Raw genomic sequence first — 144,179 nt, 5'->3', positions numbered from 1 at the left:
TATATAGGTAACCTGCTTGTTCAATTTTTGTGAAAGACACTACTGCATAAGCAGCACTCAAGCCTCCTAATTCATGTCTTAGGCAGGAACCATCCACAAATAGTTCTTTATCATGCTCAGGCAATGGTACTTCTTTTATGTCTGGGCGTGGCTTGGTACTGAACTCTGTCAGATCAATACAATCATGTTCATCATCATCCCCACCTTCCATTTCCAAGGGGTCGGGGAGTAAGGTGGCAGGGTTCAGAATACCGCACCTAACAATGCTAACATTTGCTGCACCCACAAGAATCCTCTCGTATTTAGTCAGCCGACTAGGGGTGAGATACTGTGTTTTAGTTCTGGTCAATAGGATTACCACTCCATGTGAAACATACACGGTCACAGGATGTCCCATGACAATGGACTCACTCTGCTCCAAACTTGCACAGGTAGCAGCTACTGCTTTCAGACAGCCTGGTAACCCAGCGGCTACTGGGTCCAGTGTGGCAGAGAAATAGGCCACAGGCCTCCTGGTCGTGCCATGCTCTTGAGTCAGGACTGACAATGCGCAATTATCGCGAGTGTCACAGAATAGTGCAAACTCTTTGGAATAATCTGGCATTCCCAACGCAGGGGCTGTACACAGACAGTTTTTCAATCTTGTGAAAGCCATTAGACTTTCATCGTCCCACTGTACAACATCTGGCATTCCTCTCGTGGTCATTTTTATCAAGGGCCTGGCTAAGGCTGCAAATCCTAGAATCCACTGCCTGCAGTACCCTAATACACCCAGGAACATTCTGACATCTTTTTGAGTACGGGGCAACTGCATTTTTTGAATTATTCTCACTCTTTCTGAAGTGACTTTTCTGACACCCTTTTCTATCTGGTGTCCTAGATATTTCACTGATTTTGCACAGAACTGTAGTTTGTCAGGGGCCACTTTATGCCCTTTCTCACACAGGTGATTTAGGAGGGCAATGGTGTCAACTACACAGTCCCTGTGACTTTTAGACGCCACTAGAAGGTCGTCTATGTACTGCACTAATACAGAGTTCCCAGGTAAGATCAAAGTCTCTAGACATTTTTTCAAGATCTGATTAAAGATAGAGGGACTCTCTGTATACCCTTGAGGGACCCTGTTCCAACAATACACGTGACCCTCGAAAGCAAATGAGAAAAGAAATTTGCTGTCGGGGTGCAGGGGTATCGAAAAGAATGCATGACACAAATCAATCACAGTGAACCACTCAGCATCCCAAGGAATCTGGTACAGAATTACTGCAGGGTTCGGGACAATAGGGCAGCAAGGAACTACAATTTTGTTAACCTTTCTCAGGTCCTGCACTACCCTATACTTGCCACTAGGCTTTTTGATGCCCATAATCGGTGAGTTGCACGGGCTGCTCATCACTTCCTGTATGATGTTTCCTTCCAATAATTTTTGTATTTCCAGAGTGACACCTGCTTTCACTTCAGCATTCATTCGGTAGGGCCTAGTGTTAGGATATACTGCATTGTCCTTGATGGCTATTTGTATGGGGTCCACATCTTTCATCAACCCCACATCCTTTCCAGTGAAATCCCACACCTCTGGCTTTACGGCTTCCTGTAGTTCTTGGGGCAAGTCCTGCAGGGTCAATCTTTTAATTTCTGAGTCAGGTCTAAGCAACAATAATTTATAAATGCCGTCTTCATCTGGGGTCTGTATTTCAACACCTTTTGGTGTGCAAAAGATGGTACAGTTCATTTTGCACAGCAAATCACGTCCCAGTAAATTTACTGGACTGGTGTCACAGACGACAAATCTATGCATCTGTTTAAAATTTCCAATTGAAATCTCCATTGGTTCGGTAACAGGAGTACTAATCAATTGATTAGATACACCTACTACTTGGATATTTTCTCCCGAGAGGGGTAGGTTTGGAACGTCCACTGTTCTTACAGTAGAACGGGTAGCGCCAGTGTCCAACAGAAAGGTGACATCATTTCCGTCAACCTTTCCTTCAATATATGGTCCAGACTGGTCTACCGGCAAGGAAGCGCCAAGTACGCACTCCTCGTCCTCCCCTCTCAGGCCCCGTCAGTCCTGTTCATTACAAAGGAAGGTATCATTCAGCAGATACTGCGAAGTTGCTGTATTTCTGTTCTCCCCGCTTTCCCAAACCTCTATCTCTTCATTTTCTGCCTGTCTTCCCCTGTATACCTGTTTGGGTGCTCGAGGCACCTGAACTGTTTTTACCTGGGGTTGAGTCTTTCTTGGTCTTTCTTTCTGCGTCTGTGGAATTAAATCAGGAGTTTTCTCATTAACATCGACTAATTGGGGACACTCGTTTCGCCAGTGTCCAATTTCGCCGCACTGATGGCAGGGAAATTTTTTCATAGCCTCTTCCCTGCTAAATTTGGGCCGGGGCTTTCCTCCACCCCCTCCCCCAGGACTTTTGTTCTCAGCAATTTTAACCATGTTACTCAATTGTTTTTCCTGTTGTTCTGCGAGCTTCACCTGAGCCCACATAACCTTCTCCTTAAGGGCCTTTTTCTTTTCTGCCATCTCGTCCTCGCAGTACTTAGCGTACCGCAGGACCTCATCCATTTTCTTAGTATGCCAACAGATTTTATTGTCTTTTATCCACTGACAAATTTCAGGTCTTAAACCATTTACAAACCTGTAAATAAAGTGCGTCATATCCTTCAGGTCGATGTTGTCAATACCACTGTATGTTTTAAATACCTGCAATAACCTCTCATAGAAGGAGTGCACTGTCTCGTCCCTTTCCTGTGTTGTTCTATCTATTTTTGTCCAATCAGTTTCCTTTGCGGGCACCTTTTCTTTCAAGTGCTGAATTACCTGCTCATATTTTCGCATGACATCCTTTGATGGCTCCCCTGTTTCCTTGTTTCTGGGATACTCTTCACTGGGCCAATCTATGGCTATTTTACACTGGGTCCATAAATCTACTGGAACCACAATGTCGAAAAACCCATCCAGGTCTTTCCACAGACATTTCTGTACCTTCACGAACCTCTCCACTTGCCGGTACCAGTCAACTGGTTTCTCTCGTAATTTTGGAAAATCATTCGTGAAGGACACAATATCCTGCCTAGACCAGGGGACATGCACATATTTCCCTCCTGGAACTTCGCGCATGGGGCATAACTGTTCAGGTTTTTCTACCTCTCTTAAAGCAAACTCGGGAGTCATTTGTCGGGAGCGAACCTCTTCCCTCTTTTTCGCCCACCTGCTTCTCCATTTTTCCACATCTCCCCATTTCTGCAGTACCCCCATTAATTCTTTAATCTGCAACTTCTTCCCTGCCACATTCAGGTGTTCTATATCTTTGTCTGAGAAGTCTGCTCTGTACGGTTTCTGTAAGGGCTTGGATTTTGAGATATCTACCCCCATACTAACTGCTGTTTCGGTCAGTTTTTCATGGAGCACTCTGGTATTCCTTGTAAAGCTTTTACATATGAACGACAATTCTTCCTCAGAGTAGGTATTTAATCGATCCAACCCCACATTTCCTGCCATTAATTCTTCTATTTCGACCCTCAGCTTGTAGAGGTCTAAAGGTTTTGTTTGCGGAGTCTGTTTCTCTAATTCACGACTCCAACTCTCAATTTCATCCGGAGTTACCAGAGAGACATTTCTAGTACCTGTTGCTGTCTCTAATTTAATTTCTTTTGTATTAAAAGGGTTATACCTCTGCTGTGTTCCCTTTCCAGTCTGTTTGTTTGGCAATTCCAAGAACGCAACTTCAGACTCGCACTCACTGGACTGATCATCTATGATGATTGGTTCCTGTCTCGGGGTTGCTATGACTGGGGTCATGACTGGAGTAATCGGATTTCCCTGACCATTTCCGTATAACGGGACCACCGGTCCAATAGTTACTGGAATAGTCAATGCCTCAGGACTAGTATTTATCTGAGAAATTTTCTGAATTATTTCTGTTCTTTGTCTAGCTAGAGCCTCTTGCTCCTTTTCCACTAGTACCCTTCTTAGAGTTGTGTCATGTAATATCTGGGGGGTCAATGGAGGAGTAAAACTCGGGGCAGTAGGATGCGTTTCACTTGGTCCTCCCCCATAATTTGGTTTCGGGAATAGAGTTCCAGTATTAAAGGACCTGCGCTCTTCCCCATATGGAGGTTGAACAAACGGCAGTCCCGAAGTCGAGGGTTTCTCTTCGCTTTCATACAAGGGTCTGGGGAAAAAAGTTTTCGTACGTGGATATTTTTCTTCCTGACTTGCGGGCACTTTGGGATATATATCCCTTGTTTCCACCTGTTCGGGTTTCTCAGGATAGGGTAATACTTGACCACCCCCTCCCAGTCCCAGGGACCTGTCTTCCTCCTTTAGGAAGTGGCGTCGCGGAACATCTCCTACACTGGAAGGTCGGGTTCCCTCATTGTAAGGTGGCGGACTTCTGGTACAGATGTCATCTATTAGTTCATCATCTGAATCCCCCAGGGCCCCCCAATGCTTACATTTTTCAGTGCTTTTCTCACCCGCTCCAATGTTATGACATGCCGGCATCATGGGAAACAGACCCTCAACAATCATGCTCTGCCTCCACTGTTTCATCCTTTTATCCCTGGATTCCTGTTTCTGCCTGGGGTACCACTTGGTCAAACCCTTGTCCATTCGGGGTCTTTCTCTTTCAAAAGCCTCAATCTCCCATTCCTCTAATGCCTCATACTGCGTTAGTCTCGGTCTGGGATGCAGTTCATTCATTCGGGTTCTTAAATTAAATAAGATCCTACCATTGAAAGTACCATCTAACGGAAAAGCCAATACTCCGTCATCTTTTGTGTACTTCACCCAATTCTCCAGCCACACACAGGTATTATACCCTCGGTCAAACATCATGAATGAGGCAGGAGTATTGGGTGCTGGGACAAGAACACCTTCCCTAGATTTAATCGGTTTGTCCGTTTTAAAATAATTTTTCACCTTATTTACAAGGGACATTTTTCTCTTGGTTCCGTACATAATATCGTATCTGTTAGTCTTCCACTGATCCCTTTCAAACCCTAGGTGCCTTGGATCAGGTCGAGTTCCTGTAGTCTGCGAGTGCCACATACGACTTCTGCGCTAACTTTGTTTACAAACTACCTCCAATCAGAACGCGCTTCAGAAATTCGTGCAACCAATGGGTGCGCGACACAAAATAAGCTCCGCCAATGGGTGCGCGGCCCCTTCGTGAGACAGTTCCCACGCTCCGGCGCTCACCCCTCCTTTACAATTTCAGCTCCGCTACCCGCCCGCTGCGTCTACCAATCCCAGCGCGGCACAGAGTGACGTCAGAGGCGCTTCGCGACTGACTCCCTCCTTTCACAAGGTAACGGAAACTTTCTTTCTTTTAAAGTGCTCAGTGCTTGGTTATTTTACAACAAATACACATTCGCCACAGTGCTCAAGTGTCTAGACAGAGAAAGAATTCTTTTACAGCAAGTAAACTACTTCCATTTACTTTTCACTCGCTGCGGGCAGATCTCTTCCGCCTACCCTTCACTCTAGCATCGGTGAACCTGTTATTCCCCTAAACTCATCCACTTCTTTCCGGGATATATTCCGAGTTTAAGGTTTCTCAGCGGACCCCTCTGCTTTCACGCTAGCTCCGAGGAACCTGCTACTTTTCCGATGTGACCCTTACTAGGTTACGCCACTATGGGAATTTTGCCAATGAACCCCGTTACTGTCATTTATTCACACATGTATTCAGAAAACCCTAGTTAGTGCTTCCCGGTTATCCTAACCTGCACCTAACTTTCCTCGAACCTGTGACCTCAGGACAATGGATTCTATTCACCACTTGCCCTTTCAATTCCCCGGGGAGTTCGGACAACACTTAACTAAACGATTGACAATTGCATGGATTAGTACATATAACAATATAAGAACAAGAAAAATAACAGTACAGCAATTCATGAATTTCAGCAGCGTATTCACAAGAGAGTGATCAGTTCCCTCAGAACAGCCGCTCTTTTAGCAGCATTAATATAATAGCAGCTTCCGACTTAACTAGTCCAACTAATACCTGCCTTACTCTCAACTAGTCCCTAACCATCCTCTAGCTACCAGAAAACTGATAGAGCGCGCGAGGCCACCCGACCAACAGTTTTCGCCGTTTCCGGCTTCAGGGCCCATATACTTTTCAAACCACCATATACATCGATCAGGTGACTTCACGAGCTCTATCAGGTTGGTGTGTGTGTGTTCCCTGCTACCAAATTTCGGTGCACCCGACTTACCATCCACCGATGCGGGTGCCTAATGACCACAATGAATCAGGGAGCTAGCTGTAAAGGAAAGGCAGCAAAATACAAACCCAACCAATAACATTCAAATACTGTTTAAATGACCACGGACAACTGGAAGTTTTAAAATGTTTATCTAAAGTTCAATATTTTCTTGCATGAGGTACAGTAAAATAAGGCAATCAATAACCAAGATAACGTAAATCACATAGGCAGAAAGAAATAATGACAGAGTAATCATCAAGGTACTAAATAAAATGTAACGAGAAAATACTATGTAAGTCAGTATTATCTAGACAGGGATAGACTAAGTGTGTGTGACTATAGAAGAGCTTATAATGAATAACACGCTTCACTTAAGGTGAAGGGGCCTTTGAACCACCTAGGCAACGAAGTTCTAGACCATATCAGAAAATGACACACTGCTATGCAAAATATGATTTCTAACAAATGAGAAGACATAGGAATAACTTTGCAAAATTATAAATGACTGTTCAATAGTTGCGGAAAGGCATGGAAATATAACATATGCAATGTTGAACTTTATTTAAGCAAAAGTTAGAAAATTCAGAAGGTGCAAGAATTTCAAGAGGTTCAGAGTAATATTTACCTAGAAAAGGTGTGGAAACCAAACCCTGGCCACGGGTCAGTTAAGGACAGGAAACCCTCAAGGAAGGATACCCCTCAAAGGACAGCAGGTGCAGAATGGACACCCAGGACAGGACAGGATACCCTCGAAAAAAGAATCAGGACAGGACCCTCAGGACAGGACAGCAAACCCTCAGGACAGGACCCTCTTCAGGACAGGACCGGAACCCACAGTTCGGAAGCAACGCCTGCGCTCCACCCGCTCTGCAGCTATCGATCAAGACCCCGATTGGGTCAGCGAACTCCCAGCTAAGTGCCTTGCCAGCACTTTAAGATTCAGTAGAACCTTAGTCTATGGTCAAATTCGGACAGAGTGCTCCGCAGCGCTCTGTATCTTCAGTCACCTATTGAGTGCGTTGGGTCAGTGACAGGTCAGCTAAACCAGACAAGTCGGACGGTTCACTAGGTGAACCCAGGGTAGATATACAGTTTGGGGACAGTGTACCACCCCCCAATGTTGCAAAGTGTCAGAATCCCTCAATTTCAATTGGTCCTAAGGTAGGGTTTGGGTAACACACCAATCACAATACGCGAATTGAAGCCTTCATTAACATATTTGGGTACCGCCTAGCAGATTTGGGGTTCCCATGAGCTAACAGTAGCGCAATATAACAATGTATCATATAAGAAGCCACATTCGCTGTTCTCGCAGGGCAGAGGTGACTTTCTCAGGAGCATCTCGCCCATCACTGCCAGCTGGCTATGTTCCATCAGCCAAGGTCCCTCGTGCTGCCGAATGTCGCACAGGCGCAGAAGGGACCTCCAATATGGCTCTCCTCTCACTCAGACCCCCATTTCCCGCGGTACATGAAAAGTAAGCGAAAACAAATTAATACATAATAATGTCATTATGAAAACACATCACAGGGTTTGTACTTTTAACTCATCATCAAGAAATAAACTTAATTGCATTAAATGTTAGCTACATTGACACGGACACAAGAGCAGTGGCACGTGCAGTACCACATGATAAGCACAGCTATGAATTACGCATGCGCATAACTTTCCCTCCACTTCTGCAGACGCGTCAGGACACGTGAGTGTGGCTGACGCATGCGCAGTAACTAAAATACAAGCGGCGGCCATTTTAGAGGACACAGATTAAATTCATTAGAAATACACATAGGCAAGCGTCTTAAACCTTTACTCAAACTTAATATAAATGTTAGTAAGACGTACATTTATTACCTTGTTATACATAAACGAGGTTCTTGATTTCGGCAAGCCGCAAAATATGCGAAGCTTTGCTTCATCATTTGCACATTCTGAATTAAACCATATGCAAACAGAGCCTACAGACTGTGGGTTTTGGATTAATAGTGAATCAGAAATTGAATTACAAATCCTTGTGAAATGTTCACATACAGTAGCTGGCTCACAGTTTTCTCATAAGCAATTTAAAATTTCCAAATGATTTTGCTTACCACTTTTATGAGGCTTTTGCTAAGATCGACGTGTTGCTATTTACTATGCAACCCCTTGTTTTTGGTGTAGGACATAGACCTAGCTTTGCCAGGCGTAGGAGAAACTAACAGCGTGCAGCTGAGCAGTACAGTGATGGGATAATGATTGCTAAAAGGGGAGGGACAGACCTTGCAGGTATTTATCTGGGGCCAAGGTATCTGACACTAGAATGTGGTCAATGGTAGTTCCTTTATTTCTCCCCGTAAAAATTGGAATATCTATCTGGTTTTCCGCCATTAAATCCAATGCAAAGATCAGGTTGTTAACTAGTAGTCTTGTTAATGCTTCCACACACGCTGAATGTGTGGAATGACCAGCAGGCTCACTCAGCCCATTATAAAATCCACACACGTAGTTCCCATCGTAGAGACAATTTGTTATCTTAAAATCACCCACCCATAGTAAAGACACCTCCTTTAATTCTTTATCTATTTTATACTGGAGAATATGCTCCAGGCTCCTCTATAATCTCCAGCAGTTGAGCCCCAAAATAATTAGAATAAAAATTGACCAGGATTATTTCAAACTCTTTGAGGTACGAAATCTTCGCCAATTGAAAATGAGGATTAAAAAACAATTCCTTTACTTAAACATTTCCCACTGCTGTTGTAACGAAAATCAGGAAACCACCCTTCCCCTGCCAGCAGATGAAAGGACAGCAGGTGAACAGAATCATCTGAACCCATTGATTGTCATATGTTCATAGACCCATGTTTCCTGACAACTTATTGTGTCAAAGGTTTAAACAAAGCTTAACCAATCATTCTTGGAAATCTTTTGACGGATCACTGCCACATTCCAGGAGAGGATCCGCAGACCCCTTATGCACTGTGTCAGAGAGTTATCTTCAGTTGGGATGGCAACCATCAGGGCCGGAATGGCTGTAGCGGGCACCGGGCATTTCCCCGGTGGACCGCCAGGGTGGGGGCTGGTTTTGGGCCCCTGGGGGCCGTTTTTGTTCCGGGCGGCCTACAATATCGGCCCCTGGTAACAAAATCAACCAAAACTAGCCGTTGCAAACAGCTCAGCCGCATCCCCTCAGACCCCCCCCTGGGGGCGGGGGTCGAGCAGTTTGCCAGGGCGTGTTTTGGTTCCCAGTCTGGCCCTGATGACCATCTGATTTGGTGTGGGTTAATTTGAATAAATCATTAATGCCAGGGTCTCCTTAATGTTCCTAATAGCCATCAAGCCTTCATGTAATGACCGTGTCCATCCCTCAGTGACATGGCAACTAGCTCTCTTGGGTGAGAGCACTATAGTTGGCTCGAGTCTTGCATAGTCTTTTATCCGGGGGCCTTGTTCCTTTGAATGGGCAGCACAAGGATCAAGTCAGTCATTTGTATCGAACTCTGAGAGTATCTGGAAGCTGTTATACTTGTTCTCCCAGAGTCTACACATGGGCAAAGAAAGAAGACCACCCTTTTCCCCTGAACTCCAGGTCCAAATACTCAAAAGAAGTAACCCTTATCTCGTACACCTCCTCCTCCATCTCACTGGAAGGCGGTGTGTCCCAATACACAATTAAAGCACCTCTCCGGTTACGCATGCATGACATGCACACTCCCGTATGGTGTAACATGCTAAATGTCCAACAACGTACTTTGGCGCCCCACCATGCCCTTGCAATATGATCACTAACTAAACATTGCAGTACCAGTTACTGCCTGTGCTTAAAATGGAAAAATAGAAGTATCTGCTTGTTTCTGAGAATTGCTGGTACTCCTCAATTAAAAGTATTACATTTCCGTTAACCCCTTGGCCACGGCGGTAATTCCGCCGCGGCGCTAGGGGGTAGGGGGGCCGCGAGGCGCCGCCATGCTCGTGACGGAACCACTCCGTCACGAGCCACGGTGGCGCTGTGCTTGTGACAGAATGGTTCCATCACGGCCCCGCCCGCTCAATAGAACGTGCCGCGCAGGCGTGAAATTGATGCCGCGCAGGCGCGGCGGCCGGGCCGTGACGGAACCATTCCGTACCAGCACAGCACCACCGTGCCTCATGACGGAATGCTTCCGTCACGAGCATGCAAGCGGTTAAGAAGTGACGGTACTCTCCCTCTCAAAATAAAAAAGTGCTGGTACTCAGTGCCAGACAGTACCAGCCCATTTAAAGCACTGGTTAGTGCAATCTTTTTTGTTCCCACAGCAAAATAGACCTGTGCCTAACACATAGAATTTCACGTTTCTCAAGATCCCCTCTACCCGCCCCCCTTCCCCCCCACTCCCCCCGCCCACTTTAATATTTTGCCTGCCCACTAGATGTCAATGTTACCACATTGGTTTCACCTACCCTTCCTCAGGTTCATCTTGGGCAGATCTGGTATGATTCTCTACTTCTTTGCTACACACTCGCCTAGACACTAGCAGACAAGTTGTTTGATTACACAACCCCTGGTCTAATGCGAACAGTAACTTTTTTAGGTGGCTCTGAAATTTTTCCACGCAAATCATATTATTTACTTGTTCATCCGTTTCGCTTGAAAGAACAAACATGTTTCACTTGAAAGAACAATTTGTTTTTCTTCATTTACTGCTCCAAACAGTTGCAGTTATTTTTAGAAGGATATTTTGCACATTGCAGTCCTGGCGTTTCAGCAGCAGTAGTGCTGCGATAACCCGCCGAACATGTTCGCAGGCTTTTCTTGGAAAAAACTAAAGGTTAACCGGAACTACCGACAGTGTTATGCAGAAAAAGCAATTTAGTGCAATTAAAAACATATTTCGTTTCAAGCCAATGATTCCAGGTTTTTTGTGGGCTTTCAACCTTCTGGGCGTCCTCGCTTTTTCCAGGAAGTACGGATGCTTCCTGTCTAGCTACGACCAGAGGAAACAAATGCCAGTCTTCTGTTTTTCTTTCTAGAATTGTCATTGTCAATGACGTGTTACAAAAAGTCGAAACAGGACTCAACTATGAAAGACTGAAAAAGAATCGTTTATCATTACAATAGTGTAATATAGAGTATGAAAATGGCTCAAAGCGACTACATTTTACAGAAACGGTTGGCACAGTATATGCACGTAAAAACTGCTGTTTGCACTGAAATAATGAGAGGTTAATATTTATAAGCCTTATGTGTTTTTTTTATCAGACAAAGCGCAAATGTGCATCTCCAGAGCCACTGGAGACATGTCCATCTTGTTAAGCACTGACTAGCTAGAAGGTAAGTAGTTCCCCTGTCATTTAGGAGGTATTCAGACCTCTCCTTCTCAAATATGAAGAGACTGGACCTTGCTAAGGGGATTAGGAACATCCACACTGCAAATGTTTGCAACAGCATGCGGTTATATAACTGCAAGCAGGAAGGTTATGAAATTACTTGGCCTCTGCTCTCTTTACCTTGGACTGCTGGATTCGGGGTGTCCCCTGCCCTCGCGGTCGACACGCACGTGTGCCCCAGACGCATGTGTTATCCGTGTCAGAGCTCTGTCTCATGGAGAGTGAATAGTGTATGTGACAAAAGCTATCCCCAGATTTGCAGGTTTCACATCATCATATATGTGCGAGCTTCGTGGACCTGTTTTATATGTGACAGCCAGGTGCATATATTTCACATGGGTACCACAATGAACTTACAATCATAACCAATGGGCATAGTGGAGCATTATAATTGGCGTATGGCTTTTTGGTCATACACTAATTCAGCCAACGCAGTTACATGCTGAGTACAACAAGAATTGTCAATGCAATGAGTCTCGCTTTTGTGAGCGTTTAAGTGATTGGCATTGTAAATGACAATGCCTTCTATTTAAGTGATTACAACCAAACACATATATAAAAGGCATTGGTATTTTTAATGCCAATAGCTCAAACTCTCGCAAATGCGAGAGCACTTTAATGTTGGCCACGCTCATTCATTTAGATGCTGCTCACGGTATTCAGGTTACTGTGAGCAGCATCTAAACAAAGGGGCACGAACAATATTAAAGTGAAAGCGCATATGGTGCGCTTTCACACAAAGTAAAAATACATTAATTAATAAACGTTGCGCATGGCCGCTGAGGTGAAAGTGGCCCACGCTATTAATTCATACATTTATTTATGTATTTATATTTATTTATAACACTTATAAAGCACGCTAATACTAGCCGGTGTCCTGGCGCTGAAATGGTAACTCCCTGAGATTGAGACTTCCGGGCTAGAGGGTAAAGAGCCATGTTTTCAGGTTTTTTCTGAATGCTAACAGATTGGTGTTTAGTTTAAGGGTCAGGGGGAGGGAATTCCATGCCTCTGCTGCTCCCCTAACAAAGCTCCTACCCCCCCAGCGTGCCTTCTTGATCCGAGCTGTTTTAATCAGTCCCATACTGGCAGACCTTAGTTGTCTCCCTGGTCTGTACCATTGGAAATGATCCTGAAGAAACACCGGGCCCACACCATGCAGTGCCTTGAAGACAATGCAGAGGGCTTTAAAACAAATCCTTCCGCATCGGGAGCCAATGCAACTTCTCCATTTCCTTAGTAACTGACGAAAACTTGGGCAAGCCCCCAATAAGGCGGGCTGCTGCGTTTTGTAGAACCTGAAGTTTGTTCAGCAACCCCTGTTGGGCCTCAAGAAAAAGGCTGTTACAATAGTCGAGGCGTGAAAGAACGAGTGCCGTCACCACCGTCTTTCTGCTTCTATCCAGTAGGAAGGGGAGAACCTTCCTAATAGTTTTCAAAATCCAATGTATGGAGGAGGTCAACGCCTTGACTTGGGGTTTGAAGGAGAGTTGGTTGTCAATGACTCCAAGATTCTTCACCTTTGGAGCCGGCGATGGTGGAGATCCCATATCTATAGGCCACCACGGAGCTCCAAAGGTTTGTGTTTGACCCAAAGATAAGCACCTCGGTCTAGGAGGAATTCAGTTTTAAACAGCTTTTTGCCATCCAGGAACTCACTGCAGACATGCAGTCCTGAAACCTGGCTGCCACCCTCAGCTCTTTCCCCGGAAGCACCGAGACCACAATCTGGATGTCGTCTGCGTAAGATGTTAACTCGAACCCAAAGGATCGGATCACCGGGTCAAGAGAGGATACGTAGATGTTATATAAAGTGGGGCTAAGGGAGGATCCCTGAGGGACCCCCCCGGGGAGTTCGAAGGGTCTTGATTCGAAGTCACCCATAGCCACCACTTTTACCCGGTCTTTCAGGAAGGCCTTCAGAATGTTGAGTGCTTGCCCCTGGATCCCGCAGCCCTCCAATCGGTCCACCAACATAGCGTGGTGAACAAATAAATAGGCGCGGCCGCTAATATAAAGCGGACCACATAGTAAATTGAATAAGTGCGGCCGCCAGCTATAGTTAAAGTGGACCACGTAGTAATTTAACACCTTCACTGCGGCGGCTATTCAGCCGCAGTGCTAAGGGGGCGGGGCGGCCGCACGGCGGCCGCATGCTGGTGACGGAACCGCTCCATCACCAGCCGCGGTTGGGCTGTGCTTATGACGGAGCGGTTCCGTCACGGCCCGCCCGCTCAATGGAACGCTCAGCGCAGGCACGGAATCCGCGCTGCGCAGGCGCTCCGAGCGGGCCGTGACGGAACCGCTCCGTCATCAGCACAGCGCGACCGCAGCTGATGATGGAGTGGTTCCATCACCAGCAGGGGAGGAGTTAAATAAATACAGTAGTAGGTGTGCTGCTATATAGTGTGTGGGAAAGGGGAAGAGCATTAAAGAAAATAGTGCTCACCAACTTATAAAGCTGAGCATGTAACAACACTGCCCAACCAAAACAGCACTAACAAGCCTCATAATGTATTGGAAACCCGAGTTCACGAAGGACAATGGCACAAGCCAATTAAAAATATGGGTGGAGAGTGGGAGAGGCTTCTATTGTATACCCTAATACAGAATGCCTCGTAGAGGAGAAGCGCATGCGCGCTGCCGCTACGCTCGACCCAAAAAATAATATAGATGACATTCAGACAAGACTAATATTCAAGGGGGTAATGCAAATTTTCAATTTCTCTCTGAATCTGTCATGGACTGACCACGCAGTCTTGCACTGCTAAAGCGAGTGTGCCTTTTCCATCTTGTTGTTTGTATAGGGACGTGCGTGACCCTCAAAGCCCGAGTAGGCCTCACCCAGCACACTCATTGACAGCAGAACATACAGACACTAGGGGTCATATTTACAAGCTCCTATCACCACCACAACATCCCTTTTCAGGGGTTTCGCCTTATTTACTTAACGTGGCTTAAAGCTGCCTTGTAAATAAGGCACCCTTTCACACTACACTTAGAGTGAAAGGGGAGGGCAATGGGTGTTGCGGTGGGCGTTCCACCGCAACACCTATTGATTTTGACACTGCCCCTATTTACAGGGATGATGAAAATAGGAGGAAATGCCAACATTAAGATCAGGAATCCTGATCTTGTATAGGCTAAATGAGACATGCTTTATTTCTCCTTGTTGTTGCTGTTTCCATGTGTGCTGCGTTGTGTAGCAGAATTGCTCCCTAGAAGGCATATTTATGAGACAAGTGAAGCAGCATGACGTTAGACTCCTTTGCTTAATGCCCCTCTCTGCCACTTCTGAAAAGAAGGGCTGCACCCTATTTACAAGAATACAGTGCAGCCCTGCGTTTTTCCCCTGCTCTGGCACTAATTGTTGTGCCTAGTGCCATAGCAGGCAGCCCTGCACCACAGTGAAAGGGTGTCTGCGTTGCATGCGAATGATTATTTATGTGCAGAAAGGGACTCCTACCTACACATAAACAATCAATGGCGTTTTGCTGTTTCTATGTGTGCTGCACAACGCAGCACACATGGAAACCGTAAATACGATGAGAAATAAAGCATATCTCCTTGTTTATCCTGTTTAAGACCAGATTTTCCCTAATCTTAATTTTGGTGCTGCCTCCTTATTAAATAGGGGGCAGCATCAAAAAAAAGATGTATGCTGTATTTATTGATTATTGGTGCATTGCCAAGATATGATACTGTGTAAAAAAAAGAAAAGGGTATTGCAGTGGAATGCCCACCGCATCACCCATTGCCCTCCTCCTTTCAAGCCAAGGGGCCCATTAGGATGTAGGGCGGATACCCACCGCCCGCATGGCGGTGGCGAATCGCCCTAAACGCTGAAGAACCACGAGCGATTCTCGGCCATTTATTTATTCCAGGGGACCGAGCCTGACCCTCTGGGCGAGTGAGGGATTCAACGTAGTATGGTAGAGGCTGGGTGGCACTCTACAGTGTTGAGGAAACACATCAAGCAAGGTTGTCTTCTCTGCAAGATGACTGATGGGACTTTCAGGCTTTTAGGTCACTCAGAGAGTCTGCCGTTTGTTGGCAGCTTATCCCTTGACATGCCCATGGAAATGTAATTTTAGGTGCAAACTGAAGAAATCAGGGTTCAGCCCTCATCAGGTGGTGCATCTTGGGCATGACGCTAGTTCAATGGCAGCATGCCTATGATCTGTGTACAGTGGAATGGATGGAAAATGCCACATTCTGACCAAGATTCAGGCGTCCAAAGATTTCTGAATGTGACAGCAGTCTATATTGAGAGCAATATGTTATGGGGAGTTGACTACACACCAGGATACAACTTTTACAGTCATCAGCTTTCTATTTACAAATCATCGTTTTCGTGTTTGTTAATCCCCCTGTCCCAATTGAACTTCGTAAAGACGACGACTCCCAGACAGCTCTTCTCTGTTATATAAAAGCCCAGGACAGGAAAAGTGGGCTCAGGTAACCACTAACCACCTATCAACATCTGAATCATCGTTTCCTCTAAGATAGCAGCATCTTATATACCTAATTACTGCTTTTAGATGTGTGGATTGCTGACCCTTTTTTAATGGCAGTAAGGCAGTTGTTTCTCTAGAAAGTATAAAACTTGCCACAGGAGCCAAATGTTTCAAATGCCAGTTTCTAATCTCGATAGAGAATCAAAAGTTAGTATCAAGAATTAGAAAGTCTTGCGTTAGACTGAAATAAACATGATGGTGGCTTCATTTGTAAGTCATTTTGATTTCTTTGGAAAACGTTTACAACTTTTCCGGCCCCCAAACCAGTACATTGCTTTTAACAAAGCAGTTTCACTAACCAATTCCAGTTAACCTCCCTGTCTGACCAAATGAATATTCGTAAACTGTCAACAGTATGGAGTAAGACCCATACTTAGCTTTGTAATGGCTTTGAGAATGTGTAAAGCTGTGTTAACCTTAACTCCCACACTCTGCCCCACTCCCCCCATTTGCAACATTCCCCATACTGTATTCCTCATCATGCAAAAACCAACGTACACGTTTGTCTTGTGGTGGTCATTTGTTGGCCGCAGTTTATTAGGAATACAATGAAAACATGTATATAATTTGCATCTTCTGTCATTATTCTTCCCTTGGTGAAATATCGTACTGGTTAATAGTCTCTCTTAGTCTCTCTTGGCCTTTCCGGGTTGTTTTCTTTAGTAGGTTGGGTTTGTGCTCTCTTTGTGCGGGAAGGGAGTAGCCGTCCGGCGGGGGCTGGACTGCGAGTGCCGTCTCCATTTGCTACCCCTCTTCTTTGGTAGGCCACCTCAACCAGCTGTGAGGCATCCTAGAGAGAGTGGTCCTACACGCTGCCCTTAGGCCAACTCACCCAGCCATGAGGCATCCCAAGGTTAGTGGTCCTATTCTGGCACACCGCTCTCCGGTGTGTCTCTGTCCAACCATTATTCGCATAGTTCTGTGCCTCGCCGTCCGGGAGGCTTCCATCTCCCAATGGCTCCCCCCAACTACGTCCTACGCTCTGTCACTTGCAACCTGCTAAAACCATGCGCCCCAAAGGTTGCTCCTAAACACACCCATGCCTTCGTCTGACAGGTGCACTCCATCTTTGGCATAGAATTCCAGGCAACCTGTGTGGATGAGCCCATGCCTGACAGTTGCCAGATCATTCGTTCAGCAGAATTTGCTCACTGTGAGGTTCAGCTTCTTACGGGAATTCTCGACTGCTTTTTGGGAGTCTGCCCCGCGACATTAATTTCTACTGATCAGCTCTGACCAGACAATTGCGGTATTCCCGAAGGCCCTCGGTGTCTCTGTGTGGTCTCTCTGTATATCATGGAGGAGTGCTTTTCTCCTGAGTATGGCTAAATCGTTACCCCCTAGGTGGTTGATCAGCACATCCGGGTGCCATGCTGTGTCTGCCCGCAAGTCTCTGAGGATTGCCGGCAGCTGTTCCCATCTCATTCCAAGTTGCCCAAACCACCGTATGCAGGTGTCCACTGGTTGTCCTTTCACCGTGTGGCTCCCCTGCCATCACCAGGCTTGCATCCGAGTTACAAACGAGTGCCCCACCACCCACACCAGGCGTGGTCTCCTTCCTGCCAAAGCAATGAAACAATACTAGGAAAAAGGGGAGGGGTTGTGCCCAAATTACCCTCATGTACATGAGCACATGACATCAAAACGATGTATACAAATACAAAGAAGCACAGAGGGATCGATTCAATATTTATTTGTAATCAAGGTTAAATTAAAAGCCTTGATATATCCAAAAAAGAATTTTATAAAGTAAAGAATACACAAATTATAGTCACATATATAGCTATATCAAACGACTAGGTGGAGCACATAAAACGAGCAACAAATAATTATATACAGCGAGAGTACCTTCACTTGAACTCAATCTTTCAATATAATACAATATACAACATATACATCACATATATATATATTTGCACACGAATTTCACAACAACACAGCCCTACAAAAAATAATAAACAAAAAACCAAAAAGTTTTTCACAGAAAACACTTATATATGTATGTGCGCATTCCTGAATTGAAATGCTACACTACCAGGTAGTCCTATGTAACAGCGCCTGGGGAAATTAATTACCCCAAAATGATTATTTAGACCAATGAAACAAGTCACTCCCATGCTCAACCCGGGGCGGAGCGCTGCCATTTCCCCATCTGGTGTGTCTTGAGGGTCAAAGCAGCTGGGGCTTCATGTAGGTCTTGCATGCCCGTGACTTCTACCTCCCCACTGCCTGTATTCCTGGTTCACTCATCTCATGCTGTGCGGCGGTCGTAGCTGCCCCTATCCGGATTGAATGGGACCCGAAACCTGTTGGGGGCAACCCCGCCTTGCTAAGTGCGAGGCGCATGACTGCTGCAAACTGGAATTTGCTCAGGTGTGTCCCGTCCCTGTGTTTGAACACAGAGCCCCCCCGGCCGGTCGCACCACCATAAAGGCGAGCAGGCAGCAAACCGCGCAGCAGCTCTGGTCCTCAATGCATTGTAGCCTTATCCTTGCTCCTCTCCCTGCTTGGTCAGTCTTCGACCGCCTTAGTAGAATCTCTACTGCTGTGGATGTGGGGGTCACATCACCTGCCTGTAAACATTGCTCTGTTGGTCCCACCTTTGAGGGTGCTACTAGTTCGCTTAGGCGGAATGCCCCAAAGAAAGCGGGGGCAAACGTGGCCCTAAACAGCAGGCACTCAAAATCGTCCGTTATTACACCCTCTAGTGTCCCGAGCAATAAACAAAACCTCATGAATTCTATTGGGAGTCTGGTGTCCTCCTTTGGGCCCTCTTTTCGCCTCCACCCCTTCATAGCTGCCTTGATGTAGTGAGAAGCCACTGGATCCTGCCCTGTCTCCAGTTGGTTTCACGAAATGTGCCACGGCAAATAGGTGGACCGGCGCACATGATCTGGATTTTTTAGACTTACTGTATGAATTGCTCTGAGGCCCTGCGCATAGCCCCCATATCTCCCAGTGACTGTATACCCCTACCCTCATAAATGTCTCCATGTATTTCTTATATCTCTTGGCTGCTTCGAGGGCGAGTCTGTGGCATACCAGCTCCAATAAGTCTACCCCGCCAGGTCCCACAGCTGGCCCGGGAAAGGAGTCATGGTCTGTTCTGGGTGATAACTCCCTTAACCAGTCTGTCTGGCCTCTGGACAGGGCGTCTACCGCACTCGGCTGACTCTGCCGGGCTTGTGAAAAGGAAGTCGTCCAGATAATGGAGCTTCCTGCACGCCGGATGCCTATTGTGCAGTGCCCATTCAACAAAGGTGCTCAACATTTAAAAGTATGCACACGATACTGAGCACCCCATCGGAATTGCCTTGTCTATGTAGAGTGTCCCCTCCCACTGAAAATCTAACAGGTGAAAGCTAGAGGGGTGTACTTGTAGTACGCGAAAAGCCGACTCAATGTCCGCTTTCGCCATGAAGGTCCCTCGGCCAGTTGCCCTAACAAGATCTATGGCATCGTCTATCGTGGAGTAACTCACTGAACAGACTTCTGAGCTAATCCCATCATTTACTGACCCCCCTCTGGGAATGATAAGTGGTGGATTAGACAGTATTGCCCTTGCTCCTTCTTGGGGACCACCCCTAAAGGCGAGATCACCAACCCCTTGCTCAACTGGGTGGGCCCTCAATTCTGCCTAGTCTCCTCTCCTTCTCTATTTTCTTTGTCACTACCCCGGGTACTGCAGTGGGGAGTTTAAGTTTGTCTTGCTGCTTGGGGGGAGGGGGCCCATGAATGGAATGGGAAACCTTCCTCGAATCCGAGTACCAAGGTCTCTGCTTCTGCCTTGTTATGGTATCTGTTGGCTAGCCTGCGCAATGTAGGTGTATTAATGGGGGACCACGCTTGCCTGAATCTTTAATGTCTTGTTGTACCCTTGGTGGCCCCCTTGTCTGCTTCCCTACTTCTTCCTCTCTTTTTGTCTCCTTTGTGTACCCTCTTGTGCTGGCATCTTGCTGCTGGGTGCCCTTCCCACATGAGGAGCATATGTGCTGGAATTTACATGCTGCCCCGAATGTGCTTTCGTTCACCTCTAATTTCCGGCATATTGCCGGTGGCCCGCTATTGTGCGTTGTCTTCCCTGCGCCAAATTGTTTGGGTCTTTGAAACGGCCTTCCCTTTCCTCTGTGGGAGTGCCCGCAAAAGGACTGCTCGCTCCTGCCTACCAATGTCTCTGCCTCCTTCGCTGGTGTGAGAAAAAATCCCAGGACGTCTAAATATATAGTGTGAACAATCGGGATGGATCAGTGGTCAAGAAGGAATAATCGAACAGTTAACAATGTTTATATAAAATAAATATTTTTAATGATTATTTGTTTAAAAAACCATACAGTGTATGACCAAAAGGTCAAACCATATGATAAAGATAAAAGATGCTTCAATTACATACAGTTCTAATAATCATATAACATAAAATTCATAATCAATACAGTGAAATTTATGCACAAAAATACACATAATGAATCAAATAAAGAAAGGAAACATAAAAACTCGACGCGCGTTTCGGCAGTGAACCGCCTTCTTCAGGAGACATAGAATAATTCAACATTGAACGCTCTATCCATGCAGTAACTATGCTTGAAGGTAAAATCCTCTGCAATTTTGATAGTGATAGTGAGGATCCAAAGTGGAGATAGTCCTGATCTCCACAGTAGTAAGTAGAAATCAATATTCGGGATAAACGTTGCCTTGTCCAAATACGACTTAATATGGTTTCCAAATACACTCAAATGACTGGATATTTCCAAGGGGGCTGGTAGTATATACAGCGCCGATATAAACAGTTCTAAAAACGTTGATCACAATGTAGCTTTGACTATCATGTGATATAGAGGATTGCAGTTCCAATGAGTATTGCCCGGTTTTGGTTGACTCAAAGGGAAGGTAAAAGAAGTGTCTAAAATAAGTAAATAATAGACGGACAGCAGAATGGTGCTGCTCCGGCGCTCGTGTTGTGGGGATCCGACCTCCACACAGAGATGAGGATAAGACGTCTCTTACGATAGTAGACGGTAAACGGACAGCAAGATGGTGCTGCTCCGACGTTCTTAGGGGACCCGGCCTCCACTCAGAAAGAGTGCCTCCTTCGCTACCATAATTTTGTGGATGAAACCGGAGACATCCTCCTCATTCCACTCTATCTCTGGGTGGGTCTGCATCTTTAGCCTGAACCCTTTGCCGTACTCTAGCCACGCGTCACCTGGAAATTGCCTTTGTGCATTGTGGATGTTGGCTTCATAAAGCCATAGGTCAGCTGCCCAGCGCAGGAATTTCTCGACTATTATACAAGCAATAATTCGAAATGCATCCAATTGTCAAAGTTCTGCTCCTTACGCTCCTTCGGCCTCTCCCTTTTCTCCTCATCCTTTTTATCACAAGTAGTCAGGTCTAGCCCCTCTAACTGTATTTCTAGCAGCGAGAAGATGTCAATGAACTCTTTTCTCCAGATTCTTTCTTTGAGTGCTAGAGGTACAAGGCGTGCTAGCCCTGTAGACCTGGTGGTCATTGATGCTGGCCCGGGCGAGGACCGTGCATATGGTTCTGGTGTATATGCTGCAGTGAGAGGGTTGCTTGCAGTGTTCGCGTCCCATGCTGCTATCGCTGACCCTTATTCTCCTCTGACCTCTGTCGCGCCCGGCCCCATAAGGAGGTCTGGCATGCCAGCTTTGGGTCTATCAGATGCCACGCCAACCCGGACGACCCTTGTTCCGCTAAGACCCCTGTCGCCCCTGTTCCTCATATGTCATCCTGCCTCTCACCCGCTGGGTACCCTGTTCCCTTTAAGCCTAACCCTTTCAACAACATTGGCGCCATTGTTTTAATACCTTCTGCTATGATTGCGCTTATATGCTCACCAGTTGCAGGTGTTTCCGAGGTCCCAGTGCTTGGTCTTGCCGCCGCCGTGTTGGCTGCAGGTGGCCGGGCCGCCTTCTGGGTTGCTTTCCTGTGGGTCGCTGCCTCTGCGAGCTTAGCTGGAGCCCTCCATTTCCTTTTGGCTGGCGGTGCGCTGCCGTCCTCCTGTTGCCGGTTGCTTGGCCCCTCTCCGGGCTTGTCCAACATGTGGGGCTGTAGCCAGTCATTTCCATTGATCTAGGATGCCACTCTTACCCTTTGCAGCAGGTAGTTCAAATCCTCCTGCCAGTTTTGGCCTCTTCTCTTCACCTTCTCTGTGTTACCTAAGGGCTAACCGCTCCTATGTTGACTCCCTTGTCGTGACACTCACCGCCCCCTACCCGACCGCTCCTGCTGTCGGTTGAGGTGCAGACCACTTGGGGGGAGGGGGGACATGGGGCCCATGTGGGGTGCTGCCTCTGAGTAATGCACCAAATCTACTGACTTTTTGAACGGTCTGGGCGGGGTGCTGCCGCCGAGTAATGCACCAACAAAGTCCGTGCCCCTTATTGGCCTGAGTGGGGTGCTGCCGCAGTACTCTACACCCACTCCCCCCACAGCGCTCACCGACGGGCGACCGGGACAGCTTCTCTGCGCGAAGAAGCAGCTATTTTTTGCCCTTTGAATGCACTTAGTGCGTGCTCTGTGACTACAGTGATCAGCCCTCACTCCTAACACCGCTGATTTCCGCTTGCCTGGTCCGGTAACAGTGCCACTTGAGCTTGCTGGGTCCCCGACGTGCGGCGTACGCCCCGTTGCCTCTTCCTCCCGCTTCCACCTCAAGCCCCGGTGAGTTTGGGTGGTGCACGCTCATCAGCGATGCTGCAGGTCTGCGGACGGGGAGATGGCGAGTGTGGTATCTTACCGGTGCGCAGCCCCAGGGGAAGGGAGCGAGCTCTTGAGCCTCCAGCTTCCATTGTGCACCGGGTGGGCTCCTGTCCTCCCTCTACGGCAGCCACAGACCTCCACCGCCCGCCCACGCTCTGGGAGTTCCCCTCGCTGGATTCCAGAGCCAGACTCAGCCTCCTACGGATAGCACTGGGGTGGCCACCTGGTCGTTCTCTTCTCCCTGATGCAGCACGGAGAGAGCTTCGCCTTCTGCTGTCGTCAAGGCAGATCGTCTCCAGGTACACAAAAAAGGTTCTTCCATCGGTGCTGCTCCCTGCTCCATGAAGATAGGAGCTTACCGGGGGGGGGCAGCCCTTATATCCCCCCTTTACTTTCCCGCCTTGTTGGGTGCCTTCCCCTATTGGGGGGTTTGTATGCTGCCTGGGCACCCATTGGTAGGGGGGGCCGGCGCCTCTTCGGCGGCCACTGCGGAGTGGGGGGGGCAAGGTTGTTTTCGTACCTAGCTGCTTTGCGTGCCAAAAATTGGCCGAAAACTGGTTTGATCGGGGGGCATGGCGATCGTTGTGGCGCCGGCTCTCTGACCCCCTTCGGGGGCAGCCTCTGCAAAAAATACAGCTGATGGCCTGTGATGCATGGGGTGAAAGCAGAACAAAGGATTGTGTAGCATATCTTAAACCATACATTTCCCACACAACAGTCTCCACCCACACGCTCTTCTTAATTCAAGGGGAGTCACAGCAGATTGCACTATTAATAACAATAATATAATCAGATCCATTCTTAAACCATACATTTCCCACACAACAGTCTCCACCCCCACGCTCTTCTTATTTCAAGGGGAGTCACAGCAGATTGTACTATTAATAACAATAATATAATCAGAGCCATTGGAATTATGTGCCAGTGGAGGACCATGCCAGACATTTTGTGAATGTCCTATTTCCTTATTTTGTCATGTTTACACAGCTAATCGCTGTCTAAGAAAAGGTTTCACGCCATCCGTAGAAATTTAGGACCCAAATACACAATACGAAGCGGAAAAGAGTCTAGTCAGCTAATGCAAAGGTCCTTCCTCTGCTCTGCAACACGTATTCTTGCATTTCTATTGAGTTTTGATTTGTGTTAGCTGGAAACATAATTTGTTTTGTGTTAAAATATGCAGATTATGCAGCTGATGATGGATTATGTGGAAAATGTGGCAAATCCATATTTGTGTGGAAAATGCAGCTGCCACAAAATCACATATTTCCATTAGGCCTGGGAATAATTTGCCATATTTTATATAATACATCAAAAATCAATCATTTTTCCTGTGGTTTTGTTATAACCCAAGACAATGATTGTCATGGTATTGATTGACCTTGTAAGGACGATGTGCTATATCAAGCCTGTCATTTTTCCAACAAGAGTAAAGTGTTAGAACTAAAAACTCAACCGGTTAGGCAATTTTACTGTATCAGTACTCTGGCTCCCATTTGAGACATCAATTTGTGAATTTGTACTGCTTTGTGACGCTGCTTTGTTGGAAATATGCAGTTCGTGGACATTCTAGCAGAATGTGAACACCGGGCCAATATTCCCGAGTTGGCAGTTACTGCCTGGACTCTGATGCATGTGGAATTGGGAAAATAAAGTACTATGTGGCACATACCATGTGTGTAGCCTTAGCCCCATTGATTCCAGTCTCCAGAGTTTCACTGTGGGCGGCTCTCCTGACACCCGTCCAGGGTGGATGTCCTGCACCGTTGGCCTTCTATAAGGTATCCACACACATCAACAGTTTTCCCAGCATCAGAGTGTGCCATCCATGGGACTTTTTTTTAGGATCCTTGTGCTTTATTGTACTTTTGTGGATCATTTGCACTTCAGGTAAGCACTTCTATGGATTCACATACATGACCCTCCCTACTCCTGCAGCAGCCATCTTGCATAGTCAGCACTGACAAGTACCACGCATCAGATGTTAGACTAATGCATTTTAGTGTGGTGCTCCGCATCACCGCACTGAAATGCAAAGTCACACAACATAGACATAGCCACTGTCTCTGATGTCAAGCAGCCATAGCGCTTCTAGTTTACCAATGCTGACTAAACTGAAACTAGTGGCAGCGCGCCGCGATGTACATGCTGCTCTGGGGCTGGCTGAGCTGAGCTGCTACAATGTAACACCGCGTGGCATTACTTGATTACCTTCATGGCTGTAGTCAGGAGAGGCAGTCCCTAATGGCTACTACTGAGACATCAGCCGACGACTCAGGTTGTGACACACAGAATATAATAGGAGATGGGACATCCTGCTGCCTCCTGCAGCGGCGTGAGCGGGTGGTTGCAGTTTATGATGAAAGTACTTGTGGGAGGCACAGTAAAACTTTAAAGAATTATGATGATCCCTGTGAGTGGACCCAACCCCATGGACAGTGGCAGCATCTGGAGTTCAGAGCACACCACTGTGTAGCTGCAGTTGAGCACAAATCATGATGCCCGTGCTGCACATTTGCCGCAGGATTCATTGCAGCCAAGAGGCGGCCCGTAAACGAATAAGTGTGTCAGACTGTGCTTGGAGTAGATCTCTCACTGACTCCACTAATAAAAAAAAATGCTTTATAAATTATGATAAATTAATAGCTCTTAGCACGTGGTTATCAGCTGCCTGCCCTGTGCCACCGCTGAAGTTTGGCGGTCACTCAGTGTGATTCTAGTCTGTCACTGTAGTTTTAGTTGACCGACAAGCCACATAACATACATTTTGAAATAGTACTGTTACAGGGCCCTGGCTGGTGGCTGTGACCACACCTATGTGTGCCTCAGCCTGAAGCTTGCCTAATCAATGCTGGTGCTGTCTGCTGTGGCAGCTGTCGAGTCTGGGCAGGTAGCGGCATTCCGACCAGGGCGGACCGCTATGGGGTAATCATAATATCATGGTTACACATTTATTTAACAGTACACTCAGGTTACAAGGGCGCTAGCTAAGTGCCCTTCCATTGTTTTTTTGTTTGTTTGGAAAGTTTTATATAGCGCTGCTAGACCCGGAGGTATTAGAGCGCTTTACATGAGGAAGGACAATAGTTTCAAAGCATAGTTACAAACTTACACTAAGTTACATCAGTTTCTGGAGCATAGTTACATGAGTTACAGAAGCAATTCCTAATCCTCCGCTATGTGTGATCCCTTATCGCTGTAGACTCTCTCAGAAGGGTCCCTGAGACTCCAGATTATAAATGCTGGATCCCTCCCCAACAAGGGGAGAAGGAGTGCTTTGGCAAGGGGCACATTCATAGAGGCCATTTTAGGGACAGTCAGGCTGGTAGAGAAAAGACTTTCCTTTGCAGATTGGTGGAATTGAGATTTGGGACATTGGTTCAGTAGCCTGGGGGGCTGCTGCCCCAATGCAGCCAATTGTTGGTGGCCATAGAGTGGAGAGAGCTTTAGCAGACTATGGAGTCCACAGTAACATTGGAAATAAATGTTTGGGTGAGAAAAGGGAAGATGCGGACCGGGGGAAATTTTGGCCGTCATTTTGAGGTCAGGCAGGTATAGGCAGGATCACCAGGGACATTAGTTAGACCCGGAGTGTTTTACGAGAGCATTGATAAGAAACAAGTTAGACATGATTACATAGGTTAAATACAATGTTGCACAGTAAGAACCATGGCATTAAAACATGAGAGTACTCAAGGGAGGTAGGTATGACGCAACGTGATGGGTTCAGGGGCATCCGCAATATTCACAAACGAGGAGCAGATCAATGCAGAAAATGTTGGAGGCCATAGAGTGGAGAGAGCATTAGCAGACTACGGAGTTCGCAGTAACATTAGAAATAAATGTTGAGGTGAGAAAGGAGGAGATGCGGACCGGGGGAAATTTCAGCCTCCATTTTGAGGTCAGGCAGGTATAGACAGGACCACCAGGGATATTGGCTAGACCCGGAGCTAACAGAGTGTTTTACAAGAGTATTGGTAAGAAACAAGTTACACAGAGTTACATAGGTCAAATACAATGTTGCACAGTAGGATCCATGGCATTAAAACATGAGGGTACTCGAGGGAGGTAGGTATGATGCAACGTGAAGGGTTCAGGGGCATCCGCAATATTTACAAACGAGGAGCAAATCCAAAAAGGTCGCCCAGCTGGAGATCGGCAGGACCAGAGGTACGGACCAAGGAGGCTAAGTTGGCGGATATGACCAGAGTGTCTTTAGGAGATGGACCCAAAGTGGCGGGGTGCATATGAGTCAAAAAGAGTAGTTCTTACCTTTGCTCAAATCAAAATAAAATGAATAAACCTCCAAATAGTCCCAGACGTCATATGGGAGGCAAGGCAGGTGGGCTAACAGTAGGGAAAAACAGCTGCAGTCAGGCCCGGAGGAGGGAGGGGGGTCAGGGGGGAGAGATCCTCAGTTCGGCTCCTCTGCGGCCATCTGGAGACAATACAGAGGCATTGTCAGCGTTGCAACAGAATCCGTTGAACACTGGATGCAAGGGAAAATCGGTGAAAGGCAGGGAGGAGGAAGTCCTGGATGCAGAACTATGACAGCCAGCAGCAGTGCCCGAGGCATCAAATTGGCGCCGGATGGCAAATGGTTTCGGTAGACGTTGCCCCCTTGGAGAAATTGGGTGAGATGGCAGTCCTCCGGGGGAGCAGGAGGAGTGCCTATCCTTCGGGTGCGGTCGCAGGGGCTCTGGTAGAGTCCTCCCGGATGTTGATCGGTGGAAGCAGGCAGGGTCTCGCTGCTGATCTCCTCTGGCCAGCGGGAGAGACCCCACAAGTGGCGCCTGTACACGGTGTCCCCGCTGGCACCCGGAGACCTCGATCCTCAAAAATCCAGAAGACCCAACCTTCAGGTGCAGGTTGGATAAAAGTACAGTACAGTTGGAAAAAAGAGGGGAAGGGTGTGCGGGGCTGCGTTTCTCTGCACTACATTAGTGCAACTCCAGTTCTCCAAAGCGGGTAAAACAGTCACCTCGGGGCTCCGGCAGTCCAAATGCGGACCGGGGGAAATTTCGGCCGTCATTTTGAGGTCAGGCAGGTATAGGCAGGATCACCAGGGACATTAGTTAGACCCGGAGTGTTTTACGAGAGCATTGGTAAGAAACAAGTTAGACATAATTACATAGGTTAAATACAATGTTGCACAGTAAGAACCATGGCATTAAAACATGAGGGTACTCAAGGGAGGTAGGTATGACGCAACGTGATGGGTTCAGGGGCATCCGCAATATTCACAAACGAGGAGCAGATCAATGCAGCCAATGTTGGAGGCCATAGAGTGGAGAGAGCATTAGCAGACTATGGAGTTCGCAGTAACATTGGAAATAAATGTTGAGGTGAGAAAGGAGACGATGCGGACCGGGGGAAATTTCCACCTCCATTTTTAGGTCAGGCAGGTATAGACAGGACCACCAGGGATATTGGCTAGACCCGGAGCTAACAGAGTGTTTTACAAGAGTATTGGTAAGAAACAAGTTACACAGAGTTACATAGGTTAAATACAATGTTTCACAGTAGGATCCATGGCATTAAAACATGAGGGTACTCGAGGGATCTAGGTATAATGCAACGTGAAGGATTCAGGGGCATCCGCAATATTTACAAACGAGGAGCAAATCCAAAAAGGTCGCCCAGCTGGAGATCGGCAGGACCAGAGGTACGGACCAAGGAGGCTAAGATGGCGGATATGACCAGAGTGTCTTTAGGAGATGGACCCAAAGTGGCGGGGTGCATATGCGTCAAAAAGAGTAGTTCTTACCTTTGCTCAAATCAAAATAAAATGAATAAACCTCCAAATAGTCCCAGACGTCATATGGGAGGCAAGGCTGGTGGGCTAACAGTAGGGAAAAACAGCTGCAGTCAGGCCCGGAGGAGGGAGGGGGCTCAGGGGGGAGAGAACCTCAGTTCGGCTCCTCTGCGGCCATCTGGAGACAATACAGAGGCATTGTCAGCGTTGCAACAGGATCCGTTGAACACTGGATGCAAGGGAAAATTGGTGAAAGGCAGGGAGGAGGAAGTCCTGGATGCAGAACTATGGCAGCCAGCAGCAGTGCCAGAGGCATCAAAATGGCGCCGGATGGCAAATGGTTTCGGTAGACGTTGCCCCCTTGGAGAAATTGGGTGAGATGGCAGTCCTCCGGGGGAGCAGGAGGAGTGCCTATCCTTCGGGTGCGGTCGCAGGGGCTCTGGTAGAGTCCTCCCGGATGTTGATCGGTGGAAGCAGGCAGGGTCTCGCTGCTGATCTCCTCTGGCCAGCGGGAGAGACCCCACAAGTGGCGCCTGTACACGGTGTCCCCGCTGGCACCCGGAGACCTCGATCCTCAAAAATCCAGAAGACCCAACCTTCAGGTGCAGGTTGGATAAAAGTACAGTACAGTTGGAAAAAAGAGGGGAAGGGTGTGCGGGACTGCGTTTCTCTGCACTACATTAGTGCAACTCCAGTTCGCCAAAGTGGGTAAAACAGTCACCTCGGGGCTCCGGCAGCCCAAATGCGGACCGGGGGAAATTTCGGCCGTCATTTTGAGGTCAGGCAGGTATAGGCAGGATCACCAGGGACATTAGTTAGACCCGGAGTGTTTTACGAGAGCATTTGTAAGAAACAAGTTAGACATAATTACATAGGTTAAATACAATGTTGCACAGTAAGAACCATGGCATTAAAACATGAGGGTACTCAAGGGAGGTAGGTATGACGCAACGTGATGGGTTCAGGGGCATCCGCAATATTCACAAACGAGGAGCAGATCAATGCAGCCAATGTTGGAGGCCATAGAGTGGAGAGAGCATTAGCAGACTATGGAGTTCGCAGTAACATTGGAAATAAATGTTGAGGTGAGAAAGGAGACGATGCGGACCGGGGGAAATTTCAGCCTCCATTTTTAGGTCAGGCAGGTATAGACAGGACCACCAGGGATATTGGCTAGACCCGGAGCTAACAGAGTGTTTTACAAGAGTATTGGTAAGAAACAAGTTACACAGAGTTACATAGGTTAAATACAATGTTGCACAGTAGGATCCATGGCATTAAAACATGAGGGTACTCGAGGGAGGTAGGTATGATGCAACGTGAAGGGTTCAGGGGCATCCGCAATATTTACAAACGAGGAGCAAATCCAAAAAGGTCGCCCAGCTGGAGATCGGCAGGACCAGAGGTACGGACCAAGGAGGCTAAGATGGCGGATATGACCAGAGTGTCTTTAGGAGATGGACCCAAAGTGGCGGGGTGCATATGCGCCAAAAAGAGTAGTTCTTACCTTTGCTCAAATCAAAATAAAATGAATAAACCTCCAAATAGTCCCAGACGTCATATGGGAGGCAAGGCAGGTGGGCTAACAGTAGGGAAAAACAGCTGCAGTCAGGCCCGGAGGAGGGAGGGGGCTCAGGGGGGAGAGAACCTCAGTTCGGCTCCTCTGCGGCCATCTGGAGACAATACAGAGGCATTGTCAACGTTGCAACAGGATCCGTTGAACACTGGATGCAAGGGAAAATCGGTGAAAGGCAGGGAGGAGGAAGTCCTGGATGCAGAACTATGGCAGCCAGCAGCAGTGCCCGAGGCATCAAAATGGCGCCGGATGGCAAATGGTTTCGGTAGACGTTGCCCCCTTGGAGAAATTGGGTGAGATGGCAGTCCTCCGGGGGAGCAGGAGGAGTGCCTATCCTTCGGGTGCGGTCGCAGGGGCTCTGGTAGAGTCCTCCCGGATGTTGATCGGTGGAAGCAGGCAGGGTCTCGCTGCTGATCTCCTCTGGCCAGCGGGAGAGACCCCACAAGTGGCGCCTGTACACGGTGTCCCCGCTGGCACCCGGAGACCTCGATCCTCAAAAATCCAGAAGACCCAACCTTCAGGTGCAGGTTGGATAAAAGTACAGTACAGTTGGAAAAAAGAGGGGAAGGGTGTGCGGGGCTGCGTTTCTCTGCACTACATTAGTGCAACTCCAGTTCTCCAAAGCGAAACAGTCACCTCGGGGCTCCGGCAGTCCAAATGCGGACCGGGGGAAATTTCGGCCGTCATTTTGAGGTCAGGCAGGTATAGGCAGGATCACCAGGGACATTAGTTAGACCCGGAGTGTTTTACGAGAGCATTGGTAAGAAACAAGTTAGACATAATTACATAGGTTAAATACAATGTTGCACAGTAAGAACCATGGCATTAAAACAGGAGGGTACTCAAGGGAGGTAGGTATGACGCAACGTGATGGGTTCAGGGGCATCCGCAATATTCACAAACGAGGAGCAGATCAATGCAGCCAATGTTGGAGGCCATAGAGTGGAGAGAGCATTAGCAGACTATGGAGTTCGCAGTAACATTGGAAATAAATGTTGAGGTGAGAAAGGAGACGATGCGGACCGGAGGAAATTTCAGCCTCCATTTTTAGGTCAGGCAGGTATATACAGGACCACCAGGGATATTGGCTAGACCCGGAGCTAACAGAGTGTTTTACAAGAGTATTGGTAAGAAACAAGTTACACAGAGTTACATAGGTTAAATACAATGTTGCACAGTAGGATCCATGGCATTAAAACATGAGGGTACTCGAGGGAGGTAGGTATGATGCAACGTGAAGGGTTCAGGGGCATCCGCAATATTTACAAACGAGGAGCAAATCCAAAAAGGTCGCCCAGCTGGAGATCGGCAGGACCAGAGGTACGGACCAAGGAGGCTAAGTTGGCGGATATGACCAGAGTGTCTTTAGGAGATGGACCCAAAGTGGCGGGGTGCATATGAGTCAAAAAGAGTAGTTCTTACCTTTGCTCAAATCAAAATAAAATGAATAAACCTCCAAATAGTCCCAGACGTCATATGGGAGGCAAGGCAGGTGGGCTAACAGTAGGGAAAAACAGCTGCAGTCAGGCCCGGAGGAGGGAGGGGGGTCAGGGGGGAGAGAACCTCAGTTCGGCTCCTCTGCGGCCATCTGGAGACAATACAGAGGCATTGTCAGTGTTGCAACAGGATCCATTGAACACTGGATGCAAGGGAAAATCGGTGAAAGGCAGGGAGGAGGAAGTCCTGGATGCAGAACTATGGCAGCCAGCAGCAGTGCCCGAGGCATCAAAATGGCGCCGGATGGCAAATGGTTTCGGTAGACGTTGCCCCCTTGGAGAAATTGGGTGAGATGGCAGTCCTCCGGGGGAGCAGGAGGAGTGCCTATCCTTCGGGTGCGGTCGCAGGGGCTCTGGTAGAGTCCTCCCGGATGTTGATCGGTGGAAGCAGGCAGGGTCTCGCTGCTGATCTCCTCTGGCCAGCGGGAGAGACCCCACAAGTGGCGCCTGTACACGGTGTCCCCGCTGGCACCCGGAGACCTCGATCCTCAAAAATCCAGAAGACCCAACCTTCAGGTGCAGGTTGGATAAAAGTACAGTACAGTTGGAAAAAAGAGGGGAAGGGTGTGTGGGGCTGCGTTTCTCTGCACTACATTAGTGCAACTCCAGTTCTCCAAAGCGGGTAAAACAGTCACCTCGGTGCTCCGGCAGTCCAAATCAGCACTCACCCGGTCGGCTGAGGATAATTACAGGACTGGCCAGCCAAGTGCAAGGCCTTGCAATGTCAGTTGGCAGCAGCAACGCGTCCCCCAGTGCCTCCGCACACCCAAGAGGCACCAGCTGAGGAGACGGGACACGGAATCCGCTCCAGCCTAGCCTCGGGAGACTATGATCCCCTCATGAGTCAAAGGCGTTCCCCCGGGAGCTTTGTCATCGCCGTAGGTCTTCAGGCAAGATGCTTGAGAGATTTTCTTCTTTGCATGGGGGTCTCATAGATCCCTGCATTGCCAACAGTTTCCTTTTTGTAGTGATGTCAAGTGTAGGAGTGGATGGGGGGTATAGCCAGGGAAATTTACAAAAAAGTGATCACTAGCCCAGGAGCTTCTTCGGCGAACTCCAACGAGGCGGCCATCTTGTGTGTTCCATTGCTGGTGCTTTGCAGCACTTAGAGTTTCTCGTTGCTCAAATGGGTGCAATTTCTGATATTTATGTTTCCCACATCTTCATTTGCTTCATTGTTCTCCAGAGAAAGTGTCACTCATAGTCGTTGAAATGTAATTCATAATTACACTGAAATTATTAAAATGTCACACATAGCAATCTAAAACCTTGGCAGCTATGCATAGTTGGGAAACATTTTCACTGACCGTCGGAAAGGACATTCTACTACATTTTTTCGGCCAGTTTGCTTTGTTGTGCCCATTCTCCTTATTGTCTATGGCGGTACTGGCAGTCTTTGCACTGGAGCCTGCTTTGGTAACAGATACACCAGGAAAAGTGCATTGTAAACATTTGCATTCTGCCTGGCATCTGCTCTATCGGCAACAGGCACTATTGGTTCATAATCTGGGCCCTGAAGGCAGAAGCATTTTGAAAAATCTCTCTGTACAAACTGTAAATGTTCACACCATTGTGCGCGTGAGAATGGTGATGCTGCCGAACTGCTGGGTTAATATGCGTCTTTCTTGAAAAACACATTAGACAAGAGGTTTAACCCTAGGAAGAATACCATTTTGGAAAGTTACAAATTTCTGCAAATGCATGATGAACTCATTGCCTATTTTATTGCTGCTGTAAGGACACCGACCGCCACGTTCAAGTACAAGTTTATAGATGAAATAATTTGTGACCAGCTAATCGAAAAAACAAGCAATAGGAAAATTCAGGAAAGATTACTTTCTACAGAAGATCTTGATTTGGAAACTGTACTGACGTTTTCCAGAAGTATTTAGCATTCAGAACTACACATGACAGAAATCCACTCAGTAGCTAAAACCAGTATGGTGAAACTGAATTATAAGCGGCCTGTGAATTGTGGGGAGAAAATTGACATGGTTAAACCACGGCAGAGGGACGACAGCGCCAACACAAAGGTTTTCAGCGAGAAAGGGGATCTATCTTGCTTCACCGTAGCAGTAAAGCACACTTAGGCAATGACAAGTTCTACCAGGCTGTCAACTATGTCTGCTTCAAGTGCAATAAGAAATTGCACTTTGTCTGCATGTGCAAGTCTTGCACTGGGCAGAGATTATGTGGCAATCAAACGGATAAGACATTAGGTAACATATCCTCTGACGATAAGGGCAATGTGGTGCTAACGTTATTTTCCAAGGCCTCTGAGGATGGAGTGGTTAAATAGCATCTACTGACAATATTTAGAGTAGGAAACCTCCCTACTGCAACATCACCATTGACAGGAAAAAAAGTCAGAATTGTATTGGACTCTGGGTCTCCATTTACTTTGATCAATGAGAATGACCTGCCCAACTGGTAAGAGATGCAACTACAGGAATCTCATATCAAAACTTTTGCATATGGTTGCAAACGAATATCAGTTGTATGCAAATTTGAGGCTGCCCCAGAAATTGATGGTACTGTCACTACTGGACAGATTCGTATTGTATAAAATGGCTCATATTTATTAAGCTGCTATTAACAGGGTGATCTGAATATGGTATTGGATCCCAATCATCATGACATGGTTTTGACAAGACATAGGTTATTCATTTCCACTGCTACGGAAGTTAACCAGGTTAGTGAATGTGACTGGGTAGGACAGTTTCCTGAAGTATTCACTGATGGTTTGGGGAAACTGAAAGGTTTATGACACAGGATTGTTCTTAAAGAAGGTACCCGACCTGTAGTGCTTATATAAACCACATAAAGTACTAATGAGGTTATAGGAGGAATTAAAATCTAACTGTACATTTATGTATCTTAAGAATTGCCATAACCATTGAGAGGTCAGTATTGCTTGCTCCTGTGGTGTTAGCACACAAATCATAAAAGTCGCTGAGGCTGTCTGAGGATCTGTGGGATCTAAATGTTAATTTATGGGTTGACCAACAACCTTTACCAAATACTGACAAGGTTTTGTTCATGTTGAAAGGGGCTGTACTATTTAATTCGCTAGATTTGTCTGCAACTTATCACCAGACAGAGTTGAGTGAAGACTCTAGGCCTTTAACTTCAATTGTGACACCAGGATGGGCCTATCACTACATCCACGTGCTGTCTGGCCTGGCATCTGGTTCTTCTGTCTATTAAAGATTAACCAACAATTTGTTTAGCACAACACCAAGTGTCACTTGTTTCCAAGATGACCTTAAGATTGAGAATGATGTCGGAGTATGAAATGTGTTGGAGATTATCAGAGCAAGTGGGTAACTCTTAGGAAACATAAGTGCAAATTCCAACAAGACGGTGTTGATTACTTAGGTCATCTGGTGTTAAGAAGAGGCCTAGAACTTAGATTAGAGTTTTGGAAGCCATAGATCTAGCAAAGATCAGCTTAGGGCTTTCCCAGTATTGATCAAATATTATCCAAAATTTATAAAGAATTGTTGGTGCTAGACTGTTTGCTTACCAAAGTGTTTAAAGAACAATACAATGTATGAGTGGGACAGTGAACTTAACAATGCTTTTGAGTCTATCTATTACACATATTTTATTTATTTATTTTATTTAAAGAGTTTTGTATAGTGTGAACTTGGCCCTTGGGTATCAGAGCGCTTCACATGTACATGAGGTAGTAAAGAGTTACATCTTGTATAGCATAATCATAATGATATGAGGTAGGTACATTATATAGCCATAGAATATTAACATAAGAATATAAATTGATATGGGGTAACTTTAGGATACATTTGATATCAACTGGTTAAACCTTTTAATTCCAATGACCTGTGTATCATTTCCACTAATTAATAAGGGCTTACAATCTATTTAATTCAAAGAAGTGGCAATGGGTGCGAAGAAATTGTCTCATTTACTTCTAGAGCTTTATGAGGTCCTGAATCTACATATTTCACCACAGAGAAGGACGTTTTGGGTTTGTAGAGGAGCACACAGTATTTCAAGAACTTCGTGCTGGTGAAGAAATGTATTCTCAGAACAGACCATAAGCCACTAGTGGACATATTTAGCAGCAGGTGTGGGGTTAGAATCACTCTCCAGATTGCTAAGGGGCAATACAGATTGCAGGACTTTTGTTACACTTTAAAATATGACTGGGGTATGAGGAATTTTGCAGCAGATTGTCTGTCTAGATTACATTTAAGTAATGAGAAAGATTTATTTGATAGCATATATGATCTAAAGATGGTGTGTGCCTCTTGTTCCGTCAAAGTGATCACGAAAAGAGTTTTGTCCCAGGATGAATGGAAAGTCGCACTAGAGGGTGATTCTGTATTACATGTGGCCAGTATCCAAGCTCTTGCAGTAGGATTTTATTTCATACAAATGAGTTTTCGATGAATTGTCTGTGAGTTGTAGGTTATAGGTAGTTCCATTGGGTCTTCGTGTCAGAGATTTACAACTGGTTTATGAAGGGCATGTGAGAATACGGGCCATTAAACGTAGCGTCAGGGAGGATTTATGATGGACTGGTGTGAATAGAGCTGCAGAACATTTAGCAAGGGGTTATCACTTGTATCCTCAGTGACAAGACCCAAGTGATTATGTCCTGTCCTGTAACTCCCATCTGTGAGACGAGTGTACCTTTGTGCAAGCAAGTGCTTGGTATTTCTGGTTCCTTTGGTGTTTTAGGGAGTAAGTAAAAGTATGCCATAGTTTTAATTCATCACATTTCTAGGCTTCCAGAGATTACATTTGAGAGAGTGTGAGCTCTGGCATTGATGAAGGTTTCCTTTAGGAATTGGTTTCAATAGGGTTTGGATGGGCAGAAAGACGGAGAAGTCCCTAGATTCCAAGCCCTCCCCCAAACTGGAACCCTTCCTGGACCCCATTGAATCCCCTAGAGACAGGGCTTTGTATTTGAAGTTCAGGTTAGGCATACTACCTGCGAATGTTTTCACTGCGGGGTGGAAACCCTTGGGAGAGAGGGAAGGAGGTTGCCCTGGTTGTGCTTCCCCCACAGAATCCATCCCCCACTTCCTCTTCGCCTGTCCAGCATATGGCCAGGCGAGACGGAGATGGTTGAAACCCGTGTGCTCTAATTTAGGGACAAAACATCATAGGGAGGCATTGCGCATTCTTACATCCGACACTCTGTGCCCAGCGTAGTATGTGGGACAGTTAAATATCTGGGAAGCGCTTGGCTACTTAGATTCAAGCTCCCCTAGGCGCATCAGTTGCAGACTATGGAGCCCCTGCAATGCCCTCTGTTTTGTTATGGTTAACCTTTTCCTGACAATTGTCTAAAATCAATGTTTTTTATGGGTTTTTAACTGTTTTTAAAAACACATTGTCTTTTAAATTCTGTTTTTGTATTGTATGTATGACAACACACCATTATTTGTTCTATTTATGGAAAAAGGGGATGTATTTCTGTTTTTAAAAATGATGTATGAACTTGTACACTTTTATGATACATTCTATCGAATCAAGTCATACAACAACAACAGTAAGTAAAAGTATGCCATAGTTTTAATTCATCACATTTCTAGGCTTCCAGAGATTACATTTGAGAGAGTCTGAGCTCTGGCATTGATAAAGGTTTCCTTTAGGAATTGGTTTTAATAGGGTTTGGATGGGCAGAAAGATTGTGGATTGAGGATGTGATGGATGGAAGAGGTGCTGTCTAGAGGAGATACAGTACAGTGGGTGTGAAGTCCAGAATGGAGTCTGTCAAAGTTCGTAACTAGGTAGGAATCAAGAAACCTGGTCATGTTCAAAAAGAGTTTTCATGTTTTTCTGCTGCTCTTTGGCTCAAGGAAGTAAAGGATCATGTAGTTGTCCTGGAGAGTGGAAAGGTTTGGAGCAAAAGTGTGGTATCAATTGTTCCTAGTTCCAAATCTAAGTATGTGTGTCTCAAATTTAGGGTTTTTGATTGGAGTGGAATATGGTGTGACGAGGTCCTATGGGCCGGGTAAACAAAATCTAAGCCATTACCAAGTCAATGGTGTGTGTCATCAAGATCTAGGTCACTGCCAGTATACCTTAAGGTTTACAAGATGCAACCTGGGATTGTGCTATATTTTTTATTGAAATCTGCATTCCCATGAGCATATATCAATTTGTGTCCACCACTCAACAGTGTCTTGCAACTGGCTACTTTGTTTCCAGTTTTGTCCTCTCTTGTCTTCTTTTCAGTGTGTTTCAGCAATAGTTTTTGCATACTTTGTAAGCCAGATGTACAAATAATATTTACGGTCGCAAATAATTACAACCGCAAAAAAGCTTTTTTAAAATGTACAAAAGGCAAATTGAGATTCAATAATTTGTTACCGAATCACAATTTGTGTTTGCTACTAAATACCAATTCTGTGGGCGTCCCTTTCAAATGCTGAATCAGAATGGTGTGTATTAAAGTTTTTTGACAAAATTCCAATCATAAAACAGAAATACTTTACCACCAGTTTAAAAATGATAACCCATTTGCAAAGGGAATGTTAAAAAAAAATATGTTTTAATAGCAGGCAGTAGTCCATTGGAAAATGGGCTGCATTTAAACAAAACTTTCTTTGTTAAAAAGCAATCACAGACATGGTGGTCTGCTGACCTCAGCAGATCACCATTCCTGTGATGGCGCGATTCCTAAACGGTCGCAAATTGTAACCTACCACATTCATTTGAATGAGGTTGGTCTATTTGCGACCCACTAGAATTCACTAATGAATATCAAAAGAGTTTCATACATTAGGAATAGCGAATTCCTAAGTGCGATTCAGAGAGAATCGCAATTAGGAATAGGTATTCCTAATGTTTGTACATCTGGCCCTCTGTTTTGTAAATATTTATTTTATGTTTTGATATTTGCTCTTGTTTTTAAGGTGGTGAGAAGGATAGCAGTAGCTTAGAAAGGGAGGGCTGTCCTTCCCAGGCAGCACGAGTTTTGAGGGAGGCGCCTCCTCGCTCTTCCATGTGGCTGCCGGGGCGACAAAGGCAGAGACCGCCACTGGCGGCAAAGTGTTTAGCTATGCCACTGAAGCTTAGGGAAGTCATTGTACAGGCTTTTGCATGTCTTGGTGTTCTTTAATATTTGGCTGCATGCATTTGCTATGTAAATATTTTATGCTGGTTTTTGTAACCACCTTATTCTGAAATGTTTTGAATTGTTTACTTTTGTTTATAACGAAAGGGAGGGTGTTGGGTATGTGTCACTAATGGTCATTCCAAAAGGATGTGAATGCCAGGCCAGTTTTCTGGAGTTGGCAGCTGCTGCCTGTACTCTGGTGCCCGTGAATGTGAGGAAATGAAGTACTACACAACACCTACTGTGACTGTAGCCTCATCCCTTCACTCTTTGACACTGAATTGTGTATCATTGGCTTCACACCTAGATTGAATTTTGTTTTTTCGAACTGCCTCTTGGAACTGATCTATACAGTAATTTGCCTGCATATGCAGATGTGATCCGTCATCTAGTTCTAATCCTCTTCCGGTAATGTCGCCATGGATGCCCCGACATTAATCAAAATTTCCTAGGATGATTTCATGCTCCCCTACTTCTTTTGATGTGCTACGTTCTCAAATCCACCTAGAATCTGTCTGTTACTCGTTGATGGACCTGCCACCAACAACACACATTACCTGGAGTTTTTATCAAACTACTATTACCTTCTAGATCTCTCAAAAGCCTGAGACCCAAACAGGTTGAAGAAAAGGAAGCTGGGATGGCAATGGAGAACTAAGTGGAGGTGAACCAGAAAGTTGGATAGGACGGTAGAAGACATGCTGGAAAAAGAGATGTACTTGAAGGGAGAGAATGAGTAAGGCCTGTTAGCAAAGATGAAAGATGAAGATAGGAATGTAAACCCATGATTAAAGGAAAAGATAAGATTTGATGAACTTGATACTTCCTATGAGTGTACGACAACTTTATCAGCCCACGTGTACAGATTGAAAAAAATGTAATCTACAGTCTGTGAGGTCTCAATACAGGAACAGAAAACTCATGCTCCCTTGACATCAGTTGCCTTGCCCGTCATCTCAGAAGCTGGCACAAGGCCTAACAAGCACAATAACCCAGTATGAACATGGAGATCTATAAACTGCACTGTCACTTCATGCACCTTCTTTCATTTCAAAAGCAGGAGCTTGCATTCTCACAGTCAAGCTGCAAATATGGCTAACAAAGGACTTCCCTCTAAAAAGATGATGTGTATGTTCTTATTAATACTAAAGGGCACCCTTCAGCTGAGGCTTTGCTCTTAATCAACGCATCATAAAAATTTTCCATGGAGGAACCCTTTAATTTACAGAGACCATAATGCTGTGGGGTTCACTTAACTCTTCAACAAAAATAGAGTCTGTCAGACATGATTTTGTTGAACGCGTGCCTGAAACTTATTTCTAATCAAAGTCAAAGTCAGCATCTTGCAAATCTATTTGAAAGTGATGTCTAGGCACAATACCCATAGTCGTAAGCAGGGACTTGAATGCAAGGATCACAGAGTCTCATTCTTAGGAATTATATTTTACTAAGAGAAATGTATTAAAACCCCCTATTGACCAAAGTGCAGGACAACGTATTTCCCCTATGTAGTCATTTTGTAGTGCTGTCATGGAAAGGCCGTAATGATCTTCGTGTAGCCTTGTCTTTGAATATAAACCTACGAAAGAAAAGAGAATCATGTCACCAGTATGATTAAATTATACATAAATAAGGAAAAACAAATATAACAATGGGGTTTTTGAAATCCATTGCAGAGTTAGAAAATATCTCGAGGAAGGTTTCAATGAGCACAGGTGTATATGAGATTATTGTGGATTAATTTGTGACCACAGTTTCAAATATCTCATTATGTTGGTTCAAGTATCTCCAAAAGCAAACGTCAATGCTTAATATGATGGGAATTGCATGAAGAAGTGTGATGAAATTACTCTGTGGGTATCTAAAAAGGCATCCTGTAAAATTCTGATTAGGGTTAAAATGATGCTCGGAGAAAGTCAAGAGTGGATCCATGTGGAGGATGACATCTTAGATAATGAGGCAAGAAGATTCTGTTCCCTTGTAGGTAAGGGTAATACTGTTTTCCAGACGCTACTGATTTACACATTGCTGAGAAATCTTGGGTTCGGTATCTCAGCTCTTTTTGAGCCTTAACATCTGAATTTATTGCTGCTAATTCTAACATATTTGCCTTGGAAAGGGACTTTGACCTGAGGAAGCCTGAAATGAGAATACTCTTAGAGTGATCAAATCCCAAAAATAGCAAAGCCATTGGCCCAGATGGCATTCCAGGTGTTGCTGTAAACAAAGCTCCAACTTGGTGGGCTATGTTTTTCAACCATCATTTCTACTTATAGTTCAAAGTGGCTCTTTCCCTCCATCTCGGGAGGGATCATCTAGCAAACCGTTTTTTATGAAAGGGGGACAAATAGGATCCTGAAGCCTATCATTCAATTTCTGTTCTAGACACACATGGCCTAAGATTTCTCCAGAATAATTGCTTGGCGAATTGGAAAAGTGGGTAACTGCAGGACCCTTGCTGGTCACAAGTTATATATCTTTACTTTTTTGGAAGATAATAAACCAGATGTTTTTTATCTTACGGAAACATGGCTTCATGAGGAATCAGGACCAGGCAATTTCCAGGCTTACCACATCATCCAGAAAGGGACAAAGTTGGTAGAAAAGGTGGAGGCCTCGTCATCATTTGAAAACTTCATTTAATTATAGAACTAACTCCCTCACCCTTCCCCATTGTGAAAGTCTTGTGTTTTTCATCTCATTTTCTCACAATTCAACATTTTCTGGAGTTTTAGTTCATCATCCCCCAGTCCCTTCTAGTTGATTCATTCAGGCAGCTCCTGAAGCCCTTGCGAGTAAGGCAACAAAATATACTCACTTTACGATAATGAGAGATTTAAATCTTCACCTTGATGATCCTAAGGACTCACAAGCCTCCTGTCTTAAGGACAATTTAGCTGCTATACAAATGGAACAAAGGGTCCAGGACCCCACTCACTCTGAGGGACGCTTGTTGGATCCAATCTTTACTAATACCCACCTTTTTGAAGTCCAGGATCTGGTACTTCTCCTTTGAGCAGATTTATTTTTGATCTCCATGATCTCTAGGATACCTAACTCACCTGCACCCTCTAAAATTAGGCAATGGTATACCGTCACTGGTCTCAGTTAAATCAGGAGACCTGGAGAAGCTGTCTTAGGTGTTCCTTATCCTTCCTGGCCCTAATCCACAAGTTGCCCAAAATAAGATCAGAGACTGTTTGACTCAGTCCATAGGTCCAAATATCCCTAAGCGGACAATGACTGAAAATCCAACAATAATTCCCCCACCTAAGAACTCTTGAGAAAAACTGCAAGGTTGCAGAAAGGGGGTGAAGGAAGGATTATGGGGAACTTAAGAAAACGATATATTGGAAGAAAGTCAGGATTTATCACTCCAAACCCCGACTAGCCCAGGCATCCTACTTTGAAACTAGAATTAATGAGGCCTGTAATATCTCTCGAGAGATATTCAAAATTACCAAAATGTTGTTGGACTCTTCTTACAGTACACCTTCATATGAACCCTCAATTGATAGATGAATCGTGTTGGCAATCCTTCTTTGATGAAACAATTCTGGATATCTATCAATCTTTTGAAAAGGTGCATGGAAATGAAAATTCATCCCCCTTCAATAATAGCAGGGATAGCATTCCCGCCATCCTTTCTCAATTCCCTCTCCTTTTATTGGAAGAGCATAAGAGCATAATAACCATTTTAGTAATATCAAATCAGAATCCCCCCTCGGCCCTGCACCCCCTGGGATTATTGTGCTTGAACAAATTACTGCCCCATCTCGCTTTTACCAATGTTTAAGTAAAGCGGCAGAAAAACATGTAGACTTTTTGGAGGCCAGTTCTTTTTTCACCAGACATAAACTGGCTTTCAGCCCAGGCACAGCACTGAGACTGCCCTTTTGGTGGTGGAGAAGGAAGCCAAAAAGAAATTATACTTAGGGGTAACAGTGACTACTGTACCCTAGGCCTCAGTGATTCATTCAACATGGTTGACCACCCCACACTCCTGGATTCAATTGGTTTATTTCTGAAAGAGCAAACCTTTCAGTTTTTGGCAAGGGCTGCACATCAGATATCTTGCCTGTCACGTGTAGGACCCTGCAGGGCTCCTCACTCAACCCCACACTAGTTAACATCCACCTTAAACCATTGGCGGACATTGTAGCTCCTTTTGGGATGTCTCCTACGCCGATAACACCCAGCTGATGTTCTCACTCACACCTGAGTCAGATCTGTCCTCTACCAATCTTGGACTTTGTTGGGGGCAGAATTCCAGTTGGATAAGTCAATCACACCTTAAGCTCAATGGAGCAAAAACTGAATTCATGATACTCGGGAACATGTCCCCAGCCAAACACAATTTGAATTGACCTGCATGCCTTGGTCCTCCTCTGGCAAATAACTCTGTTATAAAAAGTCTAGGGAATTGAACTGATGCCAATCTGACTATGGTAGCCTAGGCTACCAAAATATCAGCCAGTTGTTTTTGTCTGTTGCAGATGCAGCACAAGATTTTGCCTCTGCTTACTCAGAGTTCGAGGGGGTTGGCAGTCCAGGCACTGATTCTTTCTCACCTGGACTTCTGTAACTCACTATATCTGGGATCCCCCAAAGTTGCCACTAAGAAATTACAAGTTGTTCAAAATGCAGCTGCACACATACTGTTGGGCATTCCTAGATCCCATTCAGGCTGGCAGGGGTTGGATGATCGCTACTGGCTCCCATTTAATAATTTAATTTAAGTCCTTGTGCATTGCACAAAGAGCCCTTCATGGAAAGGTCCTCCCATCCTTCAACAGTTTCTTACCCCTCATTTTCCTAATAGCCCTCTCCGTTCCTCTAACCTGCATTTGGTCACTATCCCTGTAGATAAAAGAGCCAGAAAAGGTGGATGCTCCTTTAGCTTTAATGTAGCTATGCTCTGGATTTTTCTCCCTTTGGCCATCAGGACTTTAGACAGTGAGCTGTGTTTTCTAGCACTGGGATGCCTTCAGGTCACCATGCACTCCACAAATCCCATAGTATAGCAGGCAAAAAAACATTTACACTATTTACTCCTTCTTCATTGAATTCTTTGCAGCATTTGACACAGTTGGACAGGAATTGTTGTGGTAACATTTGCCCACTCTAGGCATGCCACCTGGAATGTTTCACTTTGATTAAACAATTGCACACTTTGATATGATAACCTGCTCAAGTTATCATCTAATGTTCCAATTGGTAGTGTGTTAAAGCAGGGGTGAGTATTGGTACCCCTGTTTTAGCAACATTGCTTTAGAACTTCTTTGAGGCTATTAGGAGCCAAGAAGTTGACCGCTCAAGGTTGGATCAAAGTTTATTATAGCAATGCTGTACACTGATAATCTTGTGTTCCATAGAATCATGATTAAGTTGCAATAGCACCTCTTGGTGGAATATTGTAAAACATTTTTACTGAACATCAGTGTTTAAAAAAACTCCAGGCGCTTACATTTGCAAGCAAAAAAAGGGCATAATGTTGGCACCTTGGAAGTGAAAAATTACTAACAGTATCAAAATATAAATACATAAACTTTATTCTTACCAGCTCTCAGTGTATTATGGCGTAGAGAAATAATTTAGAAAGCAAAGTCCTTATCACATATGGAGGTCTTGCCAAGTTTCATGCATCTTATGGGAAATATCCGTTATACCATTCCTGAGAACATTTATCGCTAACATTAGCCCACTGGTGCTTTAACCTATCCCTCCCTATAACCCTTAACATAACATTAATCCAATGCTGAACACTAACACACAGAACAAACCTTAATCTTAAGTCAACCTGATCTTCTCCATTTTCCACTTTCAAGTTTTTCTAATGTTTTAAAGATGTTGAGACTTCCTATTTTTCCTAACTTTTAGTTTTCTAACATATGTTTTTTCTTTCATTTTTTGAAATTTTAGTTTTCTCACTTTTTGTTTTGAAATTCAGACTAGCATCCTACCATGAGTAAATGTCAGTGCCTGTTCTAATTAGTATGAGCAAGTCATAGGATGAAAAGTAAACTAAATGTGATCCCTTTCTCCATGTTGCCCAAGAAATGTGGCAGTCAATTTTCTTTGCGACACCACCTCAGCCCAAGGGCTTTTTGTCACAGCATTTTTTAACACACCCCAACTCCAAAATGCTCCCAATATAATAATTACACTTAATAATACGTTATAAATTGTGCTTAGAGCATTTTCAGATAAATATCGCAAAGAGTACGGTAATTTGCATACAAAAAACTGTTGCCCCTGGCCAGTGGCGGCCGGCATAGCCTGTAAGTGGTGAGCACGGGGTCGCATGGGGGTTGGAGGGGGGTCACACGGCGGGGGGAGTCGTGCATGTTGCACAATTTAAAAATATAAACGTAACTGCCGGGTCCCGCGTTTCTGCTACTGCTCTCCTCGTGGAACTGAGGAACAGGAAGCAGGCCCCACTGACCAATCACAAAGCTGAAATGCAGTGTTGTCATTGGCAAGCACCCAGGCTCCCTGACCAATCACAATGCTGTAGAGCAGCGTTGTGATTGGTCTGGGCATCCTGGTTGGACGCTCAGCCAGGGAATGGCGTCCTGGACATGTTCTCCACGCAGGCTGTAATGCAGCCAGCATGTAGAACTGGGAAAGTGCGCATGACTGGTTTGAGCAGCCCGAGATGGCAGACCAAACAGTCACTGCGCACTTAGGAGGAGGCAAACCACTCCTCGCCTGCTCTGCTCCGAGAGCAGAGCAGCCCCGCCCGCATGAGCAGAGCAGCCCCGTCCGCATGCGAAGGAATGCAAAGTTATTAGAATGTTATAATTCCTTTACTTCGCACAGCTCAAACGCAGTGGGGAGACGCTACTACACCTGGCCCTTTCTGGAGGGTCATCCCAGATTTTTGCCTTCCTTTGCTGAACCTGTTTGTGTTGGCTAGTTAGCCTTTGTGCATTTTTTCCCTGCCACCTATTGGCAAATTGTTTATGCTATCGCCCTAAAACAGGGTAAAGTGGTACATTTAGCTTACTTGTAAGTCCCTTGTAGATGGTACTACCTGTACAGTTGCCTGTAAAATAAATGCTTTTAGTGGACAGCAGAACGTACCCTTGTGAAACATGTGTCAGGCATGCCCCTGCAGCCTGTAGTGCTGTTTTATACTCTCATTTCGATCTGGCAAAATAAACTTTTTGTGAGGCCCAAACCTTACTTTTTAATACATATAGGTCACCTTTAGATAGGCCCTAAAAGCTACCAGGGTAGGGTGCATTGTATTTAAAATGTGGGACATATGTGTGGAGGTTTTACTTGTCCTGACAGTGAAAGGCACCTAAATCCGTTTTTCACTGTTATAAGGCCTATCTCTCCCATATGCTAGCACTAGGTTATTTTATTTTAATTAATAAACTTCAGATTAGGAGCAGTTAGAGATCTGTTGGTTACACTCAAGGAATTGTCATGTACAATCCTTTTTAATGGTAAAGTCGGATTTTAGATTACAGTTTTGAAAATGCCACTTTCAGAAAGTTTCTGAGGCCTTTATAGTAGTTTCCAGATGACTGGGTCTGTTAATGGTTCCTCCAATGTGTATTGGGGCCAGAGAGTGAACAATAGGACCTGGGTGTAGCTCGGCAGTGGTTTCCTGGCAAGATGGCTGTGGGGGAGCTGTATCCTGACCTGATTACATTTAAAAAAGGACACTGCCCGCAGCACACACACAAAGGAACCTGACATCAGGCCTGCCCTCCCCTTTGTCACCATAGACAGTTTGGAGGAAAACCCACGAGAAGGGGAAATCTGAAAAGAACCAGTATTGGGGGTAGGTCAGGGAATTCCCCCACACAAAGTCTGACATCTAGTACAAAAATAGGACCTTCAGAACCCTCTAGAACCGTGGAAGATTCGGAAGAAGGACTGCCCTACTGCTAGAAGGAATGCCTTGCTGGTGTAGATGGAAGATTGAACCTGATTTTCTTTATCCTAGGCCACCCAGAGTGACTCCAAGGGTCAGTTGGTTGACCCCCTGTGTGAGCTACAGGAACAGAAATATCTTCCAGAGACCTCACTACACGTGCACAGCTGACCAGCACCACCTGGACCTGCCTGAACCCAGCTGCTGGTCTCTGCTAGAGTAAGTCCTGATCCCCAAGGGTGGTAGCCCATATCCTGGATCCTTGGCTAGCATCAGTGTGAGCATCGGCGCAAGTATAGGTGAAAATCCTGGATTTGTGGCTCCTTACAACTGCAAAGTGACCTCTTTGTGCCGAAGATCAACCACCCATGATGAACACCAATGCAAAGCTTCAGCTGGGCCTGCTCTTTGCACCTACAGTGATGGTCTGTGGCAACTGGCAACACAAGACCTGCCCTTCGAGATAAAGCACCATTGCCTGCAGCGACCTCCAGCGTGAAGCTCCAGTGATGACTGGCACTTTGCAATACAGTGACAACTGTTCGCGGCGCTCAACCTTCTCTTTGTGCCAAAGGATTCCTCCTTGCAGCCTCCTCCACTGAAAACGAAATTCTTTGCATTGGACGTGCAAAGGTAACTCTTCAGTGGGTCTAATCTGAGTCCTCTATCTGGTCAGTGCTCAATTGCAGTTAGCCTAAAATAGTGACTTTTCCCCACTCTGGTGCGACTAGATAACCGTGAGTGACACTTTCTGATTCTTGGCGCTATTTTCACTCAAAAACTTTAAAATTCAATATCTCTGTTTCTACTGATTGGATTGATGTCATTCTGGCATCTTTTTTATTTATTAAATATATTTCATGATTCTAAACATGTTTAGGATTTTTCTCTGATGTTTTTTCACTCTATTACTGTGTATGTGCTGCATAAATACTTTACGCATTGCCTCTAAGTTAATTCTGACTCTGTTTGTGCCAAGAGACCAGAGAGGTAAACACAGGTTAATTTAGGGACTTTTTGTGGTTCACTCTGACAAGAATTATGGTTTTTGCCTGAGTGGGGCTTCCACCACTGTTATCAATAACACAATTTCCTACGAAAATATTAGCTTGAGTTTTTGCCCAAAAGAGAGGCCTAGATTACACCTAAAAAGGCCCAATTCATGCCTTACTTTCTGGGGGAAATGTATGAAATGCTTTACAACAGTGGCAAAAAACACATTTTGAGAATTCATTAATGCTTGTTGATGCACCATGCAGAAGATGCAGGTGTGATTCCAGGGGAGTTATCTCAATGGAAACTCACAGTAATATTCACTATTATTGTACACTTCCATTACCTCCTGTAGATGTTTACAGACTCTGCTACAAAAAAATCGCAACCTTTGAAACACTCAAGAAAAAACACAAACGCACAGAACTACATGCACATATGCTCAAGGAATACTTGCGGGGAGATATAAATCCCGTAGGCCTACAGATTCGCAATATACCGGCCATATTCCATCAGGATAAAAAATTCAAAAACATCTTTTCACACATTGACACCACATGTTCTCACCATTGGTTGGTGCTAGGGATTGACACCGCTTTAGAACACAGCAAAAGAGAACTAGAAGAAATACTTGAACTAGAAAAAGCCATTCTAGAACTAGACAGCTTAGCTGATGCAAAGCAGTCCTAGGCAAACTGAAACTGACAATATCAGATGTTCAAAGCTGTGAACATCACAGAAAATCCACAAAAGTGTCTAAAGATAACTATAACAAAGACAGGACATACCCCTGTCTGCTGGATGACTTTTTCACATCAGCACCATAAGACATGCAGAAGAATCCTGACGGGACTTGAGGCAGATTTAAAAACAGACAGCCTGTTACGTTTTCAGACTCGTCTGCTGACTCTGACACCTCTGGCCCCGCAGCAGGACCCAGCACTTCTTCCCACACTCCCAGTTGTTTAGGGAGAGGCCAGCCATTCCTGGGAGATTGAGGCAGGGGCAGAGCAAAGACCAGATACAACTTCCCACCAGGGGAATGACAAACGAGAAGGAAGTACTATCAATAGGGTTACCAGGACTAGACCCATTGTCCATGGAACCCATGGCCACTACTGAAGAGATTCCTATTTTCAATGTATCCAAAAACCAGTTAGCCTCCAGTGAAATCGCTCTACTGAGCAGAGGCCTGTCCTATGCCATCACTGAAAAACCAATCTGGTTCCTAATTCAAACCGAAATTTTGCAGTTCTTTAGGAAACTTAGACTAAACTCTTTTTTTCAGGATAAAGACCTACCTAACAGAACCGATGTCTCTGGACTATGTCCTGAATCTACATTTAATCCACCTGTGGTAAATAAATAAATAATACCCTATTTTTGACTAGACTTATAGCATAACAGATAGCTCAATAAATAAGAGTCAAGATTCGAGGTAGTAGGAGTTTCTGCAGGTTTATTACAGCATAAGGACAGGATCAGGACAACCTGCATAGGGTGACCCAGCAGAACAAAAGGATCCCAGCAGGGGAAAAGAGGCCCAGCAGCTGCTGGGGCTTGGTCTGGGATGAGCGCGCTAACATTTAATAACAAGACATTGACTTATATACATAGCGCAAACACATAGCATTACATTGCAATAGGCGTAACAGTGGGTGGAGTAGAAGGCGTGACGCGTAGCAGTCGCGAGAGATAAGAGAAATAAGAGGTGTAACTGGGAGTTTACTTAGACATGTGATGCAAAACGTAACAGAATATGTCATGAATGGGCGGAAACATTGGAGGGGGCTACCTAAGGAGCCGGGACCTCTAACCTAATGGTGCGCGAAAACTAGCAATGACGTGTTACTAGGAGAAGCTGGGGGCTACGAACTCTGTGCTAGGAGCAGAGACTAGAGTCTGGAGGGTCGGAGCGACATGTACCTAAACCCTATCTGGTATCTAATGTTTAGGGAACATGTTGATATAAACTAGAAGTCATGAGGGGAAAAGCTAACTTGATTCTAAGACTGGACCATGCATTATTCTACATGTAGTGCGTGAAGAATATTAAATGACCATTAAATACAGTATTTCTCTAACATGGAGACGAGAAGGCTAGACAATGACGGAAACTATTGATGCAGTTCAGTAGCTTAGGAATGCAGAGGAGGAGGACTGAACTGATAGCTGGAACTATAACATACTTTTGGCAGACTCAGAGGCAGAGCCGGGGTGCACCGGGCACTGCAAGGCAGGAAGTAAGTGAAGGGTCGAGGATACAGGTGGGGGCTGTATCGCTCCTCAGCGAGGCTTTCAGGAGACAGGAGCTGAATCTGTGGTCCGGGCCCTTTTGAGGCCTGGAAACGGGGACTTTATAATTGAATAACGTGCACACTGAGAAACGTGGCAACATTACTTACATAGGTCTGATATTCGTAGTATTCACGAGGACTGGAAACTAACATACTAGAGGTGGACACAACTGTAATTGCGTCTTTAATCAGAAATGGGGAATAACATATGCATATTGGTCATGCACACATAACATATGATGGATGAGGCGTAGGGACACAGAACATGGCAAAATTTACTTTTCCACATTCCCTCCTTGTCACTACGTTTCCATCAGGAAACATCAATATTCATGATACCGTCTATCATTTCATACAGTACCATTTGCTCGTCTCGAATTGTCTTGGAACGGGATTTAGAACAGGGCTTGGGACTGGGAATACAAGAGGTAGCACACATGCTGCAAATCGCAGGGCCACATTGTATACAGAGGCAGCAGCTAAATATGATCGCTACTGCAATACCTAAAAAGGACAGGACTTTCCAACCCCATGCGGAAATTATATTCCAGAACCAACCGGACCATGTCCAGGTGCCTGGATCTTGGTGTAACAGATGGGCAATTTTATGGAGTCTGGTTATAGCTGAATAAACAGACGGCGCGTTATTAGGAATGAAAATACAACAACTGGATCCGAGAATTCTACAGGCCCCGCCCCTATCGGCCAGTATGACGTCAAGGACGAGACGATTCTGTAAAACGACAATTCTCATAAAGGATTGCTCTTCAGTTAAGTTACCTAGAGCAGAGGCAGTCTCATCTACTACTGCTTCAAGGGTTCTTGTTAACCTACGGATTAGCTTACTATTTACAACTGTGCCTAAATAAGGGAAAACACCTTTATCTATATCAATGAATTGCTCTGCGGCGGTTTCAGTATAATCGACAATCGGGAGATTTCTCTTGTGTCTAGTGTGTACTAAGAAAGAATTCCTATGATAGTCAGGTGGGGCTAGAAAAACAGGTGGCAGTAGGAAAGCAATGTAACAGGTTCCCTCCCAATCGAGGGGCAGACGGACATATGCAGTTTGACCACAAACAAAATAAGAATGACGTGAAGCTTTAAAAATAGATTTCCTACTGTCACTATACTTGATAACAGTAGTACATTCACTATGACCTATATGTACAGAACCATAACTACGGACACATAATTCGCCTTTGACTGGTAGTACTGAAATAGCGGGTGAGTCTGGAGTAGTATCAGACTGAACATTCAGAACCATGAAATTCGACGAATAATTTCCTAAATTATATACTTCATTTTCTAAATCTAAACCTGTTCTGTGGGGGAAACCTTGCTTGTCTGGGAAACATGTACTGTTAAGAAAAGACATATCTGTTGAGGAGGACGTTAACGTGGACCATGCTCCACACGAACCATTGTGTGAGAATGGATAAGGAAAAAGTGGCAGAACTCCCTTCGGTGTCTGGAAAGGGGGGAGTCGACCACACACCCAACAATTAGTGGCATTGCTGGTCTGGTGTGAATAATGTAACATACGGATAAATGTGTTATTACGCATAGCGAAGCGGTATGAATATTCGTGAGGAGGCAGATCACTAAACGTGTGCTCTACTGTAGCATGAGCAGACATATTTACATGAGGAACTGAAAAACACAGATAGAAAGCATAGCTGGTGCAGGAAATCATTATGCTGATGAATAATACGAAACTCAGAAAAACGATACATTTGATTGAGCTTTGACTGACTCTCTCACTATGGGGGTCTATTTTATACATGTCAGAAACAGTCTAACCGTTTCACCTAGGGGAGGACTTATACAATCAAACTGGCTGACTTATTAGACCTGAGCTTTAACTTATACTCCTGTTGCGGAGTTTTCTCTAACAAGGGAGGGGTTGTAATAATGTCTTGTGCGGGACAGTCCTTTAAAACAATGTTCTGGCAATCCTTCGAATCCTGGGAAATGTTCTTGGAAATGTTTTTGAAGACTGGTTTCGATCCTTTGAAAAGTTTTACATGAGAAAGGTGGACCCACCCCTTCCTGCCTTCCAACTTGACGGCAGTTCGGGTGGTCAAGAGGACCTGACGTGGCTCCTTCCAACGTGGTTCCAGCGGACTTGATCTGTCGAAATTTCTGATCATCACTAGGGACCCTGGAACGATCTCGTGCGGTGCCACCTCGGTATTGTCTGGAAATGCGGCGGCAACCTGTGAACGACATGAGTTGAGGGCAGACATCAAGGAAGCTAGGTAATCTGTCAGCATATTACATGAAACATCGGTAATACTTCGGGGTCTAGGAGTACCCCACATGTTAGGGGGGCGGCCGAAAACGACCTCATACGGGGACAGACCTGATCTGGAATGTGCGACCATACGCATGTAAAACAGAGCGACTGGCAAAGCTACTAACCAGTCCACACCCTTGTCTTTACAAACTTTTGCTATACGGATTTTCAGAGTCTGATTATGTCTTTCGACTAGTCCAGCTGCTTCTGGATGGCGTACACAATGGAACTTCCACTGGTACCCTAACAAAAGGGAAACGTGTTTCATGAGTTCAGATGAGAATGGCTGGCCGTTATCAGAATATACGACTCTAGGGAGTCCATATCTAGGGAAGAATTCACGAACCAACTGCTTGGCAGTGGTCGCGGCTGTGTAATCTGGGACTGGATATGCTTCTGTCCATCTGGACAAGGCGCATACAACTACAAGGACATACTTGAAACCTCGACATCGCTCCATTTGAATATAATCCATCTGGAGGACCTCAAAAGGGTGGTCAGGGGGCTGGAAACCACCTTGTTCCACCGGGACACTTTTACCTGGATTAAACTGACAACATATCATACAGGTACGGACTTTCTGCTTGGCTGCAGCTCGTAAATGCTTGTTGAACCAAATGGTCTGGATACTGTCTAACATAGCTTTTTCTCCTAAATGTGCTGGACTATGTGCGGTATTGATAATGACTTGAACCATAGAATCGGGGAGAAACCATGTGGCTCTACCCTTCGTTAACCATCCTTGATCTGTCTGGACCCCTCCTTGTACAGACCATTTCTTGATTTCATCGGGAGTAGCATGTGACTGGATATCTATGACATCTTGTGTAGGGTCCTTAACTGTCATGCATGTAGTCAGATCTGGAATATGTGTCTGATTAACTGGAATGTCTGGAGTCTGTGCTGTAAGCTTGGCTGTGCGGTCTGCTAAATCATTACCTTGGGAAATAATGTCAGTAACTTTCGTATGTGCTTTGCACTTCATGATAGCAATAGATGTCGGTAAATGTATGGCATCTAACAGGGCTTGAATAAGGAGACCATGCTGAATCTTGGTTCCATGAGAAGTCATAAAACCTCTCTCCTGCCAGAGCACTCCGAAGTCGTGTACAACTCCGAATGCGTAACGTGAATCTGTGTAAACATTAACCTTCAGGTTCTTGGCATGTATACAGGCTTGTGTCAGAGCAACTAGCTCTGCTGCTTGAGCGGACAGAGTATCAATACGGTGTGTTTCAATAACTTCAGTGTCAGTAGTCACTGCATACGCGGCGACTAGTTCTCCTGTACTAGTTCTCATACATGAACCATCCACATAAAGTGTCAGGTCAGGATCTGGTAACGGAATATCTGTCAGGTCTTGTCTTGGCTTTGTCGTAATGTTAACTACTTCCACACAATCATGTGTGTCTGGATTTGAATTAACTGATGGTAACAGTGTAGCAGGATTCAGGACGTTGCAGCGTCTAATTTCTATGTGTGGCTGGAACAGTGTCAATTCATAACCTGTTAAACGTGCAATTGTCAAGTGCTGAGTTTGTGTTCGGTTTAAAAGAACTTCTACTGAATGTGGAACTTGTACTGTCAGGGAATGTCCTAAAACTATAGAATCACTTTGTCTGATAGCTAGTGCTGTGGCTGCAACTGACTTGAGGCACGCAGGCAACGCCTGGGCGACTGGATCTAATGTGCTCGAAAAATAAGCACAGGGCTTGTATTGACCTGCTTGATCTTGTGTGAGGACAGATAATGCTGTACCTTCGCGTTCAGTAACGAAAAGTGTAAAAGGCTTACTGTAGTTCGGTGTAGCTAGAACTGGAGCTTGACATAGGGCTTTCTTTAACTCGTTGAAACTAAGTGTATGGTCAGATGTCCAAGGGAGGACAGTCGATACGGCTGCCTCCTGTGTCGTTAACTGTATCAGTGGCTTGGCTAGAAATGCATACTGGGGAATCCATTGTCTACAATAAGAAGTAAGGCCGATAAAAGCACGTACCTCCTTCTGGGTTCTGGGCCGGGGAAGACTCGCTATTAACTGGATACGGTCGGGTGTCAACTGCCTACCCCTCTTGGACAGCAAGTGTCCTAAGTATACCACTTGCTGGACACAGAATTGAAGCTTCGAAGGTGACACCTTGTGCCCCATCTCGGCTAGAAAATACAGAACTGTAAGTGATGCTCGCTCGCAGTCACGTTCAGAACGGGCTGTGATCAGTAGATCATCGACATACTGGAGCAGGGCAGTGTCAGTTGGCATGTGAATGTTGTCTAGTTGTCTCTTGAGTGCTTGACTGTAAATACTAGGGCTTTCTGTGAAACCTTGAGGAGCGCGTGTAAACATATAGCTCCTTCCATTTAAACAAAATCCGAAAAGAAACTGGCTGTCTGGATGAATTGGAACACTAAAAAATGCATTCTTGAGGTCAATAACAGTGAAAAACATGGCTTCGGAATCAATGGCTGTTAACAGGGAAGAAATGTCTGGAACAACTGGGTACTGAGGAATAATACATTTATTAAGCTCTCGTAAATCAATCACTAATCGATATACTGGGGGTGCATTTGGATCAGTACGTTTCATGACTGGAATGATCGGAGAATTACATACATTGGAGTCAGTTTCTACAACTACTCCTTGAGCCATGAGCTCGTCAATAATTTTGGATAAGGCTGCTACAGCCTCAGGTGGCAATCTGTACTGCCTGATTCGTGGTAACACTACACCTGGTTTGAGAGTCACACGATAGGGTGTGATTTGCATGTAACCTACATCAGTTGGACCTTGCGCCCATAAATGCTGCGGAACATTAGACAATCTTGAATCAAAATCTCGTAATACATAGTGACCCTTAAAGTCACGTAGGAACAGACGTATTCCCTCTGGGGAACAGCAAATAACTGCACCTAATTCTTTCAATGTCTTAATGCCTAATAGATTTTCTGGACATGACTTAGTAAGTAACAGATCAGTAGTACGGGACAATGGACCTACTTCTAGAGTAACTGGCTTTGATATCTCATTAACTATGGGTTTTCCTGAAAATCCAAGGGAAACATTTCTTGAGCCTGAGAGCGGAGCCCCTGGAACTTCGGCATGACTAATTGTGGTCCTACTTGCCCCTGTATCGATCAAAAACTTTCTGTCTTTCCCTAATACTTGACTATGAACATAGGGACCTTCTTGGTCTACAGGTATCTCGATGAGAGGCAAGCCTACCTCCCTCTCTAGGCTGTTTCATGAATATGACTGGTACTCTGGATACTCGGACTGTGCATACTGGTACATCTGCGATGTAACGTGCTGTGTTGCAGCAATAGGCTGCGGTACTGTAACTGTCTGTGGTGCATTCTGTGACTGAGGAGTCTGTGAAACTTGTTCTTGTCTCGGCGGACGTGGTCTTTCTTTAGTCTTACCAGTAGCTATGTTGTGCTTCAGAACTGCACACTCGTTTATAAAATGACCCGGCTGTTTACAATAATTGCAGTTCCCTTTAACGGGAGCCGCAGGATGACTGGCTTGATTCGGACCCCTCTTCTGACTGTCTTGAGGAATAGACTGTGCAACTAGCACTTTCATTTTCGTGTCTTTCATACGTTTTCTTTCGTGTTCTTGCTCTTCTCTAATTCTATTCTGGTGATACTGAAGCATCTGGAGCATCTGGGACGGAGTATTTGCTTGCCAGGTGCTTTCGACTTTCAAAACTCGGTTTTTAATTTGTGGACTTGAATTCTCGACTAATTTGGTAACGAAAAGATGAGGGTATGACTCACTACTTGTCTTGAGACCACTGTTAATACTGAAACATTTCTCAAATCTAGAATAAAAATCACTAATATCCTCATCTTGTTTCTGTTTACAGGCTGAGATTGCATCCCAGTCTTCTTTCCTAGTTGTCAATAATCTGGGTAAAACTTGAATCAATAATTCTGGTAATTCTTTACATTTATCTCCAAGACCGGTACCTGGTACTCGTGCCTTGTCTTCAGCTTCTAGAGCGGTCCAATCGATCTTTTTCTCTCCCACCTCCCATTCTTTTTCCTTTAACTTTTCATACACCCCTGCGGGTAGCAGGACCTTTAACATTTTAATGATATCTGGGTAAGTGTATTCTCCCATACGGAGCATGTCTTTTAATTCTCTATGGAACCCTGCTGGATCTTTGTCATGACAGGGAATTAATTTCTTCATTTCAAGAAGTTCCATCTTTGATATCGGAGTGTATACAAACACTCGTTGCATTACGCCACCCGCCCCTTGGACTGGGTGGACTTCTCGTAGCGGATTCTGTCTGTCTATGTAGAATGGTTTACTTTCTGGGGGTGAGACATGAACAAAATGCGGGTTCAGGAACGTTCTATACTTGTGGCGCTGTTCTAGAATGACACTTATTAAATCGGTACCTAGACCTCTCCATCTGTACTGGAGTAACTCGTTCAGGATATCGTGCAACGGGCCTGGATCAGAATGTTGACCCTCATACAGGGTAATGAGGTGCTGGATCATATACATACCCACCAGTCGTTGCTCGGCTGGGGGCAGTTTCAGAAACATTTGTGCCACTATTTCGTCTGGAAAAGTGGTAGAATCAGTAATCCATCGGACTGCTGATCGGGCTAGTTCTTGTTCGTGCATGGTACTTAATTCGCTATATCCGACTCGTGATTTCAGAATGTGATCGGTAGCTTGAAATACTTGTTCTAGAGAGCCTCGTTCTGGTGCTGGATGATGAAAAATAGACTTAGGTTCTAGACGTAAATGGCGATCTGGAAATCTGGATTTTCCTACATACGCTATTCTGGCGGGATTCTCGTCTTCCTCTTCAGGATCAGAGATACTTTCTTTCTCGCTTACTTGTGCTGCTTTACGCTGTTCGTGTAACCTTATTACTTCTTTACGAATTTTCTTGTACATACTTTCCATGGCACTAATGGTCTTGTGCTTACCCTCGGCTATATTATCACTCCACCTTGTTAGGATTCTCATTTCGGCGGGATCTTTAGACGGGTAATCTTGTTCTCTTATTAGACAATTGATCAGGAACTTTAATATCATGAGCTGAATCTCGGCTTTCCTTTGAGACATAATCTCGCCAATACTTTCTGGATCATCCCCTGTACGGATGAAACGATATATTCTGTCTAGATCTTCTTTCATATTTGGTAAGGTGACTAGATACTCGGTCACCCTTCTTACGCGTACGGAATATAAAACCATATTATACTCGCCTGGGACTGTGTCATAGACACATTCGGCAAGGGCTTGCCTGATTTCTGTAACAGACTTATTACTTTTAGGAGTACGCTGTGATGCTTGAGCATGTAATTCGAGTGCTGATAAACGTTTGTGTGGCGGCGGGGTTTGAGGAGGACCTCCTCCTGCGGCCCCTATACTAGAATCGTCGACTGACATTCTTCGTGCTTGCAGGGTCGGTAATTGTAACGTGGGCTGAACTTGTATGGCAGGCTGACCCGGGGGTACCGTAACAGGTACTCCGGTGTCTGGAGAAACGGGAAGTGCCTGATTTACAGGGACAGGCGGAGCGCGAACAGGATTGGCATATTCTGGAACTGTGTCGTCCAAATAGGACGAAATAAAAATATCAGCTGCGGTCGGTTTGTGACGTAGCTTGGTCGGAACTAATGGTGGCGGGAAATTACTGGATGCCTCTGGGGTCGCTTTTGGCACTCCTTCGGCAAGAAGAGGATACATACCCTTAATGAGGGCATGCCTCTGTCTGTCTGACTGTTCGGCTTTAACTTGTTCACCTATCTCGATTAATTCTCTTTCTTGGGCTCGTTCTTGGGATTCTCTACTTAACTCTGACTTTCTGACTTCCTTTTCCGTTCTTCTATGCGCTTCCTTACGCCATAACTCGATGGCATCTTTCTGTGACTGTCTGGCTTTCTTTTTCCATAATGCTTCTTCTACTCGCATGATACATTCGGCATCCCATGTACCCGATACGGGCCATCTATACTTTTCTTCTAACTGTTTGGTATACTCTACCCATAAATCTAGATACAATATGGCGCTTATGCCATGTTTCTGATACATAAAGTGACCTGGACTGTCCCTAGGCGGAACAGGAACTGCTGCTTCCAGCAGACCCTTTCTAGTTTTTAACTGACGTAACTTGGAAAAGAGCGGCATTCTAAACTTGAATCGGAACACAATACAATACACGAAAAACAATAACAATTGGGAAAAACAATTCAGGCATACCACGACATTGGAAATACATTAAACAACATTATAAATAACAGTTCGAACAGAATACTACCTGAAAATACTGAAAACAGAAACAGAACAGAATTCTCGAGAACGGAACAGACTAGAGTTACTGGATGCACTGCTATAACAGTACGGAACATACCGGTCCCATAAAGGAACGCATCAAGACCCGTATCCACCTAGGTGAACACTTCGTTTGTGGGCTTGGGTACCACCAACCCACGGACCAGGAATCAATTTAGACTGACCCTGTCTAGACACTACCCCAGCAATGGTACTCACCGGGCAGCACGGAACGGAAGGCCTCGGACGGGACTGGACTACGACGACGAACTTCGGACTTCGGACTTCAGTTACGGGTGGGCCTCCGGATACCTCGGACCTTGGACTCTCGGCTTGGGCTCTGGTCGGGACTCGCCGCGTTCCTCCACCGTCTCGTTCGGATGCTGGACCGCCTCCTCCGTCTCCTCCGTGGGCCTGAGGGATACTTGAAGCAGAAATATCTGCACTTGGCCAGTATGGTTCCGTCACGACTGCAGAGGGTCAGGGGGTCGGCGTGGCTTCACCGACGCGTGGGGAAAGGGCAAGTCCCTGTTCGGGCGCCATTATGTGGTAAATAAATAAATAATACCCTATTTTTGACTAGACTTATAGCATAACAGATAGCTCAATAAATAAGAGTCAAGATTCGAGGTAGTAGGAGTTTCTGCAGGTTTATTACAGCATAAGGACAGGATCAGGACAACCTGCATAGGGTGACCCAGCAGAACAAAAGGATCCCAGCAGGGGAAAAGAGGCCCAGCAGCTGCTGGGGCTTGGTCTGGGATGAGCGCGCTAACATTTAATAACAAGACATTGACTTATATACATAGCGCAAACACATAGCATTACATTGCAATAGGCGTAACAGTGGGTGGAGTAGAAGGCGTGACGCGTAGCAGTCGCGAGAGATAAGAGAAATAAGAGGTGTAACTGGGAGTTTACTTAGACATGTGATGCAAAACGTAACAGAATATGTCATGAATGGGCGGAAACATTGGAGGGGGCTACCTAAGGAGCCGGGACCTCTAACCTAATGGTGCGCGAAAACTAGCAATGACGTGTTACTAGGAGAAGCTGGGGGCTACGAACTCTGTGCTAGGAGCAGAGACTAGAGTCTGGAGGGTCGGAGCGACATGTACCTAAACCCTATCTGGTATCTAATGTTTAGGGAACATGTTGATATAAACTAGAAGTCATGAGGGGAAAAGCTAACTTGATTCTAAGACTGGACCATGCATTATTCTACATGTAGTGCGTGAAGAATATTAAATGACCATTAAATACAGTATTTCTCTAACATGGAGACGAGAAGGCTAGACAATGACGGAAACTATTGATGCAGTTCAGTAGCTTAGGAATGCAGAGGAGGAGGACTGAACTGATAGCTGGAACTATAACATACTTTTGGCAGACTCAGAGGCAGAGCCGGGGTGCACCGGGCACTGCAAGGCAGGAAGTAAGTGAAGGGTCGAGGATACAGGTGGGGGCTGTATCGCTCCTCAGCGAGGCTTTCAGGAGACAGGAGCTGAATCTGTGGTCCGGGCCCTTTTGAGGCCTGGAAACGGGGACTTTATAATTGAATAACGTGCACACTGAGAAACGTGGCAACATTACTTACATAGGTCTGATATTCGTAGTATTCACGAGGACTGGAAACTAACATACTAGAGGTGGACACAACTGTAATTGCGTCTTTAATCAGAAATGGGGAATAACATATGCATATTGGTCATGCACACATAACATATGATGGATGAGGCGTAGGGACACAGAACATGGCAAAATTTACTTTTCCACACACCTACGCGCTCTATGCTGCCTGAAATCCTGACCTTTGAACATCAAGTTGTAAAAGATCTAGACAAATTGCAAAATGAGTACAGGTTTACTTCCTACAATGAAAGCCTTGAAGAAAAAAAAGAGCCTCACAAACCTAAAATCCCTGGAGGATATCGTCATAAAACCCTGTGACAAAGGTGGAGGTTTAGTAATCCAAGACAGGACTGCTTACGGCAATGACATTTTTCTGCCAACTCAGCAACATATCACACTATGAACCTCTTGCCCATAATCCACTTCAAGAAATAATGAATCTGATCCTCACCATCACCAAGGAAGCAGATGAATTGGGTTTAATCAGCCGTAAAGAATTCTTGTTTCTTACTAACAATACCCCACGCACCCCGGGGCTGTACACGTTGCCCAAAATGCATAAAAGCCTAGATGCACACCCAGGTAGACATATCCTGTTTGGCTGAGGTTACATTTCGGTACCACTAGGGAGGTATGTTGATTTTTTCATCCATGACCTAGTCCAATGCACAGCTTCCTTTGTGAAAGACATGATTCACTTCATAAATTTCATCGTACTACAATCATTTGACCCTGAGAGCAAACTCCTTGTCACTCTAGACATTGAATCGCTTTATACCAACATTCCGCAAGACAAAGGTATTAAAGTTATCAGAAATCTCCTTAACGCACACCCGTCCCCCCACCAAGTCCCCACTGATTTCATCATTTCCCTTCTACAAATAGCCCTGACAAAGAACTATTTCAAATTCAAAGAAAAATACTACTGACAGTGTAATGGCACTTCCATGGGAGCAGTTTTTTCTCCCAATTTCGCCATTCTGTTAGTTGACGATATCGAGAAGCCATTCATTCTCAGCAACAATACATCGATGATGTTTTTTTGATTTGGACGGGCAACAATACCGAACTAGATGTCTTTTGTGACTGGCCCAACAACTGCTAACCGGATCTCAAGTGTACATATAATCATAATAATTAACAGTTTGACTACCTGGATGAGACAGTTAAAAGTCTTTAATGGCGTACTTTACACCACACTATTCCAAAAATCCACTGAACGCAACACCCTGCTCCAATACACTAGCTCACACCCAAGTGCACGTAGGGACAGACTACCTTATGGCCAATTTCTCAGAATTCACAGGAACTGCAAAATCAAAGAGGACTTCTTTAAGGAAGCAGAGGTCTTGTGTAAAAACCTTTGTGACTGAGGTTACCCTAGACGATTGATCAAATGCTCCTTAAAACGTGTATGGTACTCCCACAGAGAACTTCTGCTACAACCAAAAAAAGAGCACCTATGTCGAGAATCATACTGTAAAAATATTGTTTTGAAATAATCATTATAAATCAAATATTTTTTTTAGATTTTTGTGTAGTATTAGTTTTGCTTATTAATTGTTGGGTTAATTTTTAGTTTCTAATGTATTTCATGTAATATGTAGATATAATGTTTAAAAAATATTAGTTTGATACTTTTTTATCATATACATTTTGTAAGGCATTATTATGAGCTTGACGATGCGGGAGCGGGACTGCCACGTTCCGCCAAACCCTTGTTTGAACCACCCTCCAGATTAGATGTTTTCTCCTGTATGGCGGGCTGTTCTTTGGCATTCCCAGGGTGGTGCCTATGTAATAGACCCCTCAATGGGAATGTCAAATGCAGTACTTGCATGGCATGGACTGCTGCAGTCCATGTCGTGCAGTTACTGGTAAGCATGCCCACATAGGGGCAAATGTTGTGCCTCCATGTGTGCATCTACATAATGTGAGGCACAAGGGGGCCCTGTAGAGCCCCCTTTGTGTCCTCAGTGCCACACTTTTAATAGCAGTCGCAGCGCCATGAAAAGTGTGGCATGAGGAAACTCGTAATATGCTTGGCGGGGCCGCAGAAGCCCCGCCACGCATATTGAGGCCTCAGAATCGCTGCGCAACTGCCAGGGAAGAGAGGTTTTCTGTTGGTTGCTGTGGATGCGGTTTTTCCAGGGTGGCCTAACCACCCTAGTCATAATAGGATGGTCAGGAGACCACCACCGTGTTGACTCATAATAACATCCATTTTGGCATAGGATTTGGATGTTGGGTGCATATGGGTAAAGGGTTAGGGGATTTTTAAATGTCTTTATATTAAATATTTTTTATTATTTGTTGTATAAGTGATGGTGTGATATTTTATTAATTTAATCTGATATTTTAAATGTAATATTTTATGATAAAATATTTGTCTAAATAAATTTCAAATTTTTTTATTTGAATAAAAATGTGTTTTTCTGTTATGTAATATTAATAATTTATTTTATTGTAATATTTTTTGTTGATCAATGTGATATATAATTTAATTTAATATACCTTGTTTGACATTTTATATTAGTGTAATCTTAAATGTTATCTATGTATTGTATTATGTAGTACTTTTTATAACTTTTTGTAATATTTCTTTTTTAATTTGTTATAATTTTTATTCATGAAATTAATCATTTTCAAATGTTATCAATTAAGCGTTGAATATTCCAAATGTTTATAACATATTAATTAATAAATGATAGCTTTTTAATTTATTTATCAATTTTAGTTAGAAATTCTTTATATTTGAATGTCCATGATGATCATTTATGTGTGTACTTGTTTAATGTTGCTTCTAAGTGTGCTGTTGGAAAAATAAATTAATCTTTAATGTGAAGGTATACCGTTAAATTAATTTTGTTTTCAAAGGTGTGTTACATTTTTTTAAAAGTGATAGTTTTATATAATTCTATTGTTAAAGTTATGTTTTTTATATTTGATTTATATATTTAGTTATATGGTATGCTTTTTAATGTGCCAATTTTATTTACTGTGTAGTGTGAAAAGATTATATATTAATTACATTTAACACGTAATACTTTTTTGTCTGTATAATTTTGTTTAGATTTTCATATTCTAATCTGTTTATATAAAACATATATTTGACTTTTTGTGATTATTTCTTATATCTGATTTTATTTACATGAGAGTATATATTTTTTATGGAGAGTTAAATATATATTGTGCTATCTTTAATGTTAAACACCATTCAAAAAATTATTTAGATTGGACTGAGAATGGTTAATGTGACCACTTCAGTCTCCTAAATCTACCTTCAAATAGTTTAAATTGGAGTGGGAATAGTACATGTGAATCCTTTTGTGTCCAAAATCTTCCTCTAAATGGCATAGATTGAAGTGAGAATAGTAAATGTTGTCCCCTTCAGTGTCATACGCCTTCCCCAAAAGAGTTTAGATAGGAGTGGGAATAGTAACTTTGTCTATTTAAGCATACCAAACCTTTCCTAAAACAGTTTAGATTGGAGTGGGACTAATAAATGTGACCACTTCAATGTCCAACACCTTTCCCTAAATGGCCTGGATAGGAATGGAAATAGTAAATGTGACCCTTTCATGTACAACACCTACCCCTAAAGGAGTTAGGCTGGAGTGAGAACAGTAAGGTCACCACTTTTGCATCTAACACCTTCCCCTAAATGACATAGATTGAGGAGGGAATAGTAAATGTCACCTGTTTAGTCACCAACACCTTCACCTAACTAGCTAAGATTGGAGTGGGAAAAGTAAATGTCACCCCTGTAATGTCCAACACCTTTTCTTAAATGGCTTAGATTGCAGTGGAAGTAGTAAATGTGACACCTTTAGTATACAACACCTTTCCCCAAATGGGTTAGGTTGGAGTGGAAATAGTAATTGTGACCCCTTTAGTGTTCAAACCCTTTCCTCAAATGACTTAGGTTGGAGTAGGAATAGTAAATGTGATCCCTTTAGTGGTCAACATATTTCCCCTAAATGGGTTAGATTGGAGTGGGAATGGTATATGTGACCAATATAAGGGTAGATTTACAAGAAACTGACACATAAGGATAGTAACATACACATTTTATTATTTTCATAATGTTCTTTATTTGGTTTTTGTTTCATTTAATGTATATGTTTTCATTTTTTAAACACATATATATTGTTATAAAATGCAATAGAAACTTGTTATAATAATTTTTTTAATTTCTTATACTTTTCATGAAATACAAAACATGTTGTATATATTTTTAACATTGTTTCACATATTGGTGTTTTATAACTTTTTTTTCAAATATGGTACATTTTTTAAACATTATATATATATATACTTAGAGTTTGGTACAAGTCTAATTTTATTTTAGGTATTGGCTTCTTATATTTATTATAGTTTTAATGTAATGTTTATGTTGTTTATGAAAATAGTGTTTTGTGAGGGTGGGTATCGTTTTTTTACAGGTTTACTGATTGGAAGTCATCCCATGGACCCGTGCATTATTTTTTTAAGGAATTAATTTGGTTTCTAGTAAACCAAAAATAATATGTTTAATTTGGTTTGAATTTTGAGGTTTCCTGGAGTGGTTCTTCCCTTTTGGTTTTTCAGGTTTTTTATGGTTCCTCATGACTTTGGACTACTTTGATGGGTTTACCTTGGACTTTTTCATTTTTTAATCTGTTTTGTGTACTTTTGTGGTGGATTCTATTTTGACAACTTGGCCATGAATGAAGATCTACAGCTACAGAAGTGTAAGCTAAATTTAGTTATCTATTTGTGGGTGGGAAACATTATATTTTGGTTTCTATTTGTATTTTCTGGAATTTCAACATGGTATTTTACATTTCTATGTGATGGATCCGTTTGGTTCAATATTGTGTTTATTTATAATGCTCTTTGAGGTTATTGACGTGCTGGGTTTTAGTTAACTATGCATATTGTTTTTATCTATCAATCTTTTCTATGTTATGTATAGTTTTTTGACTGATGTGTAAAAATATATTGTTTAATATTTATTGAACTACTGTTAAGTTATGGTGGTGTTTACCTTTGTTAAGGTTTGTTGGACAGGTGTGTGTAGGTAGCTAGTTATTTTACTAAAGGGATTTTGCTTGATTCTTGGTAGTATACTTCTTCCTTTTTTATAAAGATTCTAACTTTATATTGTAGCATGTCACATATTCTACCAGTTTGCTTACTTATTTTAGGTTTAATTTGGGTTACGGATTGTTTGATTCATAGTTCTTGGTAGTATTGGTATTTTGCAGGTCTTCTATTAATTTCTAGAGTATGGGTTGAGTTCTCCCTAGTGTGGCTTGGAAGACACTGTGCCATTCTTCTACTGTGTTATTGGTTTTGGCTTCTTCAGCCATGGTGTTGGACTACGGTATTGGAATTTGGGTTGGCACCTGTGTCCAGAGGGGTGCAGTCTGTTGACCCAAATGCCTTCAAAGTAGTCCATTAGGAGACTATAAGCCTGATTACAGGTTTGGCAGTTTGACCGCTCAAAAATCACAGCTGCCAGTAGCCCACAGCGATGGTGATCTTTAGACCCTCGTATTGTGTGTTGACCACAGGGCCCATGTGTAGCTGCGGCAGTGGGCACTGGTTGTACATATCTATTGATGCCTGTGTGTACATTTTGAATGCACGTGTCAAATGTACACATATGCATGATACGTGTGGAAAAATGCCACCTACTCATTGCCGGTGTCCGGCCCATATATGGCCAGTCCAGCAATGGGTATATGGTACAAAAAGGACTCACCCGTAGATCGCCACAAGCAGGGTCGCATTCCTTAGGGGTGAAAATGCTGCTGTGAAAAGGAGACTCAGAGAAAAGGTTCCACATCAAACTCTGCCTGGAACAACAGGAGAGGGGTTAGTATGCAACCCACATTTTTTGTTACTGCAGATTCAAAGCTGGTGGTTGGACTGGCACATTCAGCTCTTCGGAAAGCCAACTCCTAATACGGACGGCGGTTTAGCTCCTTAGTACTGCCCTGTGGCAGGTGGCTTTCCCCGACCCCAGCTATCGGTGGTGCGCTGGCAGTGTCGGCAGTTCAGCCGCGGTCTTTGGAAATGCATTCCACCCATCCTGTAATATGGCAGCCGGACCGCTGAGTTTCACACTGTCAGATGACTGAGCTCTACGCGGTTGGACCACCACCACTGGTGCGGCGGTTCACATTCCACCAAACTCGTAATAAAGCCCTTAGTTTGTGTTCATTTTGTTGGTAAAATTTACTTTTTATAAGTAAGCTGTAGTGGTTGGCTACCTCTGATACAGGGAAATTTGCTAGTGCTATTATTTTTTTTATCTCAGAGGCAAACTGGCTGTTGCATATTCTACACTTACTACAGATTATTGGAGATGACTCCTAAAGCTTTTCTTAAAATGGTAATAACAGTCTTTAACGGCTGTGAGTGGGTATACTTTCAGTATTGTTTGCATCATGGCTTGTTTAAAGTCCTTTATTATTTTATGTGGGAGAATTGTTTGTTTTAATTTTAATGTGATTTAGTAGTTCATAGTAAGTTCTACTTTTTTGATTAGTTAGCATGTTGTGTATGAGGAGTATATTAATATTTTGATATTCAACTTTTATGCTGTTTATCTGAGTAAATTGTCTAGGGCTCAATGGTTTGTAAATCATCCATGTTTGACTTTGGCTTAGGCCTTAGCCACTCCAGAGCCCCGCTCCCACACTGCCAAACTTGACCGCCTGACAGAGTAAAACTTTTCTCCTGGTCTGGCAGGCAGAACTTTGGTGGTCCCAGGAGGCGAGCTGCACTTGGAATGCCAAAGTCCATTCCTGCACAGCCTGGACTGGTGCAGTTATTGCCATGCAGGAACTGTGGTGCATGCACACAGGAGGGCACACCATATGCCCCCCTGTATGTACCCCATTATCCTGAAGCAACAAAGGGCCCTCTAGGGCCAATTATTTTCCTCACACCACAGTTTTCATGGCGGGCTCACCACCACAAAAACTGCAGCAGTAAGGAAACTTGTAATATGTTTGGCAGTAACACAGCAGCACCACCAGCATATTGTGGGCCTCAGACTGCTGCAAGAATGCCAGGGATCGCAGATCCCTGGTGGTACTAGGGGGCTCATGGCTGTCAGACCACCCAACTCAAAATATGGCATCGGACCGCTGGTGCGCTGATGGCTGCACCGCCACCATGGGTTTGGCAGTCCAATGAGTATGAAACTCATAATCAGGCCATAAATCTGATTATACTTGCTACATCAGAAAATGCAGTAATTGGTTTGCCAATATTAAGGTTGGCATTTAGGAGGAAGGTTAAGTGTTCAGGGATCAGTATCACTGGTTGCTTTTTTAGTTTGTGCTATTAAGGGCTTGACTACAAGTTTGATGGTGCAGGAGCGGGACCGCTATGCCGGCGCCCCACTCGTGCACCGCCAAACCTGTGTGCGTACCGCCCGCCAGATCATGACATTTTTAGTCACTGACGGGTGGTTATTTGGCATTCTCATGGCAGTGCCTATGAAATAGGCACTGCAACGGGAATGTCAAAGGGAGAACCTGCATTGCATGGACTGGTGCAGTCCATTCCTTGCAGTTAATATGGGGGTGCATGCACCCATGGTCCTGTAGGGCACCTCTGTTTCCTCTCCGCCACGGTTTTCATGGAGGAAGAACCTCCATGAAAACCGTGGCAGAGAGGAAAATTGCAATATGCTTGGTGGGAACCCCGTGGTCCTGTCAAGCATATTGTGGCCTCAAGATGGCTGCGCCACCACCAGGGATCTCTGATCCCCAGCAGTTAAGGCGGTGCAAAGGCAGTCCCACTGTCCAACTTTTAATGGAGTTGAAACGCCGGTTCAGCAGTTACTGGACCACCAACACCGCGCCACCCTGACCACCAGACTCATAATCAGGCCCTAGGTGTTTTTAAGTGGGTATTGCTTGTAGCTGTCCTCTGATGTGTTCACGTACTTTAGGAGGTACTTCTTTTAGAATGATAGAAGTGGGCTCTTTGAAACTAATGCATGCCTATTTTAAATCTTGAAGTATGTGCCTTACTTCAATTTCTGTAACATTTTGACTGTGTTCTCTCACATTATCAACAACATACTTTTTCATAGTAGCTCTCCCATAACATGCAGTAGATTAGTATTTTGCTCATATTCAATTTCCATTCTCTGTGCTTTCTTGGCTGTAAGTGTAGCCTATGTGTGAGAGTAATTGTTTGCCTTTCTCTGATGTGCTATATCTTGTTCGTTCTATCATTCTGTGTTGAAATAGTTTAATATAGGTAAATACATTTTAATAATTTTACTTTTGCATTACTAATATACATAAAATATTACACCACTTGTTTTGCATTTTATACATACATTTGTGTTGTTGATTATAATTGCAGTTATTTTTTTCAAGTTACCGTTGTATCTTTTTTTTTTTTTTGGTTTGTGGGAATTGAGGGCTTTCAATTTTATTTTTATGATTAAGGTTTAGCTAATGTTTATATGTTTTTAATTTTCTTACCTACTACATGCCTCTCTCCAGGTGTTCAATTTATTTTTTTGTGGTTTTGTTGGTTGTAGATTGTGTTAAACTTTTTCGGTTTAACCTGACGTTTGGTATATACATAAAAATAGAGAATTTGGTCAGATATTTGTGCTTTACCATTTAAAAATAAGTTAATTTCAACTTTGTTAATGTAATGTTTCAACTACTTATGAAGGTAGTTGGATATTTTCTTCCAGTTTTCATTTTTAGGTCCCGAATAGCGTTACAGCTTGCAGTATACACAATAGTGTGGGGAAGCTCCGCCCAATTTCCGGCTATATTTATGTTTGGCTTCAATCATAAATTCTTCATTGTGATTGGTTTTTTTTGCTGTCCCGCCTCCTGACGGCCATGTCGTCATTTTTGTTCTTCCGAGGCTATCAGCCCCTTTACTTTAAGAACCGTTTTGTTCCCCTGCCTCTCCCATTCCCTCCTGCAGTCCGTAACTTCTTGGACCACAAACACACCCCCACCCTCTCTCGCTTGTGCCTTCTCTGATGCCCGCACTTCCGTTGAAATTGCAATAGGTCTCGCGTAAATACGAGTCCTATTGCATTTTCAATGCTTGTTTGTCGTGTGATTGGTGGGTGAATTTGCACTATATTTTGCCTGACCTGTCCTGAACACATGCGCAATACAAACGGCTAGCTTACGCATGCGTGGGGATGTCTTTCTGTGTGCTCACGAAGCGTTAAAGCCCTTCTGCAATCATCCAGAAATTTAAACATATCACTGGTTTAACAGCAATGATAGGGTAAATGGTAAACACGAACTATTCAAGACAGCTGCAGGCTTTCAAGGACCCAATATATACCCTCCAGTGGCCAAAAAAGATTCAGGCAAGGAAGTAAGCCAGGAGTGGCGCAGATTGGACGTGTATGCAACGGCACACATTGAATACCTCTTCCGGTAACCTTGATGTAAATGAGGGGCTGCTTTGCTTGGCCAGTGTTAAAAGGGGCATAGCTCCCTTGGTCTAAAGGCGACAGCAGCATTGATCCAAATGTATTTACAGCACGCGGGCTTGTGCCAGTCGTCGACGTGTGCTATAGACCGACCTACGTGGGCGGTTGCCCTGTCACTGAAAGTTTGAGATTCAAGGAGCTCTCTGAGGAACAATCACCATTGCTGTATGGTCTCTGAAATGCTTTATGATATCTTTGAGTATGTGAAGTAGCAGCTATTCTCCAAGACCATTGAGTGCGGCACATCCCTCTTGGCCCTGTACTAGCGCCACGTCCATATGCATAGAGTTTCAAGCTGCTAGTGGCTGCTGGTGTGAACTTCACTTGCCTAGTCAGGTCAGATCCTGGGTTCTCTGATTCTCCCACTAGCAATGAGTTTTTTACATTTCTTACTAGCCCTGCCTCATAAAATGCTGGCACATTGTCTCGTAGCCTGCATCTGGATACACAAGGCTAATTACATGGCATTAACAAGACCTATGAAACAAACCCAGGAATCAGGGCTTTCGGATCTCCCTCAACGCCACTCCTGTCCTGTTTAAAAAAACATGTCCACGGCTTCTCTATGCGCCTATCCGTTAACATTTCCACGCTGAGATGCTTTTATTTTAAAATCTGTGACTGAGCAAGATACTACGGACAAGCCTTTCCCTGATGGACTGAGAGTCTGCAAAAGCAAACAGTTACCCTGCAGACTCAAACAAACTGAGCTCCAGTGCCCCTGCCACCCACACCTGCCCTCCGGAGCCCAGTGCTGGCAGCTGTAAACATCTGTCTGCAGTCTGCTGCATTCCCTTTTCCCTGAAAGCCGCAGTAGTGTAGTCTCGCTGTCATCTGCCCTGGGGCCCCATGCAAAGCAGGCCTCACAGTAAATAACGGGTGCACTGCAGGGTTAGCTGCACGCGCTTCCTGAGAGGTGCCATGCAGACTCTACTCCTCACAGCTCGGGTCCTGCTGCAGCGCGAGCGTCCCAACACCCACCATGTGTACTCCAGCAGAGAGTACTCACACCTGCCCTTTGAGCGTCATCTCAGCTTCATATTTATTTATTTATTTAAAACATTTGTAAAGCGCGAACGAAGGCCCAAGGGCATCTCGGCGCTAGAGAGCTGCTGTGTTTAACCCAGGGAGGCAGGAAGTGGGAAGGTTAAAAGGGATCAGAGGTTAAAAAGCCAGGTTTTAAGGTTTTTTCGAAAGGACCAGAGGGAGGTGCTGGCCTTAATTGAATATGGGAGTGTGTTCCACAATTTCGGTGCAGCTACTAGGAACCGCCTGTCACCCCAATTGACAGGTTTGGTTCGGGGGACCGCCAGATCAGATGAATTGGAGGAGCGCAGTGTTCTAGAAGGGCAGTAGGGAGTTACATTTTGAGTGAAGAACACTGGTCCGGCATTATGTAAGGCCTTGTATGTCAAACACAGTGCCTTAAACTTTATCCTCTTTTTCACTGGGAGCCAGTGAAGTCGCCTTAGAGTTGGTGAGACCGATTGGTATTTAGCGATTCGCCCTAGGAGCCTTGCAGCGGCATTATGAATGGCCTGCATTTTAGCTAGCACTCTCTCCTGGGCACCTAGAAACAGGGCTTTACAGTAATCTAGGGTAGAGAGAACCAGGGCGCTTACCAATGTTTTGGCATGATGCTCAGGTAAAAAGGGCAGAATTTTTTTTATAAGCCGGAGTCTGTAGAAGGCAGAGGAAGAGATCTGGTTGGCATGAGGCAGGAAGTTCAGACGATTGTCGAACAGTACACCCAGGTTCCTAACCTTGTCGACCGGATCTGGAGGCTGGCCCATAGACGACGGCCACCATAAGGAGGACCAGTCTGGGGAAAGATTGCCGAAAATTACAACCTCTGATTTTTCGGAGTTCAATTTCAGGCAATTATGGGCCATCCAGCTGCCTATTGCCTGCATGCCTTGGTTAAGCATGTTGGCTTTTTGTGGCCCATCGTTCTTAACAGCTAGGATCAATTGGGTGTCATCTGCGTAGGACGTTAGGCTCATCCCAAATGCCCTGATGACTTTGGCAAGGTCCGACACATAAATGTTAAAGAGTGTCGGACTGAGGGATGAGCCCTGGGGAACTCCACATGGTAATGACAATGGGGAGGACTCGAAAGGTCTCCCAGTGACAACCTGGGTCCTGTTAGCCAGGAAGGAGGCAATAAGATTTTTGGCGTTGCCTCGGAAACCTATACTCTCGACACGGTCGACCAGAGTGGTATGGTCGACCGTGTCGAAGGCCGCCGATAAGTCCAGTAGGATCAGGATGGCAGAGCCTCCTGCATCCCGGATGGATCTAATATCATCTGCCGCCTTAACCAGAGCGGTCTCAGTTCCGTGACATCGGCGGAAACCAAACTGCGATTCGTCGAGCCTTTTGTTCTCCTCGATAAAGAGAGAAAGTTGGGTGTTCATAATTTTTTCCACCACTTTCGCTAAGAATGGCAGACTGGCAATGGGCCGGTAACTTTTGAGTTCTTCTTTATCAAGGGAAGGTTTCTTCAGAAGCGGTTTTATAAGTGTTTTCTTTAGGGTGTCCGGGTAGATGCCTGTGGAAAACATGGAGTTGCAGATCTCGGTTATGGATGGGAGAACTGTGTCCATCATTGGCCGCATAACCTTCAAAGGACATGGGTCCAAGGCTGACCCGGATTTAATAGAGGATATGATGTTGAGTACCTGCGAGCAGGTCACCTCTCTGAACTGCTGAAAAGTTGGTTCTTCAGGCTGGGTAAAGGCCTCGTGGGGACTGGTGGCAGTATTGGCAAAGTTTCAATAAATATCATCCACTTTGCTGAAAAAAAATCTAGACAAGGCGTCACAAAGGGTTTGGGAAGGGGGGGGTGTAAGATCAACAGAAGAGCCAGCTAACTGTCTGGTAGTCTCGAATAGACATTTATTTGAGTTTTGTGCATTTTCTATTTTGTGACAATAATATCTTTTCTTAGCGTCTGTAATGAGATTTTTGTATGTTGTTACCGACTCTTTGTAGAGGGATTTGGATTCCTGGGAATAATCTTTCCGCCAGTGTCTCTCTCTGTTCCGGCACTGTTGTTTTTGTGTGCGTAGTTCGTCCGTGTACCATGGGGCCGAAGGGGTAGCTCTATTGCGTGACCGCTGTTTGACTTGAACCAGATCTCTGGCTGCTGAACTGACCCAGTGGTAAAATTGAGAGGTGGCTGTATTAGGGTCAGTGGATAACAAAGGAGTGGTATCTGTGAGCAGATTTTTTAAGCTGCATTCATCTATGTTATCCCAAGCCAAGTATGATTGACGAGGGTTACAGTTAGATTTATTAATCGAGAGATCATGAATTTGTAGCGATGAAAGAATAAGATGGTGGTCAGACCATGTTAGAGGCAATATTTTTGTAACTTGAAAGCCAGTGGCATTGGAAAAAATGCCATCCAACATATGACCTCCTTCATGCGTGGGGGCATGAACCAAGGTGGCCAAGCCAAAGGTAGATAAGTCTGCTAATAGAGTGGCTGTGTCAGGATTATCAAGGGCATCAAAATGAAAGTTAAAATCACCTAGAATGGTAAAAGGGGTGTCTAATGCAGATGCTTCCAGAAATGACCTGAAGGCGCCAATGAAGTCGTTTCTAGGCCCTGGGGGACGGTAAAGAAGAATCCCTTTAAAGGTATAAGATGGAGACATTTTAATAGAAAACTCAATGGCTTCACACGAGGTCTGTGCAATAATGGTGAACCTTACAGTGTAGGTATCACGGGCGATAATGGCGATGCCACCTCCCTTTTTCTTGATTTGCCTATCTAATCTGTGGATGGTATACCCCATCGGGACTGCTATGACCAAGTCTGGGTCGGATGCTGGGCCCATTCATGTTTCAGTCATGAACAGGAGATCTATTTTGTGGTCATGGATCAACTCATGAATGTCTTGGCTATGCTTGCCAAGCGAGCGGACATTTGTGAGTGCTATCGTGTATGTTTTCATAGTATGCAGTTTACTTTGCGGGGGTTTATGGATAGCGGGGATCATAGTATGACAGCCCGAGCAATAAGTTACAGGGGTAGTGAGCAGGGAGATCGGGTGGGAGATATAACAGGTTTCACTAGTCATGGGGCGAAAACGCATAAGCTGGGCGGCCGAGTAATGAATGCGAGGAGACCGGTCAAGCGGGCCAGGGGGGGTGGCCCTAGGCCCGGGCCAGGCGCGGACGGGCGCAGACGGGCTTGCCTTCGGCGCGCCGTCGGCGCGCCCGCTGCGCCCGCCCGCTGCGCGGTCGGGTAGGTCCCTTGCTTATATACATGGTGATGGGGGCAGAGGAGGGTGGGAGGGGCGCCGAGCTCTCCGGCCCGCCTTCCCTATCCAAGATGGCCCCTGAAGTGGAGATAAGGGTTTCCCAGCGCCTGGCAATATCGGCGTGGTGAAACTGAATGAACCTCGGCGAAGTAATCTCGCCTCGAGGTGAGTAGAGTGTAGAGTGTCTAAAACCACACAATTAAAATATCATACAGTTTTTAAAAATATCAGCTCGATTATTATTTCAATCAGCTTCTTAAATTAGACAGCGTGCAGGGAACACAACAAAACCTCCGGCTTTGCGCCTCAGAGGGAAACACACAACAGAATCACTAGGGGAGAGGAGTCTCACCCTTAAATATCCTGGGAGGGCGGGAGGGGCGCCGAGCTCTCCGGCCCGCCTTCCCTATCCAAGATGGCCCCTGAAGTGGAGATAAGGGTTTCCCAGCGCCTGGCAATATCGGCGTGGTGAAACTGAATGAACCTCGGCGAAGTAATCTCGCCTCGAGGTGAGTAGAGTGTAGAGTGTCTAAAATCACACAATTAAAATATCATACAGTTTTTAAAAATATCAGCTCGATTATTATTTCAATCAGCTTCTTAAATTAGACAGCGTGCAGGGAACACAACAAAACCTCCGGCTTTGCGCCTCAGAGGGAAACACACAACAGAATCATACCAGGCACTGCCCATTCCAGCACTTGTTTCTGTGGTTTTCGCAGTTTTGTCATCTCTTCTACAGGCGTTGTGTTAACAGTAAAAATTAATGGTAACCAACAAAAAGTATATATTATGTACATGTGTGTGCCCATGTTTCACATTTGTGTAAACAGGGTGGGAATACAGTGAATGTAGGGAAACTGGATTTATCATTCTATTCCTGATAGCTGTTCTGGGTTTTCATCTAGCAGCAGAATGCATGCTGGGACTTGTAGTTGTTCTTTTCACGTAATATACATGGGCTTAGAATATACTTACCCAGGGCTTTAAGTGGGATGAAAAAAACTAGGGGGGAGGTCTCTCAAAGTGGCATGGCCAATGTAATTAAGGGCGTGGATTTAAAACACATAAGCGAAAAACCTGTGCTTAGTTTGCCGCCCGACTTATATTTTTCTCTTTGTCATTGCATCCATATTTACATAATGTTGAGCCAATGCCAAAACTCAATGCTGAAACTCAAACCTGGTTCGCCAGCACCAAAGTCGGCAGCTCTGGCCATTAAGCCACATCCTCGCATTCAGCTCTCGGCACCGGCTCAATAGTATGTGATTCTGGGCAGTTGTATATAGCGCAAACTATTGGAGTGCTTTACACAGGCACCAGTTACCTTTGCAAGGACCCATTCTCTCTGGGTATTTATCCGAGTTTATATATTTTCGGAATGAGGCCTTTTAAATAAAGAAAGCTGCTGAAAGTCTCCTCACACAAACGTTCATTTGGTTCTTAGCTGCTCAGCACCCTGGTTTCCCTGTACTTATGCCAATCGCACCAGACGTACATTTTAAAGTGTCCCGAAGCTTCATTTAGCCACAAGGTGCTTTATAAATGTAACCAAGTAGCGAGAAAACCAAGTACAAGTTCGTATTTATTTGTATTAAATTTACTATTACAAAGGGTTTCAGTATAAATGGCAGAGGTGGCTGGCACTTTGGCATCTAGTCGTAGTTTCTCCTAAAAAGGAAATAGAACAACATATTTTCTATAGATTTTTGGGGGTTTTTTGGGCGAAGAAGCCATTTGTTATTCGGAATTGATAAGTCTACTAAAATATAAGGTCCCAAAGGCTACACCGATGCACTGCAAATGCTAGTTAGTTTTTTGCTTGCAATTGAGCAGAGTTTTGAGGTCTTTCAGGTTCAGTGTTTTGGTGTGGTAAGTGCAGAAATGTTCTACTCTTTTTAAATTTCATTTTGAAATATTTACATTTTTTATTGGTTAGTTTGCTTTACGATTGTTTTTATTAGTTAGTGTTTACTTAGTTTGAAATTTTCATCTGTTATTACCTTATACGGAGGACGCTGACTATTATTTCTGTTTTATTGTTTAATATATATTTCTGTTTTTTTGTGCTATTCAGAATATATTTTTATGTTTAATTGTTTTTATTAATGTTTATGTTTTATATTAATTAACCTTGATAAGTATTTATTCGTTAAATAATTGTATGTATTATAATATATTTTATTTTACTTTATGTCTTTAAAGTTTATTTTAATGTTAAAATACATAAATAATGTAGTTAGAAGATGTATTAATTCATGCTGTTTAATTTTAACTGTTGTTTAAAATAAAATAAAATATATGTATATATAGTATTTTGCAATAGTTTGCTTTATATTTTGTGATATTTGTGTAGCCCATTTTTAGTATTTTGATATTTTTTAAATTTTATATCGTTTTTTAAAGGTTACAATATTTTTGCTTCGGACATTTGTGGTTCCGCTATTAGTCTGAATAGATATTATTTATGGTGATATTTTGGCCATTAATATTTGTGTTAATTAAGTATAGGGTCGTGATATTTTTGTAAACAATATTGTTATATATTTTTGTGAATCAATATTGTTTTCAACTATATTTTGTAATCGATCCTGTTAATGAGTATCACTGGCGCAGTGGCACATGAACATTTGCGAAAATTCCACGAACATTTGCGAAAATTCCACAAAATTATGCAAAGTGTGTAATATGTTTTTGGTTGGTATGGTATGAATTTTGTATAAAAAATGTACCAGAGATACCACAGGAAGCTGGTTTTGAGCAGAAAATGTCTCTCAGTGAGGCACTTTATGCCCTAGCCACTCTCTTGCAGGCAGTAATCATGCAATGTGAAATGGCGAACATTTTAAACTTTTCACTTAAAGTGAAATTGGGGTATTACATGGATTTGTACCTTGGTAATCAAAATTTCGCATGAGCCTGGCACACATTAAACTCCTGCACAGTTGCAGAACATCTACACTACAAAGCGAGCTCCTATTGCTGTGCTTCTTTCAGTTGTAACTATAAAGAAAACTTCTTAGCACAGGTCAGTGCAAAGGCCCTCCCCATTAGCTTCAGATGGCTCTGTGTTGAACATTTTTCCTAGGAACCCTCAGGCAGTTGTAGAACATATTCCCATATCTCAATTATTTAGAATTCTTTCAATTGCATCATTTTCTGCCTAACAACAGGGATGTGTCATAAACACTTACTGACATAGTTAAGTTAAGACACATTTGAGGAAATGAGCTTAATGTCACATAAATGCATTTAAATAATATATCTATGCTTTGAAATGCATTTTCCAGGGCAACGGGGACGCTGAAGAAATTACTCCATAAGTATGTAATGATGGCATTTATGAACTGCTCTTTTCTTTGCCTTCTGGGACAGAAACTATCATTGCATGTGTCATTGTACATGATTAGACAGGACACATTTATTGCAGAGAGTCAGGCTGCATTCAGGATGAGGTGCAATCTAACTCTGTACGTCACTCTAGTCACTGAACATTTTTAATGCTAACAACATATTACATTAAGACCAGGAGCTACTGAAAAGTCATTCCTCCCCGCGTTGTGTTTGATGCATGCCTGTTATCCTTAAGATAGCCAACCACTGTAGCCAGCCTGCAGTCCAGGTCACCCTGACCTACTTCAGGTTATGAGAGGCACTAATGGATTGTGAGATTTGAGAATGTTACAAGATATGTGGTAAAAATAGGCTCTGGATGTTGCACTATTGTTGTGAATGGATGTAGATCAGAGGAATGGATGAGGATTCCTCTGATGTTGTGGGACCACTGAAAGGGGTACATGGCTCGTGAATAGCCTTATACGTCCCTAATCCCGTGCTGCATCCCAGACAAGAAGCACAAGACCCGTGTACATATGTATTAATGAATATAACTTGCACATTACCTGCTTACTAAAATATTACTAGAGGGAATCAGATCAATGAAAATAGTTTACGAAAGAATATTTGCAATTAACTGTATGTGTGTGTATATGTATATTTTTTTCTTTTCCTGACCAATCAAAGGTGAAAGTGATGATAAAGTATAGTGCAAATTTCAGTGACAAAGTAACATTTTAAACTCATAAAAAGTGAAAAGTCTCCGCACTTAAAAAGATAGGTATTTTTATGTGCTGAGACTCCTCACTCGTAAAGATACTAATCATAAATCCCTTTGTTAATAGCAAACAATCGTAAACTTACACAAAAATGTAAGTTAATCTTTGTGAATCAGGCTAACAGTGTCTGTCCACAAGTATACACTACGCTCCTCAGCAGTTACTACAAGGCAGCAACTGCAAAATGAGACATGAACAAGATTGAGTCAGGCCACAGGAGCAGAAGGACTACAGTGGATGACATTTTAAATAATGGAAGATAACATGAAGGGTCGGGCAATAGGGCACACATTCTGTGTGTTCTCGCTCAGGTTAGAACACTACCACTGCTCACAATACCAATACCATCAAACCAGTGCTCCCGGCACTAGCATAACTCGGTGCGTCACTCCTGCTGCTGATTTGACAACTCTGCCTCTGTCCATTCTTCTTCCCCCTGGGGTCTTCATTTTTAAACCACGATAACAGCAGTAATTGTTGCAAAGTCTCCAGGAGGCAGGGTGTGAATTGTCAACTGGCTGCTCATCTCAACTGTTCATGTATTGGCAGGTACTATGATAGCTTCTTTCTGGCCCTTTACATGTGCTTTCAGATTTATACCGTCTATTACACCTTCACGATTTGAATATATACTTGTCACTGTGTTATTGGTTTTAGACTTGTGTAAAAAATAAATATACGCAAGGAAATGCTTCACAAAATGTAAAATGTTGTAACCAAATTTGAATTGGTAGACTTTGATTTGCAGTGTGCATGTTAGTGTCCTTTTTGCAAAGCATGCCTTTGTGAATATGAATTACACATTCTGCTCTTGTATTTAATTTCATACTAATTAACCCTGGGCCTAGGACCTTGCTACGCTTGCAGAGCGTGCGTAGTTTGTGCTACTACTCACTACGCCGAATTGCACGTAGCACAGTGCAAAAATGCATAGCGGGCATTTTTTGCTTGCTCGCGGTCCTCAACGTCAAGTTGGCGACCGCGAGCGAACAAAATCAACATCCCAGCAAGACTTTCTCCTCGTTCGCGATCAGCAACATCAAGTTGCCGATCGCGAGCGTGGAAAATAAACCTCCCGGCGAGATTCTCAACGCGGGGAGGTCAGGTTTCTCATTGCGAGTGGTCGCGTATGTTCGTCACTGCTTGCGATGAGAAACTACCAGTCAGCTTTGTGAAAGTTGCCGCTGTAGTACAAATCAACTCGAGCGGCAGAAAACGACCGCTTGAACTGTGCAAGATGCCGTTGGCAATGCTTACACAGTGCGGACAAGCATCCGGCACTGTGCAATCAGTGCGAACAGCATTTTCCCTACAGCACCACGCAGTTTGCGTAGCTACGCATAGCATGCACAGTGCGAAGTGCACTTGGCGTACCTACGCATAGCGCTACTACACAAACTACGCCCAGGGTTACTAATCATGCACGTCAATTTACCAAAATGCCTGGGGTAGCGTAATTGACATCACATCCCCTTTGACCTTCACACCTGACTTTTTGACTGAGCCCCGCTATCCAGCGCCTGGATACTCTCACGGGTGTTTAGTCATGCTATACAAATACTGATCGGTTGATTCTTTGTGGTCCACCTCATCTGTAGCTTCATTTGGCTTTTTAATTGGATACATCTGAAACACAGTCATTTCTTGTGCCTCCTGAAACAGAAAGTCGCTTTCTTCAATGAAACCCATATACCACTAGATCTTGGGCTAGAGAAACAGCCTACATTGTGCTTTGAGATGAGAAATAATGTTTAATAGTCATCTCCGCATCGCAGAAAGGTTCATAATGAGCAGCACCTCCTGTTTCTGTCAAGTTATTTTTTGAGTGGCTGTATGGAGTCCTACTTTGGAAACTCTTTTCTTTGCAGTGACATAAATAATGATCTTGTTGTAAACAACATTGCCAGGCCTTAAACACGCATTGATTCCTCCTCTCGAGTCCATCTAAAATAGAAATTGCAATTCGGAGCTATTGCACAATCCAAACACGTCATACCTATATGCAGTCTGTGAAGTGAAATTTACAAGTGCGTTGTTTGGTTTCTGAGGGCTAACAGCGTCCGTAGGAGGCTACATGTCGTCCTCACTGGAAAGGCTGCACCGCAGCTTGTGTTTTTGATAAGTGTGTGAGGAATAGGAAGATGCCTCCTGCTTGTGATATTTTATGGAACTAAACGGCCTCGGTAGCACGTGAACGCCTGAGTAAAGGGCCTAAAGAGATCGCCACTCACAGTTTATTAAAATCACCGCTTAATGAATGCGCGGCAATCAATGGGGTCCACACACAAACCTGGCAAACCCAGCAGAGATAATGACGCAAAACACCTGCTCATTGGACTGCGAACGATGCTTAATCCGGGCGGGTTTCCAAGATAATTGCTTTGAGATGCCAACCATGGGGAATACCCTTTCAAAATAAACAGTCCTTTGATATAAACCGTCGGGATAATAACCTGGCTCCCTTTGATCTCAATCTGTCTCTACGGTCAGCATTAATCCGCTCTGCAGGCCGGCGCATTGCTGTTTTACGCCTGCTTAAGGCTGCTGGAGTGATTTTCACAGCACTGAGGACGACTGTTGTTTTCGAGAGCAGATATGTAGCGTGCACGGCATAATTTACACCTTCATAATGTGTTTTATGTTTGCGCAAGCACGTGTAAAGTGTTTTGTGTAAAATACAAGCTCTTGTCTTGTCTTCCCATTCAGTGTTCACGCCCAGTTCACTAGGAAGTGTCTGAGACTTCGAAATGCAATGCATCATACCATCATGCCAGTTTGTTTCAATCAGTCTGACTAAAGATACCAATACCTTAAGCTTGGAGATAAAATTAGTGGCACAGTTGTTGAACCAAGACGAATTACACAGCTATTGCGCATGTTGACCTCCTAATAGCACTGTCTTTGCGTCCCATCATGGTAGATATCAGCAGTGCCTAATTTGTATTATTATTAATAATAATAAATAAACAAGTGAAGTGCCTCACAGTTTTTCTTAGGAGCCCAGCTAAAGTGCTGCTGAATGCTGGCGAATTCCAGGGCTGCTCAGTCTTGCATTGACCTTAGGGATCTTACTCCCCCCATCCTACACATCCTGCCTTTTTATTTCACCCTTGCGGATTCTTTTTCACTCCTTCATCCTTCTCTTTTCACTCTTTCTCTATCCTTCTATTCCTCCTTCTATCTCGCTTTCTCTTGTTTAAGTTCCGGCTGCCAAAATGATTGTCAGTGTCCACTACCTCCCACCATCGTCATCGATTAAGCGCTGGATATCAGTAGTTTGTTTAAATGAGACTACCACCATTCACATTGGCACAAACTGTTGTTCATCTTGGTATGGTTGCCTCAATATTCGGCTTTCAATAATGTTGACAACTGTACATGCTTAGTTTCAGCAACAATAGCCTCATTATTGGAGCGTGTCTTCCACCCCCTGAAACAAGCGCTATGTTACCATATTTCTACCCGCACAGAAAATCTGAGGCTTAGTTCCTATATCGGCAACCCCCGCTTAGCAGTAAATAGTTGCGCTGTGAAAAATAATACAATCCACAAAAGTTTTTGTTGGGAAAAGTGTGCTGCAGGTTTATTACATACAATGAGTATAGTCACGCCAACTTGGTGGGTTAACTTACGGGCGATCCAAGGGCAAGCAGCAGTTACTCACCTAAGCTGCCCGGCCCACCGGATGAGCCAACTGCACCGTAGCCAATCCAATCAGTGCCTCCATTTTATGGGGGTTATACCCCTTACATATCATGGACCACCAGTCCATACCTTTTACTCACGCCTTTTTAGGGGCGGAGCATAACCAGGCCAGCCCCCGGTTGCTCAGGGTTACAACTGCATAGGGACTAGGGGGCGCCATCGTTCTGCCAGAGTCCTGCCGTAAAGACTCCTGGGATTTTTGCATAATGCACCCTTGTGGTGCTCCTGAAATGGTACCCCTCATAACAATCAGCCTCAGGACCACCCTGTAAGTCTGCCACAGCCCTGGATGTGACTGACATCATATCCAAGGCCCCCACCCCACCATGGCAGGCTTCATAACCTCCTGCAACTTGTAATTACCAGTCTTTCCAGCTGGACACTTTCCTCCTACCTCTGAAGGTTCCCAATCCTTCTAGCTGGACAATTCCCATCTACCTCTGCAGGTGTACCGCGTTCCTTCCTTATTTGATTTGATTTTGCATTCAAGTTGCATTAAGCCCACCTGCTTGATGGGCTTGTGCACAGCTTATTTACCCCATCGACGGCAAGTCAGCTGGCCTCCACTTAAATTGGGGACTACTGTTCTGTTTTAACCATGGATTTATTTGACCATCCATGGGCTTGTTCGATTGGCCTGCCCAGAATTGAAACAATTGCTTTGTACTTTGACCACAGTTCAGGGTGAAAACCCTATGGTGCACTGTGGCCAACACTATCCATTCTCTCTGTCTGCTGTATAGGAGTACCTCAGTGGCCAAAATTCTTACCCAAATGGGAATGCAAAAACTGCTGCTCTTCGTAAGCTTGGTTATGTCTGATTTAATCTTTTGTGCACTGCGTGCAATATAGCGCCTAGCATTAGGTTTGACTAAGCCCTTGTTTACCCCCATACTTGACTATTCCCAAAATTGGGGGTGCACACTGATAACCATGTACTGCACGAGCAGAGGAAATTTACCTGCCCCTTCCAAAATAAATTTACTTTAATAATAGACAATAAAGGAGTTTGATTACCTGGGTATCTGCCTCACTGACTCCATGAGGTGGAATAGTCATCTCCAAAAAATGCTGTTGTGCCATAAACGGGTGCGCTCGTAAAGGAACAGAGGTCATCCAGTATCAAACCTATCGCCCCGGTCCTAGATATTTACGCAGCAAGAGGTCCTGTATGGGGCAGAGTTGTGGGGCTCTCAAAATATAGACCTGCTTACCTGTTCAGAGAGCAAGTTCTTAAAAGATCTGTTGTGCGTCCCTTATAGCACCCCAACCCTCCCCCTGCTCTTAGACATGGGCTGTCGTGCGATTGCAGATCAGGCCAGACTAAGACCCCTCCTTCTTTGGGCCCGCTTGTGGAGGGTTCCTGAACTTCACAGCTATGCCGAGGGACTGAGGAAAATACTATCCTTGACTGGTTGGTCGAAAATAAGGTGGCTCAGGGATGTAAAGCATCTGTTGGGTGAGCTTGATCTCGAAGAAGCTTGGGAGTCTAGATCGGCCCCCCCTAAGCAAGTACTAAAAAGAGTATACTGGGACTGGGTAGCAGGTAGAAAGAATTCCAGCCCTGACTGATGTAAATCGTCCAGAGATTTTTTATTAGTGAAGGAAGTAGCCCTCCGTGAGGATTACCTGGATGTAATCCTGCTACCTGCAGATAGGGCTCTCTACTTTAAATTCAGGATAGGCTTGCTCACTGTGGGGGTACTGACTTCCCGTTGGAGAATCCCAGCACAAACTACATCCTTCTGCCCCTTCTGTCCTGATAGGTTAGAATCTGTGCCCCATCTTTTGTTTGAATGCCAAGCTTATAAATGCCCTCGCGACAGGTGGCTAAAGCCTTTGTGCAAAACATTGGGTACCAGACAGCATAGTGTAGCTTTGAGAATTTTGAAGTCTGATACCCGGCCCCTGTTTGGTTGTGGCATGGCAAAGTTTTTAAGTTGGGCATGGCGGATTAGGTCAAGAAGGCTTAGTTACATTGTTTAATCCTGTTTTATCAAAAATTGAAAGCTTTTTTAACTATTGTTGGACCTGCGATAGGCAAGCCCAGCACAAAGGGGGTAGCTTGGCTCAAGTGACAAGGCAAGTGAAGGCTGTAGTGTTAAGCCGGCTCTGACCCAATAATAACTCCTTGTACATCCACACCAAAAAGAAGGACACCACACCACTGCTGTAGAAAAATACGATTCCTTTATATAAAAGTTCTTTGTTGTAAATAGGGTTGACTGGGAAAGCATATATACATTTCTTTTGGTCATACAGTTCTGGTAATAAATAGTATTAATAAATAGAATAACTTCAGGAATGAGTATCAGAATAAATATCAGAATAAATATCAGAATAAATATCAGAATAAATATCAGAATAAATATTGGTTCATTTAAATAAACAACCACATGTTTCGTCTGGTATCGCTGCCACCAATTAAATACTTTAGAATCATTACATCTGCAATACGTTTCAAATGGGAAAGATAACTCTTACAGTTTATGCTGTTTTCAATGACCAGGTATACGGCTTCTCTGAGCACAAAATAAGGTTTGGGACTCTTTATTAATCACTCGGGGCGTATGCGCGTATATCTAAAAGGCAAGGAAACACAGTAAATACATCATTTGCACTCGGCGGTCACCGGGATAGGATCTCTGCTTTGCCGGTGAAGTCTATGCGTGCCTACGGGCTTTAGCACCACTTGAGCACAGGCGGCACCAGTTCAAAGTCATTAGACTGACGAACGGGCTGCCGGAGAGGTCACACAACCTTCGCGCACAGTCAAATAAATGCCGGTTCACAGTTCCTTCACAACGCTGCATTCACTATGAAGAAACGGGCCCACCTCACATCGGCTGCAATCAAGATACGATTCAGTCGGGCACAGCACTTCTCTCGTTAGCGACGGGGCTCTCAGGGGCTCCACGGACCTCCCTCCGACTTCCGCATACAGGGTGGTTCCCGCCCACAGCTACAGCTCCCGGGTCACTGGGGAGTGGCAGAGACGCTAGTCCCGCCCAACGAAGGCCGGCCTTTCCCCGCCCCGGCGCACCACCTCACCTTCAATCTGCGCAGGAAGCGCTCTATGCTGGTAGGGCTCGGAGACGTCCGAGCTCCCCTCTAGAGGCACCTGTCGCGAAGGGGGCACAGCTGACGATCGCGGTCACGGCGAACTTGCACACGCCTCGCGACTCGATAAATCGATCACAGTTCACCACCGGGGGGGCGGGGAGGCACACGAATCTGGCCACAGTCTTTGGGGGGCAATGAGGTACTCGCTGGGCAGGCGCTGTAGGCGCTAGATCACTTCTCACGTAACTGACTGGAACGCCAGTCAGACACAACGCCAGCAACCCTTTGCTGCTCTACTGCCTGCGCTACCAGCCACCTCAGGGGTCAACAGGGCAGGTGTCAATCTGGTGTCAAGTCTGGAATCTCTTCTCTAGTCTGAACAATCTTCATCTAAAATGGCCGCCAGGGACTGGGCCTTATATAGCCAGTGCCCTGGGGTACCGGCACGAGCCAGAAGGTTCTAGAACCTTCTCTGGCTGTGACAATGACATGGCACTCTTGAGTGGTATTTAGGACACTCACAGCCACCGTACTGGGGTTCTAGAGCAGCCATTTTGTGTACCTGAGGAAAATAAAGGAATTCCTGTCAGAAATGCGCGCCAAACAAAGGGTGCCAAAACCTCAAAAGGCCAGGGTTCATGAAGGATCCAATGGGAGTCACTTCACATGAGGAAAAAGGGTGTCCACCATTTTAGGTTAATTTATACAGGTTGACAACCCCAGCTTGTAATGCCACAGGTTTGGGCCAGGCGCCTTGTAAATAGGTGCCACAAACCTTGTGAGCAACTGGGCGTCAAGGAACATCTAGCCCCATGAGACAACACATAAAAAGTCCTGGTAGACAAATAAAAAGCGACAAATTTTGGGAGGTACAGGGGAACAAAAGAAATAATAGTGGTGAGGGGACTCTCAGAAGCAGACGGGTCTAACACGGGTCCCCCCCAGCTGAAAGTGGGGAGAGCTACCCAACCCCTTGGGAGTCCTCAACACTAAGGCGGAAATACCTGGAGAGACCGTCTGCATTGGCGTGGTCAACTCCAGGCCGGTGTTCCACCCGAAAGTCCATTCCCTGTAGGGAGATAGACCACCTCAACAGTTTGGGATTTTCCCCCTTCATTTGCATGAGCCAACGAAGGGGTCGGTGGTCTGTCTGAACAAGGAAGTGTGAACCAAACAAATATGGTCGCAGCTTCTTCAGTGCCCAGACCACCGCAAAGGCTTCCCGCTCGATGGTACTCCACCTCTGTTCCCGGGGAAGCAGTCTCCGTGACAGAAAGACCACGGGTTGATCCAGACCCTCTTCATTAAGTTGCGATAGCACCGCCCCAATGCCAATGTCGGATGCATCTGTCTGGAGAATGGACTCTTTTGAAAAATCTGGAGCCTTCAGGACTGGAGCTTTACACAATGCTTGTTTCAGAGTGTCGAAGGCTCGCTGGCAAGCCTCCGTCCAAATGACTCTCCTGGGTTGCTTTTTGGCCGTGAGTTCTGTAAGGGGTGCCACGATAGTGCCATACCCCTTCACGAATCGTCTGTAGTAACCTGTGAGGCCCAGGAAGGCTCGGACCTCAGTCTGGGTCTTGGGGGGTTTCCAGGCCATGATTTCCTCAATCTTCGCCTGAAGGGGCTGCACCGTTCCCCGGCCCACCAAGTGTCCTAAGTACACTACCGACCCATGTCCAATCTGACATTTGGTGGCCTTGATCGTCAAGCCAGCCCGTTCCAGGGTCTGGAGAACGGCTTGCAAGTGCTGCAAGTGATCCTCCCAGCTGCTACTGAAGACAGCTATGTCATCCAAGTAAGCAGCAGAGAATGACTCCATCCCGGTGAGGATCGTGTTCACCAGCCGCTGAAAAGTGGCAGGAGCGTTCTTGAGCCCAAAGGGCATGACGCAAAACTGGTAATGTCCAACAGGTGTGGAGAAGGCTGACCTTTCCTTGGCTCCATTAGACATGGAAATCTGCCAGTACCCTGCAGTGAGGTCAATGGTACTGAGATATTGGGCAGCTCCCAACCGGTCAATCAATTCATTCACCCGAGGGATCGGATGAGCATCCGTTTTGGTTACCGAATTTAGTCCTCGGTAGTCCACACAGAATCTCAATTCTGGTGTGGTGCCAGGTGGGGCAGCTTTAGGAACTAACACCACCGGGCTAGACCAAGGGCTACTTGAAGGTTCGATGACTCCTAGCTCCAGCATCTTAGCTACTTCGCTTTGGATACTGGCCTTCACCTTGTCAGACAGCCGGTAAGACTTTGACTTCACAGGTGGGCTGTCCCCTGTGTCCACGTCATGGGTACACAAGTGGGTCTTACCCGGGACAAGGGAGAACAGAGAAGCGAATGACCCCAAGACCTGGCGACATTCCTCCTGCTGCTCAGGAGTCAGGGTTGGCGAGAGTTTCACTCCGTCCACTGACCCATCCTTTTCTTGAGACGCAAAAAGGTCGGGGAGAGGCTCCGTGTCCTCTTCCTCCGATCCGTCAGTCACCATAACCAACATGACTTCGGGCCTCTCGTAGTGGGGCTTGAGGCGATTGGCATGTAACACCCGATGCGGATGCCGAGGGGTCTTTACGTCCACCAGATAGGTAGACTTGCCCTTCTTCTCCAATACCTCGTAGGGGCCTGTCCAACGATCCTGGAGGGCACTCAGCTCTCCAGGCTCCATCACCCACACCTTCCCGGCCAGGCTCCAACTCCACTGGGTGAGCGTTGTGGTCATACCACGCTTTCATAACTGCCTGACTGGCTTCCAAGTTGTCAGAAGCTTGCTTCCACAACTTAGCCATTTGGCTTCGGAAGGCCAGCATGTAGCTCACCACATCCTGGGGAACTTTCCGGGGAGACTTTTCCCAGGAGTCCCTCACCAGGCTGAGAGGTCCACGTACAGGGTGCCCGTACAAAAGCTCGAAGGGGCTGAAGCCCACTCCCTTTTGCGGCACTTCCCTGTAGGAAAAGAGCAAACAGGGTAGGAGGACGTCCCATTTCCTCCGCAGGCTTTCGGGTAGACTTCTGATCATACCCTTCAAGGTTTGGTTGAACCTTTCCACAAGACCATTGGTCTGTGGGTGATAAGGAGTGGTGAACCTGTAAGTCACTCCACACTCCTTCCACATGGCCCGCATATATGCTGACAGGAAGTTGGTCCCCCTGTCGGACACAACTTCCTTGGGGAATCCCACTCGGGTAAAGATCCCCATCAGGGCCTTGGCCACTACTGGTGCAGTAATGGTTCTCAGAGGAATTGCCTCTGGATACCTTGTGGCGTGATCCACCAGGACCAGGATAAACCTGTGACCTGATGATGTAGGTGGATCTAGGGGCCCAGCAATGTCGATGCCCACCCTTTCAAAGGGGGTGCCAACGACGGGAAGTGGTTCCAGGGGAGCCTTCAGCTTCGTCCCTGTTTTCCCACTGGCTTGGCATGACACGCACGACCGACAGTATGTGTCGGACGCCACCCTCATTCGAGGCCAATAAAAGTGGGGGACAAGCCGGGAAAAGGTCTTGTCCTGACCCAAGTGTCCTGCCAAGGGAATCTCATGAGCCAACTCTAATAGGAAGGCTCGGTAACACTGTGGGACTACCAGGGCCCGTGACAATCCGTGCACTGGCGCCCTGGGTTCACTGTAGAGGAGACCATCCTCCCAGTAAACACGATAGTTCCCAGACTCGTTACCTGCTGCCTGGGCTTCAGCCTGTTGCCTCAGACCCTCGAGGGTGGGACATTCCCTTTGTCCCTTGCTCAGTTCCTCCCTGGATGGTCCTCCTTCCACTCGCCACTCAGCGGGGATAGGCAAGTCCTCCAACGGAACCATGTCCTCCTCCGCGGACTCCGGGTCCACCTCCACAGGTGTCCTATCCGTCTCACGGGGCATGGACATCGAGGCAGGCTCCTCCTGTCCTCGAAATGTTCCCTCATCAGCAGCTGGGTGGGCCATTGTTCCAGGCTCCAACCCACGCGACTTCTCCTCCCGAGCAGCCGCAGACCTGGTACTCACACAGGCCCAATCAGGTGTACCCAGCATCTCAGTATGAGTACGGTATTCCACCTCCTTCCAAGCATTGTGCTCCATATCATTACCCAGCAGACAATCGACTGGCACGGCGGGGCTTACGGCAACTCGAAGTGAACCTGCAACCCCTCCCCACTCAAAGGGAACCTCGGCCACAGGATAGTGGCCCATTCTGCCGCCAGCCATCGCGGCTGGATGAAGTACGCCTGGAATCACCTGCTCTGAGGACACCAGATGACTCCTTACCATAGTCATACTGGCTCCTGTATCTCTCAGAGCTTCCCCTCTATGGCCATTGATGGTGACCCATTGCCCATACTTGGTAGTATTTGAGGGCACCTGGATCTTTGGAACCACCTCCCGATCACCCAGGGACACTAAGGTGACACCCGCCCACTCCCCCCCCTTAACTAAGGGCATCTCCTCCCCGAGCGCTACACTAGCGACTCCCGGGGCCTTTCCTCCAGTGGGAGGGGGTGGTCTCTTGGGCATTTCACGTCTCCCTTATAATGTCCAATACCACCGCACTCATAGCAATGGATAACCCTTGGCTGCTGACTCTGGCCAGGATTAGGGTTCTTCTGCGGGTTAGCCTTAGAAGTGGAGAAGAAACTTTTCCCCTTAAAGGTATTTTGGGGGCCTTTGGAGAACTCCTGCTTCTTGTTATCTCCCCCCTCTTTCTTCTGGAGAGCGCCCTGTCCGGACTTCTGAGAATCTCCTCCCGTCCCCTTCGTGGACACTCGGGTACTTGCCCAAATGTCCGCCTCCTCAGCAAGCTTACGGGGGCAAGTAAGTTTGCTGTCTACCAGGTGTTGCCTCAGCTCGGGAAGACATTTCTCGAGTAGATGTTCCTTGAGTATCAGGTCGTACAACCCTCGATAGTCCTCCACCTCATTACCTTGGACCCACCCATCCAGGGCTTTCTTGGCAAAATCCAGGAAGTCAACCCAATTCTGTGAGCTCAGCTTGTGGCTGCCCCTAAACCTTTGCGGGTATTTCTCGGGGGTCAACCCAAACTTCCTGATGAGCGCCACCTTCATGGCGGGGTAATTTACCTGTTCCTCCCGGTCTAGGGCCAATAGGGCATCCCTACCTGTCGGAGGCATGTACCGGTATAATCCACCACCCCAATGCTTCTCATGGATCCTATGGGCTCTTAAGGAGACCTCATAGGCTGCCAGCCAGTTGGCTATGTCGTCTCCAGTGGTATAACTGGCGGTGTGTATCACTTACAACGCAACTTTTACGTCGTAATGCTGTTACAACGCAGCTATTACAACGCAGGATCCATTACAACGCATGGCATTACAACGCATGGCATTACATCGCAGATGCTATTACAACGCATACCATTACATCGTAAGTATTGGTAAGTATATAATTTATTTTAATTTTATTTAATATTATATAAATGATTTAATTAATATTAATTATAAATAAAAATAAATAAAAATATTTATTTATGTTTTTAAATATTATAAATTAAATTTATTAATTTAAGTAATTTTTAAAAAAAATATGAGTATAGGAGTATATGTATAGGTGTACTGAGGTTTTAGGGCAGGGTTTGGGTTTTGGGGTACAGGGGTGTTTTTAGGTTTCAGGTTTGGGTTTTGGGGTACAGGGGTGTTTTTAGGTTTCAGGGTAGGGTTTGGGTTTTGGGGTACAGGGGTGTTTTTAGGTTTCAGGGTAGGGTTTGGGTTTTGGGGTACAGGGGTGTTTTTAGGTTTCAGGGTAGGGTTTGGTTTTTGGGGTACAGGGGTGTTTTTAGGTTTCAGGGCAGGGTTTGGTTTTTGGGGTACAGGGGTGTTTTTAGGTTTCAGGGTAGGGTTTGGGTTTTGGGGTACAGGGGTGTTTTTAGGTTTCAGGGTAGGGTTTGGGTTTTGGAGTACAGGGGTGTTTTTAGGTTTCAGGGCAGGGTTTGGGTTTTGGGGTACAGGGGTATTTTTAGGTTTCAGGGCAGGGTTTGGGTTTTGGGATACAGGGGTGTTTTTAGGTTTCAGGGCAGGGTTTGGGTTTTGGGGTACAGGGGTGTTTTTAGGTTTCAGGGCAGGGTTTGGGTTTTGGGGTACAGGGGTGTTTTTAGGTTTCAGGGCAGGGTTTGGGTTTTGGGGTACAGGGGTGTTTTTAAGTTAAATAAAATTAATTATATTATATTAATTACATTTCTTAATTAAAATAATTAAATTAAATACATTATTTTAAATAATTTATTTTAATTACAATCAAAAGAATATTTAAATTAAACTAATTTAATTATATTAATTAAATAAAATTAATTACATTTTTATTAAAATTAATTTAAATAAATAATTACTATTATTTTGATTAAAATAATTTAATTAAATTAAAAGAATTAAATTTTTTTTAAAAAGGTATACTTACCTATACTTACGATGTAATGCCATGCGTTGTAATAGCATCTGCGATGTAATGCCATGCGTTGTAATGCCATGCGTTGTAATGGATCCTGCGTTGTAAAAATTGCGATGTAACGGTCTGCGTTGTAAAATAACGCGTTGTAACATCATAGATCCATAACTGGCGACTACGTCCTTGGGTAAATGGGGCCTGGGCTCCCTGGCAAATTCCTTTGACTCGACACCCTTCGGAGTGATGTTAGGGGCCTGGAATTCGAGTTCTCGTAGCTTGAACTCGTGTTCCATCCTCCTCCCCTCCCTCCTTTTTTCCAACTCCATTTTTGCTATTTCCCTCCTTAACAGTCTATCCTCTCTCCTGTCAGCTAACTCGGTTTCTGACAACCCTCTCGATGACACACTGCTGCCCTCCCGTGAGGTTGCCTTGGGGCTGATTGACATCTCACCCACCCCCGGGGGACATTCCGCAGTCCTATCAATGACAGTACCTCTGTCCGATTCCTCCTCCTCCACCGTTCCCTCCGTGTGTGCTTCCACCCATGCTCGCAGACTAGTACGGAGCTCCTCTCTTTTGGCCCCTCGCCTGACAAACACTCCCCTCTCCTGACAGAAATCCTTGAGCTGTGCCACAGTATAGGTCTCCAGCTCTGACATTTCGAATTTCATCTTGTCAGTGAAAAGTGTGGACAACCACCCCGAAGTAGGTGACCAGGATAAGAACTTTGAGGGTCACTTCCACCCACCTCCAGGGAAAAATTTGGAAAAAGCAAAACGTTGAATTTGAGGGCCACTAGGAGAAAACTCCGGGTGTGTACCTGTGGTGCACACTGAATTATTATGGGGTTCAAAACAAGCACGGCTCACAATCCCCCCCGCTGAGCACCAATTTTATGTTGGACCTGCAATGGGCAAGCCCAGCACGAAGGGGGTAGCTTGGCTCAAGTGACAAGGCAAGTGAAGGCTGTAGTGTTAAGCCGGCTCTGACCCAATAATAACTCCTTGTACATCCACACCAAAAAGAAGGACACCACACCACTGCTGTAGAAAAATACGATTCCTTTATATAAAAGTTCTTTGTTGTAAATAGGGTTGACTGGGAAAGCACATATACATTTCTTTTGGTCATACAGTTCTGGTAATAAATAGTATTAATAAATAGAATAACTTCAGGAATGAGTATCACAATAAATATCAGAATACATATCAGAATAAATATCAGAATAAATATCAGAATAAATATTGGTTCATTTAAATAAACAACCACATGTTTCTTCTGGTATTGCTGCCACCAATTAAATACTTTAGAATCATTACATCTGCAATACGTTTCAAATGGGAAAGATAACTCTTACAGTTTATGCTGTTTTCAATGACCAGGTATACGGCTTCTCTGAGCACAAAATAAGGTTTGTGACTCTTTATTAATCACTCGGGGCGTATGCGCGTATATCTAAAAGGCAAGGAAACACAGTAAATACATCATTTGCACTCGGCGGTCACCGGGATAGGATCTCTGCTTTGCCGGGGAAGTCTATGCGCGCCTACGGGCTTTAGCACCACTTGAGCACAGGCGGCACCAGTTCAAAGTCATTAGACTGACAAACGGGCTGCCGGAGAGGTCACACAACCTTCGCGCACAGTCAAATAAATGCCGGTTCACAGTGCCTTCACAACGCTGCATTCACTATGAAGAAACAGGCCCACCTCACATCGGCTGCAATCAAGATACGATTCAGTCGGGCACAGCACTTCTCTCGTTAGCGACGGGGCTCTCAGGGGCTCCACGGACCTCCCTCCGACTTCCGCATACAGGGTGGTTCCCGCCCACAGCTACAGCTCCCGGGTCACTGGGGAGTGGCAGAGACGCTAGTCCCGCCCAACGAAGGCCGGCCTTTCCCCGCCCCGGCGCACCACCTCACCTTCAATCTGCGCAGAAAGCGCTCTACGCTGGTGGGGCTCGGAGACGTCCGAGCTCCCCTCTAGAGGCACCTGTCGCGAAGGGGGCACAGCTGACGATCGCGGTTGCGGCGAACTTGCTCTCGCCTCGCGACTCGATAAATCGATCACAGTTCACCACCGGGGGGGCGGGGAGGCACACGAATCTGGCCACTGTCTTTGGGGGGCAATGAGGTACTCGCTGGGCAGGCGCTGAAGGCGCTAGATCACTTCTCACGTAGCTGACTGGAACGCCAGTCAGACACAACGCCAGCAACCCTTTGCTGCTCTACTGCCTGCGCTACCAGCCACCTCAGGGGTCAACAGGGCAGGTGTCAATCTGGTGTCAAGTCTGGAATCTCTTCTCTAGTCTGAACAATCTTCATTTAAAATGGCCGCCAGGGACTGGGCCTTATATAGCCAGTGCCCTGGGGTACCGGCACGAGCCAGAAGGTTCTAGAACCTTCTCTGGCTGTGACAATGACATGGCACTCTTGAGGGGTATTTAGGACACTCACAGCCACCGTACTGGGTTTCTAGAGCAGCCATTTTGTGTACCTGAGGAAAATAAAGGAATTCCTGTCAGAAATGCGCGCCAAACAAAGGGCGCCAAATCCTCAAAAGGCCAGGGTTCATGAAGGCTCCAATGGGAGTCACTTCACATGAGGAAAAAGGGTGTCCACCATTTTAGGTTCATTTATACAGGTTGACAACCCCAGCTTGTAATGCCACAGGTTTGGGCCAGGCGCCTTGTAAATAGGTGCCACAAACCTTGTGAGCAACTGGGCGTCAAGGAACATCTAGCCCCATGAGACAACACATAAAAAGTCCTGGTAGACAAATAAAAAGCGACAAATTTTGGGAGGTACAGGGGAACAAAAGAAATCATAGTGGTGAGGGGACTCTCAGAAGCAGACGGGTCTAACAACTATCAATTGTTATTTTATGTATTGTATCTCGTCTGACTGTTTTTATGAATTGGTTTTTATCTCGTTAAATTTTTTATCATGTGTATGTATTGCTTTTTAAGATATGTTTTATATCGAAATAAAGCCAACTTGACTTGACTTGACTTGAATAGACATGCCAAATATTCTTAATGCATTGTAGCCTTTTTGAGCTTTAACAACTTTTTACCTTAACTTTTGAGACAGCCGCCCACTTGTTAGATGACAGCTTCCACAACCAGCCTAGCTACTATGGCTATCAGGGCGGAAAATGTATTGCTTAACTGAGGCAACCTGTAATATGCCCTCGGTTCCAGAGTGCACATACCTTGCTGAGTATGACAAAGCATTAGCACAGACCTTTTTGATTTCTAAACCATTGTGATACCCATTAATGGGGTGAAATCTGGTTTGAGGGAATGTATGTATTGTGCTCACTATTGCAGTCACCTCATCCTTTCTTGGAGTGACACCTTGCGCATCCTTGGTGCTTATAACAGCAATAGACCTAGTTCACTTAGTTTTCCCCGAAATTGATTGCCCTCCAAAGACTCAAATCTGGGTTTGGCTTACATTCTGGTCACCTTGTAATACCCGTTGGAACATTTTACCCCGCATAGCCAGAGAGTCTTGTGTATTATTAATCCAATGAAAATGTCGGAATCCAATATTCCCAGTTTCATGTTTTGCTGCAGCCCACCTTATATGGGTCCGCTGGGACCCCTCTGCCGATGCAAGTAACCGCATTACTTAATACAGCTTTCTTAATGCACTTGCCTGTCACTCAAAGACACCTGGCAAGAACATGATGCCCTGCAGCTTGGTGAAGGGGATTTTTGAGCCAAACGTACCCCAGTCAGTTTTTTCAGCATTCATCCTTCATAGAGGCTCCAGTTCGAGTGAAGTGTGTGTCACTGTCCTGGCAAGGCATACCCAATAGCCTGTTCCACCTTGGTGACTATCCAACTATGATGTGTAAAGGCTCAACTATCCGATGGTGATACAGAACCTTCTACCCAGCAGAAGCTGACAGTCTTGCATTGCCATCACAACGCCTGTGCCCCTTGAAACACCCTCCATCCTCCTGTGCAGTAGTCATACTGCTAAAAGCCAAGGGGTCCATGGAATGCTCTCTAATCCTCATTCCCTGTGCACTAATGGCAGGCACCACTCGTCATTTCACACACAGGGGCTCCCGGTAGGAAGAGTGTAAAATTGTCTTGCTAGAGTGGCCACTCCTGGCTATTATACTTTTCTGACCGTCCTCACCAAGCTACCTGCCTGACCAGCTTCTAGTGCTTGTACCAGAGGGCTTCGTAAACTTCCATGTCTGTATACTAACAATCTGTCCATTAACTTGCCAAAGGACGTTACCACGTGCAGTTGAATCCTGTGTTGTTCAACTGACCCTCCACCAAGAACGTTTAAATGTAAACCATATGAGCAGTGTGGAGACATTACGTCAGAATCTCACAGTGGCAGTTTCATGTTCTAGTGCAGTCCCCCTTTATGTGGTTCCTACTGAAACCCCTCTGCCTAATGTGTGTGGCCTAGGTACATAGTTCAACTCATTTGACGCCCTTGCCTGTGGTTCAAGGCAAACTAGCCCCAGCTGGGCATGCTGCTGCTGGCAGAGTCTAGCTGCTAGGGTGGAATAACCATGTCAAACCATCACTGCTCCCATTGATATGAAGTGTGTACCTATCCTGCCAAAATGACCCCCTCAGACCATTAATTGTTGGTGCCTGTCCCCACTATTATACACGACAGTACAACTTCTGGTGGGGTGGCCTTAAGTAATGTATGCCCCGGAACCCTGCTTTCGTAACAACCCCAGAGGTCCTGCTTGATGCCCTCTGATAGAGGCCAGTGATTCCCCACCAGGGGTTTATTGACCACTTTGACGTAATGCCGAATGACTTTACAATACCCTTGTAACTAAATTGGGTTAAATGTAATCCAAAGTGCTAGGGGCAGACTGGTGGGGTGCTGTGGATCCTCTGGCAACTAATCTGCCCATGCTCCGAATGGATTTCCTACGCACCAGATTCACACACCTCGTCCTACCCCCTTGGATTAACATAACTGATACACCCCAGTAGGCTCCGCTCCCTTTTACTATCAACTCTGCAGTCCTACTGCCTGTATGTGAAAAGGAGTTATTAAATTTGGTGCTCTACCAGATCACTAACCAATGATATTGCTTGAAATTAAATAAATGTCTGAAACTGGGCCTTTCAATATCCTGGTCACAATCCTAACCCAAACTGTGACCAAGCTGCAGCCCTTCACCCTGGGCCCACCTGGTCACAGCAGGGTGCTCTGTTATCTAGCTTAAGGAACAAGTCAGGCCTGCTGTTTTCTTAACGATTGTGCCCTACGATGTTACCCAGGAGGGCGGAACCTTTAATGTGCGGGCTTGCAACAAACATCTGGCAATGCATTCCAACAAATTAACCATCTACTGTCCCAGAGAGTCATGCAGCCACTCCTTGGCCTGAATACTAAACCAGGTTAAGCTTATGTGTGGCATCGCAAGACCCATCTCTCAGCGCATGCATGCATTAAATTCAACTGTATCATCACAGTCTGTTAAACCAACGGCAGAGTAGCCTGCAAAGATCCGTCTGCGACAAATCGCCTGCCCCCGCAAGCAGACCAGGCATTCCTTGCTCCCCGAGCCATTTGAACAGTCGATGGCACATATCGGCTGTTGTGCAACTCGCTCCACCCAACTTAGACAAGCTGACCATGACCCAGTATCAAGTCAAAGAATGATAGTCAAGGGCATATCAGAAATAGGCCAATCATCCCTTCAGACTGAAACAAATTATTCATTAAAACACATGTTCATCTATTGTAAAGGTTGTCCCCAGTTGACAGACACAAGGTGGACCTTAAGGAATAATTATCTTGCACTATTATCACATGTGCCACCTGCATGCTTAAAAGCTCTTAGTAAAGCCACACTATGTCCTAATGATTCTGGATTGAACTACGAAGCTCACTTGGCATTGGGGTAAAACCTTAACACTGACATCTTTGCTTGACATAGCATGCCGCATAGTCCTGGCTCTTTTGTCATTGTATCCATTTATTTAATCAACTCGTCACATAGGACGTATCGCCAGCCAGGACAATTGACTTATCCATGGTTAATAGTTGCATAAGGTAAATAAGGAACAACTATGGCTTCCGTGAAGAATATTGAAACTGCTTTCATTTTGAAATGCCGAGACTGCAAGATCTATAATGAGTTTCTTATAAGTTACCGCACAGTCACAAAACTCCACAAAATGTCAAGTTTATCACAGTGTTACATGAATATGGGCAACCTATCAAAGTACCACGAAACGTAACTAAGAAAGCGAGACCTCAACCCAGAAAAAGTAACAATCACTGGCCATGAAAATGAGCCAAACACTGATAGAGCAAGTCAGCAGCCTCACATCACAATTTTCATGCAGGTTTTTTGCTCATAAAAATTGGGCAGCTATTCGCTAATAAAATTGTGGAACCCCAGCTTGAATTCATTGGCAAACTGACTCCAAAGAAACTGTGGCAACTATAAGCCAGTAATCCAGGCTAATAGCTGCCAAGGAAATAGGGCGAGGAAATGGGATGAAATACCAGCATATTTCAATGGTTTGTCCAGCAGCCAAAATACTCTTCAATGCCACCTAGCATGCCCCAGGCAATGACCTTGGCATCCAGTCCAGCCACCCCATGAGCACCACCAGTTGCTCAGCTCTACGAAGAGCCCAACCGATCTGCCATTCTTTGCACCAACACACTATGTGTTAAGAGACACGCATCCAACATACCCATACCAACTATCCCCTGCACAATTGTCCAACCGTGATCCCAAGTGTCCTCAATGGCGCAGCAATACTCATGATCCCCTTCATGATGGCACCTAAATTTTTTCCTTTCTTCTCCTTCTTCCTTTATGCTTCTCTACATAGGGCGAACTGGACTCGAGAAGCACTACAGACCCATCTCTATGCTCCCGTTCCCAGCGAAAGTCATCAAGAAAGCCATCAACAGCCAATCCGGCTTCAGAAAAAAACGCATACGGAAACTGCCCTCCTTGCGACAACAGACATCTGCACCATACTGGACAAAGGAGAAACAGTAGCCCTCATCCTCCTTGACCTCTCAGCGGCATTCGACACAGTCTCTCACGGCACCCTAATACGCATACTCCATGACGCAGGGATCCAGGAAAAGGCCCTCGACTGGATAGGCTCCTTCCGGAACAAAGCAGCAGGTCAGACTCCCCCTTTCCTCTCGGACCCTACACCAACCACCTGCGGAGTCCCCCAGGGGTCCTCCCTCAGCCCTACGCTCTTCAACGCCTACAAGGCTCTGCTCGCCCCCATCATCAGAACCTATGGACTCAACATTGTTTCATACGCAGACAACACCCAACTCATCCTCTCCCTAGCCAATGAACCCAACACTGCCAGACACAACTTTTGAAAAGGCATGGAAGCCGTCACCAAATGGATGAAAAACAGCTGCCTACAACTAAACACCAACAAAACCAAAGTACTCATCATGGGTCCAAACCCCGATGCCAGGAACGACACCTGGTGGCCCCCCGCCCTTGGAAGCCCGACCATCCCCACGGACCACGCACACAACCAAGGAATCATCCTGGACTGCGAACTCAAAATGGACCGCCAGATCAACTCCTTCTTCTCCTTCTGCTTCCACACCCTCCGCCTCCTACGTAAGACCTTCAAATAGATCCCCCTCATACACAGAAAGACCGTTACTCACTTCCTGGTCACCAGCAGACTCAACTACGGAAATGCACTCTTTGCCGGAATTTAGAAAAAAACACCCGCCAGCTACAGAACATCTAGAATGCCGCCGAAAGACTGGTCCTCAACCTGCCAAGACACTACCACATCTCCCAGCACCTGCGCACACTCCACTGGCTCCCCATCGAGGCTAGAGTCACCTTCAAGATGCTCACCCATGCGCACAAGGCCCTCCACGACACCGGACCAGCATACCTGAACAGCCGACTCCAATTCCAAGCACCCCAAAGGACCCTACGATCAGCAAAGCTCTCCTACCCCATGGACCCCCGCACCAGAAAAACCAGATCGGGAGGCCGCCCCTTATCCTTCCATGCAGCCATATCCTGGAATGCCCTTCCGCTCCACCTCAGACAGACAACAGTGCTTCCCATCTTCGCTAGAAACCTCAAAACCTGGGTTTTCGACTGACCTACTCCTTGATGGACTGAAACCTGCACCCCCCACCCCTGGCACCTTAAGACCCTCACTGGTGAGTAGTCGTGCTTAACAAGTGCTTGATTGATTGATTGATTGACTTGTGAACCCACGAGCACCGGCCACTGTCATACCCTTTTCCATAGGCACAAGGAGACCAATTAACCTGCCCTGAATCACACCGAGACCCGAACCTGGGTCCCCAGCTCCAAAGTGGCCGCTCTGGCCATTGCTACGCACCACCTCCTTCCAAATTGAGAAGGACCTCCACTGACCAGTGGCTGTAACCGTGAAACACTCCCAACTCAACAAGCAAGCATTCCGATCCGCAACAAAGAAAGCCCTACACCACGCTGCACGTGGCTCTCATGGTAGACAATAAGGAAAGGAGGCATGGCAGTACACGGTCTCAGTCCCTGCCACCCAGAGGCCTCTTGTGTCCACGGGCCAACTACAAGTAGGCCAAACCAGAGACCCCTGACACCTAGGCACTCCAAGTAGGGCCTCAGTGCTTGCTGTGCTAACCCAGTCCGCATCCTGCTGCCACTGCAAGGAGCCAGTTGTTACTAAAGACAGTGGTCACTAGACAAAATCAGGTAGAAAAACAACTTATCAACACATGCTATATAAACACTATGTTCTTTGTCCAGCCGGACAGAATTTATTTGCAAAATAAGCCTTGTATATAAAGATAGTGACAAGTACAAGTAGGACGCAACCTGCGATCAACACATACAGAACAAACAATTGGAGGGAGGGGGTTCAGGCAAGGGTAAGGTGTCTGTATTCTGGTATGTTTTAGACAGACTTGATTTTCATATTAGTACCATCGTACATTTTATCCACAATATTTAGTGACATATGGTACAATTAGTGTCGACGTTTCGATCCTTGGGCTTAGATACATGGGATCATCTTCAAGACAGTAAGTTAAAACGTGCTTGCGTGCAAACAGTAATCTATTTGTCAAACCTTAGTATATAATAAAATTCAAAAGTAAGGGAGAAAAAATATTACGAGGGTGTTAAGGAGGAGAAAAAAAGGAAAGGCATGTTAAGATGTTACAGGGACACACCACTTATTTAAATTGACTGTATTACGTGAGCTGGCAGTGGGAGGAAGAAGTGAGAAGGATCAGACGAGAATTGATTTAACTCGTTATTGTTACATGTGGAGATCAAGAAGCTAAAGTGCCGCCAAGTGAGGAGGGGGGGAAGGGCATTCGTTGCATTGCGAGATCAAGGGGTTTGGCTGTTGACAACCCATCAAAGGACAATAAGAGAATTACTTCTGGGAAGTGAAGTGTACACCATTCAGAACAAGATACGTGAACATGCCGCAGTGAATTTAGGATGCGATGAAAAAGGTAATTACCAGGGTATTCTTGGTGGCCTGCAACTCCTGAGTTAGCGGGCAGGCTCCAATCGGAGAATTTCTGTGAGTGAGGAGGGGCTCATTAAGAGCCGGTCCGGCAATATTGCTGCGTTGAAATGGGCATAAGGGAGCGGGCGCTGACTGGAGTGATACCTGTAAGTGAGACCGGGCTCGTTAAAAAAACGCCGGCAGTAATGCTAGGGAGTGACGGGCATATGGGAGTTCAAGTATTACCCGGGTATGTGGTTAAAAAACCGAGAGCTGCTTGAGTTCGAGGTCCTGGCCCATGAAATAATGGATTGGGTTACACTCAGTGGGAAAGCCGTCGCGGATTGCGATCAAGGCGGGCGAACTGTGGGGTGAGAATGAGATTAATCACACGGGAGGGGGGAGTCAGGAGGTTTCGCCACATTTACACTTACCGAGACAATACTCGAGGGGCGGCCTGATAGCTTGGCTCCAGCAGGGTGATCGCGGTGCAGTGAAAGTGAAGGCAGTAGCTACTAAAACTCACAGCGGCGTCATGTAATTAAGAAGCACGTGATTAGAGAGCATGAAAAGAAAAAAAGGCACAATAGCAGAGGCAGGCGGGGCCATCTTGGAAAGGTTTGAGACCATTAAACTATTGTGATATATACATGTGAAATTTAAAGGAAAGGCAAGTGCGGTATTTACAATGTGTGACACAATTCCAGTAATAAAATGTACATTCAAAATCAAGAGGGCAACAAGAAACCAGGGGAGGATTAATTTTCAAGCAGTCATATCTAGGAGAGGGTTGCAGTTCAATTAGGTGAGTCTTGAATGCACTATGCAAAAACTGCAAGGAGCCAGGCTCAAAACTAGCATGGTGGCCTTCACCCAAGGTCAGAAGTCAAAAACCCTGTGAGCAAGGGACTGCACACACCCCGGGGAGTCCCATGAACTGCTGCCCCAGCTACAAGTTACTGGATTTCAGCGGTAAGCACTCCCTGGCGGTTGTACACAGGGCCCAGGCACAGTGAGGCAGCAGCAAGACCCCACCAAGCAGCACTGAGCAACAGGCCGCACAGGCACTCGCGGGGAGTTACGCTTCAGCCCCCTCTGCACTGCAAGGTGTTGCCAGGCACCACATCGCCATTCACCCAATTTCTAAACCTTGGCCCAGCAGAATTTTCTTTATTGGTCATACATAAGTGATGCGTTATTCTGCCGCAATTATCATAACACCTGACCATGTTGAGTTTTCGACCTTGTCCACCATAAACTATATTATCAAGTGTTTTGTTACACTTAACGATACCCATGTTACTGATTACAGAAACTTAAATTGTGGGTCGGCAGTCGCTGTTAGGATTCACCTCTGCAGCCTGCAGGTTAAGTGTCGATCATTTCAGAAGAGGTAAATCTGGTGAACTGGCCAATTAGGAATTACACTGTTTTGCACGTAACTCTGCATCAGGTGCATTAACCCTCTTAACTATTTGCAAGGCGTGGTCTAGCCGTGCTGCAAAATGGCCGCTTTCTGAGAGGGCTCCACCAGCTGAGTCAGCATCCATTCAGAATGCTCACGAAGCAGGGAGAACAAATACAGCAAATGGTAATAAATAGGTAACCCATTGCATCGGACGCGCATTGAAGTCCCTCCCAAAGCTGTGCGCACGATAATCGGCCTGCCGCCAACCTGGCGGCACCTGTGACGGAGTGAGTAGGCCATGAGCAGGGAGTGACTCTGTATGTGGATCGACACGCTGCGTCGGTGTTAGCCCAGTGGCATTCCGACTGCAGCTCTTCTGTGCCCCGGCGAGCGAGGAGGTAGACCGGTCCCGGGATTGGGGCACACACAACCCTGTCCCCGGCTGTGGGAAGAGCGCCTGGGCTTAGGTGAGGATTGGGGGGGTGGTACCGGACAGACCGGAAGATGCGCCTGCACTGCTGGGGGTCTGTCGCCCATGCTGAGCTGGGGCCCATTGATGCAAACCCCCCTACCTGAGGGCCGCTCTGGGTTGAAATTGTCAGCCAGATCGGGCTGCTAGTCTGGAGTGCACAGCCGGGCAGGCAGAGGCTGCCGATGGAGACCATTGTTGATCAGGGGCCTTAGGTGCGCTGGTGGTGCGAGAACGGATCCAGACAGAAGAAGCCTCCTATTGATCTGGCCAGCGGGGGGCAAACATGAAGATGCAGTGTTGCAGCTATACCTGGAGGGCCCCTGCTGTCTGATAAACGAGAGCCCTGGGCGCAGAGGTGCAACACATAGGTTGGCAGCATACGAACAAGTGAGAACAGTTAGCCACCTGTAGTACCCAGTGGCTCTATATAATATCGGGAGCCATATTGATTTAGAGCCGTCTGGGTGCAGAAGGAGTACTGGAGGCACTTGGAATTGCCCTGGAAGACAGTTGCTGTTTACATACCTGTGCCCCTCCTTGTGTACCCTACCTGGCCCCCTGGAAATGCAACAGTGAGTGGGAGCCGCATATGGTTATCTGGCCCTCATCTGGCGTGGCTGCTTGTTTGGCCATGGATTCTGATTCTGGCGTGGCCCTAGGGAGGCAACTGAACAGAGGCAATTTGATCTGCATATGCCATGGCTAGGCATAATCTGACTGATGCGCCATTTGTGTTAAACTATCATGGTTATTGTGTGGGTGGCAGTCTGAGGAGTGTCTGTTGAGTCCATGGCCGCCCTGATCCAGATTGAGGGATAATAGAGCTTGCGTGCTGTTTTCCTCAAGACCCCATTTCTAGCAGGAGGAATCGCACATTAAAAATGGGGAAGACAGACATTAAACAAACTAATCTGCCATTCGAAAATAAAAGGACAACTAGGCACGCGGAATCGGAGGCTGATCCCAAGACTGAGCACAGGGAAGGGGCCGCGGAAGGAGGCGACGATCTGCGAGCCATCCTTCTTGATGTTAAATCAAGCCTTAAAACAATTGACACCAAGATAGATAAACTTACGGACAGGCTGGACCAGGTCGAAAAATAAGTGGACACGCACGAAGTGCACATTGATAAATTAGAAACCCGAGTTTCCGATGCGCATGAGTTCCAAACAGAATCAATAGGGCAATTACTAAACATGGAAAAGGGATTGGAAGTTATCAAGGCCAAAAATGAGGACCTGGGAGCCAGATCCTGCCATAATAACATTCATATTACCGGAGTGTCGGGAACCACTGCCATGGGTAGGGTGGAAGTCTTTGTTGAAACTCTATTGAGGGACGTTTTTGGATCATTGCTTTCTACCATGTTCATTGTTGAGAGGGCTCACAGGTCCCTAGCCCAAGGCCTACTGTAGGTGGCACTCCGTGACCTATCTTGGCCCGCTTACTGAACTATTGGGATAGGGACAGCATTCTTTGAGCGGCAATAGAAATGGGCCAAAAAACATATCAGGGCAATCAAATATCCTTCTTCTCGGATTTCACCCCGGTGGGTCAATCTGCGAGAAGAGAGTTTGTCCCGGTCAACCGCATCCTTCGACAGGTGGGAATCTCCTCCGCACTTCTGTATCCGGCGAAGCATAAAGTTACCCTTGAAGGAAGCCAACACTTCTTTACTGACACCAAATTAACCTTAAAATATGCCAAACACGCTGCTGAAAACAAACGCCCAACGTAAACCTCTGTACAAACAGAAGGGGCACTTAGTGACTGTGAGAAGGTGGCCTGGTATATGCTGTCCACTAATTAAAGTGGCCACCCTGTACCAGACCACAAGACCCTTATGATGTATGAGGTCAAAGATAACCTTTAGAAAGCTATCCTAGTGGTAGCTGTGGAGAGTAGCCTTCAGGCTTAATCTTGAAGGAATGTAAACCAGCTTGCTTTACCAGAATATCACCTCCTGAATGACTAAATGAAAGGAGAACCACACAGTAGTTATATAAAAATATGTATTTATTAATATAACACTCTCTACTAGTCTCTACCCGAGAAAAGGGCACAAATCACAAAATACTGCATCAATAGAACATACGTAAGTTGCAAATTACACAGCGGGCTCCAGGGGGAGAACGAACTATATACTAAAAAAATTGAATAACAATCACAACTTTACTGGACACAGTGCCTAGAGCAAATAGAATCACTGGGACCCCAAGGAACCACCCAGAGGTGTGACACAGGGAGCCCAGAAAGGACGGGTGCAGTGAGGAAACACGACTGCCTGCTCCGTACACCTCCATGGAAAAGTAGCAGGTGCAAAGTTACAGTTTAAGGACACTTCTTCGAGGACTTTGAGCAAACCCTTTGGAACATAAGAGGTTCTAAGGCCAACCCACCAGTAAGTACCGAGGGTTCCCCTGTGACCTATCTCAGAGGAGCCGGGTACATAGGGGTCAAGTGGTCTCGGAAACCTTCTTCGTTTTCAATGGAGAGTTGCAAAGAAGTACTACTGTCAGGAGGGCGAAGAGTATCCGGTTGAATCCAAGCCTGGATTCTAGATGAGAGGAACCTGAAAGCAGAGGGGAGAGAGTATGGGTCACTTTAGGTGACCAGGGGCTCAGTAGTCGAATGCCCACCAATGTCAAGTGCTTCAGGTGCTAAGAAGGGTTGCTTGACTCTGCAGGGACCAGAAGATGTCGAGGACAACCAGGATCCAGAGGTGAGCTGTCCCACTAAGAATGTCAAGTGCTGAGGGGTCGGTGTCTGGCTGGAGCACCAACAGGCCATGGCAAATGCAACCCATGCGGTCAGAGGAAACAGGTTACGGTGCGGACCAGCAAGGTCCAGGCGACTCTCCAAGCAGTAGGAAGTCAGGGCACATCTGGAGCAACCAGGAAAGCCCAAGAACAAACAAGGTGACCCTCACCAGGACCAACAGGACAACTTACTAGGGATCATGAGGAGACCTCAAGCTAGTTTGCAAAGTACCAGCCCACAGGACACTCGGTGAGTGGAGGCTGGATATCTTCAGTGCAAATACTGCTCGGGGTCAGCACTACACAGAGTCCAGTGCACAAGCTTGGGAATTACCAACAAGCTTATGCAATTGCAAATGTATGAGGTGCACAGGGGTTCGGGTTGCACGCCCCCCACGAGGGATACTGGTCTCAGAATCACTGAGAGAGCAGAGCGACCTCAGGAACCTCCAGGAACCCACCTCCTGTGTTGCTGAAATCTTTGGAGTCCTTAGAATCTCGGAAGAAGCAAACCGGTCAGATGCATCTTTGGTGCCTGCTTCTGCAGGGGAATAACTCCTTTACTCCAAGGTAGATGCTTCAGTCGTCCAGCGTTGTGCGGGCAGTTGAAGTACTTTGTTTCTTCTTAGCAGAATCTTGTCCAGGAAAAATTTAAAGTCCTGTAGCCAGGTAGCCCACTTTATACCCATGGGAAGGGGTTGGAAAGATTCTAGGGACCCTCCTTGGGGAGGGGCAGGACAGAGGGGTGGCTACACCCATGTCCTTTGTCCAGTTTTGCATCAGAGCAGGAGCCGATGGCTCCCAGAACTGGTTTGAGCTAGACTATGCACAGGGACACCAAATAGGCCCCCAGTGCAGACTTTCTGGCAATCTCAGAGTGCACCCACCCAGTCCCAATACACTAAACCATGTCTGGGAGGTGGTCACACCTCCATGTGGCAGGATTCCTATTGTCATGCCTTCCTCTGCTCGAGTTTGGCTCAGCAGCAGTAGAGCAGAATCGTGTCTGTGGCTGACAGCGTCCATTTTGTGCTGCCCGGGTCGAGAAAGATGGTCCTGGGTAGACCGAAGACCCTTAGATGTCCCTTTGTATGGGTGGAATCAAGTGGAGGTATGATTCCAAGGAGTTTGACACCAAACACAACATGTTTCTAAGCAGCCATTTTAAAGTTAGCATTTACCGCAAGGTTATAATGCACTTAAACATATAAGTCTGGCTGCATCACAGACAACCCCGGGGAATGGCCTCCTAAGGCTGAAGAGGGGCTCTGATCATGCATGAGCACACACTCACATAAAACCCAGTACCCTGCCTTCAGGATTGATAAGGCCTGCCATAGGGGTGACTGATAGGTTTTTAAGTGTAGTGATTTAGATAGATATAGTGAACCTATATCGTAAGTAAGTGGTGCAAGCACCAGCTTGCATAGTCTGCTGTAGAAGGCTGATCGTGTCAATTTGAATGGCCTCCCACGGGTGGCATAATACATGCTTCAGCCCATGGGAGGCCTCTAGGGTACCTATGCCCTGGGCACATGGTGTACCATATACTAGGGACTGATAAGGGTACCAGAGTATCTAATCTGGAGTGTACCTAAAGTACATACATAGCAATTTAAGGGAGAAAGCAGATAGACTGGGGTCCTGAATAGCAGGATCCCAGTCAGAGTAGTCCAAAAACAGTGTGACATCAGCAAAAAGATGGGGTAACCATAAGAAGCAGATACTACTTTTCTACACAACCCCCCCGCCCACACGCACAGACATTAAACTAACCATTACCAGTTGAGTCTTCATGTTCTAAGTGGAAATATCTGGAGAGTCCATCTGCATTGGCATAGTTACTGCCAGGTCTATGTACCACTGTATAGTCCATCCCATGTAGAGAAATGGACCACCTCAAGAGTTTGGGGTTTTCACCCTTCATCTATTTTAGCCATACATGGTCTGTCTGAACAATGAAGTGAGTGCCAAACAGATATGGCCTCAACTTCTTCAGAGCCTAAACCACAGCAAAGGCTTCCCTCTCAATAGCTGACCAGCATTTCTCTCTGGGGGTCAGCCTTCTGCTAATAAAAGTTACTGGCTGATCCTGACCCTCTTCATTCAATTGTGTTAACACAGCCCCTACCCGCCATTCAGATGCATCTGTTTGAACAATGAATTGTTTGGAATAATCCAGATTTTGCAGAATGGGAGCAGTGAACATAGCCTTCTTCAGGTCATTACGTAACCAGCACCCTGAGCACCTACGTGGAAGCCAACCACTGCCTCTCCCCCCGGCAGGCGGGCTTTCGCCCCCTCCACTCGACGGAGAAGGTAGTGATCTCAGTGATGGACAGCCTACGCGAGGGCATTGATACCAACGTCCCCCAGGCCCTCATTCTTTTAGACCTATCCGCCGCATTTGACACGGTGGACCACTCCATCCTTCTCACCCGTGTCAAGGCGGCGGGTATAGAGGGCCTGGCCCTCGCCTGGCTCAAGTCCTTCCTGAGTGACAGGGCTCAGGCAGTCCATCTTGCTGGTTTCACCGCTGCCTCTCGTAAGGTCGCATGTGGAGTTCCCCAAGGCTCTTCCCTTTCCCCTCTTTTGTTTAATTTATACATCTACCCCCTCATTTTTATGTTACAGCAGCTCGAGGTCACGGTGTTCAACTACGCCGATGACCTCCAGCTAATTTTCAACCTTTCCCACCCCTCCTCCTCTGCTTCAAATGTCCAATCCGTCATGTTATTCATCCAGGATTGGATGAACTGCAACCACCTCAAACTCAACCCAGACAAGACGGAGTTAGTCTTGACTAGAGGTGGTTGCAGCCCCTGGTCCCCTTTCCACTGGCCCCCTTCACTTGGTGTTCCCCCACCCCCAGTCCCCAAGGTCAAGACCCTCGGCATCCTCCTGGATCCCTCACTTTCCGTCCACTCCCAGGTCAGCTCAGTTGTTTCCTCTTGTTTCTTTTCCCTTCGAATCATCAGAAAGATTTCTCGTTTTTTTTCTTTACCCGCCCTAAAGATTATAGTGATGGCCATGGTGCTCTCGCGCCTCGATTACGGGAACATCATTTACAACGGCGCTCCAGCTTACGCCATTCGCCGTCTGCAGCTAGTGCAGAACCAGGCTGCCCGCCTGATTCATGGCCTGCCTAAATACCACCGAGCCACTCCCTTACTGCAGGCATTGCACTGGCTGCCGGTGAAAGAGCGTGCCTTGTTTAAACTTGGTTGCACCACCTTCCAGGCTAAAACAGGCACCGCCCCGGAATTCATTTGTTCTGCCATCACCCCCTACATTCCTGGACGAGAGCTTAGGTCCACTCATCAGGCTCTGCTAACTATCCCCCGCTTCAGTAAGAAAAAGACTGGTGGTACGAAATTTGCAGTACTTGCTCCTTCGTTTTGGAACTCCCTTCCTTCGGAACTCCGCATGTCATCTTCCTACATGGAGTTCCGGAAGGGTCTCAAAACTTTTCTTTTCTCTCGAGCCTACAATGCTTAATCCCCCTCTGCTCCTGCCCGCTTCTCTCAATCCAACAGCGCCATGAAACCGCATGGTAAAAGTGCGCTATAGAAAAGTTTTTAAATTCAAAATTTAAATTCAAATTCAAATTAAATGCATTTTGACAGCTAACTGTCCGCTGCACTTTCTTAGGAATTCTCTTGGAAGGTAAGTCATTGAAAGGGGTCAGTATGGAGCCATATTATTTGACAAACCTTCTGTAGTACCCAGTCAGGCCCAAGAAAGCTCTGACCTGAGTCTGGGTAGTTAGAGCAACCCAATCTATGATGGTCTGGATTTTGCTCTGCAATGGTTGAACCTGTTCTCCACCCACAAGGTGGCCTAGGTATACAACCTTACTCTGTCCTATCGGGCACTTGGTGGCCTACATAGTGAGGTCTACCATTTGCAGGGCCTCAAGGAACATTTCTCAGGTGGACACGGTGATTCTCCCAGGTGGTGCTAAAAACAGCAATATCATCTAGATAAGCTGCACTATAGGCTTCCAGACCTGTGAGATTGGTAGTCCCCGCTAGGGGTTGAAAATGCGGTTTTTGGTTTAGCATCCTAAGCTAATCTGATTTGCCAGTCACCAACTGTCAGGTCAAATGTACTTAAGAACTTCACTGAGGACAAAGTATCAATTAGTTCATCTGCCCCTGGAATTGGATGAGCATCAGTCCTAGTGACTGCATTGAGACCCATGTAGTCAACACAGAACCTCATCTCTCTCTTACTAAGACAACTGGACTAGCCGAAGGGCTATCTGAGGGCTCAATCACTCCCAGTTCCAACATTTTCTGGACTTCAGTCCTGATACAGTCCCTGACATGATCAGGTTGCCTGTAAATCTTATTTTTAACAGGCAGACTGTCACCTATGTCCACCTCATGTGTATACCAGGTAGTCTGACTTGGACTCAGTGAAAAGATGTGTCTGTACTGATTGAGGATCTTCCTACAATCAGTCTGTTGCTGTTCCGTGAGGCTGCCTGCCAAGGCTACTCCATCAACTGAACCATCATCAGGGTTCTGTGAGAGGAGGTCAGGGAGTGGAACACTCTCTTCCTCCTGTCCCTCATCAGTAGCCATCAGCAAGCCCATGCCTACCCTGTCTACGTATTGTGTGAGCCTCGCCACATGGAGCACCCAATGGGGGCTCCTGGGAGTTCCAAGGTCCACCAGGTAGGTAACCTCTCCCTTTTGCTCAAGAACAGTATGGGGCCCTCTCCACTTATCATGGAGGGCTGCTGGGGCAACAGGCCCCTACACCCATACCTTCTGTCCTGGCTGATACACAGTCAAAACAGCCTTTTGGTCATGCCAGGCCTTCTGTAATTCCTGCCTGGCCTCAAGGTTTTTGGATGACTTCTTCATGTACTCAGCCATCCTGGAGCAGAGACCAAGTACATAGTCCACTATGTGCTGTTTCGGTGGTTTGAGAGGTAACTCCCATCCCTCCTTAACTGAACATAAGGGGCTCCTAACTGGATGTCCAAACAGAAGTTCAAAAGGGTTGTAACCAACCCCCTCTGAGGAACCTCTGTGTAGACAAAGAGAAGGCAGGGCAAAAAGATATCCCATCAATGCCTAAACTTTTCAGGGAGTCCTTCTATCATGCCCTTGAGGGTTTTGTTGAATCTCCCAACTAACGCATTGCATTGTGGGTGATAGGGTGTAGTGAATTTGTAATACACTTCACACTCCTTCCACATAGCAGTCAGATAACCTGACATAAAGTTTGCATCTCTGTCTGATACTACCTCCTTAGGGAAACCCACTCTGGAAAAGATTCCACGGGAGAGCTCTAGCCACAGCAGGAGCTGTGGTAGTCCTAAGGGGAATTGCCTCTGGATACCTAGTGGCATGGTCCACCACCACTAGTATACATCTGTGCACATATGCAGTTGGAGGATCCATGAGACCAACAATGTAAATCCCAAACCTCTCAAAGGGAACCCCCACCAGAGGTAGTGGTATCAGGGGGGCCTTTGTAGTACCAGCTGCCTTACCACTGGCTTGGCAAGTGATACAGGAGCAACAAAACTCCTTTGTGTCTTCTGACATGTGAGGCCAGTGATAGTGATAGAGAAGCCTATCCCTGGTCTTACTTTGGCCTAATTGTCCTGCTAATGGGATGTCATGTGTCAGTGTTAATAGGAAGCCTCTAAACTACCAAGGTACAACCAACCACCTGGTAGCACCAGGCTTGGGGTCTCTACCCTCTGAATACAGAAGTCCATCATCCTAATAGATCCTGTGGGATCCACTGGCACTTAACACAAAGAAGGGGAGAGGGCCATTAGTGTTTAAACTCCGATACCCCAGGCCCCCATACCAAATAATTCAAATGTTCACACTAAAGGGGTATGTAGAGTATACAATAGATATAACCAAGGAAAATTTCTCAGTTTTGAAAAACTGCCCTCACTCACATACCGAAGTATGTGACATGCTTCATCATAGGGCCTGCTACAAACGCCCTGGTGTAGCCACATCCAGGGCGGAGCATTAGGGAGGGGAAAAAAATAATAAATTCCACACTACAAGACGTACAACCAAATAATTTCAACACATACAACGAGTAACATGAAATGAGGTGAAAAGTGTGTGCAAAACACCCTGTGACTGGAACTGATAGTGCGACAAAAAGGTGCAGTATAGGAAAGTGATTTAAAACTGATTAAGGGTGCCAATAGAAAGAATTACTTTATTGAACACAATTAGGTACCCCTACCAGGATTAAAAATAAGGAAAAGGATGGGAAATGTCTTATTGAGAAAGTGAGGTTCCTCAAGACTTCCCTCCTACCACTGCTGAAGTCAACATGTTTCGACCGCTGAAAATGCGCCTAAAAAGGTCACCCGGTCTTCGTCAGGATTATTGCAATCAGTACCACTGCTGGCCCTTCCGCAATCCGGTAAAAGGCCCTCGGAGGAGAGTAGGTCATCAGTATCCGTACTCTTCCAAGTCTTCTAATTTAAGAGTGGAGGCTGATCCCAGTGATGCGGGAAAACATTTACTAAAAAGGAGCAGATAGAGTTGATGGAAAACCACATTCTTTCAATCGCTCTCTCCACCAACCCCCGTTTATTTACAACGTCTCTATTGACAGTATTACTTGTGATGTGTTAAAAAATAGCTCATGCAACTGTGGCAGTAACAATATGTCTGCTATGTCCATGCCCAGGATTTAGACTTCATTCACTCTGGATTAGGTAGCAGCAATCCTTCGTTCACCAATCGTAACGATTTCTGCTGTTTTAACAAAAAGGCTACACACTGCGTGCTCCCAAACCTGCTCGGTGGGCCTCCATAAACCACCACACCCCCATCCACCCAAAAACACTCTCTAAGTAAATGCGAGTTACTACTGGCCCCTGATAAGGCAGGTGACCCCCTTGTAGTTGTGAAACTCACCGAGTTCATGAATTTCACGAGCCCGAACAGGTGTCTGCCAGGAGGGTCTCCCTAAGAACACAATCTGTAAAAAGAATAATATGTGAGGCTGCTGTATCTTCAATGTGTAAGATCTCCCATCAGAGACTCGACCGCGGTACAAAAAAACGCCCATGAGAGCAGCCAAATGCATCCGAAGGTTCAGAGAATTGACCCTTTCCCCGAGCACCTTACCGTTCTGCAGGCCAGCCCTGTCCAATCTGCCTCTGAGTCACAGGACACCGCGAAGGTAATTAGCGCCGTGTCCCATCGGTCTTTCAAGGAAAAATGACCCCTGACCTGTTGCGTCCATAGCGCTCCACGTGACTAACGTCATGTCGTCGCGACGTTGCACGCAGGGCATCTCCGCTCAATGAGGAAATGTAGTTCAGGGATATAGAGCCGCCCGAGAGACATGCGCGGTATGTAGTAAAAAGTGTAGGCTAGCTGTGTTTTGTGTCACACCGCCCATATGCCCTCGTGGATTTAGCCGTACGTGAAACGGGCACATCGCATTAAAACAACCAGGGGAAATGGGAATTATGTCAAATCGGCTGTCTCATTCGTCCCCAGTCCCCCGTATGTGTGGGAGAGAGCTCCCCCCACCTCCAGCGAATGATGGCAATTTACAGGCAATCAAGGCATGTATTCGTTCAAATGGATGACCTAATCCCGGATATTACATGGGAAAATAAATGTTGCTCTCTATAATTACTAGGAGAACCCCTTGAGGTAAACTTTAAAACCCCTATGGCCCCAACATCGTGATATTTTAGTCATATGCCACAATATTCTTACTCTCACCAAAAGACACTTGTCTCAGATGTGGTTGTAGTGGCCAGTCCTCCCCTAATAAAGAACCTCCGTTATGGAATCACAGATAGTTGGACATGATTCATATAATCCATGAAAACCATAAGGTCCAGGCTCTATGGGGGCTACGAGGGGAAACATTGTGTCAGTCATTGTGTTACAGATATCAGTATGGTATTACAGCAGATGTGTCTAATGTCTACCCAGAGACTGCCAAGGGATGTCGTCGTTTAATCCCACCAGATGACTTTTGAGGCGGTACGCCCATCTCTGTTCTCGTTGGAGTAACACCCTCTGGTCACCAGCTTGGTGTCTACCAGGTTGGACCCTCTCTATCACGGTCCATCTCAGATCGTCTATGCTTTGTCCAGTTTCTGCAAAATGTGCTGTGAGTTTTGTGTTTGTTTTACCACACCGTATCGTACTGCGATGCTCAGTGATCCTAGTTCGCACCCTCCTACTGGTCATCCCTACATACTTTTTATGGCAAGGACAGGTTATCAAATATATCACACCCTGGGAGTTGCAATTTGTGTGGGATCTCTGTTCCCAAGGAGTGTTAGGTCCTAGATCTAAGGATGTGGTGTTGTTCGTCAGGTGGCACACACTACATGAACCACATCGTGTATGTCCCATCAATTTTGGTAAGCCTGCCATTGTAGTCATTTCTCTTGTTGCCCCCAGGTCCCTGGGTCTAGTATGTATCAGGAGGTTTTTGAGGTTCTGGCTGCATCTGAAAGAGAAGAGAGGTGTTTCTATATTCATACTACCGGTGTTTAGTATTTTCCAGTTTTTCAAAACTAAACGTTTGATTTGGTTTGATGCAGTGTTGAAGGTTGATACGAACACCGGCTTCTTAGTCTGGGGTCTCATGTTTTTAGAGAGTAGATTATCACGGTTTGCATTCAATGCTCTTTTTCTAGCTCTTTTGATAATCCGTGTGGGATATCCTCTCTGTTGTAGTTTTTGTGTTAAAACTTCAGATTCCACGATAAAGTCATTTTTATCAGAACAATTTCGGCGAATTCGAAAAAATTGGCCAACAGCCAAATTTTCCCGTAGGGAGCGGGGATGGAAGCTCCCGAATGCCAGCAAAGCGTTCTTATCAGTGGGTTTATGAAATACCTTTGTTTTCAAGAACCCGCCACATGGTTCAATGACTAAGTCCAAAAATGGTAAATTGGTCTTAGTGATGGTCGAAGTGAAATGGAGGAACGGATTCTGGGCATTAGACCAATCAAGGAATAGGTCAACAGATGTTCTCTCGCCCCTCCAGATCACTAAGACGTCATCAATATAACGTCTCCACAGTCTCAGGTTCTCAGCCCAGGGTCCAGCAGCATCAGCAGCAGCTTGCTATCTGAGGGGTTCAAGAGAGGGGCAGCTCAGCTGCTCCTGGCTCAGATCTACCCTGGAAGGGCCCCCTGCCCCCAAGAACTCAACCTGGTTAGGTTCAAGTTCCTCTGAGACAGTTCCTTTACAGGGGCTTGGATTATCTCCCTCAAGAGACTTATCCTCACTCTGCCTTACCTCTTCTGCTCCTTCGCTTGGAAGGCACCTGATCGATCTTTTCAGGATCCGGGGCCTGTTCAGTGAAAGGCATTTTTGCCTGTGACCTAGTCATGATAAACACATCTGCAGGTATGCCCAACATTTCTGCAGGTCTCCTGAGTTACACTTCAGCCCAAGCTGAAGTCTCAAAATCTAGTCATCAATGGAGCGCACACCGCTAGCCCCTCCTCCGGGTCGCCCCTCGGGACTCTTGTACTTGTAGTTCTTTAGTGGATCACCCAGGTGGGTGCAAGTCGGTACTTGTTGGACTGATGAATCTCTAGACCCGATACATGTCCCGGGTTTTAGCATATCGCCCAAGACATGTCTCGGGTTTCGGGATAACTTCCCTCATCAGTAGAGAAAGATTGTTAGGGGTGGAAGAGAAGGCCGCCACACAACAGTCAAAGGCCTCGATGCCAGAACCGGCACGGAGGTGCGTCGTCCAAGAGCCTGTCGGCCCAAAGCTCAAGGGAGCCGTATTGTGTTTAGTCATCAATGGAGCGCACACCGCTAGCCCCTCCTCCGGGTCGCCCCTCGGGACTCTTGTAATTGTGGTTCTTTAGTGGATCACCCAGGTGGGTGCAAGTCGGTACTTGTTGGACTGATGAATCTCTAGACCCGATACATGTCCCGGGTTTTAGGATATCGCCCGAGACATGTCTCGGGTTTCGGGATAACTTCCCTCATCAGTAGAGAAAGATTGTTAGGGGTGGAAGAGAAGGCCGCCACACAACAGTCAAAGGCCTCGATGCCAGAACCGGCACGCAGGTGCGTCGTCCAAGAGCCCGTCGGCCCAAAGCTCAAGGGAGCCGTATTGTGTTTAGTCATCAATGGAGCGCACACCGCTAGCCCCTCCTCCGGGTCGCCCCTCGGGACTCTTGTACTTGTAGTTCTTTAGTGGATCACCCAGGTGGGTGCAAGTCGGTACTTGTTGGACTGATGAATCTCTAGACCCGATACATGTCCCGGGTTTTAGGATATCGCCCGAGACATGTCTCGGGTTTCGGGATAACTTCCCTCATCAGTAGAGAAAGATTGTTAGGGGTGGAAAAGAAGGCCGCCACACAACATTCAAAGGCCTCGATGCCAGAACCGGCACGCAGGTGCGTCGTCCAAGAGCCCGTTGGCCCAAAGCTCAAGGGAGCCGTATTGTGTTTAGTCATCAATGGAGCGCACACCGCTAGCCCCTCCTCCGGGTCGCCCCTCGGGACTCTTGTACTTGTAGTTCTTTAGTGGATCACCCAGGTGGGTGCAAGTCGGTACTTGTTGGACTGATGAATCTCTAGAAAGTCTCAAAATCATTGCCCAACAAGCATTCTACAGGGAGGTCTGAGCTAACCACAACCTTCTTAAGGCCAGTTACCCCTTCCTAGGTAAAATTCACAACTGCCAAGGAATGGTCTGTCCTCACATTGCTTGCATTGGTCACTTGGTACATCTCACCAAGTATGATCTGTTCAGGGTCCACAAGATCTTTTGTCACCATTGTGACACTTGCACCTCTGTCCCTGTATGCCATGGCCTCCTTACCATTAATTAAACGCTGGTGTCTGTACCTGCCCAGATTACTAGGACTTTAAAATAAGGAGGCAATATCCATGCCTCCATCACAGACCAGAACAGCCTGAGTTGGAATTCTGACTAGGCCAGAATCTATCCATCTCAGATCCCAAGGTTAACCCTACTATACCCTTGTTCTGTACACCACCACTTGAAACTGAGCTAGGGGAACAGTTGCCTTAGGTGCAGTGGTGGCTGGAATAGATTCCTTGGCCCTTTTACAATTGGCATCATTTGTCCAATGCGTCTTCTCTCTACAGATATGACACCAGGGTTTCTTTTTGCCTTTTCCCTTGTTAGATTATGACTCCCCTCCACATGCAGGTTTTTGGGGCCCTTGTGAAGACTTCTTTTCTTTTCCCTTTTCCCCACTCTTATCTGAAGTTTTAGCATCCTGCTTCTTTTGGTCACCACCTTGATTCTGAGCTTTCTGCTTCACCCTGGTTCTGACGCATTTGTCTGCATTCTTTCCCAATTCTCGAGGAGAGGTCAGATCAGAATCAGCCAAGTACTGATGCAACAACTGATTTTGGCAATTATTAAGGATCTGATGTAATTGTTTGGCTGTCTTGTATTTACACAGCGCTTAATATTCTGGACAAAGTTGCAATGTATTCTGATTTGCATTGACATTCGGAGCACCCTTTTGACCTATATGGTTAAATAGGATGTTGGTTGTAGTATGGCCCATATGGAAGGTGTTGGGTGAGGTGCATAAAGTTCAAAAACATTATTCAAACATTATACTGTGTACATCACTGCACATAAATATGAGGTGCTGCAGAGCATGTGAAAATCGACTGAGCATTTAGATAAAATATGTATTGTGCAATTAGGTGAAAAGGCACAGTTATATATACAGTTACCTCTGAAATCTTAGGTGTTTGCAGATTTTTTGAGGAATATTTAGCACACTGCAATAACCATAAATAAAATACACCATTTAGAGAGGCTTTTAACCTTTAAAGACATTTTTCTCTCTTGCGTCAGGACCCTTCTCGAGGGCTCACTTGATGCCTTCTGATTTTAGACAGTAGAGCAACATTTGGTCTGCATTTGTCATTTGGTAACCTTCCATTAACTTGCAGTAATACAAATCATCCTAATAACATTGACAAATACAATTTTAAAGATTCTGGCCCACATTTAGTGACTCTAAAATGGGCTTGCATCATAAAAGTGATGACAACCCGGCACAAAACGTTGTGGCGGGATTTATGTTCCAGTGCAAACAGCGATTTAGATTGGAAAGTTGCCTAAAGTAACACACACTTGAGCAATGTCCTACTTTGCTCTACTTTGCACCATGGGTGGTACGTGGCATTCCCATGTAACGGAAAACAGCAGTTAGAACGTGGTCGGATTGACACATGCCTTTACCATGCAGGCTTTACTATGCATGCGTTTTTATCATCAATGCCTTTTACAACTAATATGCCATTACCATGTGTGCTTTTACAATGAAAAATAAATTTTTCTCAGGTAAGTGTATTATATATATATATATATTGCCACAACATCTTCCTTGCAGAACGAGATCAGCCGCACACCGACAACAAAGTTTGCATCCTTTAATTATTACAACAAACGGCAGTCCTGACATGTTTCGTTCTTACTTAGAACTTTTTCAAAGGTGCGCCGTAACTTCTGTTCAGATGATAGTGAGGCCACAGGAAATGAACTCTCTTTATAAGTTCTCCCCCCGATGGAACGCCTCCAGTGGCTTGCAGTGGCTTATGGTACTCGTGGTTCACTATAATATTCTGTGTTTTCAGCCCTCTATTGGGTAATGATTAGAAGTTAGTTTTACCTTGGTTTTTTGCAATGTAGAGTTCATTGTGCCCCAAATAGCCCATTTTCGAGGCTTGCCGAGGTCCATGCCAAAGTCGGTCTTTGGCGTCACCTGCCTGCCCTTTTCGCTTCCGCGGTACACAAAAAAGGTTCACTGCGGACAGACAATGGCGCGCTTACTGGTGGTGCGTTGCTGCGGTAGAACCACACCGTTAAACATTGCCACAACATCTTCCTTGCAGAAAGAGATCAGCCGCACACCGACAACGAAGTTTGCATCCTTTAATTATTACAACAAACGGCAGTCCTGACATGTTTTGTTCTAACTTAGAACTTTTTCAAAGGTGCGCCGTAACTTCTGTTCAGATGATAGTGAGGCCACAGGAAATGCACTCTCTTAGTTTGCCCCCCGGTGGAACGCCTCCAGTGGCTTGCAGTGCCTTATGGTACTCGTGGTTCACTAAATTTTCTGTGTTTTCAGCCATTCATTGGGTAATGATTAGAAGTTGGTTTTACCTTGGTTTTTTTCAATGCAGAGTTCGTTGTGCCCCAAATAGCCCATTTTCGAGGCTTGCTGAGGTCCATGCCAAAGTCGGTCTTGACGCCTGCCCTTTTCGCTTCCGCGGTACACAAAAAAGGTTCACTGCGGGCAGACAATGGTGCGCTTACTGGTGGTGCGTTACTGCGGTAGAACCACACCGTTAAACATTGCCACAACATCTTCCTTGCAGAAAGAGATCAGCCGCACACCGACAACGTAGTTTGCATCCTTTAATTATTACAACAAACGGCAGTACTGACATGTTTCGTTCTAACTTAGAACTTTTTCAAAGGTGCGCCGTAACTTCTGTTCAGATGATAGTGAGGCCACAGGAAATGCACTCTCTTTATAAGTTCGCCCCCCGGTGGAACGCCTCCAGTGGCTTGCAGTGCCTTATGGTACTCGTGGTTCACTATAATTTTCTGTATTTTCGGCCCTCCATTGGGTAATGATTAGAAGTTAGTTTTACCTTGTTTTTTTGCAATGCAGAGTTCGTTGTGCCCCAAATAGCCCATTTTCGAGGCTTGCCGAGGTCCATGCCAAAGTCGGTCTTTGGCGTCACCTGCCTACCCTTTTCGCTTCGGTACACAAAAAAGGTTCACTGCGGGCAGACAATGGCGCGTTTACTGGTGGTGCGTTGCTGCGGTAGAACCACACCGTTAAACATTGCCACAACATCTTCCTTGCAGAAAGAGATCAGCCGCACACCGACAACGAAGTTTGCACCCTTTAATTATTACAACAAATGGCAGTCCTGACATGTTTCGTTCTAACTTAGAACTTTTTCAAAGGTGCGCCGTAACTTCTGTTCAGATGATAGTGAGGCCACAGGAAATGCACTCTCTTTATAAGTTCGCCCCCCGGTGGAACGCCTCCAGTGGCTTGCAGTGCCTTATGGTACTCGTGGTTCACTATAATTTTTTGTGTTTTCAGCCCTCCATTGGGTAATGATTAGAAGTTAGTTTTACCTTGGTTTTTTGCAATGCAGAGTTCGTTGTGCCCCAAATAGCCCATTTTCGAGGCTTGCCGAGGTCCATGCCAAAGTCGGTCTTTGGCGTCACCTGCCTGCTCTTTTCGCTTCCGCGGTACACAAAAAAGGTTCACTGCGGGCAGACAATGGCGCGCCTACTGGTGGTGCGTTGCTGCGGTAGGACCACACCGTTAAACATTGCCACAACATCTTCCTTGCAGAAAGAGATCAGCCGCACACCGGCAACGAAGTTTACATCCTTTAATTATTACAACAAACGGCAGTCCTGACATGTTTCGTTCTAACTTAGAACTTTTTCAAAGGTGCGCCGTAACTTCTGTTCAGATGATAGTAAGGCCACAGGAAATGCACTCTCTTTATAAGTTTGCCCCCCGGTGGAGCGCCTCCAGTGGCTTGCAGTGCCTTATGGTACTTGTGGTTCACTATAATTTTCTGTGTTTTCAGCCCTCCATTGGGTAATGATTAGAAGTTGGTTTTACCTTGTTTTTTTTCAATGCAGAGTTCGTTGTGCCCCAAATAGCCCATTTTCGAGGCTTGCCAAGGTCCATGCCAAAGTCGGTCTTTGGCGTCACCTGCCTGCCCTTTTCGCTTCCGCGGTACACAAAAAAGGTTCACTGCGGGCAGACAATGGCGCGCTTACTGGTGGTGCGTTACTGCGGTAGAACCACACCGTTAAACATTGCCACAACATCTTCCTTGCAGAAAGCGTTCAGCCGCACACCAACAACGAAGTTTGCATCCTTTAATTATTACAACAAACGGCAGTCCTGACATGTTTCGTTCTAACTTTGGACATTTTCAAAGGTGCGCCGTAACTTCTGTTCAGATGATAGTGAGGCCACAGGAAATGCACTCTCTTTATAATTTCGCCCCCCCGGTGGAACGCCTCCAGTGTCTTGCAGTGCCTTATGGTACTCGTGGTTCACTATAATTTTCTGTGTTTTCAGCCCTCCATTGGGTAATGATTAGAAGTTAGTTTTACCTTGTTTTTTTGCAATGCAGAGTTTGTTGTGCCCTAAATAGCCCATTTTCGAGGCTTGCCGAGGTCCTTGCCAAAGTTGGTCTTTGGCGTCACCTGCCTACCCTTTTCGCTTCCGCGGTAACCAAAAAAGGTTCACTGCGGTCAGACAATGGCGCGCTTACTGGTGGTGCGTTGCTGCGGTAGAACCACACCGTTAAACATTGCCACAACATCTTCCTTGCAGAAAGAGATCAGCCGCACACCAACAACGAAGTTTGCATCCTTTAATTATTACAACAAACGGCAGTCCTGACATGTTTCGTTCTAACTTAGAACTTTTTCAAAGGTGCGCCGTACCTTCTGTTCAGATGATAGTGAGGCCACAGGAAATGCACTCTCTTTATAAGTTCACCCCCCGGTGGAACACCTCCAGTGGCTTGCAGTGCCTTATGGTACTCGTGGTTCACTATAATTTTCTGTGTTTTCAGCCCTCCATTGGGTAATGATTAGAAGTTAGTTTTACCTTGGTTTTTTGCAATGCAGAGTTCGTTGTGCCCCAAATAGCCCATTTTCAAGGCTTGCCGAGGTCCATGCCAAAGTCGGTCTTTGTATTGTATTGTATTGTATATTAAATTTGTATAGCGCCTTATCACCCAGGGGTCTCTTTGGCGTCACCTGCCTGCCCTCTTCGCTTCCGCAGTACACAAAAAAGGTTCACTACGGGCAGACAATGGCGCACTTACTGCTGGTGCGTTGCTGCGGTAGAACCACACCGTTAAACATTGCCACAACATCTTCCTTGCAGAAAGAGATCAGCCGCACACCGGCAACGAAGTTTGCATCCTTTAATTATTACAACAAATAGCAGTGCGTGTGCACTAATTAAGCAGAATATATTGCATGCTGGTAACTGAGGTCTCCACACGAACCTGAATCCTACTAAAGGAATATATAAAGCATTTAATTGACACGTTCGGTGGAAACCCACTGAGGTAATACTTTGCTGTGCCCTCCCGAAAGCTTAAGGGCACTTTGTTGATGTGTATATATATAGTCACCAGTAGATAGTTATAGTTAGGACCCAGTTTCAATAGAAAAACCCTTTTCTGTTTTGCCAATGACTTTGGCGGCATTTGATGAATCTTGAAGTTTTCAAAACTAGTTTGCCTCTCACTTCAACTGCTGTCTTTAAACTTTTGGGGTGATCTGTCAAGCGGGGGCTGAGAAAAAAGCAGTGCCCCCAAAAATGTATTTCCCATGCAAATTTCCTATAGGGATTTTTAACACGACAAACCGCTGGACAGAATTACACCAAATTTTCCAGAAAGCTAGATCTTAGTCCAGAAGGAGCACTTTTTGTTATTTGGTGTAAATTCATTTAGATGTTTTTGAGATATTGAAAGAAAACCACATTTGTATGTCTAGAGGTGCGAATCCTCCGCAACTCCAACAGATGTCAAGCTGAGATCAGATTGGCAGCCAACATTTCAACCATGAAGTTTTGGCACCCATTTTGGAACTGAGACTAAGCATAGCCCAAAACAAAAATGTATTAAAAGGAGGTGAGCAGTGTAGGAATGCCTTGACCCCCTAAGCCTGGTTCTGGGGTTCCCCAGGGCCAAAAAATATTTAGTTAAATTCTGCCACAAATTCGCAGCAGATTCATGAATGTGCTGCAAACTTGAACAAAAAGAAGCATGTTCTCCTGCGCTTGTTTTTAGTTGAACCCCCCCGGTGGGCCAGGTCCCGGTTTTATGGTATCTATTTTTTTGACATTTCCATCTGTATTAATCCATATTTATTTTTTGCTAATTTTATCAGTATTTATCCATACTTATTTTGGGGTTTGTGGAAAAATGAAGCTGACATTAGTATATTTCCAAATTTATTTAACCGGTAAATCTGCACTCATGTTTCATTGCCTACTAGGTTTCAATTCTGTAAACACCGACAAAAAATAAATCAATATCCTTTTAAGAACATATGCATATTTCGGTGTCAAAGCCTCGTTACTCTAAAATTCCATTCTTTTTTAGCCCCCTTACCTATCAATTCACACAGCTATTGGTCTGGCAGTCATGGCAGACAGTATTTAGAATTACTCAAAAAGCAACACAATTTCCATTTTTATCCACATTTAAAAATAAATACAGACTAGAAAATAAATGTTTTCTGTCTGTATTTATCTGTAAAAACGGAAAACAGGGAGCCTCATATATAATATGCGAGGGGCTCACGCTGCCCCATCCCCAAGGCCAATCTTGACACCAGGGACCGCTACCTCCTTGGGGCAGGCCGGTTGTTATTTTAATTGGAGGGGGCATGAGGCCCCTCTCCTGAGGCCTTTAAGGGCCCGGGAACCACCACCTCCCAGGGTTTTATATATATATTGGAGGGGGCCATGCAGACCCTCTTTCTAAGGTTCCTAAGAGCCCTGGGGACCACAACCTCACCTGGACTTCAATACTTAATTGGAGGGGCCCTGCGCAGACCCCCTCCTTGGCCTTAAAGGGCCCCAGGGACCACCACCTCTCTGGGGAAGGAAGTACAAAATAATGGGGGAAGAAGCCACGCAGCCTTGTCCCAGGCCGAATGTGGCCCAGGGGACCACCATCTCCCCGTGGCAGGCCCTGTATATTGAAAAGAGGAGGACAGCATGGCCACCCTCCTGGAGCTATTACTGGTCCTTGGGACCACCAACTTCTAGGGCAAGCTCCCTATCTCCTGAGGTGCCCCCCCTCAGGGGTTAGCAGTTTGCTTTTGTTTTGCAGTAGCTTTGACAGCTCCTGCCACGTGGGAGCAAACTGTAACCCTGATCCCTGCAGGCGGGAGCTGGAAAACTGCTCCTACTCCCTGGGAGTGGCTATTCCATCTGTTTTCCTACCCACTGTCAAGCAGGCAGGAAAACGGATGAAATAATTGCTCCCATATGTAGGGAGCAGCATTTTTGGCTGCTCCCTGTGTGTGGAAGCAATGCTGGCTCCCGCTGGAGGTGGCGAGCTGGCAGTGTCGACAAGGGCATTGAGGTCCCCCCTATGGTCCCCAGCATTGCACACTGGATCCTCTGGGTGGGCTCCAGGGCCCCCAGTATGAAGACACCAGGCCCCAGGAGATGGGGTCCCCAGGGCTGAAATCGGCTCAGGGAGGAAAGCCGTGCAGCCCCACTCCCCCCATTAAGTTTTGGCTGGACAAAAGGAGACAGGATCACCAGGGCTAAAATTGTTTTGGGGTTGAGGGTGCATGGCCCCCTTCCCCATTAAGTTTTGTCCAGGGGATGGGGCCCCTGGGGTCAAAATCATCCCAGGGAGGGGGGCTGCACTTCAATCCTTAAAATTGGTGAATACATTGTTGATCAATTGGAGTGCAATCTGATCTAGGGTGACTGTGACAAGTGGTTTCCTTCTCGTCATTTCCTGGTGAGAGCGGAGTCCATGATTCACCCTTTTAATTACCCTAGTTTTGGTGGAGCGTTAGTCATGCAGAGGAATATGAGGACATCTCCACCAAACCAACAAGCACTTACTACGTATAGTTAAGAGCAGTGCTTTAAATGGACCATTACTAACTGGTACTGAGTACAGGCACTTCTCAGTTTTCTCCCCCTGATTACTGGAACTTCTTCTTGGGCAAAGAGAGTAGCGGTACTCCTTGTAACAGCATGGCTCCGGCCCTGAAGTGTGGGCATGTGCAGTGCAAAAGCTGCATGTACCCACTGGGGGGCGAGAAGAGCTCCCAAACCACCGCTAGGGTGTCAAAAGGAAAAACATGCATCTAGAAGCCAGAATTACAGCCTTTTGGCCAAGCAACTCCACTTGGTCACAGGACTTGCTACTGGGTCCTCCAAACACCAGAGGGATGGTAGAACATCGACAAAATCAAAGCATTGTGCATGGACACTGCTGTACTGTAGCGTAACGAGTTGGGTCCTGTTACTCAGGCACTGCTGGGCTCAGAGCACTGCTCAGCTTGGCACTCCGGTACTGAAGTTTGCTGTGCTGGGCATTGCGACATTGGGACCTGCCGGGCTGGGGATGCTCTACTGCCATTGCGGGATTAGGTCAACTTTTATACTATGAACTGCTCGATTGGGGCATCGCTGTGATGACATCTACTGAGCTGGGCACTTTTTCCTGACCGAGGTAAATACTATTTTTAAGGCCTTCTTGGATTCAGATAGTAGCGACCAACTCAGCCTTAGCCAGAATGTTGAAGTGGGAGAGTTCCAGGGACCCAAGTTAGAGCAGTTTACACAAGTGAGTACGGAGGAGACAAATAAATTGCTTCATGCAATGAAATCAGGCCCCCCTATGACCCATGTCCAGCAATGGTAGCCAAGATGGCATGCGTAACTATTGCCGCAGCATTAACAATGATTTTCAATAATATGTTTGTGACTGGACAATTTCCTTCGTGTTGGAAACAAGCTTCTGTACTTCCGCTGCTGAAAAAAGCAAATTTGGATATAATGGACCCTAATAATTATCGTCCTATTTTGAGGCTTCCATTACCAGCCAAATTAATTGAAAAAATGATGAATCTCCAACTCAGTGCGTTTCTAGGGGCCGCCCGGGCCCTAGACCCCTCCCAACGTAGGTTCAGAGCCGGCCACAGTCCTGAGTCCGCTCTGATTAAAGCAACTGAGGAAATCAGAGAAGTGCTAGACCTCTGAGGCAGAGCTGCGTTGGTCGTATTGGACTTATCGCCTGCCTTCGATACGGTACACCATGGGAATCTGATAGACCGGCTGAAGAAATGTGGGGTACATGGGAAAGCATGGGACATCTTGAAAGCTTTCTTAACCAATAGAGAGCAGTGTGTGGCAATGGGTGATTACGTATCAAAACCGTTTGTGTTGCCCTGCGGTGTTCCGCAGGGCTCTTCCTTAAGCCCCACACTGTTTAATATATGCGTTACCTCGCTGGCTCCTATTGTCAGGTCATTTGGTTTTGATTTAACATCTTATGCAGATGACACACAAATTGTGGTGTCGCTGTTACCTGGCAAGGAAGAAGGAATAGCCTTGCAATTTCAGGAATGTATATTGGCAGTAGGCAGATGGATGGCTGATAACTGCCTCAAATTAAATACAGCAAAAACGGAAGTCATTATATTTGGCGCAAAGGACGACTTCCGGAGTCCTTGCTGGTGGCCGGAGGAGATGGGTTCCCCGCCCCTACCGGTTGCCAAGGTAATGAACCTGGATGTCTTAATTGACGATCAACTTACCTTTAGGCCCCAGGTCAACGCCGTAGCATCGTCAGTATATTTTATACTTAAAATGATTCGGAAGAGAGAGGCAAGATGGCGGCCGCCGTTGTGGCTGTTCAGTAACCTGTGGACTGCTCTCCGCTGCTTCTCACCTGTGGTCGTTTTGTGCCCGTCCAGGGAGTGCTTTGTGGCTATGCGAGGGTGGGGATTCTTGCACTAGCTGGACTCGTGTGGACTTGTGTGGATTTGTGCGGTCTTTGCTCGTTTCTCATCGGCGGTCTCGGTTGCGGTCCCGATGCGGCTGCGGCGTTCTTGGTAGCCGGCAGCTGTGCACTGCAAACTGGAGGAGGAGCTGCGGAGTGAGCGGAAGAGAGTGGAGCACCGGAGTTGGGCTGCGGTCGAGTAGGAGCCAGCAGCGCGAGGTAGCTCAAGACAGTACGACTCGTGGTTTTGTAAAACTGATTGTACGGACGTTTGAGCTGGAGTTAGTGTTTGAACCTGTAATGGCTCCAAAGGGCAGAGGGGCAAAAACCCGGGGAGCGGCGACGGCAGCTGCGGTGGTGAACTCGTCCTCCTCAATCTCAGGAGCCAGCGGGAGTAGAACCCCAAATACTGTCCCTGCTTCAAACTTAACCGCAAACAGAGGTACACCTGCTCAGAATAATGTTGAAAATAGGCGGGGGTCTGCGGGATTGGTGGTGGACTTGATGGGGGCAGATGGCAACACTGACTTGGGTAATCTGGCACCAGAAAACGGGCTCAGGCATGCAGGCAAGAATAGGCAGCAAAACATTCTGAAGAAAGACCGCATAGTTCCTGCAATATTTCAAAAGAAACCTGCACTTAATGGTAAGGGGACAGGGGGTCCAGCAACCCTGGGAAAGCAAGTTAATTCACCATTGATGACAGGGAGTGATTCGACAGAAGGCAATGTCCTTGGTGATAATATTTCTGCCGCAGAGACTGGTCTAAGCTGTGGTGCTGGGGGGGTTGTGACAATTGGAGACTTCCATAGAGCTAGCAGGGTTACTATTTATGTCCGCAAATCTATATACTCAACACTTTAAGACAATTTTCAATTTATATTACACACCAGCTAAAAAACTTGAAATGGGGGAGTGTTAATGGGGGCAACTGCTTTCGATGCGGGACTGCAGCTGCTGATATTGTACATATTTTCTATTCATGTAGGTATCTAAGTACACTCATCAGTCATATAGAGATATTTCTAACTGAAATATTGGGTACATCTATTCACCTTTCTGCCACTCAGTTCCTGCTAGGGGTCGAAAAGAGTTCAACAGTGGATAACCTATCTATACGAGCAATATATTTGATTTTTCTTACCACTGCCATCGCAAGGATATGTATAGCATCAATGTGGTTACAAAAGGATCCCCCTATGTTTGAAGTTAGGAGGGCAAGATTCTTTTAAATTTTTAATTTGGAACACAGTCTTTATGCTCTGAAGGGTAGACGCAAAAGGAATCTGGGGTGCCAGATTTGGGGGGGCCGTTATGACTTATATGGAGGCATAGAGTGTTTGTTCTTCAGAAGAATTTATACTTTTGTCCTGTGTCTGTAGAGCCATGTTCTTGTTTCCCTTTTCTGTCTTTTCTTTTATCTTTTGACTTGTTTGTAGCAATATTATGTTATACTATGTATATATATGCCGCTTTGTGAACTCATGGATCTCAATAAAAAATTTTTTTTAAATGATTCGGAAGATCCTCCCTTTCCTCCCGGAGAGCAGTAAAAAAAAGGTTATTACTGCATTAGTGCTGTCCCACCTAGATTATTGCAACAGCCTGCTTTTGAAAGCCCAACAGGGGCTGCTTACCAAAATGCAGGTGTTGCAAAATGCAGCAGCGAGACTTCTGATAGGCATACCAAAGTATGCCTCCATCTCGTCCGAAATCACAAAATTACACTGGCTGCCAGTGCAGAAGCGGATTTCTTTTAAGGTCTTGTGTCTGGTCTTTAAGGCCTTGCAAGGCCTAGGGCCTGCTTGCCTGAAGGAGTACTTTCCATGGTACATTCGCCCCAGATATCTAAGATTAACCGCGGCCCGTGGAGGGAGTTACGGTGGGGGAGGGAGGCGGGGAGGGGGAGGGGCAGGGTGAAGGGTGCTAAAAACTGGCATATGGATAATTGCAGGTAAGTGCACAATTTAATTAATAAAACGAAATTCGTAGCGCGCACCGCATCGCATTTTTCGATGCAGTGGCAATGGCCTGCACCTTTAGGAGTATTCCTTTAGCGCCAGGACACCCTCGGGTAACAGCGCGCTATATAAATGCCAAAAATAAATGTATAAATAAATAAATAAAAAAACACACCATACAGGACATTCTAGCACCACTGCTATTTGCAATGGATGTCTACAGCTCCCGGACCCACAGCCACAGAATTAACAGAGTGAATGTGGACATTGCAAAGTAGATGCTCACTCGGTCAGTCATCATCTCCTGTGTACTAGAATTGTTCACTTTATCGCCACTCAGGTATCATCCAAAGCTGTCAACTGTACAAAAATGCTCTTTTTAAAAACTGTCTTGATAGAACTCGAGGTTTCTCTCTCGTGCCCTATGTGGATTGGAGGATACAATATTTGTTTTCTTTTTTCTTTCCTATGCCTTTTATGTTTCTCTCACAGTATGTTGTGTCTCTCTCTGATCCCCCAGTACATTATAGATGTCTACTTCAATTTTTCTCATGTGCAGTTTGCACACTGCACTTGAATAAATGTTTTTTACAGCTACTCAGTTACCACAAGAGGAATGCTGGAGAAAGAGCCTTTTAGATGGAGCGTGTCTATGCGCGGATCTGGCAGGCAACAGCCAGTGTATTCTGAAACTGGGTTTCTACTGCAGTGTTTAATTCTAATTGGCATCGAAATGAGAATGAGGATGTGGCCAGTGCTTCCGTCAGTGTAGAGAACCAGGTTGAATCACTGCGTTGGCTAATTATCCTTTGATTCTAGGCAACTCATTTAACCACCGGTGCTAAAAAAGGTATGCTTCAATGTAACACTTATGGTTGTCATATAAAGCACTTTGATGCCCTTGGAGCAAATTTGCACTATATATAACCACCAAAAATTAGGCCCTGCAGATATGATAGAGGCTGATGCCTGCCATGTCTCACAACACACACAAAATCCAAATGTATGCGCTGGGAGCTGAGTATTCTCTGACCTGGCTAGGTCAGGACGTGGTGATTTGAGGCACAGCATACATAAACGGGACTGCAGCCACATTTCTAAAATAAAATGTTATTGAAGGTTGCCTCAAGTGCCAATTTGACGGTTCTTGAATTTATGTGCTTGTTACCGCTGTCACATGTCACACATAGTGGCAGACCTGGAAGAGACAAGCTGACACTCACTCCCTCTCATGCTCAATTTCAGATTGGGGGGACAGAATGTGGGTCCTATGTTGACACGGTTTATAAGTTTCCAGGAGACTGCATCGTCTCAGCAATGCCTCAGCTTTAAGGTTTTGTTGTGTTATACAATGCTTGAATGGTTCATCAATCACCAGCCTCTGAGAGATGCCAAGAAGGTGTTGCTATTGTTAAATGCCTGGCTCACAGCCACGCCCCTAATTGCCCCTCAAGGCCCACCCAGTCTAAATAGTAAGCACCATCACTTCTTTTTTATGATTTAAAGCACAAGTTATGAGGAAGTACCTCTGTTTGCTGGAGATTCACCTCTTTGTAGTCTGTCTTTTCTTGATGAGGATTCATGTCATCACATATTTGTCGATGAAGACGCTGCAGAACAATCACATTGTTGAAATTACATGCACACAAGGTGACTGGAGGCACTCCCTTGTAGTCCTTTATGCAGCTGTAGTGTATAATATGCACTAAACATTATCCCAAAGATGTATCATCTACTAATTAACCAGTTGAAAGTACTCCAGTTCAGTTGATATTTTCGGCAAAACTGTGGATTCTTCTTGGGAAAAATTAGGTTCCATTATGGCCCTGATGCTCCTTTCACAAAAATTAAACCTCAACTGGAAGCACTTGCAAATAGAAACATAGCAGGTGCCTCAGTTGAAGCTCCACTTCTATAAAGCACAATGATCCTTCTTGAGGTTTGCCGAGGCAAAGCAAATGTGTTTCCTCTTGTTTTCCAAGTTGAAAAAAAGAGATGAAATCCTTAATGGAGGTGAATTTATCATTGATCTATTGGAGTGCAATCTGATCTGTAGTAACCTTGATGAATTGTTTCTTTCTTGTTGTCTCCTGGTTAGAGCAGAGCCCATGGTTCTCTCTTTTAAATACCCTAAGTATGCAAATGCCCAAAATAACCAAAATCAATAGCACCACTCACATTCTCACTCACAGACACTCGCATTCACTCACTCACCCACTAACATACCTAAACAGGCACTCACAGACCGGTTGTATGATGGAACAGCGCATGCCATTACAATGCATGTCTTAACGACGCAGTCATTACAACAACTGTGTCTCCGCCATGCATGCCTTTTCAACTAAAGTCTTGACTACGTAGATGCCTTTGCAACGCATGCCTGTACAACGAAAATGTAAGTATATAAAGCTTGTGTTATATATATATATATATATATATATATATATATATATATATATATATATATATATATATATATATATATATATATATAGATATATATATATGTATGTATGTATCCCGTATTTGTATAGCGCTAAACTGTCACCCGAAGGGTATCCTGGCGCTTAGACTCTTTAAAAAACCATACGCGATGTAACACTGCCACAGTGTCTACATTTTCCTAGGAAAAAGATAAGTTTTTAATCCTTTTTTAAAAGAGGAAAATTCCCCAGCACTTCTAAGAAACAAAGATAAGGAATTCCACTGTTTGGCTGCAGTGAATCCAAAGGAGCGTCCACCCATCCGGATCCTCAGAATCTTAGGAACTACCACCAGGTATGCCGACGAAGACCGCAGAGGCCTGGCTGGCGTATACCAGGAGAACAGCTCCTGCAACGGAACAGGCCCCTGACCATGGAGGGCCTTAAAAACTAAGAACAGTGCTTTGAAGTGGATGCGCTGGTGGATTGGCAGCCAATGAAGGTCCATGAGCGCCAAGGAAGAGGAGTCAGATCGCTGCCGAGACAGAGCTAGCTTAGCAGCCATATTCTGAATTCGCTGCAGCTTACCAATCAGGGTATCTGGTGCACCCAGAAGTAGTGCGTTGCAGTAATAAAGCCTGCTTAAGATGATACTACGCACTACCTCTGGTCGGGCACGGGCCGGAAGCATTTGCCATCATGGCAGTACCCTGGGAGGAGGTAGGCCAGAAGTCCGTCGGCAGAGGCCGTGGGGTGCGGTCCATGGAACAGTGCAATACCTCAGTTTTTTAGCTATTGAATTGCAAGGAGTTCTGACGCAGCCATTCTGCAGTAGCCGTCATGCAGCAGTGGAAGGTCTCCAGAGACACAGCATCACTACCCTCCAAAGAGAAGATAAGCTGCGTGTCATCAACGTAATTGATGACTGCAATACCAAAGGACTTAATCAGCCTAAACAAAGGACGAAGATAAAGATTAAATAGGATAGGGCTGATGGCCGACCCTTGGGGTACACCCTGCCCTACTTTCTTGATGGCAGATCTGTAGGGCGGCAAGGCTACCACCTGGTGTCTGTCACCAAGGTAGGAGACCAGCCAGTTCCGAGCCAGACCGGCCACCCCAATTTCCTCCAGTCTGCTGACCAAGATGGCATGACTGACCGTATCGAACGCGGCCGACATATCGAGCAGCGCTAAGAAGGCTGCCCGACCAGAGTCGACTCGCGAACGTAGGTCGTCCAAAGCAACCACCAATGGGGACTCAGTGCCATGGGCTGGCCTAAAGCCAAACTGAGCCACATCTAAGCAGGTATTAGTTTCCATGAAGCTGGACAGATGTTTAGTGACCAGTTTCTCCAAGATTTTAATAGGAAAAGGAAGCAACGAAATAGGCCTATAGTTCGCCGCACAGGTGGGATCCAGCGTTGCCTTCTTTAAAAGAGGAGAAACCACAGCCAGTTTCCAGCATTCAGGGACTCTGGCGGTGCTAAGGGACTGGCAGCAGATAGTGTAGAGAGGGTGAAAAAGCTCTTCCTGAAACATTTTCCAAAATGTATGAGGTAGCGGGTCCAGGGGAGAGCCAGATGACACACCGTTGGCCAAGGAGCAAAACTCAATGAAGGACGGAAGGGGGAAGTTATCCAGCCGTGTCTGCCTTCCAGCTTCCCCAGAAGTCTCGGAGATGGATACAAGTACTGGGTCGGGCAGACTCTGTAGACAAGAGGTGGCCGGAGCACAGAGGTTGCTCAAAATAATGGCAATCTTGTCCTCAAAGGCCTTTGCCAGAGAGTCGCATAAAGATTGAGAGGCTGGGATGTCATTGGTAGCACAGGCAGGACGGGAGAGATCCTTGATGATTTTAAACAGGGTCTGTGATTTGTTCGCTGCTTGCAGCAGCGTCTCCTCGAGAAACCTGGCTTTGGCACGCTTAATCTGTGTTTTATAGTCCAGCAAGGTCTGTTTAAAAAGGACTTTGTCTGACTCAAGGTACTGTTTCCTCCAGACTCGTTCCGCCTGCTTACACCAGAGTTTCAACTGGAGAAGATCTTTCGAGTACCAAGGCATGGCAGTTTTGGACCTATCCCTAGATTTTCGCAAAGGGGCCATTTGATCCAAAGAGTCTATGATTTTCCAACTAAGTATCTCGTAGCTCTCTTCTACACTTCCCCCTAGGTGAATCCCTCTGAAAGCAGAGTTGGCAGGCTTGAGTGTTTCAAGAGCCTGGACCATTGCCTGCTGAGTTTGGTAGTAGCTCGTACGCTGCCACTCCTCGAGATATCAGCAGGGAGAAGGAGTGAGAAAAGGACGAGAGCATGATCCGTCCAGCATTGGGGGATGATGTTCCGGATCACGACCTGGTTACCACCTGCAAAAATCAGGTCTAAGACATGGCCCTTTGAGTGAGTCTGAGAGAGCACCAACTGCTGCAGATGGATATTGCAGCAGGCCTGGACCAAGTCTGTATAAGCTGTATCTGTAGGCCCATTCGGCCATAAGTTAAAGTCTCCCAGGACCATGAACCTGGTGTGAGTATTGGAAAGGTCGTAAATAAGATCCACCAACTAAGGTATGGCAGACAGTGCGTTAGCCGGGGGTCTATAGCACAGCAGTCCGGAATGCAGAACACCTCCCTGTCCTTTTAAGGAAAAGCCCATTAGTTCACAGCCTGGGACTTCCTTAATCTTCAGCTGAGAAATGTCCAATTCTTCCCTAAAAATGAAACCTGTGCCGCCTCCTCTATTCCCTACACGAGGGTTGTGCCTGATTTTATAGCCCGAGGGACAAGCTAAGCCCAATTCCACCATACTATCAGCTCTAGTCCACGTCTCAGTCAGGAAAAGCACATCTAGTTCGAACGACTCAATGAGGAGTGCAATTTCCACGTGGTGCTTACTAAGAGATCTGACGCTAAGCAAACCACAGGACAGCGTTTGTAACTGACTGGCAGTGGTATACGTCGGACAACTCACATTGAAGCGAGGATTCAGACTTGAAAGCTCCTCTCTAGAATAGACTAAAGGGGTAGAAGTCAAAGAGGCAGCATTTTCCGCGCCCGGCGCGACCTTAGCGCGAGCGGGCGCAAACGGGCTTACCTCTGGCGCACCTCCGGCGCGCTCCCGCTGCGCGCCGGCGCTGCGCGCTTGACTGTTGGTCATCTAAAAAGCCGTGAATGCAGGAGTCCTGCGAGGGAAACCACTAGGCCCACAACAAAGATGTCGCCCCAAAATCGGCAACACCTGATTACCCCCACCTCACCGGGGCTCTAATATTTAAAATAGGGAGGTCCATGATAGAACCCCCCAGCCCCGGGGTCCACCACGCCCCGGGATTTACAATTCTTGAGAGGGGGGCTGCGCGGCCCCCTTCCTGGAGCTCTTGATGGCCCTGGGGACCGCCTCCTCTCAGGGCTGGCTCCTGCAGTGTCCCGGGGTGCCTACCCCGGGACACTGCTATTTCATATGGTAGGGCGGAACCTCGCGGCTCCCACCCTACCACAGCAAACTGCTTTGATTTTTGAAAGAAGGAGCAGGAAACTTGCTCTCTCTTTCAAAAATCAAACAGTATTGCTTTTCTGCATGGGGAGCAGCATGGCAATGCCGGCTCCCGAAGGACGCGGGTAGCTGGCTGGGACCGTGGGGGCTTTAGGGCTCCCCCCACGGTCCCCAACGTTATATTTCAGCCCCGGGTGATGGGGTCCCTGGGGATTATGAAAAAAATTAGTATTACCGGCTATTTTTTTTTACGATAGATTTACCGTGCGCATACCATGCACGTATGTACGACGTACGGTGCGAAGTCTGTAAGTCATCCCATGAGCCTACACAAGCAAGCAAAATAAAAATATTTTTAGAGATTTATGAAGTGCATGTGTTTACATGTTGGGTGGCTCTAAAAAGAGCCCTTGTGTTTATTGGGAGATTTTAGTACCCACAAGTAAGTACCAATGCAGAGCCTAAAGTTCAAGAGGAAGACTCTGTTCCCCTCATCTGTAAAATTTACACCATCTCTCCTATAGATGCCATGCATATTGAAGCGCAGAATGTTATGGTAAATGGACCTCATTCTATAGTCTCGGAGAAACGCAGAAACAGATTTATTCACATGTTTCCTAGCTTTCTCAATCTGTGGACAAAATTGATTGGACATGTTCCATTTTTGCCTTTGACATATATTAGAATAGACCAAGGTAGTTTGGGGGAAAAGTGACATCAGTTCTGTAAAGGTGTCCTTCATAAATATTTCCAGACCTACCCCAGTCAAAGTGCCTAGGTCATTGCCACCACGGTGCACAATTATGAGGTGAGGGTGTTGGAGATGCATAAAGGATTCATAAATGGCATCAATTGGTGCCACTTTAACCCTCTCTGTCCAATCCACCTAATGTCTACATTTGGTAAACCTAGGTCTTTGTGAATTCCTTTCTGTTCTGCGTACCTTTCACTCCAGAAAATATAGCTGTGTCCCACAATCCACACTCTCATCATCTTTAAAAGAGGTCTTGATGCACTTAGATGGTCTCTGTAAATGAAAGGGCAGTTTGAAGAATTTGTTTTCTAAAATGGTGGATAAGTGGAGTTTTGAAAATAAGCAAAGAAGTGATTGGTTGTTTGAAATGTTATTAACTATAAAACTAGGGTGCAATTTTCTGTTTTTTAAAAGCCTGTTATTTATTGGTTAAGAAAAAGTGATAGAAAAGAACATTCCTTAAGATAAGCTGGTATATTGACAAATCAAGCATACTTGCTGTTTTGATTTGCAACAATGTATGATGAACTTTTCACCTGTGTGCTCAGTTAGGTGTTCTCTGAAGTGTTTCTATGGTAACTGGCAGAATGTGGAATGGGGGAAGGGTTGAAAGTTTTGTCAGGTGGAAAGGGTTCAAAAGTTCAAGTAATAGAAATGTGTGTTTCATTTTGATTTCATGTGGGAATAAATGTGATTTGTTATTTATTTGTATATGTGTGTAGATTGAGTGTGTAGATTGACAGGAAATGTTTGCTGTTCGCTATAGGACTTCCTGACCCCCTAGGGTTGCTTAGGGAGTTTTACAATGCTCCCCAATGCCCAAATCTTTATTTTTTCTTGCTTAGCTACGATCATGGGACGACTTACGAACTTTGCACCGTACATCGTACGTACGTGCATGGTACGCACACGGTAAATCTACCGCTACCCCCGGGGCTTGTGGGGGGACTTCAGCTCCCCCACACGCCCCAGGGACCGCCACCTCCCGGGGCTCTAATATTTAAAATAGGGGGGTCCGTGACGGACCCCCTAGTCCCGGGGACCACCACCCCTCGGGGCTTTACAATTGTTGGGAGGGGGGGCCGTGCGGCCCCCCTCCTGGAGCCCTCGATGGCCCTGGGGACCACCACCTCCCAGGGCCGGCTCCTGCAGTGTCCCGGGGTGCCTACCCCTGGGACATTGCTGTTTGCTGTTGTAGGGCAGGAGCCTTGCGGCTCCCAATCTACCACAGCAAACTGCTTTGATTTTTGAAAGAGAGAGCAGGAAACCTGCTCTCTCTTTCAAAAATCAAAGCGTATTGCTTTTCTGCATGGGGAGCAGCATGTTAGCTGCTCCCCAAGCAGAAAGGCAACGCCGGCACCCGAAGGACGCGGGGAGACGGCTGGGACTGTGGGGGCTTTGGGGCTCCCCTGATGGTCCCCAACGTTATATTTCAGCCCCGGGGGATAGGGTCCCTGGGGATTATAAAAAATTAGTAATACCCGCTATGTTTTTTTTTACGGTAGATTTACCGTGCGCGTACCATGCATGTACGTACGACGTACGGTGCACAGTCTGTAAGTCGTTCAGTAAGCGTACCTAAGCAAGAAAAAATCTATTAAAAATATATATTTTACTGATATCTAACAAGTTTATGTGTTTATGTGTTGGTTGGTTCTAATGAAACGTTTTCTCTTTATTAGTACTTATAAGTAAGTACTTATGCATAGTCTAAAGTTATTGAGGAGCAGTGTTTTATAGCGTGCTGAACTTTTGACCTCTGTTGACAGTTGACTTTGGCATGATCTGTTGGGGGTAGGGTGGAAAGTTATGTCAGTTGGAAAGGTTTGAAATGTTGAACCAATAGAAATGTGTGTTTAGTTTTGAGTTATTGTGTGAAGAAATTGGATTTGTTATTAATGTGTATATATGTGTAAATTGAGAGGGAAAATTTGCCATTTCTTGGTTCTGCTGCAAGCAATGAAGCAGAGAGATTCTGTGTAAGACTATCTGCTGTGTGAGTGGCATTCTTCTTAATCTACCAAACAGTTTGAAAGGCGAGTTTATAACTTGTAAGGGACTGTATGTGGTGCAGTTTATTTTTAGTAAGAGTAATGTATTTATCCTTGTAAAGTTTGAAGAATCATATTCTGAGTTTGTCTGCATTTGGATAACTATTGTGATAAAATCATTTGGAAGGTAATGTGTTTAGTTAGTCACCTTTGTGCAATAAAGTGCAGTACTAAAAAATGTAGAATGTGTGCAGTCACTTTTTTAGTTGAAGAATACTTAATAGTGTTGCTTGTTTAGAATTGGGCTTGTGTTCTAAATCTACAATTTTGTAGTCAGTATACATAGACTGCTGCATACACTTTTGGGCAGATTTACCAGCCCCTTGGGCCTCTTTCTTGTTCTATGTGTCTCATTTTTGGATGTAATGTTGGCAAAAAAATAATGCAGCAAATTGGAAATGTATTTGCAAAATGAGTCAGGATTATCCACTGAAATGTAGTGGTTATATACATGGAATGTGTTCAGTCACTTAAACGTTTTAGTGTGGTAAATGTGTTTTGGTAAAATGTATGGTTTTAAATTTTTTGTCTAGAATCACTCTGAGCGTATGTGTAAATTAAGGAATTATACTTGCACCTTTTTCCATAATCTCCGCTGTATCTTCTCACAGTCTACCTCTCTCTGCTTATACTGTCCCCTCTCTTCTGATATTTCACCTCTTTCCTTATTTTCACTTGTCTTTCCTCATAGTGCTGCTTGTTCTCATAGTCCCTCCTGTCCTCTTAGTCCCTCTATGTCCTCATTGTCTCCTCTGTCTCCTAATAGTCCCCTTATTTTTAAATACACCCTCCTCTGACCTCTTAATCTTCCCTCTCTCATCATACCTCCCTCTTAACAAATCCCCAGTAAGCATACATAGACTGCTGCATACATTCTTGGGCAGATTTACAAGCCCTTGGGTCTCTTTCTTGTTCTCTTGTGTCTCATGTTTGGATGTAATGTTGGCAAAAAAATAATGCAGCAACTTGGAAATGTATTTGCAAAATGAGTCAGGATTGTCCATTGAAATGTAGTAGTTATATACATGGAATGTGTTCAGTCACTTAAACGTTTTGGTGTGGTAAATGTGTTTTGGTAAAATGTATGTGTAAATTAAGGAATTATACCTGCACCTTTTTCCATAATCTCCCCTGTCTCTCCTCACAGTCTACCTCTCTCTGCTTATACTGCCCCCTATCTTCTGATATTTCCCCTCTTTTCTTATTTTCACTTGTCTTTTCTCATAGTGCCTCCTGCCTCTTAGTCCCCCTCGGTCCTCATTGTCTCCTCTGTCTCCTAATAGTCCCCCTTCTTTTTATACTCTCTCCTCCGACCTCTTAATCCTCCCTCTCTCATAATACCTCCCACTTAACAATTCCCCAGTCAGTATACGTAGACTGCTGCATACACTCTTGGGCTGATTTTCAAGCCCCTTGGACCTCTTTCTTGTTCTATTGTCTCATTTTTTGATGTAATGTTGGCAAAAAAATAATGCAGCAAATTGGAAATGTATTTGCAAAATGAGTCAGGATTTTCCACGAAATGTACTGGTTATATTCATGGAATGTGTTCAGTCACTTAAACATTTTAGTGTGGTAAATGTGTTTTGGTAAAATGAATGGTTTTACATGTTTGTCTAGAATCACACTGAGCGTCTGTGTAACTTACAGAATTATACTTGCACCTTTTTCCATAATCTCCCCTGTCTCTCCTCACAGTCTACCTCTCTCTGCTTATACTGTCCCCTCTCTTCTGATATTTCCCCTCTTTCCTTAGTTTCACTTGTCTTTCCTCATAGTGCTGCTTGTTCTCATAGTGCCTCCTGTCCTCTTAGTCCCCCTCGGTCCTCATTGTCTCCTCTGTCTCCTAATAGTCCCCCTTCTTTTTATACTCCCTCCTCTGACATCTTAATCCTCCCTCTCTCATAATACGTCCCTCTTAACTTTTCCCCAGTCAGTATACATAGACTGCTGCGTAAACTCTTGGGCAGATTTTCAAGCCCCTTAGACCTCTTTCTTGTTCTATTGTGTATCATTTTTTGATGTAATGTTGGCAAAAAAATAATGCAGCAAATTGGAAATGTATTTGCAAAATGAGTCAGGATTGTCCACTGAAATGGAGTAGTGATATACATGGAATGTGTTCACTCGCTTAAACGTTTTAGTGTGGTAAATTTGTTTTGATAAAATGTATGGTTTTACATTTTTTGTCTAGAATCACACTGAGCGTCTGTGTAAATTAAGGAATTATACTTGCACCTTTTTCCATAATCTCCCCTGTCTCTCCTCACAGTCTACCTCTCTCTGCTTATACTGTCCCCTCTCTTCTGATATTTCCCCTCTTTCCCTATTTTCACTTGTCTTTCCTCATAGTGCTGCTTGTTCTCATAGTGCCTCCCGTCCTCGTAGTCCCCCTCGGTCCTCATTGTCTCCTCTGTCTCCTAATAGTCCCCCTTCTTTGTATACTCCCTCCTCTGACCTCTTATTCCTCCCTCTCTCATAATACCTCCCTTTTACCAATTCCCCAGTCCGTATACATAGACTGCTGCGTACACTCTTGGGCAGATTTTCAAGCCCCTTGGACCTCTTTCTTGTTCTATGTGTCTCATTTTTTGATGTAATGTTGGCAAAAAAATAATGCAGCAAATTGGAAATGTATTTGCAAAATGAGTCAGGGTTGTCCACTGAAATGTAGTAGTGATATACATGGAATGTGTTCACTCGCTTAAACGTTTTAGTGTGGTAAATGTGTTTTGGTAAAATGTATTGTTTTACATTTTTTGTCTAGAATCACACTGAGCGTCTGTGTAAATTATGGAATTATACTTGCACCTTTTTCCATAATCTCCCCTGTCTCTCCTCACAGTCTACCTCTCTCTGCTTATACTGTCCCCTCTCTTCTGTTATTTCCCCTCTTTCCTTATTTTCACTTGTCTTTCCTCATAGTGCTGCTTGTTCTCATAGTCCCTCCTGTCCTTTTAGTCCCCCTCTGTCCTCATTGTCTCCTCTGTCTCCTAATAGTCCCTCTTCTTTTTATACTCTCTCCTCTGATCTAATAATCCTCCCTGTCTCATCATACCTCCCTCTAAACAATTCCCCAGTCAGTATACATAGACTGCTGAATAAACTCTTGGGCAGATTTATAAGTCCCTTGGGCCTCATTCTTGTTCTATTGTGTCTGATTTTGGATGTAATGTTGGCAAAAAATAATGCAGCAAATTGGAATTGTATTTGCAAAATGAGTCAGGATTGTCAACTGAAATGTAGTGGTTATATACATGGAATGTGTTCAGTCACTTAAACGTTTTATGGCCATATCTAGGTGGCCGAATACCGGTCGGTAACACCGAAAAAGGCCAGTTTTCGTTGTTACCGACCGGTAATTAGCCATGTGAGATGTACGTAATACCGAATTGATTCGTTAATAACGAATCGGTAATAAATTACCGATTACTTATTTACCGAATCAAAATTACCGAAACAAATAATACCGAATCGGAAAAAACGATTCGGAACAATCCCCGAAAATGCTATGTAGCAAACCTCGTTATTACCGAAAATGACCGGATTCGGTAATAACGAATCGGTATTTACCACTTTTCAGGAGCATGTGGTAATCAGGTGGAGTGCATAAAAACAGGCTCAAAATGCATCAGTGGGACCACAATGGCGGGACTCTACCTCATTGCAAGGCGGCTACGCTTGAGAGCAGCAGGAGTAAGGATCTGGAGACGGGAGGAGCAGGTGTACAGATTGCGCATCACATTGTTCCAATTGACAGAAGCAGAAATTCATGAAAGATACAGACTGCACCCTGATACCATCCTGGACCTAATACGGGAGCTAAAACCCTATCTGGAGCATCAGACACCAAGGGCCCACGCTGTCCCCACCCATGTCCAGGTACTCTGCTGCCTGCACCTCCTTGCATCAGGAAGTTTCCAGGGTGTGATAGCTGCAGTGGGTGGAGTGTCACAGAACTGTTTATCCCGTTTTTTCAACACCTTCCTAGATGCCATGATGGACAGAATGGAACACTACATTTCCTTCCCCAGTACACAGGCGGAGTTGCAGAGGACCAAGCTGGAGTTCTACCAAATGGCACACTTTCCACACGTCATCGGCTGCATAGATGGGACCCATATACCCATCTGCCCACCTGCAGCTAGTGAATACATTTACAGGAACCGCAAATCCACCCACTCCATCAATGTACAGGTGATATGTAATGCCAAGTTCATAATTACTGACATCGTGGCCAAATTCCCCGGGAGTAGCCACGACGCGTACATCTTCCGGAACAGTGGCATCCAAACCCGTCTGCTTGCAGGTGAATTTGGAGACGGATACATTCTAGGTAAGTAAATGTGACACACTCTGATGTACACCCTGGCTAAAGCAATTGATCACACAACATAATGCCACTTACATCTGTACATAGTTGACAGCGCATATGCCCTTCGGCCGTATCTACTCACACCATATCTCAACCCAACCACCCCAAGGGAGAGGAGATACAATGTGGCACATAGGAGCACACGCAACGTGGTGGAGCGCACGTTTGGATTGCTCAGAAGCAGATTCCGTTGCCTCCACAAAACTGGAGGTGCACGTCTGTACAGCCCCATCAAATGTTGCAAGATTATTGCTACATGTGCAATGCTACACAATCTGGCCATCAAAAAAGGAACAGCAGTGGAACTGACTGACTCAGATGACGAGGACGAGGACAACCCTCAGCCAGAGCCCAGCGCAGCAGGCGTTGCTATTGAACATGATGGGAGACAGAGACGGGCAGAGATAACGACAAACTACTTCTGAGTGAGTAACGACACAGAGCCAGGTTCAGTAACATTTCAAGGTGTTTATTAGGCACACCCCCAGTAATGTGAGCAATGTCCAATTGGACATGGGTTACTTCACCCATCTCATGCTTGGCAACAGCCATAGGTCCTTACTTCTTGCGGCCACGTGCTGCCCGTGACCGTTCCCTATCAACACTGTCCGGTGTGTTGGACTGTTCATGTGTAGGCACGTTACGTTCACTACGCCTTCTGAACTCGGTGGGTGAGGGCGTGATGCTACCACGGCTGGTGGCCTCCTCACTGTCCCCCCCCTTCCATTGTGGCGGCCTTAGCATTCTGCATTTGCTCTAGCACTGAGGTCAAGGACACCATCCCCCTGGCCACATCCCTGCTGCAATGCGCCATCTCCTCCTGCATGGCGATGGACCTGCGACACATCAGTGATGTTGAAGTGGCCAGCCGGTTCACCGACTTGGTATAGGCCTGGAGCCTCTGTCTCTCCCTGCGCCTGGCTAGACGGTCCTGCTCAAGCTGGCTGCAGAGGTTGTCCACCGAAGTAGCCACTCTTTCCAGTCCTGCACTCATGTTCTCCCCCATAGCACTGATGCCCTTCTCCATCCTGTGCATATGCTTGTTTATGTGTGCCACCTCCCTGTGCATTGACTTGAGTTCTTTCCATTGCAGGCGCTGGACCTTCAGCATGTTTCCTTCCAGTCCTGCAAACACACTGTCACCCTGATCGGCTGCCTCTGGACTGTCCGGCCTAGCCCTGCGGCGTCTGGATGAGATGTGGGCACCCTCGGATGCAGAACCACACCTCTCCCTGTTGGATCTTTCCCCTATGGGACTTTGTTCGCCCCCTCTGCCCTCCTCATCTGACTCCTCCATCTGCTGGAGGGTGGCCACGGCATGCCTCCTGCCTGACTGTGGGGGTGGGGGTGTTGGTGATCTTCGCAGTGGGGACTGTGTGAGAGGGGATTGTGGACTTCCCTGGCGCTGTGGTGATGGCTGTGGTGGTGGAATAGATGGCTGTGATGACGCAGAGCTTGTGGTCCCTGCAGGCCTGCTGGCGTCTTCATTTTGCCTCCCCTCCGGCCTGGCTGACTTAGCTCGGCTGCTCTCTGCTGCACTGCGAGATGACTCGCCTGTAATGACACAAATGTAGATATACTCACTGCTCTGTCTGCCATGTAATTACATTAAACAACATGCCTACAGAGCACAGTGGTTGTCCTGGCGCTTCCCAATTACTTTACCATGCTATTGTGTTTGCTAGCCTGACTGTCCTATTCATGTGTTCCCTCTGACTACATCACCCATAATGCATTGCAGGTATCCATTAAGACATGGGGTGGAGTGGGAGCTCCTTTGCCACTATGGGGATTGGGGTTGGGGAGGGGGTAGCACAGCATGCTGGGCATGCTTCTTACCTTGTTTTCTAGCTGCTCTGGCGGAGCTGTCGGTGTCTCCCACGCCAATAACACTCTCCTGCTGGATGGTGGATTCAACCATCTGTTCAAGTGGTGTTGGTACTGGGGCTCTGTTTTTCCCTCCTCCGGTTTTTCCAGCCTGCCTCTGTCTCTCTGCCATCCTCAGTTTGGCAGTCTTCCTGAGGTCGTACCACCTCTTCCTGATGTCCTCTATGGTGCGCAGGGTCACACCTATGGCATTGATTTTGTCCCTGATGCCACTCCAGATTTGCCTCTTCTGTGACTCTGGCACTTGGTGGGACTGGGCTCCAAAGAGCTTGTGGTGCTCTTGACTGACATCCTGGATCAGGACCTCCAGCTCCTTGTCACTGAACTTGAGTTTTCTCTTTCTGTCGCCTCCCTCCTTCTCCCTGTCCTGGCTTGCCATTTCAATGCTTGTTGTAGCTTTTCTGTCCTGCTTGTGGCTGTGTGGCAGTTTTGCTGCTGGCTCCTCAGCTCCTGCCTGCCTGCCTGCCTCACTGTGAGCTCCAGGTCCTGTGCACCTGGCTGGGTGTGGCCACTTCCTGTTTGGGAGGTAATTGGGTGAATCAGGATTGGCTGATTCACCTAATTACGAATTTTTGAATTACCGAATCGGTATTTCCGATTCGGTAATGGATTCTGTAAAACCGATTTGGTATTTCATTCTTATTTTTTACCGATTTGTCCGAATTCGGTATTTAATACCGATTCATAACGAATCGGTAAACTTTAAGGAAATTTTATCTACATCGCGTATACCGAATCCTTAATACCGATTCAGTAAAAATCGGTATTAAGGATTCGGAATTCTCAATTTACCTACATATGGCCCTTAGTGTGGTAAATGTGTTTTGGAAAATGTATGGTTTTACATTTTTTGTCTAAAATCACACTGAGCGTCTGTGTAAATTAAGGAATTATACTTGCACCTTTTTCCATAATCTCCACTGTCTCTCCTCACAGTCTACCTCTCTCTCTGCTTATACTGTCCCCTCTCTTCTGATATTTCCCCTCTTTCCTTATTTTCACTTGTCTTTCCTCATAGTGCTGCTTGTTCTCATAGTGCCTCCTGCCTCTTAGTCCCCCTCTATCCTCATTGTCTCAACTGTCTCCTAATAGTCCCCCTTCTTTTTATACTCCCTCCTCAGACTTCTTAATCCTCCCTCTCTCATAATACCTCCCTCTTAACAATTCCCCAGTCAGTATACATAGACTGCTGCATACACTCTTGAGCAGATTTACAAGCCCCTTGGACCTCTTTATTGTTCTATTGTTTCTCATTTTTTGATGTAATGTTGGCAAAAAAATAATACAGCAAATTGGAAATGTATTTGCAAAATGAGTCAGGATTGTCCACTGAAATGTAGTAGTCATATACATGGAATGTGTTCAGTCACTTAAACGTT

The sequence above is a fragment of the Lissotriton helveticus genome, chromosome 4_1, assembly GCF_964261635.1.
Source record: "Lissotriton helveticus chromosome 4_1, aLisHel1.1, whole genome shotgun sequence".
Classification (NCBI taxonomy): Eukaryota; Metazoa; Chordata; class Amphibia; order Caudata; family Salamandridae; genus Lissotriton; species Lissotriton helveticus.
Note: the sequence above shows the minus strand (reverse complement) of the source record.